Below are 111,468 nucleotides of genomic sequence, written 5' to 3'. Positions count from 1 at the left end.
ACATAATGACACTAGACACCAGACCTCCATAGTCCATTATTTAAAGATTCTAATGCTGAATCACGTCTTGGTGGCATATCTCACCTTGATACAACCAGTGGGAGAAATGTCTAGAAACCTTTTCTCAAATGTTTTCCTCAAGTTTAATTATGGATGAGCTATTCTACTGAATGTAAATAGTTCTAGATATAACCTGCTATTGGTTCTACCTGGAACCCAGTGTAGAAAGTTTTTAATGAGAGGGTTCTGCAAAGCACCAGACATGGTTCCCCTACAGGGACAAATCAAATAACCCCCTTTTTTATGTATGGGTTCTAAGTAGCACCAAAAAGGTTCCTACTTAGAACACTGGTGCTACTTAGACCCCTCTCATGATGGTTATACATAGAACCATTATAAACAGGTTCTCCAAGGCCTCAAAAAGAGTTATCCTACAGGAACAATGAAAATGAAATGAAAACCCCCTTTTTGGTACTAACTAGAACCTTTTTTCTAAGAGTGTATGAAAAAAACATGATCACTTGATTTGATATCTGGACACACGATGATGATGTCATGCCAGCGGGACAAACAATGATGACATCATGCCAGGACACACACACAATATGCCCACAAAGTCCCATTCTCCTTTATAATTTAGTCAATCAGTCTATCCTGTCAGTTTCCTTACGGGTGAGTCTCAGTTGAGATCCAGATGAGTCATTGTGGTGTTACAGAAATCATGTGTCCACCCGCTTCCACCCGCAATCTGCCCTCTACTTTGTTCACTCAAATGTAATTTGATTAGATTGTCTATTTATTTTGGGGGGGGTTAAAACATTGTACATTTAAACAGTACAAAGCCCCGAGGATAAACACATGAAGCATTATACAACACTTATTTCAAATGTAGTCGTAGAGCTAAATAAAATGCCATTTTCATGTTTGCCACCATTCTTGGAGTGGAACTGAACCGATGGAGAGAGAGAACGACTAAATGGAAGAGGGGAATGGTTAACGGGCTATTGACCATGCCAGCATGCAGTGTTTGTTTTACAGAACGTAGGTTCTTAGAGGACCATGGAGTTCAGTCTGCTTAGTGTTTCATTTTTTTTGCGCTGGAAAATTCAGTTTTGTGAGAACATTTGTTTTTCAATCACTCATTCACACTATCCCAGATATCAAATCAACTGATCATGTTTTTCAGGTCCCATGCTTGAGAAAACCCATTCTAGGAGTCTAATGTAAAGCAAAGACACAGTAACATCCATGGGTCAGTGAGAGTATTAATCTACTACGATGTCACTAAAGGGTCCATGATGTCCAGAGGACTGTATATGTTGAATTCAAAGCTCTTACCTGTATAATTAACCTGCCTGAACTCTGTCAGTCCTTTGGGACCTAGATCTCCTTGGAACCCCTTGGAGACATTTATAAAGATATCACATTAACGTCATGTCACATAAGATACTAAGTAACACCACATTAAATAAAATAAAATGGGTGATCTCAGTGAGATTGGATGGTGAATAGTTAAGAGTTAAGCGTTGCTTTCTGAAATATATTTTAAGGTATTTTCTGACTTTCTTGAACAGATAAAGATAAAGAATGACAGTGGGGAAAGGTAGAGAGAGGTTGTGTCAAAGGGCAGTAGGCCAGATTCAAACCTATGCCGACACCGTACACAGAGCACTGTTTTCTACAGTGAGACTGGCTAACCTTGGGTCCCTCTGTTCCTATCAGACCAGGTAGGCCAGGGCTCCCGAGAATCCCCTGAACATATGAGATAACATGGTAATTAGAGCCCAATCAACACACACACACACAGTTGTATTGAATACGGTGATGAAACTGCTGCATACCTTTACTCCAGGTGGCCCAGGCAAGCCAGGATATCCAGGAAGACCCTAATAACACGAGAACATACTATTTTTTATCCACTATACGTGCAGTGGTGTAAAGTAACTTTACTTTACTATTTATATTTTTGACAACTTTTACTTTTACTCCACTATATTCCTAATGAAAATATATATTTTTTACTCCTATACATTTTCCCTGACACCCAAAAGTACTACATTTTGAATGGTTAGCAGGACAGGTAAATGGCCCAATTTGCACACTTTTCAAGAGAACAGGTGGTCATCCCTACTGCCTCTGATCTGGCAGACTCACTAAACACAAATGCTTCATTTGTAAATTATGTCTAAGTGTTAAAGTGTAAATAAATAAAAAATTGTGCCAATTGGTTTGCTTAATATGAGGAATTTGAAATGCTTCATGGCATTTACTTTTACTTTTGATACTTAAGTATATTTTAGCATGTAATATTACTTTTGATACTTAAGTAAATTTAAAACCAGACTTTTACTCAAGTAGTACTTTACTGGGTGACTTTCACTTTCTATTAACATGTCTTTACTTTTACTCAAGTATGACAATTGGATACTTTTTTCACCAATGCATATTTGTTACAGTAAAGAGATGAGTAGCTTGAGTAAGGCGGTGTCTCTGTGAGTGTAGGCCTGTGATGTTGTGTAAGCACCACAAGATGGCGATCCCCTGCAGGCATTTTGTTTCAAAACATGTGGCCCTGAAATGCAAAGAGGTAGGAGCATGGCAGAAAAGTTCTGCACAAAGTAAAAGCTTCTTAGAAGTGAGAGGAAACCCATAACACTGACCAAGTCCGATAAGGAAAGTACAGGTTAGGCATTAGGGTCCTTTTCCAATACACTCTCAGCTTAAAACATCACCATGCAGTAGTTCAAATTGAAAACTAAATATTCCTTGGGTGAAATATACAGTTGAAGTTGGAAGTTTACATACACCTTAGCCAAATACATTTAAACTCAGTTTTTCACAATTCCTGACATTTAATCCTAGTAAAAATTAACTGCCTTAGGTCAGTTAGGATCACCACTTTATTTTAAGAATGTGAAATGTCAGAATAATAGTAGAGAGAATGATTTATTTCAGCTTTTATTTCTTTAATCACATTCCCAGTGGGTCAGAAGTTTACATACACTCAATTAGTATTTGGTAGCATTGCTTTTAAATTGTTTAACTTGGGTCAAACGTTTCGGGTAGCCTTCCACAAGCTTCCCACAATAAGTTGGGTGAATTTTGGCCCATTCCTCCTGACAGAGCTGGTGTAACTGAGTCAGGTTTGTAGGCCTCCTTGCTTGCACACACTTTTTCAGTTCTGCCCACAAATTGTCTATAGGATTGAGGTCTTGTGATTGCCACTCCAATACCTTGACTTTGTTGTCCTTAAGCCATTTTGCCACAAGTTTGGAAGTATGCTTGGGGTCATTGTCCATTTGGAAGACCCATTTGCGACCAAGCTTTAACTTCCTGACTGATGTCTTGAGATGTTGCTTCAATATATCCACATAATTTTCCTTCCTCATGATGCCATCTATTTTGTGAAGTGCACCAGTCCCTCCTGCAGCAAAGCACCCCCACAACATGATGCTGCCACCCCCGTGCTTCACGGTTGGGATGGTGTTCTTCGGCTTGCAAGCCACTCCTTTTTCCTCCAAACATAACGATGGTCATTATGGCCAAACATTTCTATTTTAGTTTCATCAGACCAGAGGACATTTCTCCAAAAAGTACAATATTTGTCCCCATGTGCAGTTGCAAACCGTAGTCTGGCTTTTTTATGGCGGTTTTGGAGCAGTAGCTTCTTTCTTGCTGAGCGAACTTTCAGGTTATGTCGATATAGGACTTGTTTTACTGTGAATATAGACACTTTTGTACATGTTTCCTCCAGCATCTTCAAAAGGTCCTTTGCTGTTGTTCTGGGATTGATTTGCACTTTTCACACCAAAATACGTTCATCTCTAGGAGACAGAACGCGTCTCCTTCCTGAGCGGTATGACGGCTGCGTGGTCCCATGGTGTTTATACTTACGTACTATTGTTTGCACAGATGAACGTGGTACCTTCAGGCATTTGTAAATTGCTCCCAAGGATGAACCAGACTTGTGGAGGTCTACATTTTTTTCTGAGGTCTTGGCTGATTTCTTTTGATTTTCCCATGATGTCAAGCAAAGAGACACTGAGTTTGAAGGTAGGCCTTGAAATACATCCATAGGTACACCTCCAATTGACTCAAATGATGTCAATTAGCCTATCAGAAGCTTCTAAAGCCATGACATCATTTTCTGGAATTTTCCAAGCTGTTTAAAGGCACAGTCAACTTAGTGTATGTAAACTTCTGACCTACTGGAATTGTGATACAATTAATTATAAGTGAAATAACCTGTCTGTAAACAATTGTTGGAAAAATTACTTGTGTCATGCACAAAGTAGATGTCCTAACCGACTTGCCAAAACTATCGTTTGTTAACAAGAAATTTGTGGAGTGGTTGAAAAACAAGTTTTAATGACTCCAACCTAAGTGTATGTAATCTTCCGACTTCAACTGTATATTCCAAATCTAATGTAATATGAAACTAATTAATAATATATGTAGGGGAGAGTGGGGTAAGTTGAGCCAAAGGGGTCAATTGAGTCACCATTGTTTCTAGGAAACAAACAAAACATTTTTTTTATTTTTTTTTATTTGACCAAATATTTAGGAAGACGTCATCATTTCATGGACTCCGTGAAGGAAGAAATCACATGGAAAAAGTGGTAAGCAAGTTAGGTCCAAAAAATTGATTTTCACTAAGCCAAATCAATGTATAGTGTTAGAGGTTTCATGATGCTTGTATCTAAACCAAGTAGATAATTGTAAGATTGTTCTATACATCAGTTGAGGGTCTCTATAAGCTTAAATATGAGGTCCTAAACCTGGCATGAAAGTGCTTCCTTGTGGCTGTGGTTAATACAGTCCAGTTGAGCCAATAGTTGAGCCAATGGCAAATTTAGCAAATTTAAGTGTTTTCTTCCCAGGCGGAATGCAAGGCATTATCACTGGGATATGAGGTAACAACAGGGCCTGGCCTATGTTAAAAGCGTTTTTAACAAGTACTAAGTGTTTGTTAGGTGTTAAGCCTGTGTTAAAAGAGGCTTAACATTATTAAAATACAAACAAGTGATTGTGATTGTGTTGAATTGTGTTTGGGAAATAAAGATAGACGTGATTTTAAAAAGGTAGTGGCAATATTTCATTCAGTACAGAAATGTGTAGGCGGCTTCACTTACTCTGTCCCGTGGCTCAATTTATCCCATACCCGGGGTAAGTTGTGCCAAGAGACCACTTTTTTTGGATAAGCTATGTTTTCAAAACTGTAATGTTTACATTAATTTTGATTATTTCCAGGGTTAAACAACATCCTGAAATATATGTAGAAATCTTTGTTAGAAATAACACTATACACTGAGAACACAAAACATTAAAAACACCTGCTCTTTCCACAACATAGACTGACCAGGTGAATCCAGGTGAAAGCTATGAGCCCTTATTGATGTAACTTGTTAAATCCACTTCAATCAGTGTAGATGAAGGGGAGGAGACAGGTTAAAGAAGGATGTTTAAGCATTGATACAATTGAGACATGGATTGTGTATGTGTGCCATTCAGAGGGTGAATGGACAAGACAAAATATTTAAGTGCCTTTGAACGGGGTATGGTAGTATGTGCCAGGCGCACCGGTTTGTGTCAAGAACTGCAACGCTGCTGGGTTTTTCACACTCAACAGTTCCCTGTGTGTATCAAGAATGGTCCACCACCCTAAAGGACATCCAGCCAACTTGACACGACTTTGGGAAGCACTGGAGTCAACATGGGCCATCATCCCTGTGGAACGCTTTTGACACCTTGTAGAGTCCATACCCTGACAAATTGAGGTTGTTCTGAGGGCTAAAGGGGGGTTCAACTCAATATTAGCAAGGTGTTCCTAATGTTTGGTATACTCAGCGTATTTCCCTTGACGGAGTGATGATGAATGTAAAAATTGGCTCAACTTACCCCACTCTCCCCTATTACACTGCAATACCATAATGACTATGGCTTGGGTTTTTTCTTGACCATGTCCGTGTAGCTCAGTCGGTAGAGCATGGCACTTGCAACACCAGGGTTGTGGGTTCAATACCCATGGGGGGCCAGTACGAAAATGTATGCACTCACTACTATAAGTCGCTTTGGATAAGAGCAACTTCTAAATGACTAAAATGTAACCTGATTAGGAAAAACTCCAGGCCTTGGGTAAAAGTTGTCTAGGCCCAAGAGCTTTTCCAGGTCTGGTCACAAGATCAGGAAAAACTCCTATACCTAACCATAACATCCCACAGGAACATACTCAAAGAGGAGAATCAAGTCATTTGTAACATCTCCTACCCTGACTCCAGGAAATCCGATGATTCCCTTTTCTCCTTTTATTCCTGGGATTGAGTCGAATCCCTGAGAAATCAAACTCACAGATTACTAACACACAATTAGACATTATGGTACAGAGGGTAAGGCAACCTATTTGTGTTTAACACTACATGAGATTCACCTGGTCCTATGGTGTGATCAACACACATCATATACTACTCAATTGATCACAATCTATAACTAACATAATTTGTATTGAATGAAGAAATGAATGAAGAAAAGCATATGTGTCTTGGGGCGGTTCTTCAGTTGCACGTGAAAGCTGTGTGTATGAGGGTATGGCTACACTCTTAGAAAAAAAGGTGCCACAGAACCACATAGCAGAGGTGGCACCACAAACTTTTCTTTTTTTTTTTTTTTTTACTCGGCCATGCTTCGACCCTGGTATCACACATACGACATGGAAGAATGTGTAGAATTGCAGGAAATGAGATTTAAAAACAGCAAAGAAAATCTCTGCCCCATGCAAAATGTGTAGAATTGTGGGAAATTTGCTTTAAAATTGCAAACTGTTCTCTCCGCCAACAAGAGGGGAGTGAACAGTTTGTGGTCGCATGGGTTGCGAGGTGGGGGTTTGATACAATGCCGAAAAATTACATTATCCATCCAGACTTTTACCACCATGCGACCAGACGTTCTCACATAGTACTTAATAAACCCTGGCCTATAGGTTGGCAGGCTACCACAGCATTCTGCAGCGATACGCCATCCCATCTGGTTTGCGCTTAGTGGCACTATCATTTGTTTTTCAACAGGACACTGACCCAAAACACATCTCCAGGCTGTGTAAGGGCTATTTGATCAATAAGGTGAGTGATGGAATGCTGTATCAGATGACCTGGCCTCCACAATCACCCGACCTCAACCCAATTGAGATGGTTTGGGATGAGTTGGACCGCATAGTGAAGGAAAAGCAGCCAACAAGTGCTCAGCATATGTGGGAACTCCTTCAAGACTGTTGGAAAAGCATTCCTAATGAAGCTGGTTGAGAGAATGCCAAGAGTGTGCAAAGCAGTCATCAAGGCAAAGGGTGGCTACTTTGAAGAATCTAAAATGTATTTGTTTAACACTTCTTTGGTTACTACATAATTCCATATGTGTTATTTCATAGTTTTGATGTGTTCACTATTATTTTACAATGTAGAAATAGTAAAAATAAAGAAAAACCCTTGAATGAGTAGGTGTGTCCAAACGTTTGACTGGTCCTGTATATACAGCTCTAGAAAAAATTAAGAGACCACTGCAATTTTTTCTTAAATCAGCATCTCTACATGTATGACAGCCATTCCATTCTAGTGTCTGTTGAATTCCAACACAGGCACACCTCATTCTACTGAATTAGGTACTGATTAGGAGATCACACGAACCAAATCTTATTTAACGAGGAAAAGTATAAAAACCACTGCTGTGGTCATCACTATCCTCTTGCAATAGGACCAGCTGGATGGCAAAAGCAGTGCTAATAGTACCTCAAAAGTAATATTAATCAAAAAATAACTATTACCATGCCAAAAGAGTTGAAAAGGAATGTTTTGAGTGAGGAAAATAAGGGTTCAATTCTGGCTTTACTGGCAGAGGGATACAGTGAGCATCAGGTTGCTTCCATCCTTAACATTTCAAAGACGGCAGTTCATAAGAACAAGGTCAAGCAGCAGACATTGGGGACAACAAAGCTACAGACCGGCAGAGGGCGAAAACGACGCTCTACTGACCGGGATGACCGCCAACTCATTCAAATGTCACTCAACAACCGTAAGATGACATCAAGTGACCTACAAAAATAATGGCATACGGCAGCTGGGGTGAAGTGCACGGCGAGGACGGTTCGAAACAGGCTCCTAGGGGCAGGGCTGAAGTCGTGCAAAGCTAGAAAAAAGCCCTTCATCAATGAGAAGCAAAGAAGAGCCAGGCTGAGGTTTGCAAAAGACCATTAGGATTGGACCGTAGAGGACTGGAGTAAGGTCATCTTCTCTGATGAGTCCAATTTTCAGCTTTGCCCAACACCTGGTCGTCTAATGGTTAGACGGAGACCTGGAAAGGCCTACAAGCCACAGTGTCTCGCACCCACTGTGACATTTGGTGGAGGATCGGTGATGATCTGGGGATGCTTCAGCAAGGCTGGAATCGGGCAGATTTGTCTTTGTGAATCCGCATGAATCAAGCCACGTACAAGGTTGTCCTGGAAGAAAACTTGCTTCCCTTTGCTCTGACATTGTTCCCCAACTCTGAGGATTGGTTTTTCCAGCAGGACAATGCGCCATGCCACACAACCAGGTCAATCATGGTGTGGATGGAGGACCACCAGATCAAGACCTTGTCATGGCCAGCCCAATCTTCAGACCTGAACCCCATTGAAAACTTCTGGAATGTGATCAAGAGGAAGATGGATGGTCACAAGCCATCAAACAAAGACGAGCAGCTTGAATTTTTGCGCCAGGAGTGGCATAAATTCACCTAACTTTAATGTGGACTGGTGGAGAGCATGCCAAGACGCATGAAAGCTGTGATTGAAAATCTCTTCCTTAGTTAAAACATTAGTATTGTGTTGTTTAAAAATGAACATGAACTTATTTTCTTTGCATTATTCGAGGTCTGACACCACTGCATCTTTTTTGTTATTTTGACCAGTTGTCATTTTCTGCAAATAAATGCTCTAAATGACAATATTTTTATTTGGTATTTGGGAGAAATGTTGTCAGTAGTTTATAGAATAAAACAAAAATGCTAATTTCACCCAAACACATACCAATAAATAGTAAAACCAGAGAAACGTATATTTTTGCAGTGGTCTCTTACATTTTTCCAGAGCTGTATATATATATATATATATATATATATATATATATATATATATATTGGTTATTTATTTGTTTATTATGATATGTATTCATTTTTGTTTCTAAAGTATGTCATTTTGAGAAGATTATTTTTACATCTTAAAATATGACACTGCCCCTTTAAGAATATTGCATTCCAAATCAACCTGGCTACAGTAGGCTAGCCAAGATGAATGTTAAAGTGTATTTTTGTATTTCAACAGTAGCCATCATATTGCTAGTATGTTTACTATTGAAGGTTTACTTTTGTAAATCACTTTCCCTAAAGCTTTACTTTCATAAATCACTTTCCCTAAAATAAATAAGCACAGCGAGTAGACTCACTGGGCACAGACGTCAATTCAACATCAATTCCACGTTGGTTCAATGTAATTTCATTGCAATGACGTGGAAACAACGTTGATTCAACCAGTGTGTGCCCAGTGGTGATTGATAGGCACTTATTTTTGCTCAGGACAGCTTGCGTGTGTTGTGTGAAAGTAGCTATCAACTTCTGTACTGCTCGAGTTATCGAGAAGTTGTGACTCGTGGGAGCGCAGTATGAATGAACGGCCAATCATATTGCTAAAATACAAAGAGCACAACTTTTCTGCGTGTAGTCTTCAATGGTTTTCAGTGGTAGACTGTGACAGAGCAGGTAAATGTTGAACTGGAATGAAAATGGGCTGGTCTCGATCGGTGCTGCTGCTTTGATAGGGGTGTGACGGCGCCAAACCAGATTGCAAAGTACTGGGGCAAATATTGTCTCGCCATACGTTTTCCGCCGGCTCTGCCATATAGGGTTCTTCGGTTTGTCCGAACCTTTTTTGGTGCTAGGTAGAATCCTTTGCAGAACCCTCTATGTACTTTAGGGTTATTCATAGAACCACCTGTAAATGGTTCTACCCAGAACCCTCTATGAAGGGTTCTACCGATAACCCTTTTATCATCGAATGGTTCTTCCTAGAACCCTCTATGAACAGTTCTATCAGTAACCCTTTTATCTTTGAAGGGTTCTTCATAGAACCCTCTAAAATTAAACTCTTTAAAATTAAACTCTTTATGACAATACATTACGTATATCATAAGGCCTTTCTTTGACGGCCTAGTTATATCATAACACAGTGGTTTTAAGAAACACCTGGTTTACAGGCCACATCAGGCCTTCAAGTCAGATTATGCTGGCACGCAAAGTGATGTGTAATGCCTATTGGAATCCAGCCAGAGGAAGGATATCCAACAACTGGAACAACTATCTCAGTAGCTACGTACAGATTCTCTAACAACTAGAAAAATATGTTATTTGTTTATTTATTTAACCTTAATTTAACTAGGCACGTCAGTTAAGCACAAATTCTTATTTACAATGACGGCCTACTCCGGCCAAACCCGGATGACGCTGGGCCAATTGTGCGCCACCCTATGGGACTCCCAATCACAGCAGGATTGTGATACAGCCTGGAATCAAACCAGGGTCTGTAGTGACGCCTCTAGCACTGAGATGCAGTAGCATCAGATCAATCAGTCAATGCGTATGCTAAAAACACAGATATTGAAACAAACAATGAAAAAAATATGATAATGATGGGCGTGGTTTTGAGTGATTTACTCTACACAGAGTAAAAATGACACAATCACAATCACCTCTGGTTCACTAACACTGGGGTTATTTTACACCACTGAGTGCTAATTTAACTTTTTGTTACACTGAAATGTTACACTGAAAAATCTACACTGGTAACACTGGACAGTTTGCTGGGTACAAATATTCTCATATACTGTAGGTACAGTTTAAACATTCTCACATCTATCTTTTTAAACTCTTGAGCAGGGGTTCCAAAACTTTCACTCAGGCCCCCCTTCCAGCATTGGGTAACATCCCACGCCTCCCCTGTGCGCGCGAGCCACGTCTATTTCTATAGGCACAAGCACTGTTCATGACGCAAACTGTTCACACCCCTCTTGTTGGTGGAGATAAAATGTTGCAGGTTTAAAGCTTATTGTCTTGCAATTCTATACATTTTGCCATGTCTAATGTGTATTCATGTGATATTTGAGTGACTCAAACATTACAACAAAATCTATGGGCTAAAAAACATAGCTAAAAAACGTTAGCTGACATGATTTAGTTGATCTGGACATTTCTGACAAGTTATAAATAGCTCTCTAAGGTATGTAATGACTGACATGACAAGATAAAAACTGATGATGCACTACCCAGTTTTGAAATTGCACCTTGTGCATTCTACTATTACAACTTTCAAGAGTAAATTTAAAGCTGAACTGAGTTCCTTTAAAAAAAAGAAACTCAGTCCGGCTTTAAACTTACTCTTGAAAGCTGTAATAGTACAAATACACAAGGTGCAATTTCAAAATTGGGTAGTGCATCATCAGTTTGGGTAACACTGCTCTAGAGGGTTAACGTTTAAACACTGAGGTAAACACTAATGCTCAAGGCACTTTTTAAAAGAAAGAAACAAATACAATAAAAAAGCTTTCCAAAAATCATTCTCGCCTTCCAAAGAATCATCAAAGAACTCTTTCTTCCAAAAATGGTTCTTAGGATGAAAAAGGTTATAGGTAGAACCCTTTGTCTTACAAAGAACCCGTGTCTTCCAAAAATAGTTATTCAGATGAAAATGGTTCTTGATCAAATGTTATCCCTCTGCAAAGAACCCTTTTGGAACCCTTTTTTCTAAGAGTGTAGACTATTAAGACTTTAGTGGAAAGAAGAGCAGCCCCAGTGAATCCACACACGCACCCACACTCACAAGCACGTATGTACGCATGCACTGAGTAATGATGATTAACAACATTCAGCTGGCTCTGAGTACTCACATCACTTCCCCTGGGTCCACACACTCCCTTCACACCTCTCCTCCCCTGCAATAAAACACAGGCGATCAATAAGAATCATGAAATAATCTCTACTTTGATGTATATTGTTAGAACAGAAATTCGTATTCTGCCTTTCCGAACAACCCCGTACACACGTTAAGAGGCACTGCGTCAGCCGCGGTGCAGCCCCCCTGGATGGAGCTATTTTTGAGGGGTTAGGTGCCTTTGTCAAGGGCACAAAGGCAGGAGATGGTACCTGGGATCAGAGACCAACAGCCTTCCAGCTGCCATTTGAGTTTCATTACCAGTTTTGTGGCGCACGCCCCAGGGATTGAACCAGCAACATTTGAGCTGCTAGTCCACCTCTCTAACCTCTAGAGTACCTGCCACCCCACAGACAACCAATGTGAATCATGCTATAGCAGACATCCTGTTCACCTTGCTTCCTTTGATGTAGTAGTCTTCTGGGGGGTCGACAAACTCAAAGGGTCCTGGGGGTCCTTGGGTACCCTGGTCTCCCTATGACACATACACAGGTGAGGTTGTCAGCACATTCATTACAGACAAATTGTATATATGTATTTTATTTTTTACAGACAATATATTCTCATTAGAGCAACAACCTTTTTATTAATTTTTGAACCTTTATTTTAACAGGGAAGACATATTGAGACCTAGGTCTCTTTTTCAAATGTGCCCTGTGTGATACAACATAAATATACACATTATACACAACATATATATTTACACATTATACACAATATATATATATATATATATATACACTACCAGTCAAAACTTTTGACTGGTACTTTATATAAAAAGTTGAGACACACCTACTCATTCAAGGGTTTTTCTTTTCTTTTTACTATTTTCTACATTGTAGAATAATAGTGAAGAAATCAAAACTATGAAATAACACATATGGAATCATGTAGTAACCAAAAAAGTCTTAAACAAATCAACATATATTATTTGCCTTGATGACAGCTTTGCACACTCTTGGAATTCTCTAAACCAGCTTCACCTGGAATGCTTTTCCAACAGTCTTGAAGGAGTTCCCACATATGCTGAGCACTTGTTGGCTGCTTTTCCTTCACTCTGCTGTCCGACTCATCCCAAACCATCTCAATTGGGTTGAGGTCGGGGGATTGTGGAGGCCAGGTCATCTGATGCAGCACTCCATCACGCTCCTTCTTGGTAAAATAGCCCTTACACAGCCTGGAGCTGTGTTTGGTCATTGTCCTGTTGAAAAAGAAATCATAGTCCCACTAAGCCCAAACCAGATGGGATGGTGTATCGCTGCAGAATGATGTGGTAGACATGCTGGTTAAGTCTGCCTTGAATTCTAAATAAATCACAGACAGTGTCACCTGCAAAGCACCCCCACACCATAACACCTCTTCCTCCATGCTTTACGGTGGGAACTACACATGCGGAGATCATCCTTTCACCAACACACAAAGACACAGCGGTTGGATCCAAAAATCTCCAATTTGGACTCCAGCCCAAAGGACACATTTCCACCGGTCTAATGTCCATTGGTCATGTTTCTTGGCCCAAGCAGGTCTCTTCTTCTTATTGGTGTCCTTTAGTAGTGGTTTCTTTGCAGCAATTCGACCATGAAGGCCTGATTCACACAGTCCGCTCTGAACAGTTGATGTTGAGATGTGTCTGTGACTTGAACTCTTTTAAGCATTTATTTGGGCTGCAATTTCTGAGGCTGGTAACTCTAATTAACTTATCCTCTGCAGCAGAGGTAATTCTGGGTCTTCCATTCCTGTGGTGGTCCTCAAGAGAGCCAGTTTCATCATAGCGCTTGATGGTTTTTGCGACAGCACTTCTTGAAATGTTCCGTATTGACTGACCTTCATGTGTTAAAGTAATGACAGACTGTCTTTTCTCTTTGTTTATTTAAGCTGTTCTTGCCATAATATGGACTTGGTCTTTTACCAAATAGGGCTATCCTCTGAATAACCCCCCCCCACACACCTTGTCACAACACAACTAATTGGCTCAAACGCATTAAGAAGGAATGAAAATTAACACAAATTCACTTTTAAGAAGGCACACCTGCTAATTGAAATGCATTCCAGGTGTCTACCTCATGAAGCTGGTTGAGAGAATGCCAAGAGTGTGCAAAGCTGTCATCAAGGCAAAGGGTGGCTATTTGAAGAATCTCAAATATAAAATATATTTAGATTTGTTTGACACTTTGTTGGTTACTATATGATTCCATATGTGTTATTCCATAGTTTTGATGTCTTCACTATTATTCTACAATGTAAAAAATAGTAAAAATAAAGAAAAACCCTTGAATGAGTAGGTGTGTCCAAATGTTTGACTGGTAGTGTATATATAATAAAATACAAAAAAACCTGTAATGGGAAGCACAAATAAAACATCACAAATCAACCAGAAAAACAGTTACATTCCTCCACAGATAAGTACCCAATAAATGCTTTAAATTGCCTGAACGGCACCAGAACATCAAGTTCCAGCAATACGGTGCATTAAAACAAAAAGCAGATTTACCTAACTCGGTGGAGACCCTAGGAACCTCAAGAGTTAACCAATCCTGTGAACGGGTTAGGCAACTCAGGTGTCTATACTTCAACATCAAAGGTAGACAAGACAGAAGTTTATGAAGTAGGGCCTTGTCAACAAAAAGGGAGTAATGTAGAGATGTACAGGTCTTTAGCAAAGTCCAGCCAACCTTTTGATATAGGATACAGTGGTGAGTATCAAAACTTTCACCTGTAACAAAACGAAGGGCACTATGGTAGATGGCATCCTAAGGTTTAACAGTAGTAGCAGCTGCACTTTGATAATAGTTTTTTTTTAGTTTTTCACCTTTATTTAACCAGGTAAGCCAGTTGAGAACAAGTTTTTTACAACTGCGACCTGGCCAAGATAAAGCAAAGCAGTGCGATAAAAACAACAACACAGAGTTACATATGGGGTAAAAAAAAAACATAAAGTCAGAAATACAACAGAAAAAAGAAAATATATATAGAGTGTTTGCAAATGTAGCAAGTTATGGAGGTAAGGCAATACATAGGCCATAGTGCAAAATAATTACAATTAGTACTAACACTGGAATGATAGATGTGCAAGAGATGATGTGCAAATAGAGATACTGGGGTGCAAATTAGCAAAATAAATAATGCTATGGGGATGAGGTAGCTGGGTGGGCTAATTTCAGATGGGCTGTGTACAGGTGCAGTGATCGGTAAGGTGCTCTGACAACTGATGCTTAAAGTTAGTGAGGGAGATAAGAGTCTCTAGCTTCAGACATTTTTGCAGTTCGTTCCAGTCATTGGCAGCAGAGAACTGGAAGGAATGGCGGCCAAAGGAGGTGTTGGCTTTGGGGATGACCAGTGAGATATACCTGCTGGAGCGCATACTACGGGTGGGTGTTGCTATGGTGACCAATGAGCTAAGATAAGGCAGGGATTTGCCTAGCAGTGATTTATAGATGGCCTGGAGCCAGTGGGTTTGGCGACGAATATGTAGTGAGGACCAGCCAACAAGAGCGTACAGGTCACAATGGTGAGTAGTATATAATAATAATATAATAATATGCCATTTAGCAGACGCTTTTATCCAAAGCGACTTACAGTCATGCGTGCATACATTTTTTTGTGTATGGGTGGTCCCGGGGATCGAACCCACTACCTTGGCGTTACAAGCGCCGTGCTCTACCAGCTGAGCTACAGAGGACCACCATATGGAGCTTTGGTGACAAAACGGATGGCACTGTGATAGACTACATCCAATTTGCTGAGTAGAGTGTTGGAGGCTATTTTGTAAATGACATCGCCGAGGTCAAGGATCGGTAGGATAGTCAGTTTTACGAGGGCATGTTTGACAGCATGAGTGAAGGAGGCTTTGTTGCAAAATAGGAGGCCAATTCTGGATTTAACTTTGGATTGGATATGCTTAATGTGAGTCTGGAAGGAGAGTTTACAGTCTAACCAGACACCTAGGTATTTGTAGTTGTCCACATACTCTAGGTCAGACCCGTCGAGAGTAGTGATTCTAGTCGGGTGGGCGGGTGCAAGCAGCGTTCGGTTGAAGAGCATGCATTTAGTTTTACTTGTGTTTAAGAGCAGTTGGAGGCTACGGAAGGAGTGCTATATGGCATTGAAGCTCGTTTGGAGGTTTGTTAACACAGTGTCCAATGAAGGGCCAGATGTATACAAAATGGTGTCGTCTGCGTAGAGGTGGATCTGAGAATCACCAGCAGCAAGAGCGACATCATTGATATACACAGAGAAAAGAGTCGGCCCAAGATTGAACCCTGTGGCACCCCCATAGAGACTGCCATAGGTCCAGACAACAGGCCCTCCGATTTGACACATTGAACTCTATCTGAGAAGTAGTTGGTGAACCAGGCGAGGCAGTCATTTGAGAAACCAAGGCTATTTAGTCTGCCAATAAGAATGCGGTGGTTGACAGAGTCGAAACCCTTGGCCAGGTCGATAAAGACGGCTGCGCAGTACTGTCTATTATCGATCGCGGTTATAATATCGATTAGGACCTTGAGCGTGGCTGAGGTGCACCCATGACCAGCTCGGAAACCGGATTGCATAGCGGAGAAGGTACGGTGTGATTTGAAATGGTCGGTGATCTGTTTGTTAACTTGGCCTTCAAAAACATTCGAAAGACAGGGCAGGATGGATATAGGTCTGTAACAGTTTGGATCTAGAGTGTCACCCCCTTTGAAGAGGGGGATGACCGCGGCAGCTTTCCAATCTCTGGGGATCTCAGACGTTACGGAAGAGAGGTTGAACAGGCTAGTAATAGGGGTTGCGACAATTTCGGTGGCTAATTTTAGAAAGAAAGGGTCCAGATTGTCTAGCCTAGATGATTTGTAGGGTCCAGATTTTGCAGCTCTTTCAGAACATCAGCTGTCTGAATTGGTGTGAAGGAGAAGCGGTGGGGGGCATGGGCAAGTTGCAGCGGAGGGTGCAGAGTTGGTGACCGGGGTAGTGGTAGCCAGGTGGAAACCTTGGCCAGCCATAGCAAAATGCTTGTTGAAATTCTCGATTATTGTAGATTTATCGGTGGTGATAGTGTTTCCTAGCCTCAGTGCAGTGGGCAGCTGGGTGGAGGTGCTCTTATTCTCCATGGACTTTACAGTGTCCCAAAACTTTTGGAGTTAGTGCTACAGGATGCAAATTTCTGTTTGAAAAAGCTAGCCTTTGCTTTCCTAACAGCTTGTGTATATTGGTTCCTAACTTCCCTGAAAAGTTGCATATCGCAGGGGCTATGCGATGCTAATGCAGTATGCCACAGTATGATTTTGTGCTGGTCAAGGGCAGTCAAGTTTGAGGAGAACCAGTTGCTATATCTGTTCTTAGTTCTGAATTTTTTGCTGCCATAATCAAGAACAGATAAAAAGGTTGACTGAATAATCTGCTTCCAACTGCTTAGAGAGAGACACAATCTGTTTCTGTAGAAAAAGCCAACTTTAAATCTTAACTTCTTAACCAGATCATCTTGTCACGAATCCCTCCGAAGCTGCCACCTCTCCTTGTTCGGGCAGGCTTCGGCGTTCGTCGTTACCGGCCTTCTAGCCACTTCCGCTCCTCATTTCATCATTCCATTGGTTTTGTCTTGTTCATTACACACTCCTGGTTCCTATCCCCTCATCAGTGCTTGTATAACTGTTCCCTCTGCCCCCTTGCCTTTGTGTGTGAATGTTAATTGTGAGGATAGTGAAGCTCGGTGGAGCTCCTTGTATTTTGTATCGCTGGGTTATTTTCCCTGTGTGCCTTGTTGGTTCCAGTGCGCCTGTTTTGCGCACTGGACTGTTTTGACGCATTACTGCGTAACTCTGTTTTCCGGAATAAATCCTGTTATTCTGTGATTTACCCTCCTGCGCCTGACTCCTTCAACTCACCCATCACACATCTATATGTTTTTTAAACGTCAAATCCATATCAATCTAAGTATTTATATGCAGGAACATGTTCAATTTGAAGAACCATCTAATGAGTGAACATGTAGTTCATCTGAAACATTCTTATGAGAGTTTAAAAACAACATGTATTTTGTTTTGCCCGTATTAACACACATTTTAAATCCGCAAGGGATTCCTGCATAGCTATAACATCTGACTGTAATTCTGACACAGCCAGATCAACAGTCGGGCCAATAGCATACATAACAGTATCATCCGCATATAGATTAAGTTCTGTCACTAAGATAATCATTCAACCATGAACAGGCGTCAGAGCTCAGGCCTATTGAGGACAACTTATTCAATAAAATAGCACGAGCAACGGTATCAAAAGCTTTTGACAGGTCCACAAACAAAGCAGTACATTTAATTTTAATGTCTAAAGCATTGACAAAACAACTAAAGTGGTTGCTGTAATAGTGCTATGCCCAGGCCTAAACCCTGATTGGTTTACATTCAAAATACATTTCTCAGATAAAAAAGATAAAAGTTGTACATTTTCTAAGGATTCAAGAATCTTAGCTAGACAAGGAAGCCTAGAAATGGGGCGATAATTATTAAGATCACTACTATCCTCGCCCTTATGGATTGGCAGCACAAGAGCTGATTTCCATACTTGACCAGCAGGGGTGTCATGGACACACTTGTGGGTTACTCACTTCATCTCCTTTCTGTCCTGGCAACGATCTTCCTTTCTCTCCCTGGTAAAATGACAGGGAGAGAGGGAGAGGTAAAGTGAGAAAGATAATTAATGAGAGAAAGAGAGAGAGTGAGTGTGACAGAAAGATGGTGATGAATACAACTCTAGCTATCCTATGGAGTGGGCTGTGTACTAGTGTTTCATATGATTTAGAATGCTATAAACACAGGGGAGGTTACTGAATATGCAATTGTGCCATGAAATAATATTAGATAATCCCTTTTCATAGTCTGTACAGTACAATGTGTGAAAGTGTAAGCGAGCAGGTAGCTAGGTAAAGGTAGGAACTTACAGGCGGACCTCTCAGGCCAGGTGAACCAGTTAAACCCTGCAGAAAAACACACATACATCCTTATGAATACACGTGGTTTTAAACATATTCAAGTTGACTGTTTGGATGACACTAGAACACACAATACACAAAGAAAAAAACAGCAAGCTACAGTATGTACCACACATAAACATTGAGCACACACATTCAAGTGAGAAAACACAATAGTGAGTCCCAAAACGGCACCTTATTCCCTATATAGTGCACTACATAGACAGTGTTTACAGGGCCACTCCATGGAAGCCTCTCCAACATAATCCAGGTGGAATCGGACATTCCCCAGGGCAGCTGTCTAGGCCCCTTACTTTTTTCTATCTTTACTAACGACCTGCCACTGGCTTTGAGTAAAGCTATTGTGTCTATGTATGCGGATGACTCAACACTATACACGTCAGCTACTACAGCGAGTGAAATCACTGCAACACTTAACAAAGAGCTGCAGTCAGTTTCAGAATGGGTGGCAAGCAACAAGTTAGTCCTAAATATTTTAAAAAACTAAAAGCATTGTATTTGGGACAAATCATTCACTAAACCCTAAACCTCAACTGTAAGAAGTGTTGACATCCTGAATGCACCGAGGTATCTGTTTAAACTACTAGCACACAGCTCGGACACCCATGCATACCCCACAAGACATGCCACCAAAGGTCTTTTCACAATCCCCAAGTCAAGAACAGACTATGGGAGGCGCACAGTACTACATAGAGCCATGGCTACATTGATGTCTATTCCACAGTCATGCAAGCAGTAGAATCAGATTTAAAAAAGATAGAAATACACCTTATCGAACAGCGGGGACTGTGAAGAGACACACACACACAGGCACAGACACACATACACATGATAAGACATGCACTCTACACACATGCACACATGGATGTTGTATTGTAGATATGTGACAGTAGAGTAGTGTCCTGAGGGAACACACTTAATGTGTTGTGAAAAGTGTTATGAAATCTAATGTCATGAAATATTTTACATTGTACATAATTGCCTTAATGTTGCTGGACCCCAGGAAGAGTAGCTGCTTCCAAGGCAGATCCTTAATAAATACAAATAGAAATAGTCCACAGATGCTGAGATGCGATAGTCCGGTGTCCCATTGTGAAATAGCTGAGACCACCATCCCGGGGGATGCACAGCCTGAATTCCCAACCAAAGCGGATCCAGTACGCGTCCTCTATTCATTTGAATGTGTTGACAGTTGGAAAAATAGCTTGAGCTGCGCTGAGAATTAGAAATGTATGAAAGCCAACGGTCCAATATTCTAGAACACTGCTGTGTGTACGTGTACACATTTTGGACTATGATAGATGCTTTATACTCACATCTGATCCATCCAAACCAACTGGTCCAGTAGGTCCCCTAGGGCCGCTAATGCCTTGGAAGCCCTGTAAAACAAAGACCCCTGTGTCAAACCCTAAAAAACTACCTGGATACATCCAGAACACACAGAGCATCTGAACGAACACATGGGTAAGGTAGGGTAAGAGTCCATGCTTGAAGTGGAATGAAAAAGGTGGTGTTACTCATTTTCATTTTAGCAACAGTGTTCATACTTTAGAGTGAATATTCTATAAGAGGTGCAAGTAGTCAAGCAGGAGGCAAGGCAAACCCGTTTTCATATTTTCTGGTATATCATCAAAATAAATCAATCACAGCACGTTTTTGGACTCATTCAGAAGTTTTGACCTGACTAAGAAAAATACTCTTGGAAATTAATGTTGAAAGTTCCATTTATATTCCTAAAACATACGTTGAAAATGATGCTGTCGCTGCTTCCTGTTGACAATAACTTTTGATTAAAAGCCCAATGTCAAAACAGAGTTTTGAAGTGTCCAAATCAATAGTCAATATGCAGAAATAGTTTGTGATACATTGAAAACTTAAACATAAAATGTACTACCTACACATACATATGTAGGATCTTAATATGATCACTCTTTTGGCGCTGATAATTATTTTCAAGCAAAGAAGGAAATGCAAACTTGTCGTGTATTTGAATTTGAAGAAGGCTTCTAAAGTTTGTAATTTCAACTTTGAAATTTCAAACTTGATTTGCCCTAACGAAAAATTTAGCAACCCCTCCAAAAAAGTTAATGTATTTTAATACACATAATAATTCACATTTCCTGTTGCTGCATGATTCTTTTCCTGCTGTAGCAAACTGGCATGTACATCATATTACTTTTATTTTATTGAATGTGCATATGTCTCAAAAACCCTCATATCGATTAGGAGCGAAATCAGGTTGTATGCGCTGTTGAAATTAACACGAAAAACAACAACATAAAAACGGGAGATATTCTTTACATCAATGATTAGTGGACAACCTGCAGAAGACAGTCTTCTAAATTTAAAAAGATTGTGAGGGCTGTTTTGTTAGACTTCAGTGCAGCTTTTGACATTATTGATCATAGTCTGCTGCAGGAAAAATGTATGTGTTATGGCTTTACACACCCGGCTACAGTGCATTCGGAAAGTATTCAGACCCCTTGACTTTTTCCACATTTTGTTAAGTTTCAGCCTCATTCTAAATTAGATTACATCGTTTTTTCGCCCTTATCAATCTAAACACAATGCCCCATAATGACAAAGCGAAAACAGGTTTTTAGAAATTTTTGCAAATGTATTAATAAACAAAACAGAAATACCTTATTTACATAAGTATTCAGACCCTTTGCTATGAGACTCGAAATTGAGCTCAGGTGCATCCTGTTTCCATTGAACATACTTGAGATATTCTACAACTTGATTGGAGTCCACCTGTGGTAAATTCAATTGATTGGACATGATTTGGAAAGACACACACCTGTCTATGTAAGGTCCCACAGTTGACAGTGCATGTCAGCGCAAAACCAAGCCATGAGGTCGAAGGAATTGTCCGTAGAGCCAGGATTGTGTCGAAACACAGATCTGGGGAAGGGTACCAAAAAATGCCTGCAGCATTGAAAGTCCCCAAGAACACAGTGGCCTCCATCATTCTTAAATGGAAGAAGTTTGGAACCACCAAGAATCTTCCTAGAGCTGGCTGCCTGGCCAAACTGAGCAATCAGGGGAGAAGGTCCTTGGTCAGGGAGTTGACCAAGAACCCGATGGTCACTCTGACAGAGCTCCATAATTCCTCTGTGGAGATGGATGAACCTTCCAGAAGGACAACCATCTCTGCAGCACTCCACCAATCACGCCTTTATGGTAGAGTGGCCAGACAGAAGCCACTCCTCAGTAAAAGGCACATGACAGCTCTCTTGGAGTTTGGCAGAAGGAACCTAAAGGACTCTCAGACCAGGACTCTCAGACTAAGGTGAAGCATCATGCTGTGGGGATGTTTTTCAGCGGTAGGGACTGAGTCAGAATTGAGGGAAGAATGAATGGAGCAAAGTACAGAGAGATCCTTGATGAAAACTTGCTTCACTGGGGTGAAGGTTCACCTTCCAACAGGACAACGACCCTAAGCACACAGCCAAGACAACACAGGAATGTTTTCGGGACAAGTCTCTGAACGTCCTTGAGTGGCCCAGCCAGAGCCCTACTTGAACACAATCGAACATCTCTGGAGAGACCCAAAAATAGCTGTGCAGCAACGCTTCCCATCGAACCTGACAGAGCTTGAGAGGATCTGCAGAGAAGAATGGGAGAAACTTCAGGTGTGCCAAGCTTGTAGCGTCATACCTAAGAAGACTCAATGCTGTAATCACTGCCAAAGGTGCTTTAACAAAGTACTGAGTAAAGGGTCTGAATACTTATGCAAATGTGATATTTCAGTTTTTATTTGTAATACATTTGCAAAAAATAGCAAAAAACTATTTTTGCTTTGTCATTATGGGGTATTTTGTGTAGATTGATGAGAGAAAAAAACCCAACAACAATTAAATCAATTTTAGAATAAAGCTGTAACGTAACAAAATGTGGAAATAGTCAAGGGGTCTGAATACTTTCCGAAGGCACTGTATATCCATAGAAATGATGCCAGCTGATTCATGGTGTATGGTGGTACATTTTGTATTGTAGATATGTAGTGGTGTAATAATGTTATATGATGTACGGTTTTATATTTTGTTTTATATGTAATGTAATGTGTTTGGACCCCAGGAAGATCCCTAACTACAAACTACCCACTACAATTTGCATACCACCCCAACAGATCCACAGATGACACAATCTCTATTGCACTCCACACTTCCCTTACCCACCTGGACAAAAGGAACACCTACGTGAGAATGCTGTTCGTTGACTACAGCTCAGCGTTCAACACCATAGTGTCCTCAAAGCTAATCACTAAGCTAAGGACCCTGAGACTAATCAACTCCCTCTGCAACTGGATCCTGGACTTCCTGACGGGCCACCCCCAGGTGTTAAGGGTCGGTAACAACACATCTGCCACGCTGATCCTCAACACGGGGCCCCTCAGTGGTGTGTGCTTAGTCCCCTCCTGTACTCCCTCTTGACCCATGTCTGCGTAGCCACGCACGACTCCAACACCATCATTAAGTTTGCCGAAGACACAACGGTGGTAGGTCTGATCACTGACAACGATGACACAGCCTATAGGGAGGAGGTGAGAGACCTGGCAGTGTGGTGTCAGGACAACAACCTCTCCCTCAATGCGAGCAAGACAAAGGAGCTGATTGTGGACTACAGGAAAAGGAGGGCTGAGCAAGGCCCCATTCACATTGAAGGGGCTGTATTGGAGCAGGTCGAGAGCTTCAAGTTCGTTGGTGTCCACATTACTAACAAATTACCATGGTCCAAACACACATTTACATTACATTTAAGTCATTTAGCAGATGCTCTTATCCAGAGCGACTTACAGTTAGTGAACACATATTTTTTTATACTGGCCCCCCGTGGGAATCGAACCCACAACCCTGGCGTTGCAAACGCCATTGCTCTATCAACTGAGCTACATCCCTGCCGGCCATTCCCTCCCCTACCCTGGACGAATTGTGCGCCGCCCATGAGTCTCCCGGTCGCGGCCGGCTGCGACAGAGCCTGGATTCGAACCAGGATCTCTAGTGGCACAGTTAGCACTGCGATGCAGTGCCTTAGACCACTGCGCCACTCAGGAGTACACCAAGACAGTCATGAAGAGGGCACAACAATGCCTATTCCCCCTTAGGAGATTGAAAATATTTTGCATGGGTCCTCAAAAAGTTATACAGCTGTACCATCGAGAGCATCCTGACTGACCGCTTGGTATGGCAACTGCTCGGCATCTGACCGCAAGGGGGTAGTGCGTATGGCCAGTACATACTGGGGCCAAGCTTCCTGCCATCCATTACCTCTATACCAGGCAGTGTCAGTGGAAGGCCCTAAAAATTGCGCCTTGGGGGTTGATACCATTCTCTTTTACGTTTTACTTTGTAAAAATAAGCTGATACAGGACTGTTTTATTTAATGTAACTCTTTTACTAATCAAATGTATTGTAAGGCAAACGAAAACATGCTACATGTTGCAGTAGGCCTTTAGAATAATGCTAAACATATCCTTGACTCTATCCAACTTGATGAGCGGGAAACAAACGATGCCAGTCAGCCTGCACAGCAGGCCCATCGAAACTACACCTAAACTTTACTGAAACTAATTTCACACATAATATGAGTTAGCCTATAGACAAGATTAAATTGACAATAATCTGATGAGTGACAATATTAGTCCTATCAGTTGTCAAATTGGATAGTGAGAGATGGGCACATCTTGTAATTTACAGATGCAGGGAAATGATCATCACTTTATCAAATCCTCCTTCACAGTCACATGCAGGTAAAACATTTACATTTCTATTTAGTATCAGAAAGAGCATATTCTGCAGTTTCTATTACACTTAACTTTCTAAAATAACTCTTATAATTCAAGAGGTGCAGCTCTATTTCCAAATTTCACTTTTTCCAAAAATGTCCGTACTGTCCATGCATCCACTTGAGCGGCAACATTGCTCTGGCTACAAAGCAAAAACTATTAACATAATTAACTTAAAATTAAAATATGCTATTTATTCATGCAATTCATCCTTTACAGGAGACTGAAAAGATTTGGCATGGGTCCTCAGATCCTCAAAAAATTATACAGCTGCACCATCGAGAGCATCCTGACTGGTTGCATCAACGCCTGGTATGGCAACTGCTTGGCCTCCGACCGCAAGGCACTACAGAGGGTAGTGCGTACGGCCCAGTACATCACTGGGGCCAAGCTTCCTGCCATCCAGGACCTCTATACCAGGCGGTGTCAGAGGAAGGCCCTCAAAATTGTCAAAGACTCCAGCCACCCTAGTCATAGACTGTTCTCTCTGCAAGCGGTACCGGAGTGCCAAGTCTAGGTCCAAAAGACTTCTCAACAGCTTCTACCCCCAAGCCATATGACTCCTGAATAGCTAATCATGGCTACCCAGACTATTTGCACTGTCCCCCCACCCCATCTTTTTACGCTGCTGCTACTCAGTTAATTATTTATGCATAGTCACTTTAACTCTACCCACATGTACATATTACTTCAACTACCTCAACTAGCCGGTGCCCCCGCACATTGACTATGCACCAGTACCCCCCTGTATATATAGCTTCCCTACTGTTATTTTATTTTACTTCTGCTCTTTTTTTCTCAACACTTTTTTGTAGTTTTATTCTACTTTTTTATTTAAAATAAATGCACTGTTGGTTAAGGACTGTAAGTAACCATTTCACTGTAAGGTCCGCACCTGTTGTATTCGGTGCATGTGGCCAATACAATTTGATTTGATTTGATTTGATTTACAATTGTTCATGCACTGGTGCTTTGATTAAGGAATACAGCAAATAATTTCACCTGTGCACCTGGCTGGTTATATTATTATTATTATTATTATTATTATTATTATTATTATTATTATATATTTTTGTTTCTATTTTGTCAAAAGAAGCTGTAACTGGACTTTATTAAGTACTATAACTCTATTACTAAGCAAAAGTTGATCAAATAGATTACACTGTAATGTTTTTATTGTAAGGGAAACAAAAATAGGCTATAGGACTACATTTTTCCAGGACTGTGTAGAATTATACAAAACAAATCCTTGACTCTATCTAAACACATAACTGAAGATATGTATTTTGTATTGACATATTTCCACTGATATTTCTTCATGCAATTAATCCTTTATAATAGTTGATGCACTATTTATCAAGCGTTGGCGCTTATGATTGCTGCACCTTGCGGGTTGATATGCATCCGATGCATATGCTAAAGAGAATGCCCGGCAATGTTCTCTAGCGGGTATTTATAGGCTGAAAGGCCAGGCGGTTCTAGTGTTAAAAAAATGTATATATTCTTGTACATTCTCTGTCGTGATGTATGTTCTGAAATGCAGGCAATATAAATACATTATTTGAAAATCAACATTGTACCTTGATTGTGTGTGTAGCAAAGGGAGGGGGTGGTATGGTACAGAAGATATGCAAGCAAAATTAAAAATAGGATTTCGTTAATTACCCAGCTGCTGGGTCGATCCCCCAACCCAATGTGCTGGGTTTATGTCCCAACCAAACACACTGGGTTGTTTTATTCCAGCAATATAGTCTAATTTACCCAGCAGTTGGGTCAAGCGCTCAACCCAAGGCGCTGAATTAGAACCACAACCCAAACCCGCTTGGTTGAATTAACCTATTGCTGTGTTTTTAGACATTTTTAGAGAAAAATAAAATTAAAATAAAAAAGAAATATCACATTTTCACAAGTATTCAGACCCTTTACTCAGTACAACTTTGGAAGTACCTTTGGCAGTGATTACAGCCTTGAGTCTTCTTGGGTATGACGCTACAAGCTTGGCACACCTGTATTTGGGGAGTTTCTCCCATTCTTCTCTGCAAATCCTCTTAAACTCTGTCAGGTTGGATGGGGAGCATCGCTACACAGCTATTTTCAGGTCTCTCCAGAGATGTTCGATCGGGTTCAAGTCCGGGCTTTGGCTGGCCCACTCAAGGACATTCAAAGAGAGACTTGTCCCGAAGCCACTCCTGCATTGTCTTGGCTTGTGTCTAGGGTCGTTGTCCTGTAGGAAGGTGAACCTTCACCCTAATCTGAGGTCCTGAGCGCTCTGGAGCAGGTTTTCATCAATGATCTCTCTGTACTTTGCTTCGTTCATCTTTCCCTCAATCCTGACTACTCTGCAAGTCCCTGCCGCTGAAACACATCCCCACAGCATGATGCTGCCACCTCCATGCTTCACCGTAGGGATGGTGCCAGGTTTCCTCCAGACGTGACGCTTGGCATTCATGCCAAAGAGTTCAATCTTGGTTTCATCAGACCAGATAATCTTGTTTCACATGGTCTGAGAGTCCTTTAGGTGCATTTTGGCAAACTCCAAGCGGGCTGTCGTGTGCCTTTTAATGAGGAGTGGCTTCCGTCTGGCCACTCTACCATAAAGGCCTGATTGGTGGAGTGCTGCAGAGATGGTTGTCCTTCTGGAAGGTTCTCCCATCTCCACAGAGGAACTCTGGAGCTGTGTCAGAGTTACCATCAGGTTTTTGGTCACCTCCCTGACCAAGGCCCTTCTCTCCCGATTGCTCAGTTTGGCCGGGCGGCTAGCTCTACGAAGAGTCTTGGTGGTTCCAAACTTCTTCAATTTAAGAATGATGGAGGCCACTGCGTGTGCCTTTCCAAATCATGTCCAATCAATTGAATTTACCACAGGTGGACTCCAATCAAGTTGTAGAAACAACTCATGGATGATCAATGGAAACAGGATGCTCAATTTCGAGTCTCATAGCAAAGGGTATGCATACTGTTGTTTCTTCTTCTTTTTTTTAACCTGTTTTCACTTTCTCATTCTGTGTCAATTATGAGGATTTTTATTTATTTAATCCGTTTTAGAATAAGGCTGTAACATAACAAAATGTGAAAAAAGTCAAGGGGTCTGAATACTTTCTGAATGCACTGTAGTTTAAATAACAGAACAAGTGGTTTGTTCCCTTTTCCATTTTGCCAGCCACCAGAAAGTTGTAGAGGGCTGCTATCTATATTTTGGAACGTCGGATGTGGATTTCAGGAGGATGCCAATACGGAAAAAGTAACAAACAACTTTTTCTGTTATTTAACTTCAACGAATCACAGCCCGCCATAGGATATCAACACTGACTAGGGTTGGCTGTTATTTGAGTGACAGTTTGACATTCAAACCAGTGTCTTGGTGTGTGGTCAGTGTTTTTATAAAGAGACCGCCCCAAATTATCCATTCCATTTGAGTTCGAGAATCACATTGACAGTATGTGTTCTAAGTCCTGCAACCCCCAGTACAAAATCAACAGTATAAAACCAAAGAAATTGATCTGTTTTAAGCAATTGATCTTCTGTCATTGTGCTAACTATAAACTTTTATACTAACATCACCAAACTGAGTAAAAATAATGTGTAATTCCCCCCAATTCGATGTGGTCAAAGCGTGATATTGTGTAATGTAGTAACACATACAGTGGCTTGCGAAACTATTCACCCCCCTTGGCATTTTTACTATTTTGTTCCCTTACAACCTGGAATTAAAATTGATTTTTTGGGGGGTTTGTATCATTTGATTTACACAACATGCCTACCACTTTCAAGATGCAACATATTTTTTATTGTGAAACAAACACTTGAGCGTGCATAATTATTCACCCCCCAATCTTTAAGTCATACCACAGATTCTCAATTGGATTGAGGTCTGGGCTTTGACTAGGCCATTTCAACACATTTAAATGTTTCCACTTAAACCACTCGAGTGTTGCTTTAGCAGTATGCTTAGGGTCATTGTCCTGCTGGAAGGTGAACCTCCACCCCAGTCTCAAATCTCTGGAAGACTGAAACAGGTTTCCCTCAAGAATTTCCCTGTATTTAGCGCCATTTATTGTTCCTTCAATTCTGACCAGTTTCCCAGTCCCTGCCTATGGAAAACATTCCCACAGCATGATGCTGCCACCACCATGCTTCACTGTGGGGATGGTGTTCTCGGGGTGATGAGAGGGGTTGGGTTTGCGCCAGACATAGCATTTTCCTTGATGGCCAGGTTTCGAGGCTGACGTTTGGCAACTCAAACCTTCAGCTCCTTCCACAGATTTTCAATGGCATTAAGGTCTGGAGACTGGCTAGGCCACCCCAGGACCTTAATGTGCTTCTTCTTGAGTCACTCCTTTGTTGCCTTGGCCGTGTGTTTTGGGTCATTGTCATGCTGGAATACCCATCCACGACCCATTTTCAATGCCCTGCTGAGGGAAGGAGGTTCTCACCCAAGATTTGACGGTACATGGCCCCGTCCATTGTCAATTTGATGTGGTGAAGTTGTCCTGTCCCCTTAGCAGAAAAACACCCCCAAAGCATAATGTTTCCACCTCCATGTTTGACGGTGGGGATGGTGTTCTTGGGTTCATAGGCAGCATTCCTCCTCCTCCAAACACGGCGAGTTGAGTTGATGCCAAAGAGCTCCATTTTGGTCTCATCTGACCACAACACTTTCACCCAGTTCTCCTCTGAGTCATTCAGATGTTCATTGGCAAACTTCAGATGGGCATGTATATGTGCTTTCTTGAGCAGGGGGACCTTGTGGGCGCTGCAGGATTTAAGTCCTTCATGGCGTAGTGTGTTACCAATTGTTTTCTTGGTGACTATGGTCTCAGCTGCCTTGAGATCATTGACAAGATCCTCCCGTGTAGTTATGGGCTGATTCCTCACTGTTATAATGATCATGAATAATCGCACCAACTGTTGTCACCTTCTCACCAAGCTGCTTGGCGATGGTCTTGTAGGCCATTTCAGCCTTGTGTAGGTCTACAATCTTGTCCCTAACATCCTTGGAGAGCTCTTTGGTCTTGGCCATGGTGGAGAGTTTGGAATCTGATTGAAACATGTTGGTATTACTGTCAGGGACTGAGTCTGTAATAAAATGTCAGAGAAGACACTTGCCAGTTGGTCAGCACATGCTCGGAGTACACGTCCTGGTAATCCGTCTGGCCCTGCGGCCTTGTGAATGTGAATGTTGACCTGCTTAAAAGTCTTACTCACATCGGCTACGGAGAGCGTGATCACATTTTCAACATGTCCCTGACTGAGTCTGTAATACCAACATGTTTCAAGCAGACCACCATAGTCCCCGTGCCCAAGGACTCTAAGATAACCTGCCTAAATGACTACCGACTCTAAGATAACCTGCCTAAATGCTCCCTCTGCAACTGGATCATGGACTTCCTGACGGGCCGCCCCCAGGTGGTAAGGGTAGGTAACAACACATCTGCCACACTGATCCTCAACACGGGGGCCCCTCAGGGGTGCGTGCTCAGTCCCCTCCTGTACTCTCTGTTCACCCATGACTGCATGGCCAGGCACGACTCCAACACCATCATTAAGTTTGCCGACGACACAACAGTGGTAGGCCTGATCACCGACAACGATGAGACAGTCTATAGGGAGGAGGTCAGAGATCTGGCCGTGTGGTGCCAGGACAACAACCTCTCCCTCAACGTGACCAAGACAAAGGAGATGATTGTGGACTACAGGAAAAAAAATAGGACTGAGCACGCCCCCATTCTCATCGACGGGGCTGTAGTGGAACAGGTTGAGAGCTTCAAGTTCCTTGGTGTCCACATCACCAACGAACTATCATGGTCCAAACACACCAAGACAGTCGTGAAGAGGGCACGACAAAGCATATTCCCCCTCAGGAGACTAAAAAGATTTGGCATGGGTCCTCAGATCCTCAAAAATTCTACAGCTGCACCATCGAGAGCATCCTGACTGGTTGCATCACCGCCTGGTATGGCAACTGCTTGGCCTCCGACCGCAAGGCACTACAGAGGGTAGTGCGTACGGCCCATTACATCACTGGGGCAAAGCTTCCTGCCATCCAGGACCTCTATACCAGGCGGTGTCAGAGGAAGGCCCTCAAAATTGTCAAAGACTCCAGCCACCCTAGTCATAGACTGTTCTCTCTGCTACCGCACGGCAAGCGGTACCGGAGTGCCAAGTCTAGGTCCAAAAGACTTCTCAACAGCTTCTACCCCCAAGCCATAAGACTCCTGAACAGCTAATCATGGCTACCCGGACTATTTGCACTGCCCCCCCCACCCCATCCTTTTTACGCTGCTGCTACTCTGTTAAGTATTTATGCATAGTCACTTTAACTCTACCCACATGTACATATTACCTCAACTACCTCAACTAGCCGGTGCCCCCGCACATTGACTCTGCAACGGTACCCCCCTGTATATATAGCCTCCCTACTGTCACTTTATTTTACTTCTGCTCTTTCTTTTCTCAACACTTTTTTTTGTTGTTGTTTTATTCTTACTTTTTTTTTGTTTAAAATAAATGCACTGTTGGTTAAGGGCTGTAAGTAAGCATTTCACTGTAATGTCTGTACCTGTTGTATTCGGCGCATGTGACCAATAAAATTTGATTTGATTTGATTTGATTTGATTGATTGATTCTGTGGACAGGTTTCTTTTATACAGGTAACAAGCTGAGATTAGGAGCACTCCGTTTAAGAGTGTGCTCCTAATCTCAGCTCGTTACCTGTATAAAAGACACCTGGGAGCCAGAAATCTTTCTGATTGAGAGGGGGTCAAATACTTATTTTTTTGTTGCTATTCTGTCTCTCACTGTTCAAATAAACTACCATTAAAATTATAGACCGATCATTTCTTTGTCAGTGGGCAAACATATAAAATCAGCAGGGGATCAAATACTTTTTTCCCTCACTGTATATACTGAGATCATGTCCACACAGGTAGACTCTATTTAACTAATTATGTTTTATTGTTATTATTTAGGGGATTCATAGCAAAGGGGGTGAATGCATATGCACCCACCACTTTTCCGTTATTTATTTTTTAGAATTTTTTGAAACAAGTAATTTTTTTCATTTCACTTCACAACTTTTGAGTATTTTGTGTATGTCCATTTCATTAAATCCAAATAAAAATCCATTTAAATTACAGGTTGTAATGCAACAAAATAGGAAAAACGCCAAGGCACTGTACTGTCCACATCAAGGAAAGTAGCGTAATATAAATTAATTATAATAAATTAATATGGCTAAATAATTCAATATTTTAATTGAGGATGATAGCAAATGAAGCAAACTCACATATTTGTACAATAGTCACTTATATTTCTCACTAATTTAACCATTTAGAGAGTTTAAAAATGCTCGTTTGCACAATTTAACCGGGCACTCTAGAAAGAGTTCCCATAGTGACTGTGCAGCAGCCCGTTCATTCGCCCTCACTACAAACAGTAGAAAATCTGAGGTGATGCTACTCGGTTCAGGTAAGCACTGGGTAGATGTTAGCCTGGCTGCTCTTCTGACATACATTGTTGGCATGACAAGGACAGTTAGTGAAGATGGCTAAATCGCATAAAGATCTGGTGACCAGGCAATAGTAATGCAGTAGTAACTATGTCGACACATTGAATGTGTCACAGCAGCAGAGGCAGGCACATGCTGGTAAGGGGGCCATTTTGAAGTAGTGTATGTTGTGACTTGACAGGCTGTAGGGAAACCATCCAACAACCGTCCAACAACCATCCAACAACCATCTTACTCACAGGTAGTCCAGGAACCCCAGCAGGGCCGACATCACCCTGTCAGAGAAGAAGAGAAGAGAAAAGAAAAAGAGAATAAGTCTTTATAACAGAACATACATGGCAGAGAGAGGAGGCATTGGAGCGGGTGAGGTTGGGCAAACTGGTGTACAAAGATAAGAGGTTATAGGAGTGAGAGTCAGGTACACAGACAATGATTGTCGGGTGATTGATTGTGTGGATGCATAGGGCATATTCATTTTGGTTTTGTATGCAGACATGGGTTGGGCACCTAACAGGTTTATGACAATCAATACATCCATCCATCATCAATCGATAATTCAATCAATAATCAAATTAGATTAATGTTTTGCGTAAGAGATGCAATCATGTACAGGTGGACACAAAAATGAAAGAGACTGTATGGAGGGGTGATGGTTGTGAAAGGCCACTTACAGGTATACCGGGGTACTGGATTAACTGAACGGTGGGGTCCCCTTGCACTCCTTTGATCCCTGGGAAACCCTGCAGTCATCAATAGAAATGTCAACAACACAATACAGTATATTTGAACATGAATGTATTTGTTACAGAGTGGAAACTCACAACCTTCCGCAACATACACAAGAAGCACTACAAATACCACTGACCTAGAAAAGGCATTTCTAGATCTGGGGTGACTGTACTTCTAGGTCTCAGGAAGGAAGTAGCAAGAGCCCGACTGTGTGTTCCGAATCATGTGCACCAGTGTGACAGAGAGGAAATTCCGCCCAGACCAGGGTGAGAACTCAAAACCCTCTGTATCGTTAACACAACATACTCAAGAAGTGCTTCTAGGTCTCAGAAAGGCAGTAGCAATACACTTAGCTATCCCCTACATATGCATATGTACATTAAATGGCCCACAGTACACTTCTGCCCTACCAAGCAAAAGAGCAGTAACTGCACATTTGGTCATTTGTCATGCATTAAATACATGCATTTGGCCAAATATCCTGCCTCCATTGTGTTGTATAATGGAGAAAATGGGGGGTTATGTTTGCAGTAACTGCAAAAAGTTAAAGTGAAACCAAGAAAAAAGGCAGTAACCGGCATCACTCACATCAGTTACTGCCTTTTACCTTGGTTTCACTGAGCTTTGGGCTGCAGTGTCTACGGTTTACCTGGGTATTATTTACTGTTCTTTGCTGATACAAGTATCAAACTATATGACACTGACAGCCACAAATAAATATACAAGTTTGTATAATTTTTTTAATCGTCATGGAAACATATTCCAGTGGCTGTACCAAGCAGCCTTCTAGGGTCAAAGGTCATGTCAGTGGTCAGCGTCAATATGAATAAAAAATATCCTCATAGTAAAACAACAGATAACAACATCTCCAATGATCTACCTAAAATTCATTTGGCTGGACAATAAAACATTTTTCTCTGTTTCAGTCTATGAGCAGTTACTGCTCTTTTGATTGGTAGGGCAGACTACATCTCTGTCAGTACTTCCTTGTACAGGTGTAGGATCTTAATTTGATCACGCTGTTGTTGCAGGAAATTTCCTGCACAGCAGGACATGTAAACTTGTAGTGTATTCAAGGTTTAAAAATACTTCTAAAGTTGGTCAACTTTAAAATGTCAGACAAATAATGTATCAACCCCTACAAAAATGTCTATCCATTATTTTCTGTAAATATTAGCCTGGTCCCAGATCTGTTTGTGCTGCATAGCCAATTCATGTTGGATCATTGGCAAAACATAGGTATTGGCAAGACAACACAAACTGATCTGAGAGCAGGCTACTTCGATATGCCACGTCGCTCAGATTATCTAGCCACCTTGCTACCCTAATCCTTTATTTTCTGGGTTCTCAAGAAATGCAGAGTGATATAGCCCCTCTCTCAGTGTCCCCTACGCCAGCCACATACCGTACAGTTCTGTACTGTACTCACCACTCCCCCATCAGGCCCGTCCAGACCATGGATTCCAGGGAAACCAGAGTCCCCTCTGGTCCCGTTACAGCCATCTAGCCCTGGAAGACCAGGAACACCCCCCGGCCCTGGGTGACCCTGGAACACACACACACACACACGCACACACACACACACAAGCGCACACATGAGGCTATTTATGCACCATTGGTCATTCCCACTATCCAGTGCCTTTTCTTTCCCCAGGAAATATCACTTCTTATACCATGGCATTGTTGAATAATAGTTTTTGATTGGCTTGAAGGGCATTCTAGAGTGTGCATTATTTCCCTATAATGCACGTTATATTTGCACAGTAGAATCCAATGGCTATAGTTCTTACATGTTAGAGTTGCTTTTGAAAGCAAAAGTCAAATTGAAAACATTTTTGGCATTGTTGAATTCGATTTTCATAATAGCAAGCTAGGACTGATGGTTTGATTAGCTAAACTAACAAGCCTGTTTGTTTGGTTACCAAGGCAACTACTGTTGCTATTTAGTAAACTTGCTAGCTACCTCAGTGGATGTTGAACACATTTCTACCTCCAAATGAACACATTGCTAGCTGTAAATTTGTTAAATTATATCCATGGTGGGGCTCTATGCGTTCTCTGGAAAATAATGCAACTCCGTGAACCGGAGTTGTGGATAACACGATCCACGTCAGTTCATTATTTTCCAGAGAACACATAGGCCCTCGTTGACTATCCCTTACTTATTTAGTGTAAAATGTTGATTCCAAAAGGCTTTAAATATAAGCTTAGGTGTAATTTACCATAAAAACACAAAGATATGGATCTCAAAGGGAATTTATGCATTTTGACCACTTTGTTTTCAGTGCATGTAGGCATTTTTGTCATGTCCCCTGGTGCTATTCGTCAACAATATTTTTTTATCATGATTATTGTATTTAAGATTTTATGTGTGTCTGATATCACTTTCCACCCTGTTAGTTTTGTTTTCTTAAAGGAGTATTACTACAACCCCTTCACACAATGACATCACGTTCAGGTAGTGTCATCACTTTGTTGGTGGGAAAATGGTCATGTTTAGAAGGGATGCTAATGTCAAAGTGACGTCAAAACTTGCATATTTGAGTCGCGTCTGGGATCATTTTAGCATTCTCACTGATACATTTCCACCCTGTTAGGCTAAAGTACAGAGAACATTTAGGAAATGTCAAAAATGTTTAACTACTTTTGATATATAAATTAAATCCTCTTTCAGTGTTTACCATATTTACCATTATGCTAGCTCAATTGCAATCACCCAAAGAGCTATGGCTAATTTAGGCTCCAAATGTTCACCCTGTTAGGTTTCACACTGTTAGGATTATGCAAATAACAGGGTTGGAAAATGTGGATATAAGTGCCTGAGCTTGACCAATATATTTTTTTCTGAAAGTCAAACTTGTCCTTTTTCTGATATACTAAAGAAATTAAACATATATACTTTTCCCCTCAAAACGTATGAGGTCCATAAGGCATAGGAATGACTGTGCAGTATTGAGCAGAAAGTAGTTTGCAGTTCATAAGCTAACCATGGTATTACAATATGCCATGGCAATGAATTGGTCTACAGGTACACACACACACACACACATGCTTGCATTCCCCACACACACTCACCGGGACACCATCTAGTCCAGGATATCCTGGTACGCCTGCGATACCCTGAAAAAGCAGAAACAGATCAGGAGTCAGAACGCACACACACAAGATTTAATATTTATTTTCCTTTACCATGTCATGATCTCTCTTTTCTCCTTGTCCCTCTCCAAGTCATTATGACACTTAAAACCAGTTGAGAGTGTGTGATGGACAGGGATTTTTCTGGGTACATGACTAAAGTACAAGTACATTACAGCACAAGTGGGATTTGATCAGGTGAAGTGATCAGGTAAAACTCAGAACCCTAAATATGTTTAATTTACCACGTCTCCCTTCGGTCCAGCTACGCCAGGGAAGCCCTCCTCTCCTCGAAGTCCCTTCTCTCCAAGAGGCCCATGGGGTCCCGGGAACCCTGGTGGCCCCTGAGGCCCCTGTCGTCCTAAAGCTCCTGGAACACCCTGGACATCACAGTGGCATGTTACAAACACTGGGGGATCACGTTTACTAGGCTGCAACGTACTGAACATAACAAATAAATATGACTGTTCTTCAACATATACAGTCGTGGTCAAAAGTGTAGAGAATGACACAAATATTAATTTTCACAAAGTCTGCTGCCTCAGTTTTTATGATGTCAATTTGCATATACTCCAGGATGTTATGAAGAGTGATCGGATGAATTGCAATTAATTAAAAAGTCCCTCTTTGCCATGAAAATTAACTTAATCCCCCCAAAACATTTCCACTGCATTTCAGCCGTGCCACAAAAGGACCAGCTGACATCATGTCAGTGATTCTCTCGTTAACACAGGTGAAAGTGTTGACGAGGCTGGAGATCACTCTGTCATGCTGATTGAGTTAGAATAACAGACTGGAAGCTTTAAAAGGAGGGTGGTGCTTGAAATCATTGTTCTTCCTCTGTTAACCATGGTTACCTGCAAGGAAACACGTGCCGTCATCATTGCTTTGCACAAAAAGGGCTTCACAGGCAAGGATATTGCTGCTAGTAAGATTGCACCTAAATCAGCCATTTATCGGATCATCAAGAACTTCAAGGAGAGAAGTTAAATTGTTGTGAAGAAGGCTTCAGGGCGCCCAAGAAAGTCCAGCAAGCGCCAGAACCGTCTCCTAAAGTTGATTCAGCTGCGGGATCGGGGCACCACCAGTGCAGATCTTGCTCATGAATGGCAGCAGGCAGGTGTGAGTGCATCTGCACGCACAGTGAGGCGAAGACCTTTGGAGGATGGCCTGGTGTCAAGAGGAGCAGCGAGGAAGCCACTTCTCTCCAGGAAAAACATCAGGGACAGACTGATATTCTGCAAAAGGTACAGGGATTGGACTGCTGAGGACTGGGGTAAAGTCATTTTCTCTTCTCAATCCCCTTTCTGATTGTTTGGGGCATCTGGTAAAAAAGCTTGTCCGGAGAAGACAAGGTGAGCGCTACCATCAGTCCTGTGTCATGCCAACAGTAAAGCATCCTGAAACCATTCATGTGTGGGGTTGCTTCTCAGCCAAGGTAGTGGGCTCACTCACAATTTTGCCTAAGAACACAGCCATGACTAAAGAATGGTGCCAACACATCCTCCGAGGGCAACTTCTCCCAACCATCCAAGAACAGTTTGGTGACGAACAATGCCTTTTCCAGCATGATGGAGCATCTTGCCATAAGGCAAAAGTGATAACTAAGTGGCTCGGGGAACAAAACATCAACATTTTGGGTCCATGGCCAGGAAACTCCCCAGACCTTAATCCCATTGAGAACTTGTGGTCAATCCTCAAGAGGCGGGTGGACAAACAAAAACCCACAAATTCTGACACACTCAAAGCATTGATTATGCAAGAATGGGCTGCCATCAGTCAGGATGTGGCCCAGAAGTTAATTGACAGCATGCCAGGGCGGATTGCAGAGGTCTTGAAAAAGAAGGGTCAACACTGCAAATATTGACTCTTTGCATAAGTTTAATGTAATTGTCAATAAAAGCCTTTGACACTTATGGAATGCTTGTAATTATACTTCAGTATACCATAGTAACATCTGACAAAAATATCTAAAAACACTGAAGCAGCAAACTTTGTGAAGACCAATAGTTGTGTCATTCTCAAAACTTTTGACCACGACTGTACACTACATGACCAACAGTATGTGGACACCTGCTTGTCGAACATCTCATTCCAAAATCATGGGCATTAATATGGAGTTGGTCCCCCCTTTGCTGCTATAAAGAGCCTCCACTCTTCTGGGAAGGCTTTCCACTAGATGTTGGAACATTGCTGTGGGGACTTGCTTCCATTCAGCCACAAGAGCATTAGTGAGGTTGGGCACTGATGTTGGGGATTTGGGCTGGATCACAGTCGGCGTTCCAATTCATCCCAAAGGTGTTCGATGGAGTTGAGGTCAGGGCTCTGTGCAGTCCAGTTCTTCCACACCGATCTCGACAAAACATTTCTGTATGGAGCTCGCTTTGTGCACGTGGGAATTGTCATGCTGAATCAGGAAAGGGCTTTCCCAAAACTGTTGCCACAAAGTTGGAAGCACAGAATCGTCTAGAATGTCATTGAACGCTGTAGCACTAAGATTTCCCTTCACTGGAACTAAGAGGCCTAGCCCGAACCATGAAAAACAGCCCCAGATCATTATTCCTCCTCCACCAAACTTTACCGTTGGCACTATGCATTGGTGCAGGTAGCGTTCTGGCATCCGCTAAACCCAAATTTGTCCGTTGGACTGCCAGACGGTGAAGCATGATTCCTCACTCCAGAGATCGCATTTCCACTGCTCCAGAGTCCAATGGTGGCGAGCTTTACACCACTCCAGCCGACGCTTGGCATTGCACATAGTGATCTTAGGCTTGTGTGCGGCTGCTTGGCCATGGAAACCCATTTCATGAAACTCCCGACGAACAGTTATTGTGCTGACGTTGCTTCCAGAGGCAGTTTGGAACTCCGTAGTGAGTTTTGCAACCAAGGACAGATGATATTTACGCGCTATGCGCTTCAGCACTCGACAGTCCCATTCTGTGAGCTTGTGTGACGTACCACTTCGCAACTGAGCCGTTGTTGCTCCTAGACATTTCCACTTCACAATAACAGCATTTACAGTTGACCGAGGCAGCTATAGCAGGGCAGAAATTTGACAAACTGACATGTTGGAAAGGTGGCACGTTTAAAGTCTCTGAGCTGTTCAGTAATGCCATTCTACTGCCAATGTTTGTCTATGGAGATTGCATTGCTGCGTGCACAATTTTATACACCTGTCAGCAACGGGTGTGGCTGAAATAGCCGAATCCACTAATTTGAAGGGGTGTCCACATACTTTTGTATATATAGTGTATATATATCTGAACTGAATGTTCCACAACATTGTGCCCTGTGTTGTGTTTATTAGGCACCAAACGGAAGAAAACTGACTGAAACAGGGAGGGATTGCCTGGACTTGTCCAATAAGAATCACTCATTTTAGTTTTCAGCTGCAAAACATTTTAAAAACTTTTTCCGCTGTGCGCTAATGAACATTATCCAACTGAATGTGGTCAAAATGATCATGTTTAGACGAGACCTTGGTACTTTTGGTTTAGTAGATAGAATGTCTTTAGCGGCCCCTACTGAGTAAATTATATACACTGAATCAAAATATAAACGCTACATGTGAAGTGTTGGTCCCATGTTTCATGAGCTGAAATAAAATATATCAGTAATATTTCATTCGCACAAAAAGTTTATATTTCTAAACTTTTGTGCACAAATTTGTTAGTGAGCATTTTTCCTTTGCCAAGATGATCCATCCACCTGACAGGTGTGGCATATCAAGAAGCTGGTTAAACAGCATGATCATTACACAGGTGCACCTTGTGCTTGAGACAATAAAAGGTCACTCTAAAATGTGCAGTTTTGTCACACAACACAATGCCACAAATGTCTCAAGTTTTGAGGGAGCGTGCAATTGGCATGCTGACTGCAGAAATAACCACCAGAGCTGTTGCCAGATAATTTAATGTTAATTTTTCTAACATAAACTGCCTCCAACATAGTTTTAGAGAATTTGGCAGTACGTCCAACTGGCCTAACAACCGCAGACCACGTGTATGGCATCGTGTGGGCGAGCGGTCTACTGATGTCAACGTTGTGAACAGAGTGCCCCATGATGGCGGTGAGGTTATGGTATGGGCAGGCATAAGCTACGGACAACGAACACAATTGCATTTTATCGATGGCAATTTGAATGCACAGAGATACAGTGACGAGATCCTGAGGCCCTTGTCATTCATGATAATGCAAGGCCCCATGTCGCAAGGATCTGTACACAATTCCTGGAAGCTGAACATTTCCCAGTTCTTCCATCGTCTGCATACTCACCAGACATACTCACCCATTGAGCATGTTTGGGATGCTCTGAATCGACGTGTACGACAGCGTGTTCCAGTTCCTGCCAATATCCATCAACTTCACACAGCCATTGAAGAGGAGTGGGACAGCATTCTACAGGCCACAATCAACAGCCTGATCAACTCCATGTGAAGGAGATGTGTTGCGCTGCATGAGGCAAATGGTGGTCACACCAGATACTGACTGGTTTTCTGATCCACGCCCCTACCTTTTTTTAAAGGTATCTGTGACCAACAGATGCATATCTGTATTCCCAGTCATGTGAAATCCATAGATTAGGGCGTAATGAATTTATTTTAATTGACTGATTCCCTTATATGAACTGCAACTCCGTAAAATATTAGTAATTGTTGCATGTTGCGTTTATATTTTTGTTCAGTATATAACAGAGTACTATCAGGTAGTCTAGGAATATTTGCTTTATTCTCTTTGCTAATCTCTTGTGGACAGACAACGTAGACACAAGCATCTGACCAAATTACACAAGTTTTAGTTCTGTGATAACCAAGATTATCTATTTGCAGAAAACCAAACATGGTAAAAACTGACTGCCACAACATAGAGTATGGGTTATTTCTGTGTCCATTTCATTGACTGATCGGTGGTGGCAGTAATCTCTTGAAGTGGTAATGCCCGAGAAGCCGGTGTTTGGAGGATATATTGGCAAAGGTGTTGTTAGGCCCGAGACAAAGTATTTTATACAACGGATTACCAACATATTGAAATAATGATTGATATATTTTCATAAAAAACTTTATTTTGATGAATTTATTCATACTATTTCATATTTTCACAAGATAAAGTCCTGACACAAATCTAAGGTTGCTACCCAAGCCGGCTGGTTGTTTGTTGTGTCGGTTCGGTTGCTAGACACAACCCAGTCGTTCAGTCTTTTTGTTCTGTATCTATGGACCCGACCCAGTCGTTCGTTCTAAATGTTCCATTGCTATACTGGCTGGCAACATTCTTATCCCTGCTTGCTAGCTAGACAACTACGGCTAATTTACAGTCACGTCAATAAATGCAGCCAGAATAACAGCAAAGTAGCCACATTTGCATTTGTTCAAGCTGTTTTCTATTGACATTTATTTGGATATATCCATAACAATGAGCTAATGAGGCGGGATTTCGCCTGGAATAGAAAATGTGCTCACTCGCCAGGACACTGTTGTTCAGAGGAGCTAGCCAACAACACAGCTAACACAATCACTTCAAACTTAAACTGGAAAGACTGCAAACTAGCTGCACTTCGTAACGTGACCTTTTTTTCAATTGACATTTCTTTGTATACAGCGCCCTCGGAAAGTATTCAGACCCCTTGACTTATTCCACATTTTGTTGGGTTACAGCCTTATTTTAAAATTGATTAAATAAATAAAAATCCTCAGCAATCTACACACAATACCCCATAATGTCAAAGTGAAAACAGGTTTTTAGACATTTTTGAACATTTAAAACAGAAATACCTTATTTACATAAGTATTCAGACCCTTTGCTATGAGACTCAAAACTGAGCTCAGGTGCATCCTGTTTCCATTGATCATCCTTGAGATGTTTCTATAACTTGATTAGAGTCCACCTGTGGTAAATTCAATTGATTGGACATGATTTGGAAAGGCACACACCTGTCTATATAAGGTCTCACAGTTGACAGTGCATGTCAGAGCAAAACCAAGCCATGAGGTCGAAGGAATTGTCCGTAGAGCCAGGATTGTGTCAAAACACAGATCTAGGGAATGGTACCAAAAATATTCTGCAGCATTGAAGGTCCCCAAGAACACATTGGCCATCATTCTTAAATGGAAGAAGTTTGGAACCACCAAGACTCTTCCTAGAGCTGGCCGCCCGGCCAAACGGAGCAATCGGGGGAGAATGTCCTTGGTCAGGGAGGTGACCAAGAACCCGATGGTCACTCTGACAGAGCTCCAGAGTTCCTCTGTGGAGATGGGAGAACCTTCCAGAACGACAACCATCTCTGCAGCACTCCACCAATCAGGCCTTTATGGTAAAGTGGCCAGACGGAAGCCGCTCCTCAGTAAAAGGCACATGACAGCCCGCTTGGAGTTTGCCAAAAGGCACCTAAATGACTCTAAGACCATGAGAAACAAGATTCTCTGGTCTGATGAAACCAAGATTGAACTCTTTGGCCTGAATGCCAAGTGTCACGTCTGGAGGAAACCTGGCACCATCCCTACGCTGAAGCATGGTGGGGGCAGCATCATGCTGTGGGGATGTGTTTCAGCAGCAGGGACTGAGCAAAGTACAGAGAGATCCTTGATGAAAACCTGCTCCAGATGGGAATTGAACCTGATCTAACATCTCTGGAGAGACCTGAAAATAGCTGTGCAGCAATGCTCCCCATCCAACCTGACAGAGCTTGAGAGGATCTGCAGAGAAGAATGGTAGAAACTCCCCAAATACAGGTGTGCCAAGCTTGTAGCGTGATACCCAAGAAGACTCGATGCTGTTATCGCTGCCAAAGGTGCTTCAACAAAGTACTGAGTAAAGGTTCTGAATACTTATGTAAATGTGATATTTCCATTTTATTTTATTTTTATGAATTAAGTACAATTTCTAAAAACCTGTTTTTGCTTTGTCATTATGGGGTATTGTGTGTAGATTGTTGAGTAAAAAAACAATTTAATCAATTTCAGAATAAGGCTGTAGCGTAACAGAATATGGAAAAAGTCAAGGGGTCTGAATACTTTCCGAAGGCACTGTATATCCATAAAAATTATGCCAGCTGATTCATGATTTTGACTGGCTGAGAAACGCTGCCTGCCTGTCTGTCTCATCCCGACTCGTTCATTACTATGGGACAGCTGGAGATCAAATTTGAATATTGGAACAATGTTGCAAATGTCAGAGAGACAGACAAGGTTTATACAAATATCCGCTGTTGAAAACTAAATGTTAATCTAAAAGAAATGTGAGGTAATGTCTAGATGGTTTTCATAGTTGAGATCAAGTCGATAAAGTGCCTGGCTGGGCTGATGAGACAGTGGATTGTGCAGTCAGATGGAACAGAGTAAATAGGCATTTTAACGTCATAGATTTAGCCGGTGGTAACTTGTGGAATAGAGACCGGCTAGAATGTGGTTTTAACCAATCAGCATTCAGGATTAGACCCACCAGCTGTATAAATAAATAAAGATTAAATGATGCATTCAAAGACATTCAATAAGTCAATGTAGTGATTTTACATAGTCAGAAGTCTTTGGAATTAGGGTGTGCCTCATTCAAGTCACATGGGGCAGTAGGGGTCAGTAGGGGGCAGCACACACACACACACACACACACACACACACACACACACACACACACACACACACACACACCACACACACATACCACACACCACACACACATACCACACACACATACCACACACCACACACACACTTTGATTAAAATATTGATTCATATTTTCTGTCTGAGTCTAGCTTCTAGTCTGCAGTCACCATGGTCTACAGGCAGAGGAATATAATTACTAGGACATACATTCCCATTCAAGTACATTTTCTGTGATGGGTGGACCGGCGGCCATAGTGGGTGTAGCTACCCATAAGAGTAAAGCAGGACGTTGTTCTAATACCATGGCTCTAGGTCTATACCAGGGAGGCACAGCTCTGACTTAGTTTTACTGTAGCAGGCTGTTCCCATACACACACTCTAGCCACAGTGTCAACCAATACCCCTGGGGATACAGTCACACAGTGTGAGTGTAAAAGTGTGTGTTTTGCTTGAATATAACTGTAACGTTTATGCTAGTGAGTTAAACTAAATTGTGAGGAAGTGTGTGTGTTTGTGTCTGTATGTGTCTGTATTTGAAAAGGGTATGACGGGGAAAATGTACTCTGTGCGTATGTGTGGGTGTCTACTTGTGTGTGTGTCTTTGTCTTAGTGTAAGTGTGTGCAGCACTAGGGAATAGAGCCGGTGTTGACTGGCGTGTTCAGAGTGGATGTGACAGAAGCTCAGTGCTGAACACTCTGCGTGCCCCTGTCTTTCTCCCAGCTCGCAGGCCTGTGAAAATCACTAAGACCCCTGATTCCCATTGAGTCCGTGTCACAGCAGCCATTGTGTGAGCCAAGCCATGGAGGCTAGTACAGCAAATTACAGTCGCGCCCCAGCTGTCCAAATACAACTCAGCTAGTCGCTCCTACAGCCTCTCACCAGGCCTCCGCAAGCAAGGCCTTAACCAGGCCAGTACACTCACCACCACTACAAGTAATGGTTCCAACTCCAACATTTAACCAACTCAGATACAACAGGTTTGTAGCTCCTACAGCCTCTTACCAGGCCTTGACCAGTACACCCATCACCAGAACAAGTAGTGGTTCCAACTCCAACGTTTAACCAACTCTTACATAACTTCAAAGAAGTGTTTACCTGTATTTACCACACAAATCATACATAATGACAGGTGTGTCAGCTAGAGTGTGTTTTGTCGCAGTTGTAAGAATTTGTTGAGGTGTCGAGAGGTCAGACGTCTACTTCTTGTTGAAATCGAGGTCATAATCAGTGTGTGTATGTGTGTGCTCTGGTCCTTGTAGTGTCATTTTTGCTCTGTGGACTAGATAAGCTCTCAATATTTAACTACCATAGCTGTCATTAATGAGTTGCCAGTGTCTTGTCTGTAGTTCATAAAAAGGTGTGTGACCTTGACCTTGTCTCTTGCCTGGATTCAGGTTCCCAATGAATCTGCACTCTACAGATTCTCTACAGAAAACACACTTTTCATTAGCTTTCAACCCAGCGTCAGCATTAACGACCATTGAAGGTATTTCAGTTGCTGCCCTGAACCTTTTCTTCTCAACAACTCAGTGACACACTCCAAGGACTGAGCACCCTATCTGGACTTTATTAAATATTTCAATTTCTGGTTGGAGTGTCAGCACACCACTACTCACACCTTTCATGATGTCAACAGGGTCATGTTCATTTGGCACCAAATGGAAAAAAACACACTGAAAGAGGGAGGGGCTAAAAATGCTCATGTTCATTGTTTGTTGGGGGAGTATCTATAAGGGTAATGGGGTGGGGGGTAGGAAGTGAGTGGGGGGGCAGGAGATGGGACAGGGGAGCAGGTAGCTGCCTAGTGGCTATACAGCAGCCTTATGGTCTGGGGGTAGAAGCTATTGGCCAGTCTTCCAGTTATCACGCTGATGCTCCTGTACTGTGACGGAAGCGGGGAGAACAGGCCATGACTCGGGTGGCTGGGGTCCCTGATTATTTTCTTGGCCTTCCTGCAACATGTGGTGTTGTAGGTTTCCTGGAGGACAGGCAGTGTGCACCCAATGGTGCTCTCGGCTAAGCACGCCACCCTCTGTAGCGCCTTGCAGTCCACAGCGGTGGAGTTGCCATACCAGGCTGTGATGCAGCCCAAAAGTATGCTCTCGATGGTACTCTTGTAGAACACTGAGAGGGCCCTCTGAGACAGGCCAAATTTCTTCAGTATCCTGAGGTTGAAGAGTCGCTGACGTGCCTTCTTCACCACGGTGTCCGTGTGGTTTGACCATTTCAGCTTCTCGGAGATATGCACGCCGAGGAACTTGAAGTTTTTGACCGTCTCCACAGCTGCCCCATTGATGAGGATGGGGGCGTGCCCAGCCTGGTTCCTCCTGAGGTCCACAATCAGCTCCTTTGTTTTGCAGACATTGAGGTAGAGGCACCACGCCATCACAGTGCTTACCTCCTCCCTGTATGTCATCTCGTCGTTGTTAGAAATTTTTATTTTACCTTTATTTAACTAGGCAAGTCAGTTAAAAACAAATACTTTTTTACAATGACAGCCTACCCCGGACGATGCTGGGCCAATTGTGTGCTGCCCTATGGGACTCCCAATCACGGCCAGGTTGTGATACAGCCTGGAATCGAACCAGGGTCTGTAGTGACGCCTCTAGCAATGAGATGCAGTGCCTTAGACCGCTGTGCCACTCGGGGAATCAGGCCTACTACTGTCATGTCATTAGCAAACTTGACGTTGACTAGCTTCACCACCTGGGGGCAGCCCATCAGGAAGTCCAGGACCCAATTGCCTAGAGAGGAGTTCATTCCCAGGGCTGTGAGCTTTGTGGTGAGCTTAGAGGGCACTATGTTATTGAAGGCCGAGCTGTAGTTGATGAACAGCATCCTCACATATGCATTCCTTTTGTCCATGTGGGTGAGGGCAGTGTGCAGTGCAATGGCAATTGCATTGTCTGTGAATCTGTCAGGGATGTAGGTGATTTGGAGAGGGTTGAGTGTGTCGGGGAGGGAGGAGGTGATGTGGTCTTTCACTAGCTTCTCTAAGAACTTCATGATGACGGAGGTGAGTGCTATGGTACGGTATCATTCAATTCAGCTACTTTCCCTTTCTTGGGCACGGTGATGATAGTGGACATCTTGAAGCAGGTGGAGGTAGTGGCCTGAGCTGGAAAGAGATGCAAATGTCCAAAAACACAACAGTAACATTTCTGCAGCATTGAAGGTCCCCCAAGAACACAGTGGCCTCCATCATTCTTAAATGGAATAAGTTTGGAACCACCAAGATTCTTCCTAGAGCTGGCCGCCCGGCCAAACTGAGCAATCGGGGAAGAAGGGCCTTGGTCAGGGAGGTGACCAAGAACCAGATGGTCACTCTGACAGAGCTCCAGAGTTCGTCTGTGGAGATGGGAGAACCTTGAGAAACACAATTCTCTGGTCTGATAAAACCAAGATTAAACTCTTTGGCCTGAATGCCAAACGTCTTGTCTGGAGAAAACCTGGCACCATCCCTACGGTGAAGCATTGTGGTGGCAGCATCATGCTGTGGGGATGTTTTTCAGCAGCAAGGAGACTAGTTAGGGTCGAGGGAAAGATGAACGGAGCAAAGTACAGAGAGATTGTTGATGAAAACCTGCTCCAGAGCGCTCAGGACCTCAGACTGGGGTGAAGGTTCGATTTCCAACAGGACAACATCCCGAAGCACACAGCCAAGACAACGCAGGAGTGGCTTTGGGACAAGTCTCTGAATGTCCTTGAGTGGCCCAGCCAGAGTCCGGACTTGAACCCGATCGAACATCTCTGGAGAGACCTGAAAATAGGTGTGCAGCGACGCTCTCCATTCAACCTGACAGAGCTTGAGAGGATCAGCAGAGAAGAATGGGAGTAACTCCCCAAATACAGGTGTGCCAAGCTTGTAGCGTCATAACCAAGAAGACTCGAGGCTGTAATCGCTGCCAAAGGTGCTTCAACAAAGTACTGAGTAAAGGATCTGAAACTTAAGTAAATGTGATATTTCAATTTTTTATACAATTGCAAAAAATTCTAAAAACCTGTTTTTGCTTTGTCATTATAGGATATTGTGTATACATTGATGAGGATTTGTATTGTTTTAATCAATTTTAGAATAAGGCTGTAATGTAACAAAATGTGGAAAAAGTCAAGGGGTCTGAATACTTTCCGAATGCACTGTATATTCTGTATTCATTGGTAGCTGTGTGCTAGCTCTAGGGGCTGTGCCTATAGTCTGTATTCATTGGTGGTTGTATGTTAACGCCATAATCATTGGTGGTTGTATGTTAACGCCATAATCATTGGTGGCTGTTGGAATCTGGTGATTAGAGGATCATTACTAATTTATGACTGAGCTCTTCATCCTTCCACATTCCAGGGATCTCTAGTCCCCTCTCACCAGTCGCTCCCCCTGCCACTATAGACTGATTAAAGAGGAGGCCTTCTGAAAGGGCACTTCATCAATGAACAGGTGTGTGTGTGTGTGTGTGTGTGTGTGTGTGTGTGTGTGTGTGTGTGTGTGTGTGCATGCATGTGTGTGTGTGTGTGTGTGTGTGTGTGTGTGTGTGTGTGTGTGTGTGTGTGTGTGTGTGTGTGTGTTTGTGGTATTCTGTCTACATGTCTGTGCATGCATGCATGCGTGTATGTCTTGTCTACCTTGGCTCTTGAAGCTTCTTTGAGTACCTGTGCACACTCACTTTACTGCACTGCTCACTGTAATTGTGCTCTTCAGCTTTACAAGGATGCAGTAAATTTGTCACTTTTCTGGTAAAGGATATCATTGGGAATCTGGCTGCCTCTGTGGCATCTGTGCCCTTACACTGCCATATTCCAGAGTTAGCAAAACAGCCTGGCCATATATCTAAACCTCTCCGACTCTCATTGACAATAAGCTTTCCTACCTTGTACCTACCCATAAGCATAACTGAAAATGTGTGAGCAGACGTGAAGATGGAATATTGCTGTAATGTGTTGTGGGGGGATAAACATTTTCATAGCATTTATTACATAGACCTGCGAATGCAACACACCTGAATGGGAGTGAGCGTGCTAAGGCTCATTAAGCTGGCACACATCTAGGTCAGTGTGCTGACATCTCAGCAGGGTGGGTAGAGGACGGGGTGTGTATGTGTTTGTATGTGTGTGCATCTGCAATGAGTACATGCATGCGCACGTGTGTGTGTGTGCAGTGAGGGAAATCCCCCCCTGATACGAAACACCGCTAATCCCATTAGCTGTGTCTCACTATAAACGTCTTTCCTCCATTAACACACTCACTAGGCAGCGTTTTACCACTCTCTACCCCAGAAACACACTGGGACCATTTTAAGACCCCTCTTTGTTCTCTATCCCCCTCCCCCAAACCAAGTCTCGTACTTAGCCCTGTTGGTCAATGCCCAGAGCCCTAAACCCAGACTTCAAACTCTTCTAAATCTCTTAAATACATCTCAATGTTAATATTATCATAGTCTGCCCAATCTCTAGAGAGTGAAAGTCATTTTTAGGGAGGCTGAAGGTTACACCATTTCCTTTATGAAGGCACTGTTCTGCGCTACCCTGTGACTGGAGGCCTGGCACTACTGGTGTCCTCACTGTGTTTGGTGACCAGGGCCTGTATGCACTGTATCAAGGGTCTCAGAGTAGGAGTGTCTGATCTAGGAGAAGGTCCCCTCTGCCCATGTAATGGTATTCATTGAGATCTAAAAGGCAAAACTGATATTAAATCAGCACTTGATACATACAGTGCCTTGTAAAATTATTCATCCCCTTTGGCAACCTGTAATTTAAATGGATATTTATTTGGATTTCATGTAATGGACATACACAAAATAGTCCAAATTGGTGAAGTGAAATGAAAAAAATAACTTGTTTCAAAAAATTCTAAAAAATAAATAACGGAAAAGTGGTGAGTGCATATGTATTCACCCCCTTTGATATGAAGCCCCTAAATAAGATCTGGTGTGACCAATTACCTTCAGAAGTCACATAATTAGTTAAATAAAGTCCACCTGTGTGCAATCTAAGTGTCACATGATCTGTCACATGATCTCAGTATATATACAGTACACCTGTTCTGAAAGGCCCCATAGTCTACAACACCACTAAGCAAGGGGCACCACCAAGCAAGCGGCACCATGAAGGACCAAGGAGCTCTCCAAACAGGTCAGGGACAAAGTTGTGGAGAAGTACAGATCGGGGTTGGGTTATAAAAAAATATCAGAAACTTTGAACATCCCACTGTAAGGGTTGGTGTGAGAAGTGATCCAGGTGTATTGCAGGATATACTGTAGGCAGTAGGCAGAGATGGTGAAACAAGGATCTTTACTGGTGGTCCCAAAGCCAGAATACAAAATAACGGACTTATCAAGATAAAAGAAAGGCGGAGCAAATAAGTCTCCAAAAACCGTCTGACAGCCAAAATACAAAATACTTCTCAAGTACCTGTTCATAGGTCTTCGATCAGACACTGCGTAGTACTGCTGGACATAGATAAACTAGCAGAGAAAACTGAGCAAGGAAACACAGGGAAGTGAGGCCATAAATACACCGGTGAACAGGTAGACACAGGTGACACCAATAAGATAATGATTAGTCCAGACTGTGAGTGAGGAGGTGCCTAAGGTTGTCGGAGGATGACACCTAGTGGGTAGCTCCGGAACTGTGACCCCCTCCTGTAACAGCGCCCCTGCTCTGACCAGCCTATCGATTCCCCACGAATCTGGGGCAGCAATCAGGGCTTTGGGGACAATGATTTGTCCCTCTCCACCAGGTCCATGGGGTTGAACTGCCGGGAGAGCGCGTCAGGCTTGGTGTTCTTCGACCCCGGACGGTATGAGATGGTGAACCGGAACCTGGTGAAGAACAACGCCCACATGGCCTGGCACGAGTTGAGCCTCTTGGCCCCCTGAATGTATGCTACGTTCTTATGGTCCGTCCATACGACGAATGGATGGGCGACCCCCTCTAGCCAATGCCTCCACTCCCCCAGGGTGAGCTTGACCGCTAGCAACTCACGGTTCCCCACGTCATAATTCTGCTCCGCCGGGGATAGCCGACGGGAGAAAAACGTGCAGGGGTGAGTCTTACTGTCTGTAAGGAACCGCTGGGACAGGATTGCTCCCACCGCAACATCTGAAGCATCCACCTCCACAATGAATGGCAGGGACGGATCAGGATGCCCTAGGACCGGGGCCGATGTAAAGCACTTCTTAAGCGCATCAAATGTGTTCCCCGCTTCCGGGGTCCAGGCGAAGGAGCGCACGCTGTCAGGGGAGCGGCTAGGGAGCTAAAATTGCAAATAAATCGCCTATAGACATTAGCGAACCCTAAAAACCGCTGTAGTTGCTTGAGGGATGAGGGCTGGGGCCAGTCCAGTACCGCACTGACCTTGGCTGGGTCCATCCGTAGGTCCCCCTGGGTGACGATGAACCCCAGGAAGGAGACTGTCTCTGTGTAGAAAACACATTTCTCCGCCTTGACATAGAGCTGGTGACGGAGAAGGCGTTGGAGGACCTGCTGAACGTGCTGCTGGTGTTCACACATGTCCTTTGAGAATATTATGTCATCCAAATACACGAAGACGCTGTAGTCAAGGAGGTCCCGGAGCATGTCATTGACCAACGCCTGGAACACCGCAGGCGCGTTGGCTAGACCGAACGGCATGACTTGGTACTTGGAATGCCCACTGGGTGTGTTAAAAGCTGTCTTCCACTTGTCCCCCTCCCGAATCCTCACCATGTTGTAGGCATTGCGTAAGTCCAGATGGTGAAGACCCGGGCTCCCTACAATGACTTGAATGCCGTTGTCATCAGGGGGAGTCGGTAGCGGTTCTAACCTTCATGTCATTGAGCGCCCGGTAATCAATGCCGGCTGCTGCCCACCGTCCTTTTTCCCCATGAAGAAGAATCCCGCGCCCGCAGGTGAGGTAGAGGGACGGATGTGACCCTCGACGAGTGCCTGGTCGATATACTCCCTCATGGCCAGCGTCTCCGGCCGGGACAAGGAAAACAATTGCCCTCGTGTGGGCATGGCGCCCGGCAGGAGATCGATAGCGCATTCATTTGGCCTTTGAGGAGGTAGGCCCTTGGCACGCCTCTTACTAAACAGCTCCCCCAGATCCCAATACTCCCGGGGAACGCCTGACAGGTCTGGGCTGGTGATGGAGTATGTAGCCGCCGTCCTCCCGGTGGCAACCGCCGCTAGGCGGTAGACGGTTCGGAGTGCGGAACCTGGGGAAGAAGTGAAGACTGGCAGGTGGCCTGGGACTGTGGTTTGGGCTAATGAGTGGTCGGTGGAGACCGGAACAGGACAGGGGCGGAGCCTCCCTCCAGGATGAGCCGCCGCGTGGACCAGTCTATCCGGGATTTGTGGAAGACCAGCCAGGGGTTCCCGAGAACGAGGAGACACTCAAGAGTCCACAATGAAAAACTGGATATCCTCCCATAGCCCCTCTACCACCCGGACATGCACGGGGACAGTGTGCCGGGTGATGAAGCACGACCCCTATGGCCTGCCGTCCAGTCCCATGACCGGAACCGGCTTGGAGAGGGCAGTAACGTAACACTCCACCCTTGGGCCAACCCCACGTCTACCCACTCAGGCAGCTCCCTGAAGGAGATTTTGTCCTTCATCCCCTCCGATAGCCCCTGTTGCGTAAAGGATGACCAGGGCGGCCTCCTCCCATCCTGCCTCTCAAGCCCGGGTCCAGAACTCCACGGAGTAGTCCGCCACCGAACGGTCACCCTGCCGACAGGCCATGAGCTGCCTCCTGGCCTCGTGCCCCGACACCACCCGAGAGATGTCGAACACCTTGCGTAGCTCCCGGGTGAATTGGTAGGAGTCAGAGCACACCGGAATTTGGCTCTCCCACTCCGCATTAGCACAGGAAAGGGCCTGACCCGTCAACAGAGTGATGATGTAGGCAACCCGGCCCTGCTCCGTCGGGAAGGAGAAGGGTTGTATGCTGAATACCAGGGAACACTGGGTGAGGATTCCCTGCAGCCCTCTGGACGTCCGTCATACCTCTCCGGAGATGGTAAGCGGGGTTCCCGCGATGTCACAGGCGAGACTGGAGACGCCGCTGCCGGGGCTGGTCGGGTGTCCACCCAGCTCTGCAAGGCGATCGTCAGCTGGCGGAGATTCTCGGTGATCTGCTGCAGGCTGTGGTCGTGTTGGTTCAGCATAGCTCTCTGTGTTGCCAATGCGCTCCAATTCTGTGCTGGCTCCGCTTGGCCATAGTGGCTCAGTTTTCTGTAAGAGTTGGTGTGAGGTGTGACCCAGGAGCGGTGCAGGATATACAGTAGGCAGTAGACAGAGATGGTGAAACAAGGATCTTTACAGGTGGTCCCGAAACCAGAATAAAAAATAACGGACTTATCATGATAAAAGAAAGGTGGAACAAATAAGTCTCCAAAAACCGGCTGACAGCCAAAATACAAAATACTACCTAAGACTGAAACAAATAACGAAACAGGGAGAACACTTCTCAAGTACCTGTTCATAGGTCTCCGATCAGACACTGCATAGTACTGCTGGATATGGAGAAACTAGCAGAGAAAACTGAGCAAGGCAACACAGGGAAGTGAGGGCATAACTACACAGGAGAGCAGGTGACACCAATAAGATAATGATTAGTCCAGACTGTGAGTGAAGAGGTGCCTAAGGTTGTTGGAGGATGACACCTTGTGGGTTGCTCCGGAACTGCGAACCCCTCCTGTAACACCCACGGAGCACCATTAAATCCAATATAAAAAAATTGAATATGGCACCACAACAAACCTGCCAAGAGAGGGCCGCCCACCAAAACTCACGGACTAGGCAAGGAGGACATTAATCAGAGAGGCAACAAAGAGACCAGATATAACCCTGAAGGAGCTGCAAATCTCCACAGCGAAGATTGGAGTATCTGTCCATAGGACCACTTTAAGCCGTACACTCCACAGAGCTGGGCTTTACGGAAGAGTGGCCAGAAAAAAGCCATTGGGAAACTGGTCAGAATTGAAGGAGTGATGGATGGCGCTAAATACAAGGAAATTCTTGAGGGAAACCTGTTTCAGTCTTCCAGAGATTTGAGACAGGGACGGATGTTCACCTTCCAGCAGGACAATGAGCAGGACAAAGGGGGGGTGAATAGTTATGCACGCTCAAGTGTCCTTTTTTTTTGGGTTTTATTTCTTGTTTGTTTCACAAGAAAAAAATATTTTGCATCTTCAAAGTGGTAGGTATGTTGTGTGGATCAAATGATACAAACCCCCAAAAAATCCATTTTAATTCCAGGTTGTAAGGCAACAAAATAGGAAAAAGGCCAATTGGGGTGAATATTTTCGCAAGCTGCTGTATGGCACCTGATCTTGAACAGCGCTGTGGTTCTATAGATCTACTCTCCACATATTATTTCCACATTCCCTTGTGTCTCTGCCATTACATCCCTACCAGCTTCAGCTCAAAATCTATGCTGGGATTCTCAAACCTTAGAAATCTACACTCTAAAACCATGAAACGTGACACATGTATAACCTAAATGTCTGTCTTTAAAACTTAAACATTAGAAATTTAGATTTGCCAATAAGTGTTCTCATCTTAAACACATGAGTTTAGAATGCAAGATTTAACATGATAGTCAGCTTTTCCCAGTCAGTTTCCAACCAGGAGAACATAATATATCTCCTAAGTGTCTTTCCCATCATATCTCAGAGTGAAAAAGATGTGGGAGGGGCCTCATTATCATATTTCCCAGCATGCTTTGTTACAGGTAGATTTTGAGAATAGATTGTTTTAGTATTTTTTTCCTCATACACATTGATTAACTGATCTTATACTAAACAAAGCTAAATAACTTACATTTTTCTAAACTAATCCAATCTGTAAGGAGTTGGATTTATTGCACCCCTTACTGAGATGTTATTCCAGTTTAGATGGTTCAGGTAGTCTTTCATCTTTAGCAGTCATTCTGAGGGCAAGTTGTAGGTGATAAAATATTCCAATTGTTGGATATCCTCTCTCTGGCTGGATTCCGATAGGAATTACTAATCACTTCACAAACCAGAGCATCGTGATTTGCAGGTCTGATGTGGCACATGAGCCAGAATTTTCATACCAAAATATTGAGGACAAATAGACCATAACTAAAGGCTTTTTGAAATGTATATAGTATGTGGTAATAAAGCGGATTAAGAGTTGCAACAACCATGTCTCTCACATTCGCTCGAAAGGCATGCTGGGAAATATGCAAGTATGGCTTTACACCCTACAGTACTGCTTAAAACCTAAACGCCTTGTGCTGAATAAATGTGTTCCTGTTTTTAAAAAGTGTTACAGTGAATAAACATGTTATTGTGTTTAAAATCGAAACACTGAGACACATTTTCATTTAAATAAGTTACCGAAAAGTGTTTAGTTATGCGTTCAGATCCCTAAACACTTGGTTTTACAGTGTATGAGCATAAAACTAAACATAATAGCCCCATATTATGTAAATTCATTCATTCAGGTCAGCTGCGGTAGAATGCTTTTGTTTTATTATAATTAATTTGATATGGCAACGTTGTGACACTTGGCTCCTGGGGCTAGAAACACTCCAGCTGTTTCATTCACATAAACCATACATCCAAACTGGTTACAGACTGACGGTTAGGGCTGGCATGAAGGTTCTGACGTAGAAGTTTGCTCTGAAAACACATCAGCATTTCAATTGAAGGGACATTTCTTCCCCATCACTTCATTTACATACTCCAAGGATTGAGCACCCCTTCTGTGGTTTATGGCAATTCCTGGTTAGAATGTGTGGTGTGGGATGTCACACTGTAGTCTATGTTGTGATTGGACGGTGTGTACTGTAAGTGTAAGGAGTCTTACCTGGGCTCCTTTGGCAGGGAAACACTGGCAGGTGGAACAGTCCCGCCCCCCACAGGGTTCCTCCGGTTGGTCCCCCTACAAGACACAAACACACAGTAACTGTCATGCAAGACACAAACACACAGCCACTGTCATACATATTGCATTGGTCCACCTGCACGACACAAACACACAGTCGCTATCTGTCTTCTCTCCACTGTCCTATCGGTTCAATAAAATCACACACAAAATAACTCCTTACCAGACAAAAATGACCTAGGTCTTTGCAGGGCTATCCATGAACTAACACAGGGGGCTCTATTTCTGGTGTTAAGGCAATTTTGACTTGTAAAAATGGGCACTGCCTCTTTGCACTAATGACAGGTGTTGCGCCAACAATTCCCACTGTCAAAAAATATCACAAATATTTCTGACACACCAACAACGCAACAGCAGGTGCGCTGAGATTTACATTTGCGTTAGGTTTGTTAAAACAGAGCCCAGAGTGGAAAATATAGACAGAGCGAGCGAACGGCACAGCGGCTCCCACCAACCATCACACAGTATGCCAACCCAAAACGCTGTTCAACACCGTAATAATTACCACAAATAATTACCACAAACAACCCAGTGATGCATGACATTGCATTCACAGTATAGTCAACAGACGAGTTGGTATAGAAATGAAAGGGCTAGAAGATTAACACACAGTATTATTGAACAGATGTGTCATATACACATCTATCTTGTGGCATAGAGCAGTCCAGTAAAGTCATGGGATTTAAGAAAAAAGACTGAAAAGGGAGGGACTAACTGGACATCCTGGTCCAATAAGCAAAATAATTTCAGACATTTCCCATTGGGTGTCCTAATGAGCATGACCCAGGTAATTCCTTTACATCGACAGTCTGGGGAAGGGTTGCAGGACAAAGGAGAGGAGAGGGGGTAGCGATGAGCTCCTTGTTGACATAAGAGTATGCAGCAGAACAGCTCCCTGCACAGCCCTTTGATTACTACTGCAGTTACTGCCATCAGTCTCCTGGAGGGAAAGACTCATATAGCACTGCCAACGGCAACTATCAACACAGGGAGGAGAAGGAAGATGATGAGAGGGAGAGAGTCAGGTGGCTCCATCACTGATCCTCTGGCAAAAATGTTTGTATATAGTCATACACTATTGTACATGCACGTGGGCCCACACGCACAAACATCAAATCAAATCAAATGTTATTTGTCACATACAAGTGTTTAGCAGATGTTATAGCGGGTGTAGTGAAATGCTTGTGCTTCTAGCTCCGACAGTGCAGTAATATCTAACAAGTAATATCTAACAATTTTACAACATATACTTAATACACACAAAACTAGTAAGGAATGGAATTTAAGAAAATATACATATATGGACAAGCAATGACAGAGCGGCATGGACTAAGATACAGTAGAATAGTATAGAATAGAATGCAGTAAATACATATGAGATGAGTAGTGCAAGATATGTAAACATTATTAAAGTGACTGTAAACATTATTAAAGTGACTAGTGTTCCATTTCTTAAAGTGGCCAGTGATTTCAATAGGCAGCAGCAGCCTCTAATGTGCTAGTGTTGGCTATTTAACAGTCTGATGGCCTTGAGATAGAAGTTGTTTTTCATTCTCTCGGTCCCAGCATTGATGCACCTGTACTGACCTCGCCTTCTGGATGATAGCGGGGTGAACAGGCAGTGGCTCGGGTGGTTGATGTCCTTGATGATCTTTTTGGCCTTCCTGTGACATCGGGTGCTGTATGTATCTTGGAGGGCGGGTAGTTTGCCCCCGATAATGATTTTCGGCAGACCACACCACCCTCTGGAGAGCCCTGCGGTTGAGGGTGGTGCAGTTGCCGTACCAGGTGGTGATACAGCCCGACAGGATGCTCTCAATTGTGCATCTGTAAAAGTTTGTGAGGGATTTAGGTGCCAAGCCGAATTTCTTCAGCCTCCTGAGGTTGAAGAGGCTCTGTTGTGCCTTCTTCACCACACTGTCTGCGTGGGTGGCCCATTTCAGTTTGTCGGTGATGTGTACGCCAAGGAACTTGAAGGTTTCCATCTTCTCTACTGCGGTCCAGTCGATGTGGATAGGGGGGTGCACGCTCTGCTGTTTCCTGAAGTCCACAATCATCTCTTTTGTTTTGTTGACATTGAGTGAGAGGTTATTTTCCTGGCACCACACTCCCAGGGCCCTCACCTCCTCCCTGTAGGCGGTCTCGTCATTGTTGGTAAACAAGCCTACTACTGTTGTGTCATCTGGAAACTTGATGATTAAGTTGGAGGCGTGCTTGGCCACGCAGTCATAGTTGAACAGGGAGTACAGGAGGGAGCTGAGCACGCACCCTTGTGAGGCCCCAGTGTTGAGGATCAGCAAAGTGGAGATGTTGTTTCCTACCTTCACCACCTGGGGGCGGCCCGTCAGGAAGTCCAGGACCCAGTAGCACAGGGCGGGGTTCAGACCCTGGGCATCGAGCTTGATGATGAGCTTGGAGGATACTATGGTGTTGAATGCTGAGCTATAGTCAATGAACAGCATTCTTACATACAGTGAGGGAAAAAAGTATTTGATCCCCTGCTGATTTTGTACGTTTGCCCACTGACAAAGAAATGATCAGTCAATAATTTTAATGGTAGGTTTATTTGAACAGTGAGAGACAGAATAACAACAACAAAAAATCCAGAAAAACGCATGTAAAAAATGTTATACATTGATTTGCATTTTAATGAGGGAAATAAGTATTTGACACCCTCTCAATCAGAAAGATTTCTGGCTCCCAGGTGTCTTTTATACAGGTAACGAGCTGAGATTAGGAGCACACTCTTAAAGGGAGTGCTCCTAATCACAGTTTGTTACCTGTATAAAAGACACCTGTCCACAGAAGCAATCAATCAATCAGATTCCAAACTCTCCACCATGGCCAAGACCAAAGAGCTCTCCAAGGATGTCAGGGACCAGATTGTAGACCTACACACGGCTGGAATGGGCTACAAGACCATCGCCAAGCAGCTTGGTGAGAAGGTGACAACAGTTGGTGCGATTATTCGCAAATGGAAGAAACACAAAATAACTGTCAATCTCCCTCTGCCTGGGGCTCCATGCAAGATCTCACCTCGTGGAGTTGCAATGATCATGAGAACGGTGAGGAATCAGCCCAGAACTACACGGGAGGATCATGTCAATGATCTCAAGGCAGCTGGGACCATAGTCACCAAGAAAACAATTGGTAACACACTACGCCGTGAAGGACTGAAATCCTGCAGCGCCCGCAAGGTCCCCCTGCTCAAGAAAGCACATATACAGGCCCGTCTGAAGTTTGCCAATGAACATCTGAATGATTCGGAGGAGAACTGGGTGAAAGTGTTGTGGTCAGATGAGACCAAAATCGAGCTCTTTGGCATCAACTCAACGTGCCGTGTTTGGAGGAGGAGGAATGACCCCAAGAACACCATCCCCACTGTCAAACATGGAGGTGGAAATATTATGCTTTGGGGGTGTTTTTCTGCTAAGGGGACAGGACAACTTCACCGCATCAAAGGGACGATGGACGGGGCCATGTACCGTCAAATCTTGGGTGAGAACCTCCTTCCCTCAGCCAGGGCATTGAAAATGGGTAGTGGATGGGTATTCCAGCATGACAATGACCCAAAACACACGGCCAAGGCAACAAAGGAGTGGCTCAAGAAGAAGCACATTAAGGTCCTGGAGTGGCCTAACCAGTCTCCAGACCTTAATCCCATAGAAAATCTGTTGAGGGAGCTGAAGGTTCGAGTGCCAAACGTCAGCCTCGAAACCTTAATGACTTAGAGAAGATCTGCAAAGAGGAGTGGGACAAAATCCCTCCTGAGATGTGTGCAAACCTGGTGGCCAACTACAAGAAACGTCTGACCTCTGTGATTGCCAACCAGGGTTTTGCCACCAAGTACTAAGTCATGTTTTGCAGAGGGGTCAAATACTTATTTCCCTCATTAAAATGCAAATCAATTCATAACATTTTTGACATGCATTTTTCTGTTTTTTTGTTGTTGTTATTCTGTCTCTCACTGTTCAAATAAACCTACCATTACAATTATAGACTGATCATGTCTTTGTCAGTGGGCAAACGCACAAAATCAGCAGGGGATCAAATACTTTTTTCCCTCACTGTAGGTATTCCTCTTGTCCAGATGGGATAGGGCAGCGTGCAGTGTGATGGCGATTGCATCGTCTGTGGATCTATTGGGGTGGTAAGCAAATTGAAGTGGGTCTAGGGTGACAGGTAAGGTAGAGGTGATCCTTGACTAGTCTCTCAAAGCACTTCATGATGACAGAGGTGAGTGCTACAGGGCGATAGTCATTTAGTTCAGTTACCTTTGCTTTCTTGGGTACAGGAACAATGGTGGCTATCTTGAAGCATGTGGGAACAGCAGACTGGGAAAGGGAGAGATTGAATATGTCCATAAACACACCAGCCAGCTGGCCTGCACATGCTCTGAGGACGCGGCTAGGGATCCCATCTGGGCCGGCGGGGGTTAACATGCTTAAATGTCTTAATCACGTCGGCCATGGGGAAGGAGCCACAGTCCTTGGTAGGGGGCCTCGTCAGTGGCACTGTGTTATCCTCAAAGCGGGCGAAGAAGGTGTTTAGCTTGTCTGGAAGCGAGACGTCGGGGACGTGGCTGGTTTTCCTTTTGTAGTCCGTGATTGTCTGTAGACCCTGCCACATATGTCTCGTGTCTGAGCCATTGAATTGCGACTCCACTTTGTCTCTATACTGATGTTTTGCCAGTTGAATTGCCTTGCGGAGTGAGTTGCTACACTGTTTGTATTCTGCCAATTTCCCAGTCACCTTGCCATGGTTGAATGCGGTGGTTTGCGCTTTCAGATTGGCGCGAATGCTGCCATCTATCCACGGTTTCTGGTTAGGGTAGGTTTTAATAGTCACAGTGTGCACAACATCACCTATACACTTCCTGATAAGCTCAGTCACCGTTTCAGTATATTTGTCTAAATTATTTTCACAAGCTACCCGGAACATATCCCAGTCCGCGTGATCAAAACAATCTTGAAGCGTGGATTCCGATTGGTCAGACCAGCGTTTAATAGTCCTTAGCATGGGTATTTCCTGTTTGAGTTTCTGCATATAGGAAGGGAGGAGCAAAATGGAGTTGCGGTCAGATTTGCCTAAAGGAGGGCGGGGGAGGGCCTTTTAACCATCCCGGAAGTTCGAATATCAATGGTCGAGGATTTTGGCAGCGCGAGTACATATATGTTGATAGAACTTGGCAGCCTAGTCCTCAAATTTGCTTTGTTAAAATCCCCGGCTACAATAAATGCAGCCTCAGGATATGCGGTTTCCAGTTTGCATAAAGTCCAGTGAAGTTCTTTGAGGGCCGTCGTGGTATCGGCTTGAGGGGGGATATACACGGCCGTGACTATATCCAAAGAAAATTATCTTGGGAGATAATACGGTCGGCATTTGATTGCGAGATATTCTAGGTCAGGTTAACAAAAGGACTTGAGTTCTTGTATCTTTCTACAATTACACCATGAGTCGTTAATCATGAAACACACACCTCCGCCCTTCTGCTTCCCGGACAGATATTTATTCCTATCTGTGCGATGAACTCAGAACCCCTCTGGCTGGACCAATTTCGACAGAATATCCCAAGAGAGCCATGTTTCCATGAAACAAAGTATGTTACAACATCTACATTTTAGTCATTTAGCAGACGCTCTTATCCAGAGCGACTTACAGTTAGTGAATACATTATTTTATTTTTTTATACTGGCCCCCCGTGGGAATCGAACCCACAACCCTGGCGTTGCAAACGCCATGCTCTATCAACTGAGCTACATCCCTGCCGGCCATTCCTTCTCCTACCCTGGACGACGCTGGGCCAATTGTGCGCCGCCCATGAGTCTCCCGGTCGCGGCCGGCTGAGACAGAGCCTGGATTTGAACCAGGATCTCTAGTGGCACAGTTTGCACTGCGATGCAGTGCCTTAGACCACTGCGCCACTCAGGCGCCTTGATGTCTCTCTGGAAAGAAATCTGGCTCTGATATCCAATAGTTTTCCCAGGCTTTATGTAATGTTACAAAACACTTTCTGAGCTAATAATGTAAAGAATAATACATAAAAAAACAAAATACTGCAAAGTTTCCTAAGAGTGCCATGCACACACACACATGTGCACACACACAAGCACACACACACACACACACACACACACACACACACACACACACACACACACACACACACACACACAATGGTTGTGAATTTAGACACACGTTTCAATGCATCTGGCAGAGGTTTCAAAGAGCGAGTAGTTTATAGAGGACCTAATGGTTTAAGTGGTGTTGATGACATCACCTGTGTGGGTTTAGAGATGTGGAGGCTCATTGTCTCTCTCCCTGAGCAGAGTGTCCGCATGCTTCGCTCTCAAACCCCGTTACAAGAGACAGATAAGAGTTCTGGGGTACGAGGGTGGACGCATAAGTGACAGCCACGCTTCCCCTATTATACACACTAGGCCTGTCCGAATACCTGTACTTGCGTATTAAATAGTACTGATTGGGTATGTGTATGCGCAAATAGGAAATAAAAGTTTGACTTTGAAACTTCGACAATTGAGTATGCTTTAAATGCCCAATTGTTACACTCATTTAGGCTTTTCAACAAGTACGGATTCACTGCATCAGATAAGAGGATAAGGAGATGGGCTGTACCAAAATCAACGAATGGCGGGAAACAATGAAATTGCGCATTAGATGACGCATTCTAAGTATGGATGAGGCTAGTTTGTTCATATGTGTTGCTTATTGCATATGTTTTCTACTACAGAGTATGTTCTAATTAGTATGTAGTACAATTAGTACACAGTATGTCATATTAGTAAGTAGTAGGCAAGACAGATTTCGGACACAGCAACATACAGACAGCATAGACCAGATTATTTAAACAAAGTACAGCCACAAACCAGGATGAGTTCTTCATTCATTGAAGGAATCATGATGAATTAATGCAAAATGACAAGCGATTAGTCTTGACCCATATATCTTATCTGAATCAAGTGGTATGTTGACACCTGAACCAACACAACATAGCCATGGGGAAAGAGTTTCAAGCAGTATCAGGCAGTCAGCTGAGGACACTTGTACCATTAAGCCACTTGTACCGTTGCCCAGCAAGGCCTTTGTTTATGATTAACCTTGAGAACTGGAATGACACACAGCCGATCCAGCACCAAGCACAATGCCAAGGGCACTGTCTGGCAGGAGCTCAGGCATACAGACATAATGTGGCAGTAAAGACTCTGAAAGATTCATACAATGCTCCATGAATTGAATGATACAATATGGGTAAAATATGGGTCTGATTAAAAATTCCTAATTGACTAGGCAATATTTAAAATGTTAAATGTGAAAATGCTTAAACTTCACATCTATTCAGTCAACCATACAGCTCCCCTGAAATTGTTCAATTGATCATTCTTCAACTAGTGTTTTTCTATTCAATTTCAATGGACAACTCTACCTTTCCTAAAACTCAATTGTACATTTGAAATTGAATAGAAGCACTCAAAACTACAGGTTTACCCACTGTATGTGTAACTCTCTCTTCTCTCTCTATTTCTCCCCTCTCCCTAGTCTTTCATCCCTACCTATCTCTCTTAGTCTGTCTCTCTCTTTCTCTCGCTCTCCCTCTCATTCATCCACTCTGATCAGAACACAATGGACAGGATGAAACAGGATGCATTCTAGACACAACCAGCATGAAATACCGACCTGCGCCCAGACACAGGTCATATCATACGCACGGACGCATGCACACAAACACACGCTCAATGCAGGTGCTGTATATGGAACGAGAAGGCTATAAGCACTTTTCTGTTATGCCTAGAGGGAATACTGTGCGATGGATTGATATTTCCCCCGGTCTTATTTGTGTTGATGGTGTTACCACATTCCGGTGGGGTTGTGTAAACCCAGCGCCGGCCAGGCATGCAGACAGAGGCGTAGTTATCTCTCCTTTTGATTTAAGATTAGCCTCCAACTCTCATTGCTTGGTTTTCATATGCAAAAAAAGAATGTGCATGCATATCCATGAGACGTTCTATTTATGTTCAGAAGTAATGTTCTGTATCCATCTAACACACATACTTCTAATCTATCTAAGCATTTTGGATATGCATATTGGATATGCAGGGATATTGGTGGAAAGATCTAGGGTAGTTTTGCGTAATATGAATGAATGACATGACGAATGGCCAACTTAGCCTCGCAAGCTAACAGGATGGTTCATACGAGACTATGGCCAACTACCTGTTAGAAAAGAAAACCAGCATTACTTTGGCTCTTGAAAGCCAGAGTTCTATAGCCCTGCCCTTTTTTTCTTGAATATTTGTGTTGAGCTGTATTTTAGCTTGTTTTACATTGTATCTGATTTTGATTAGATTTTTTTAAATTTGAATCAGCTGTGTATTGTTAGGGCAAAAACCAAAGTGTGCACACCTTGAGGTCCCGAGGACCGAGTTTGGGAAATGCTGGGCTGGAGGGGGCTTCCAGCCTATTTCATAAATCAGTAATTTCCTCTAAAATCCATGAAGGGAAGTGAAGAAGTGCACAATTCGGCAGATGTTTGGGGATGGGGGTGCTGCGATTTTTTTGTCCGTGATACAGATGGCTATATCGGTCCGGTGCACTACTTATGTTAAAAAATGAATATAGTTTTTTTATTCTGATTTTTCAGGGGCTATAGGAGCACCCTCAGCACCTCTACTTCACGTGGCTATGCAATTTGGGAGAATGGACAGATTATTGGGACACAGGCCTGGTCCGAACACAGGAGGTGGAGGTTAAAGGGTCAAAGCATGATGGGACTTCCTTCCACCTCATATACACTAGTAACAGGACAGATAGGTTAGCATGCACATCAATTAACCTTAACAATCAATGTAATTTAAATAATAAAGCACATATACAGTACCTGCAAGGGTTAAGCAAGTACATACGAGTTACCTATATTTGTGACTCGTTTCAGGAAACTAGGCGTACAGTGCCTTGCAAAAGTATTCATCCCCCTTCGTGTTTTTCCTATTTTGTTGCATTACAACCTGTAATTTAAATTGATTTTTATTTGCATTTCATGTAATACACAAAATAGTTCAGATTGGTGAAGTGAAATGAAAAAAATAACTTGTTTCAAAAAAGTCAAAAAAATAAATAACATAAAAGTGGTGAGTGCATTCAGTTGATTTCACGCTTGTGGATTGACGGCTCGGACCAAGGTGCAGCGTGGTAGGCGAACATTTTAATTCAATAAATTAACACAGACCAAACAACAGTAAGGCACACAAACGTAAAGTACTGCAGGCTACAAAGCCACTACACAAAACCAAGATCCCACAAACGTAAAGTACTGCAGGCTACAACGCCACTACACAAAACCAAGATCCCACAAACGTAAAGTACTGCAGGCTACAACGCCACTACACAAAACCAAGATCCCACAAACGTAAAATACTGCAGGCTACACCGCCACTACACAAAACCAAGATCCCACAAACGTAAAGTACTGCAGGCTACAACGCCACTACACAAAACCAAGATCCCACAAACGTAAAGTACTGCAGGCTACAAAGCCACTACACAAAACCAAGATCCCACAAATGTAAAGTACTGCAGGCTACACCGCCACTACACAAAACCAAGATCCCACAAACGTAAAGTACTGCAGGCTACAACGCCACTACACAAAACCAAGATCCCACAAACGTAAAGTACTGCAGGCTACAACGCCACTACACAAAACCAAGATCCCACAAACGTAAAGTACTGCAGGCTACAACGCCACTACACAAAACCAAGATCCCACAAACGTAAAGTACTGCAGGCTACACCGCCACTACACAAAACCAAGATCCCACAAATGTAAAGTACTGCAGGCTACAAAGCCACTACACAAAACCAAGATCCCACAAACGTAAAGTACTGCAGGCTACAACGCCACTACACAAAACCAAGATCCCACAAACGTAAAGTACTGCAGGCTACAAAGCCACTACACAAAACCAAGATCCCACAAACGTAAAGTACTGCAGGCTACAACGCCACTACACAAAACCAAGATCCCACAAACGTAAAGTACTGCAGGCTACAACGCCACTACACAAAACCAAGATCCCACAAACGTAAAGTACTGCAGGCTACAACGCCACTACACAAAACCAAGATCCCACAAACGTAAAGTACTGCAGGCTACAACGCCACTACACAAAACCAAGATCCCACAAACGTAAAGTACTGCAGGCTACAACGCCACTACACAAAACCAAGATCCCACAAACGTAAAGTACTGCAGGCTACACCGCCACTACACAAAACCAAGATCCCACAAACGTAAAGTACTGCAGGCTACAACGCCACTACACAAAACCAAGATCCCACAAACGTAAAGTACTGCAGGCTACAACGCCACTACACAAAACCAAGATCCCACAAACGTAAAGTACTGCAGGCTACAAAGCCACTACACAAAACCAAGATCCCACAAACGTAAAGTACTGCAGGCTACAACGCCACTACACAAAACCAAGATCCCACAAACGTAAAGTACTGCAGGCTACAACGCCACTACACAAAACCAAGATCCCACAAACGTAAAGTACTGCAGGCTACAACGCCACTACACAAAACCAAGATCCCACAAACGTAAAGTACTGCAGGCTACAACGCCACTACACAAAACCAAGATCCCACAAACGTAAAGTACTGCAGGCTACACCGCCACTACACAAAACCAAGATCCCACAAACGTAAAGTACTGCAGGCTACAAAGCCACTACACAAAACCAAGATCCCACAAACGTAAAGTACTGCAGGCTACAAAGCCACTACACAAAACCAAGATCCCACAAACGTAAAGTACTGCAGGCTACAAAGCCACTACACAAAACCAAGATCCCACAAACTAAGGTGGGAAAACGGCTGCCTAAGTATGATCCCCAATCAGAGACAACGATAGACAGCTGCCTCTGATTGGGAACCATGCCCTGCCAACAAAGAAATAGACAAACTAGAATGCCTACCCAAATCACACCCTGACCTAACCAAATAGAGAATAAAAGGGATCTCTAAGGTCAGGGCGTGACAGTTGAAGTCGGAAGTTTACATACACTTAGGTTGGAGTCATTAAAACTAGTTTTACAACAACTCCACAAATGTATTGTTAACAAACTATAGTTTTGGCAAGTTGGTTAGGACATATACTTTGTGCATGACACAAGCCATTTTTCCAACAATTGTTTACAGACAGATTATTTCACTTATAATTCACTGTATCACAATTCCAGTGGGCCAGAAGTTTACATACACTAAGTTCACTGTGCCTTTAAACAGCTTGAAAATTCCAGAAAATGATGTCATGGCTTTAGAAGCTTCTGATAGGCTAATTGACATCATTTGAGTCAATTGGAGGTGTACCTGTGGATGTATTTCAAGGCCTCTTTGCTTGACATCATGGGAAAATCTAAAGAAATCAGCCAAGACCTCAGAAAAAGAAATTGTAGACCTCCACAAGTCTGGTTCATCCTTTGGAGCAATTTCCAAACGCCTGAAGGTACCACGTTCATCTCTACAAACAATAATACGCAAGTATAAACACCATGGGACCACGCAGCCGTCATACCGCTCAGGAAGGAGATGCGTTCTGTCTCCTAGAGATGAACGTACTTTGGTGCGAAAAGTGCAAATCAATCCCAGAACAACAGCAAAGGACCTTGTGAAGATGCTGGAGGAAACAGGTACAAAAGTATCTATATCCAAAGTAAAATGAGTCCTATATCGACATATCCTGAGAGCCACTGCTCCAAAACGGCCATAAAAAAGCCAGACTATGGTTTGCAACTGCACATGGGGACAAAGATTGTACTTTTTGTACTCCTCTGGTCTGATGAAACAGAAATAGAACTGTTTGCCCATAATGACCATCGTTATGTTTGCAAGCCGAAGAACACCATCACAACCGTGAAGCACGGGGGTGGCAGCATCATGCTGTGGGGGTGCTTTGCTGCAGGAGGGACTGGTGCACTTCACAAAATAGATGGCATCATGAGGAAGGAAAATTATGTGGATATATTGAAGCAACATCTCAAGACATCAGTCAGGACGTTAAAGCTTGGTCGCAAATGGGTCTTCCAAATGGACAATGACCCCAAGCATACTTCCAAAGTTGTGGCAAAATGGCTTAAGGACAACAAAGTCAAGGTATTGGAGTGGCCATCACAAAGCCCTGACCTCAATATCATAGAAAATGTGTGTGTCACACTCTGGCTCCGGGACTGTGTGTTAGAGCTAGGGTGTATTTCATTTGGTGGTGTTGGGTTGGGTGAGTTTCATTTGTTTTGTGTCTAGTGGTGATTGGTCTATGACTCCCAATCGGAGGTAACGAGTGTCAGCTGTCGGCTCGTTATCTCTGATTGGGAGCCATATATATTCTGTGTGTTTTCTCCTGTGGGTTGTGGGTTATTGTTCCAAGTTAAGGTATTGTTCCAGGTTCCGTATTTTTGTCTGTTGGACTTCACTATCGTCTTTTGTTGTTTTTCCGTGGTTGCTTTAATTAATAAAGTCATCATGTTCACTCGCAACGCTGCGTATTGGTCCGCTCCTTCAGACGATCGTGACAGAATAACCCACCATAAAAGGACCAAGCAGCGTAACAAGCGGCAACAGGACCTACCTACACAGGAGTTATGGACGCCTCCTAAGGATTTTTGGACATGGGAGGAGATTCGGGCTGGAAAGGGTCCTTGGGCACAACCAGAGGAATATCACCGCCCTCGTGAAGAGCTGGAGGCAGCCAAAGCCGAGAGGAGGTGGTATGAGGAGGCAGCAAGAAGGCGAGGCTGGAGGCCTGTGGACGAGAGGCAACCCCAAGAAATTTTTTGGGGGGCACATGGCTTGGGCGACTGGGCAGCAGGAGGCTGCCACAGGGAGAAAAGGAGAGAAGGCTAACGGAGTACGGGAGCCAGTGGCGAGTAGAAGGAGGGAAGTGTGTGTGGCACGGCGTGAAGGACTGATGTGTGTTGCCAGTCCGGTCCGGCCCGTTCCTGATCCTCGGTTGAGGCCAGTGGTGTGTGTTCCCGGTACGGACCGGCCTGTTCCTGCTCCAAGCACGTATCCTACGGGGTGCGTCACCAGCCCAGCCCGGCCTGTTCCTTCAGAGCCGTCCGCCAGACCGGAGCCGCTAGAGCCTTCTGCCAGACAGAATCATACACCTGCTATGGAATCAGCAGGAGCCGACGCAGCCTATGCTGGACTGGAGGCTCGGGTTCGTGACGGGCAGGAGCGGCTCATGCGGATGGGAGCCGCCCTGCTGGAGGTGATGACCACTCTCCGAGGCTGGGGTCCGCCTCCACCGCCAGCCGCCCAGCCAGCACCGTCAGCCAGCCATGAGCAGCCAGATCCGTCAGCCAACCATGAGCAGCCAGATCCGTCAGCCAGCCATGAGCAGCCAGATCCGTCAGCCAGCCATGAGCAGCCAGATCCGTCAGCCAGCCATGAGCAGCCAGATCCGTCAGCCAGCCATGAGCAGCCAGATCCGTCAGCCAACCATGAGCAGCCAGATCCGTCCAGCCAACCATGAGCAGCCAGATCCGTCAGCCAGCCATGAGCAGCCAGATCCGTCAGCCAGCCATGAGCAGCCAGATCCGTCAGCCAGCCATGAGCAGCCAGATCCGTCAGCCAACCATGAGCAGCCAGATCCGTCAGCCAGCCACGAGCAGCCAGATCCGTCAGCCAGCCATGAGCAGCCAGATCCGTCAGCCAGCCATGAGCAGCCAGATCCGTCAGCCAGCCATGAGCAGCCGGATCCGCCAGAGCCGTCCAGCCAGGTTCCGCCAGAGCCGTCCAGCCAGGAACCGCCAGAGCCGTTCAGCCAGGATCCGCCAGAGCCGTCCCAGCCAGGATCCGCCAGAGCCGTCCAGCCAGGATCCGCCAGAGCCGTCCAGCCAGGATCCGCCAGAGCCGTCCAGCCAGGATCCGCCAGAGCCGTTCAGCCAGGATCCGCCAGAGCCGTCCAGCCAGGATCCGCCAGAGCCGTCCAGCCAGGATCCGCCAGAGCCGTCCAGCCAGGATCCGCCAGAGCCGTCCAGCCAGGATCCGCCAGAGCCGTCCAGCCAGGATCCGCCAGAGCCGTTCAGCATTCCTCCACCGATCCGCCAGAGCCGTCCAGCCGGACGCCAGAGCCGCCAGCCCGGATCCGCCAGAGCCGTCCAGCCCGGATCCGCCAGCCAGCCAGGATCCGCCAGAGCCAGCCAGCCAGGATCCGCCTTTCAGTCCGGAGCTGCCCCTTAGCCCGGTGCTGCCCCTTAGTCCGGTGCTGCCCCTTAGGCCGGTGCTGCCCCTTAGTCCGGTGCTGCCCCTTAGCCCGGTGCTGCCCCTTAGTCCGGTGCTGCCCCTTAGCCCGGTGCTGCCCCTTAGCCCGGTGCTGCCCCTTAGTCCGGTGCTGCCCCTGAGTCCGGTGATGCCTCTTAGTCCAGGGCTGCCCCTTAATCCTGTGGGGTTTAGTTGGGGGGTGGTCATTGGGAGGAGGCTACCGAAGCAGGTTGTGACTGCGGTGGGGTGGGGATCACGACCGGGGCCAGAGCCGCCACCGGGGACAGACGCCCACCCAGACCCTCCCCTAGACTGTATGCTGGTGCGCCCGGAGTGCGCACCTTTAGGGGGGGGTACTGTCACACTCTGGCTCCGGGGACTGTGTGTTAGAGCTAGGGTGTATTTCATTTGGTGGTGTTGGGTTGGGTGAGTTTCATTTGTTTTGTGTCTAGTGGTGATTGGTCTATGACTCCCAATCGGAGGTAACGAGTGTCAGCTGTCGGCTCGTTATCTCTGATTGGGAGCCATATATATTCTGTGTGTTTTCTCCTGTGGGTTGTGGGTTATTGTTCCAAGTTAAGGTATTGTTCCAGGTTCCGTATTTTTGTCTGTTGGACTTCACTATCGTCTTTTGTTGTTTTTCCGTGGTTGCTTTAATTAATAAAGTCATCATGTTCACTCGCAACGCTGCGTATTGGTCCGCTCCTTCAGACGATCGTGACAGTGTGGGCAGAACTGGAAAAGTGTGTGTGAGCAAGGAGGCCTACAAACCTGACTCAGTTACACCAGCTCTGTCAGGAGGAATGGGCCAAAATTCACCCAACTTATTGTGGGAAGCTTGTGGAAGGCTACATGAAACATTTGACCCAAGTTAAACATTTTAAAGGCAATGCTACCAAATACTAATTGAATGTATGTAAACTTCTGACCCACTGGGAATGTGATGACAGAAATAAAAGCTGAAATAAATAATTATCTCTAATATTATTCTGACATTTCACATTCTTAAAATAAAGTGGTGATCTTAACTGACCTAAGACAGGGAATTTTTACTAGGATTAAATGTCAGGAATTGAGAAAAACTGAGTTTAAATGTATTTGGCTAAGGTGTATGTAAACTTCCGTCTTCAACTGTATGTATTCACCTCTTTTGCTATCAAGCCCCTAAATAAGATCTGGTGCAACCAATTACCTTCGGAAGTCACATAATTAGTTAAATAAAGTCCAACTGTGTGCAATCTAAGTGTAACATGATCTGTCACATGATCTCAGTATATGTACACCTGTTCTTAAATGCCCCAGAATCTGAAACACCACTAAGCAAGGGGAACCAACAAGCAAGTGGCACCATGAAGACCAAGAAGCTCTCCAAACAGGTCAGGGACAGATCAGGGTTGGGTTAAAAAAAAAAATCTAACACTTTGAACATCCCACGGAGCACCATTACATCCATTATTTCAAAAATGGAAAGAATATGGCACCACAACAAACCTGCCAAGAGAGGGCCGCCCACCAAAACTCACGGACCAGGCAAGGAAGGCATAAATCAGAGAGGCAACAAAGAGACCAAAGATAACCCTGAAGGAGCTTTTTGGCCATCAAGGTAAATGCTATGTTTTGAGATTTGAGACTGGGACGGAGGTTCACCTTCCAGCGGGACAATGACCCTAAGCATACTGCTAAAGCAACACTTGAGTGGTTTAAGGGGAAACATTTAAATGTCTTGGAATGGCCTAGGCAAAGCCCAGACGTCAATCCAATTGAGAATCTGTGGTATGACTTAAAGACTGCTGTACACCAGCGGAACCCATCCAACTCGAATGAGCTGGAGCAGTTTTGCCTTGAAGAATGGGCAAAAATCCCAGTGGCTAGATGTGCCAAGCTTATAGAGACATACCCCACGAGACTTGCAGCTGTAATTGCTGCAAAAGGTATCTCTGCAAAGTATTGACTTTGGGGGGGTTGAACAGTTATGCACGCTCAAGTTTTTTTTTTTTTTTCTTATTTCTTGTTTGTTTCACAATAAATAATATTTTGCATCTTCAAAGTGGTAGGCATGTTGTGTAAATCAAATGCTACAAACCCCCCAAAAATCAATTTTAATTCCAGGTTGTAAGGAAACAAAATAGGAAAAATGCCAAGAGGGGTGAATACTTTCGCAAGCCACTGAATGTCACGCGTCACTACTTCACAGGAAAGCCATTTGAACGTAAACTTTTTTTAAAAATTAAAATGTGTTTTTTGGCAGAAATGCCTTCTGGAACATGTGAACTTTCATGTGCCTTAATAACAAGTGTGTATGCCATCTGTAAATATGAATACAATTGTTAAATTATGAGCCTAGTTGGTTTATCCATGGAAAAAGACAGGAACCTTCCCGCTAGCCAGGATTGGCTGACATAATGGCTGGGCTGGACATGCCAAGAGATGAGTTCGGATGGGTCTGCCATGTAGCACACTTCTGTCTATAACATGAGCTGGTCAGTATTGGTAGGTAATCCTTTCTAATAGTTTTTTTTTTGTTTTTTTTTTTGATATCAAAGTGTTGCTCTCCACTTTCTGGAGGACCGAGTTTTGAAATCAGTGGAAGGCCCGGTAGAATTAGAGTATGATATCTAAGGATATGGATAGAATTCTGGCCTTTGATTGCAAATATGCATAGGGAGTCAAAAAGAGAACACACAGAAAGCTGAATAAAACACCTGTCTCCGGATTACATCTTCAATCTAAGTGAAACCATGGCATCCGTGACAGAGAGGGAGAAGTGTCCAACCATGTATACGGGTAAGATAGTCTAGCTAGCTACATTTTCAGATATTACACGTTTCTAATTTTGTCAGAAAGCCGTTTACATTTCAAGTTAAAGTGTACTGTTAGGTAGCTAGCTAACGGTAGCTGGCTGGCTCGCTAGCTAACGTTGCATGTATGATCTGTGTAGTAATATTATTCATATCTCAGAGACATTTGCATTGCAAGTTACAGCCTAATGTTAGCTAGCTAACATTGAACCTGGTTGGTTAGCTACCTGCAGATTCATGAAGGATAGTAACGTTATGAGTTGGGATTATGGTTAATTGTTTAGCTAGCTAGCTACATGTCTAAACAAAAGACTCAACTATGCAAGTAACCATTTCCATAGAATGTTCATGATGTCACTGCGACAACTGTCTATAGACATAGCTGGTAAATTCGCTCTGGCTATCTACTCCGATTTCAAAGCACTCTCGTCCGAGTGTGCCAGAGCGCAGAATAACTGACAAATTTATGAATGCTCAACACCCGTTGAATATGGCCGGTGTCAGTAAACGTCAGCAAAAAAGCATAATTAAATTGTTGCCAGCAGCACAGTTACAGTCACCAACGCTCTGGATAACATAAAAACAGCCTAATCAGCTCTGCTAGGGCGAGTAAAATGGTCCGAGTGAGCTGTTCTCTCATGTGTCTGGAAGTAGCTAGCAAGCTAGCCAACGTTAGCCAGTTTACTTGGGAGCTTGACTGCTGTTGTTAGGTCAGAACGCTCGGATCAACCCTACTCCTCAGCCAGAGTGTCCAGTATGCGCCCTGAACGCTCCGAGAGCGAAACGCTCTGAATTTACGAACGGACAATCTGACAACGCTCTGAGTTTACGAACGCCCAGGGCGCACTCTGGCACTCCAGATTGAATTTACGAATACACCCGTAGTATAAACCAGCCTTTAGCCTCACATGTGATTCCTTAAAAGAGATGGGTGGGGTTAAGGCTTAAGAGGGTGTGAACTATGCTGAATGGGTGTAGACAAAGAAGAGCTCTCCAGTAGGCTTACAAAAACATTCAAGGGGCCATTTTCTCAAAAGTGAGGTTACAAGTTTATCAACTTTTAAAGCAGAATTACTTTCCCATTGTTTCTCAACTGTAGTGTATGATATACAATTTTCTAGCTCTGGGTCTCTACTTTTATCCAATATAAAACACACAATTTCAAATTTTGCTACTTAAGACCAAATCGAGCCGGTCAGGCACATTTTATCACTTCGGCCTAAAGTATCCCTGTGTAAACCTATGAGATATTTCAAAGATTGTTGGAAGAAACCACTCACTTACCCCCATTACGGTCTGTCCAGCAACGACAATTATCACAAGCCACCTATAGAAAAGAAGACATTAAAGTTAGGGCCCGTGTTTGCACCAGTTGGTTTCAGACGTGAAGAAAAGCAGACCTGGGTTCAATACCATTTTAAATATTTGTTGTGTTTGCTCTTGTCTACTTGGAGTGCCATATGGGCAGGGTTTTCACCTTTTGGGCTATTCTATAGGTTCCATTGTACCAGGCAGGCTCAATCAAGCCCAGAGTATTATACATTATTTGTATTTGAATTCAGGTCTCAATAAAAGCTCCTAAAAAGCTAGACCCTTTCTTCTACAATACACACATAATGTCCTATTAATTAAAGTTCTTAACAGGTGCAAGCTAACTGTGTCAAACTTACTGAGTAGGGCCCTACGTTAAGTGTGAGGGCCCTAAATTAAGTTTTGTAATAAGTTGATTGTCAGTTTTCTCATGAATAAACACTGGGAAATTACCACTGCTCTGTTGGCCATGCTTTCCCCAGGATTAAGCTCCTATGGAAGTAGTAGCCCTAGGGCAGTGGTCACCAACCTTTTCTGAGTCAAGATACTTTCTGAGTCAAAATGCAAGCAGAGATCTACCACTCAGATGTTATATATATTTTTTTTAAACATGACTTAAAAACGTAAACCCATGCATCATGAACCAAATAAAAACGGTTATGTAGTAATGAGGTTTGTGCAGTAGGCTATAGGCCCAATATATTATCACTGCATATTGGCTACACTTGAATTGCCCTGCTAATGTTGTTATTCTCAGACCATTTTGAAATTATATTTCAAAATTGTAGGAATATGATCACACTGGTAATACATAATTTGTTGTATTACTTGTGAGGCACAGCTGAGTGAGCATAATCGTACAAATGTCTTGACTGATCCCTTACAAAAATGAAATTGTTGCGATAAACTTCCCGCAAGTTTGTGGCAAATTTGCTGTAAACTAAATAGTGTGCCACAAAATGTTGCCAGAAGCTTGCAAAAGTTTGCCACTAGTGGTGAATCTGCGGCAAATCTTTGGCAACAATAATATTTATTGCCACTAGTGGCAAACAGTTAGCCAGAGGCTGTTTTCTGGCAGACAATTTTTTCAAGATTCAATTTGAATCTGTGGCAAACCTGTGGCAACAAGTTCCAAGACCAGTAACCGTTGATGACCAATCAGGGGGATTAGAAACATATGTTGGATAATGGAAACCAAGCTATCTAGCTAGCTACCTACCAAAGTTGTCCGGTGAGTGTCTAACTTATTAATTAAACTTCCTAATAAACATTTTATTAGCTAAATGATGCATAGTTAGTAATGTCATGTTTTATAGGATAGAGTGAAACACATTTTGTCGATACCAGTTTCAATCTGTCAGTGCCACTGACTGGCTAGCGCTTAACTAGCTAATGTTAGCTATCATATTTTTGCACAATTAATGTGATAGGTAGCTAGCTAATGATTTACCTAAACATTTATATTTTTAGGTGAATACGTTGCTGTCTTAATATGTATGTCAATATGCTAGTGTCATGGTTCAGTAGCATGTTAGCTAGCACAACAGCTAAGGTAGAAACAATATGAGTTGATTTGACATCAAAGTAAAACTTCACTTTTGCAGATGGATACCCTACCCCTACCCGTGGTGTTGGAAGAGGCTGGGAGGAGGATGCATCAACACCCTGGAAATATGTTAGTGGTGCAATCACTCATAACACTTTTTTTTTATTAGTATTGTCTTCAAGATTGATAAGGTAAGCAAATGCATGCATTTTCAAATGTAGCCCATACATTAATTGTTTGAAACATTTAGATATTTCATTGCTTTAAACTAGTAGTAGCTAGCTCATCTTGATCATGTTGTTCTTTCGCTCATTCTAGAAGCAATCAGTTACAAGGCAAAAATACAGATTGAGGAATTCAATCAAACTGAGGTCAGAGAAATGTGTGTGCACTAGACAGGTCAAGGCTTCTTGCATGCATGGCTTTGAGATGTGAGTACCTAAAGAAAATGCTGGGGTGTTTGGATGACCCAATTGCTAGGTTGCAGGCATTGGGTCAATAGTTGGGTTGTTTTCTGTAAAAAAAGCAAGGTTGGGTTTTTGGTGCTGGGATATTAAGGTTGGGTTATGGCAGTGGCAATTTCAGCATGTAAAAATTGGTGGGGCAAACTCAACCAATTTTTTTAGATGCATGCCAGCAAAGCCACAACACAACAATAAACAATACATTATGGATATTTGACCCAGACAGTGGGTTAATTCTCTCGCCACCAACGTGTGAAGTCCACCAGAACGTGAGCAAGTATCAAGACGTTGCAACTTAGCTACTTGGGAAGAGATGTTCAATGTACCAATTCTATGGCACATGGTTTATGAACTGATATGCAAAATGACGGGAGATTCAAAACGTAATAATTAAATAATTTAGATTATTATACAAAATTATTGCAACCAATAGAATGTTATTTATATGGGGGATAAAACCATCCCAGCTCTGCAGATTTTGCAATGAAGAGACATAATCATTAGATCATTTGTTTTGGTACTGTCCATATGTACAGTAGCTTGTTTTTGGTCGCATGTCCAGGAATGGCTGAACATTTTCAACATTTCTCTGGAGCTAACTCTGCAGATAGCATTACTGGGTGATTTGAAAAGTCATAGTCAATCGAACAATAATATAATAATACTTATAGCAAAACTGTTTATCTTTAATTTACAATCTGTAGAAACTATGAGAATAGAAAGGTTCAGAACTTTTGTGAAACATCACAGCACAGTTGAAAAATATATGGCAAATATAAATCCAATATGGATGGTGTTAAGAGACAGATGGGAGGGGTTGAGTGGAGCTGAAGGGTGGGACTAATAACAACAAGATAACTAATGTAAAATATACTGTGTCCGTAAAATATATATAGGTTCAGAACTTTTGTGAAACAGCACATTTAAAATATATGGCAAATAGAAATCGAACTGGATGGTCTTCAGAAATAGATGGGAGGGGTTGAGGGTAGAGGAAGGATAGGAGTAAAAACAAATAAAAGATAAATAGATTGTGTCCGTAAAATGTATATAGTATGTATGAGCTTGAAGTAGAAGTGTTGTTGTTCATTAGTTTACTCTAATTAGGGGAGGGAAAAGGGGTTAGTGGAAAAAAATAAAGGAATGTATTCAGACCACTTGACTTTTTCCAAATGTTCTTCCGTTACAGCCTTATTCTAAAATTAATGAAATTGTTTTTTTGTTTTTTTTTCATCAATCTACACACACTATCCCATAATGACAAAGCAAAAACAGGTTTTTAGAAATGTTGGCTAATTTATAAAAAAAAAAAAAAAACTTAAATATCACATTTACAAAAGTATTCAGACACTTTACTCAGTACTTTGTTGAAGCACCTTTGGCAGCGTTTACAGCCTTGAGTCTTCTTGGGTATGACGCTACAAGCTTGGCACACCCGCATTTGGGGAGTTAATCACATTCTTCTCTGCAGATCCTCTCAATTTCTGTCAGGTTGGATGGGGAGGGTCGCTACACAGCTATTTTCAGGTCTCTCCAGAGATGTTCGATCGGGTTCAAGTCCGGGCTTTGGATGGGCCACTCAAGGACATTCAGAGACTTGTAACGAAGTCACTCCTGCGTTGTTTTGGCTGTGTGCTTAGGGTCGTTGTCCTGTTCGTAGGTGAAACCAGTCTAAAGGTCCTGAGCGCTATGGAGCAGGTTTCCATTAACGATCTCTCTGTACTTTGCTCCGTTCATCTTTGTCTCGATCCTGACTAGTCTCCCAGTCCCTTTTGCTGAAAAACATCCCCACAGTATGATGCTGCCACCACCATGCTTCACCATAGGGACGGTGCCAGGTTTCCTCCAGACGTGACGCTTGGCATTCAGGCCAAAGAGTTCAATCTTGGTTTCATCAGACCAGAGAATCTTGTTTCTCATGGTCTGAGAGTCTTAAGGTGCCTTCTGGCAAACTGCAAGCGGGCTGTCATGTGTCTTTTACTGAGGAGTGGCTTCTGTCTGGCCAATCTACCATAAAGGCCTGATTGGTGGAGTGCTGCAGAGATGGTTGTCTTTCAGGAAGGTTCTCCTATCTCCACAGAGGAACTCTAAAGCTCTGTCAGAGTGATCATCGGGTTCTTGGTCACCTACCTGCCCAAGGCCCTTCTCTCCCAATTGCTCAGTTTGGCCGGCCCGGCAAGCTCTAGGAAGAGTCTTGGTGGTTCTTCCATTTAAGAATGATGGAGGCCACTGTGTTCTTGGGGACCTTCAATGCTGCAGAAATTATTTGGTACACTTCCCCAGATCTGTGCCTCGACACAATCCTGTCTCGAACTCTACAGACAATTCCTTCGACCTCATGGCTTGGTTTTTGCTCTGACGTGCACTGTCAACTGTGGGACATTATATAGACAGGTTTGTGCCTTTCAAAATCATGTCCAATCAATTGAATTTACTACAGGTTGACTCCAATCAAGTTGTAGAAACATCTCAAGGATGATCAATGGAAACAGGACACACCTGAGCTCAATTTCAAATCTCATAGCAAAGGGTCTGAATAATTATCTAAATAAGATATTTCTGTTTGAAAGTTTTAATACATTTGCAAAAAAATTACAAACCTGTTTTCGCTTTGTCATTATGGGGTATTGTGTGTAGATTGCTTTTTTAATATATATATATATATATATATATATATATATATATATACACTACCATTCAAAAGTTTTAGAACACCTACTCATTCAAGGTTTTTTCTTTATTTTTACTAGTTTCTACATTGTAGAATAATAGTGAAGACATCAAAACTGTGAAATAACACATACGGAATCATGGAGTAACCAAACAAGTGTTAAACAAATAAAAATATATTTTATATTTGAGATTATTCAAATAACCACCCTTTGCCTTGATGACAGCTTTGCACACTCTTGGCATTCTCTCAACCAGCTTCCCCTGGAATGCTTTTCCAACAGTTTTGAAGGAGTTCCCACATATGCTGAGCACTTGTTGGCTGCTTTTCCTTCACTCTGCGGTCCGACTCAAACCAAACCATCTCAATTTGATTGAGGTCGGGAGATTGTGGAGGCCAGGTCATCTGATGAAGCACTCTCCTTCTTGGTAAAATAGCCATTACACAGCATGTTGAAAAACAAATGATAGTCCCACTAAGCCCAAACCAGATGGGATGGCGTATCGCTGCAGAATGCTGTGGTAGCCATGCTGGTTAAGTGTGCCTTGAATTCTCAATAAATCACAGACAGTGTCACCAGCAAAGCACCCCCACACCATAACACCTCCTCCTCCATGCTTTACAGTGGGAAATATACATGTGGAGATCATCCGTTCACTCACACCGCGTCTCACAAAGACAGGGCGGTTGGAACCAAATATCTCAAATTTGGACTCCAGACCAAAGGACACATTTCCACCGGTCTAATGTCCATTGCTCATGTTTCTTGGCTCAAGCAGGTCTCTTCTTCTTATTGGTGTCCTTTAGTAGTGGTTTCTTTACAGCAATTCGACCATGAAGGCCTGATTCACACAGTCTCCTCTACACAGTTGATGTTGAGATGTGTCTATTACTTGAACCCTGTGAAGCATTTATTTGGGCTGCAATTTCTGAGGCTGGTAACTCTAATGAACTTATCCTCTGCAGCAGAGGTAACTCTGGGTCTTCCTTTCCTGTGGCAGTCCTCATGAGAGCCAGTTTCATCATAGCGCTTGATGGTTTTTGCGACTGCACTTGAAGAAACTGTCAAAGTTCTTGAAATGTTCCATATTGACTAACCTTCATGTCTTAAAGTAATGATGGAATGTCGTTTCTCTTCGATTATTTGAGCTGTTCTTGCCATAATATGGACTTGGTCTTTTACCAAATAGTGCTATCTTCTGTAAACCACCCCTACCTTGTCACAACACAACTGATTGGCTCAAACACATTAAGAAGGAATGAAATTCCACAAATTACCTTTTAAGAAGGCACACCTGTTAATTGAAATGCATTCCAGGTGACTACTTCATGAAGCTGGTTGAGAGAATGCCAAGAGTCTGCAAAGCTGTCATCAAGGCAAAGGGTGGCTATTTGAAGAATCTCAAAAATAAACTGTTTTGATTTGTTTAACAATTTTTGGTTACTACATGATTCCATATGTGTTATTTCATAGTTTTGATGTCTTCTCTATTATTCTACAATGTTGAAAATAGTAAAAATAAAGAATAACTCTTGAATGAGTAGGTATTCTAAAACTTTTGCAGGTAGTGCATACAGTGAGGGAAAAAAAGTATTTGATCCCCTGCTGATTTCGTATGTTTGCCCACTGACAAAGAAATGATCAGTCTATAATTTTAATGGTAGGTTTATTTGAACCGTGAGAGACAGAATAACAACAACAAAATTCAGCAAAATGCATGTCAAAAATGTTATAAATTGATTTGCATTTTAATGAGGGAAATAAGTATTTGACCCCCTCTCAATCAGAAAGATTTCTGGCTCCCAGGTGTCTTTTATACAGGTAACATTTTTACATTTACATTTTAGTCATTTAGCAGACGCTCTTATCCAGAGCGACTTACAGTTAGCACATACATTATTTTATCGAACCCACAACCCTGGCATTGCAAACGCCATGCTCTACCAACTGAGCTACATCCCCTGCCGGCCATTCCCTCCCCTACCCTGGACGACGCTGGGCCAATTGTGCGCCGCCCCATGGGTCTCCCGGTCGCGGCCGGCTACGACAGAGCCTGGATTCGAACCAGGATCTCTAGTGGCACAGCTAGCACTGCAATGCAGCGCCTTAGACCACTGCGCCACTCGGAGAGGGAGTGCTCCTAATCTCAGCTTGTTGCCTGTATAAAAGACACCTGTCCACAAAAGCAATCAATCAATCAGATTCCAAACTCTCCACCATGGCCAAGACCAAAGAGCTCTCCAAGGATGTCAGGGACAAGATTGTAGACCTACACAAGGCTGGAATGGGCTACAAAACCATCGCCAAGCAGCTTGTTGAGAAGGTGACAACAGTTGGTGCGATTATTCGCAAATGGAAGAAACTCAAAATAACTGTCAATCTCCCTCGGCCTGGGGCTCCATGCAAGATCTCACCTCATGGAGTTGCAATGATCATGACAACGGTGAGGAATCAGCCCAGAACTACACTGGAGGATCTCGTCAATGATCTCAAGGCAGCTGGGACCATAGTCGCCAAGAAAACAATTGGTAACACACTACGCCGTGAAGGACTGAAATCCTGCAGCGCCCGCAAGGTCCCCCTGCTCAAGAAAGCACATATACAGGCCCGTCTGAAGTTTGCCAATGAACATCTGAATGATTCAGAGGAGAACTGGGTGAAAGTGTTGTGGTCAGATGAGACCAAAATCGAGCTCTTTGGCATCAACTCAACTCGCCGTGTTTGGAGGAGGAGGAATGTTGCCTATGACCCCAAGAACACCATCCCCACCGTCAAACATGGAGGTGGAAACATTATGCTTTGGGGGTGTTTTTCTGCTAAGGGGACAGGACAACTTCACAGCATCAAAGGGACGATGGACAGGACCATGTACCGTCAAATCTTGGGTGAGAACCTCCTTCCCTCAGCCAGGGCATTGAAAATGGGTCGTGGATGGGTATTCCAGCATGAAAATGACCCAAAACACATGGCCAAGGCAACAAAGCTCAAGGAGAAGCACATTAAGGTCCTGGAGTGGCCTAGCCAAACCTGGTGGCCAACTACAATAAATGTCTGACCTCTGTGATTGCCAACAAGGGTTTTGCCACAAAGTACTAAGTCATGTTTTGCAGAGGGGTCAAATACTTATTTCCCTCATTAAAATGCAAATCAATTCATAACATTTTTGACATATGTTTCTCTTGATTTTTTTGTTGTTATTCTGTCTCTCACTGTTCAAATAAACATACCATTAAAATTATAGACTGATCATGTCTTTGTCAGTGGGCAAACTTACAAAATCAGCAGGGGATCAAATATTTTTTTCCCTCACTGTATACACATATAGATGTGTAGGTACAGTTGAAATTGGATGTTTACATACACATTTGCCAAATACATTTAAACTCAATTTTTCACAATTCCTGACATTTAATCCTAGTTTTAAGTCAGTTAGGATCACCACTTTATTTTAAGAAAGTGAAATGTCTAAATAATAGTATAGAGAATGATTTATTTCAGCTTTTATTTATTTAATCACATTCCCAGTGGGTCAGAAGTTTACATACACTCAATTAGTATTTGGTAGCATTGCCTTTAAATTGTTTAACTTGGGTCAAACGTTTCGGGTAGCCTTCCACAAGCTTCCCATAATAAATTGGGTGAATTTTGGCCCATTCCTCCTGACAGAGCTGGTGTAACTGAGTCAGGTTTGTAGGCCTCCTTGCTCGCACACGCTTTTTCAGTTCTGCTCACAAATGTTCTATGGGATTGAGGTCAGGGCTTTGTGATGGACACTCCAATATCTTGACGTTGTTGTCCTTAAGCTATTTTGCCACAACTTTGGAAGTATGCTTGGGGTCATTGTCCATTTGGAAGACCCATTTGCGACCAAGCTTTAACTTCCTGACTGACGTCTTGAGATGTTGCTTCAATATATCCACATACTGTCACGAGTTGCTAAGCCAGAACCCAGAAGCAGACCAGGACAAGGTAAGTTGAAACGAAGGTGAGTGTTTATTACAAATTCAAGAGTGATGCTGAATAATCCAGGGAACAGAGCGGGCGGCGTTGATTAGTTGTTGGGGGTGCAGTGGTTGATCCCATCCTGGGTCGGCAGCCGCCGACCACCAGGCAGAGGTTGGATGAAGGTTCCGGACGGGTGACTGCAGATGGAACAAAACGGGGGTAAGTAAGCAACAAACCAACAAGGTGCAAAAACAACCAAACTAACGCTAGGCTCTAAGACTGATACTCTGGTAAACCTACTGTTCATGGCTAACGATCCGGCAGGGAATGGATGTTAGGCCAGAGCCTAAGAAGGGTGATGATCAGGACCAGGTGTGCAGATTGCTGATGGGATGCAGGTGCGGAAATCAAGAGAGCTCCCCGGAGCGTTCCCGAACCCTCGGGAAACTGGAGATCACGAACAGAAAAACTAGTCCACAGACAGGACCCGACTCAGACTGCCGGGATCGTTACAGTACCCCCTCCGGCGAACGCCACCGGGCGGACTCCCCGGAGCGCCAGGATGGAGGCGGTAGAAGTCACGGATGAGGTCAGCATCTAGGATCTGTCGCCGCGGAATCCAACTCCTCTCTTCAGGACCATACCCCTCCCAGTCCACGAGATACTGGAAACCCCGGCCCCGCCCGTCTGGAATCCATGATGCGTCGCACCGTGTAGGCAGGACCACCTCCGATCATCCGAGGAGGAGGAGGAGGAGGCGGAGGAGGCAACAGAGGACTGAGGAAAACAGGCTTGAGGCAGGAGACATGAAAGGTGGGATGGACTCTGAGCGTCCTCGGTAGTTTGAGTCGAACTGCCACTGGATTGATCACCTTCTCCACCACAAACGGACCAATGAACTTCGGTAACAACTTCCTAGACTCAGTCCGTAACGGAAGATCCCGTGTGGCCAACCAGACCCTATCTCCGATGGTATAGGTGGGAGCGGGGATCCGGCGACGATTCGCCTGGAGCTGATACCGGTCCGAAACTCTAAGGAGTGCCTTTCTGGCCCGATGCCAGGTCCGGTGGCAACGACGAATATGGGCCTGAACAGAAGGCACTGAGAGCTCCTTCTCCTGAGAAGGGAACAGGGGAGGTTGGTAGCCATACAGGCACTGGAAGGGAGACATCCCAGTGGCAGATGTAGGGGAGAGTATTGTGGGCATACTCAACCCAAGGCAACTGAGAGACCCAGGAGGTGGGGTTGGAAGAGACCAGGCAGCGTAGCGTGGATTCCATCTTCTGGTTGGCTCTCTCCGCCTGACCATTGGATTGGGGGTGAAAACCAGATGTGAGACTGACTGTAGCTCCAATGGCCAAACAGAAGGACTTCCAGACAGCAGAGGTAAACTGAGGGCCACGGTCGGAAACGATATCACTGGGCAAACCGTGGACCCTGAAAACCTCCCCTAACCAGGATCTCGGACGTCTCCGAGGCAGAGGGAAGCTTGGCAATTGGCACAAAGTGGGCGAACTTGCTGAATCTGTCCACGATAGTCAGAACGACCGTGTTCCCCTCAGAAGCGGGCAACCCAGTGACGAAGTCCAGGGCCAGATGCGACCATGGTCGCCGGGGAATAGGAAGGGGGTGAAGTAGTCCAGAGCTGGGCCGATTGGTACTCTTATTCTGCGCACACACTGGACAGGCAGCAACAAAACCCCGAGTATCCTCGGCCATGGCAGGCCACCAAAAACGTCTGCGAAGAAACGCCATTGTCCGAGCCACGCCAGGGTGACAAGCCATCTTGCTGGCGTGGGACCATTTGAGGACAGCAGGACGAACCGACTCAGGCACAAACAACCGACCGGGTGGACCGTTACCGGGACCGGGCTGAGTCCGAAGGGCCGCCAGCACCTCCTCCTCAATCTTCCACATAACTGCTCCCACGACGCAGTTCCGGGGGAGAATTGTCTCGGTCTTGGACCCACTCTCCTCCGTCTTGGAGAACATCCGGGACAAGGCGTCCGCCTTGCCGTTCTTAGATCCAGGTCGGAACGTCAGGGAAAACTTGAATCGTCCAAAAACAACGCCCACCTGGCCTGACGGGAGTTGAGACGTTTAGCCGATTGCACGTAAGCAAGATTCTTGTGGTCAGTCCAGACAATAAACGGTTGCTCCGCCCCCTCCAACCAGTGGCGCCACTCCTCCAAGGCAAGTTTCACCGCGAGAAGCTCCCGGTTACCCACATCGTAATTCCTCTCCGCAGGCGAAAGGCGACGAGAGTAGTAGGCGCAGGGATGGAGTTTACTGTCCGTGGAGCATCGCTGCGACAGGCTGGCGCCAACTCCCACATCAGACGCGTCCCACTTCAACGACGAACTGACGGGCCGTGTCCGGTTGAGAGAGAATCGGTGCGTTGGTGAATCGCCTCTTCAAATCCAGAAACGCTCGATCCGCCTCCGGATTCCACTTGAAGGTCCTGATACTGGAAGTCAAGGCAGTTAACGGAGCGGCCACACGGCTGTAATCCCGGATGAATCTGCGGTAGAAATTCGCAAACCCCAAAAATCTCTGGAGCTGCAATCTCGTACCGGGCTGGGCCCATTCCAGAACCGCTCTAACCTTCTCCTGGTCCATCCTAATCTCTCCCCTGGAGATGATGTACCCGAGAAAGGATGTCGTGTGGGCGTGAAACTCGCACTTCTCGGCCTTCACGAACAGGCGATTCTCCAACAATCGCTGCAGAACCTGCCGGACATGCTGGACGTGGTCGGAAGGTTCCTTCGAGAAGATCAGAATGTCATCCAGGTAAACAAACACAAAGAGACCGATCATATCTCTCAGGACGTCGTTCACCATACTCTGGAATACCGCTGGAGCATTGGTCAGTCCAAACGGCATCACCTGATACTCGAAGTGACCCATCGGTGTATTGAAACCCGTCAACCACTCGTCCCCCTCTCTGATCCGGACCATGTGATACGCATTGCGTAGGTCTAGCTTGGTGAACACCGTAGCACCCTGTAAGGAGTCGAAGGCAGAACTCATCAAGGGCAGGGGATACTTGTTCTTGACCGTGATGTCATTCAACCCCCGATAATCAATACACGGTCGAAGAGAGCCATCCTTCTTACCCACAAAGAAGAATCCTGCCCCCCAGGGGGTGATGACGAGGGACGAACGAGACCAGCAGCTAGGGACTCCTTGATGTAGGTCTCCAAAGCCTCACGTTCAGGTCGGGAGATACTGTATAACCTTCCCTTGGGGTAGACAGCTCCAGGGAACAGGTTGATGGCACAATCATATGGTCGGTGGGGGAGGGAGTGACAGAGCCTTCTGCTTACTGAAAACTTCCCCCAAATCGTGATATGTCTCGGGAACCAGGGACAAATCTGGGGGTTTAGCCTCAATCACCTGACTGGGAACCGAATGGGGGCAGGCAGTCTTGAGACAGTTAGCATGACAATCAAGGCTCCAACTCGTTACCTTGCCCGTCACCCAATCGAACGTGGGATTGTGTTCCTTCAGCCAGGGGTATCCAAGGACCAGAGGAACATGGGAAGACGGCAGAATGAAGAATGAAATCATCTCAGAATGATTCCCCGACAACCGCATCTTAACCGGTTCAGTCCTCATCGTGATACGTGCCAGACTACTGCCGTCCAGAGTGGTAGCTTCAATGGCTTCCGGCAATTGCTCCTTGGAAAGCCCCAGCTGTTCCACCAACTCGGCATCTAGAAAGCTTCCATCGGCACCTGAATCGATAAAAGCGTTAATCGCTAAGCTCTGATTCCTGTTCATAAGGGTAGCCGGGAAACGGGGTCTGACAGAGGTATTGAGAGGTCGAAACTGGCTCGCTAAAAGTCCTCCCAACTTTAGCGAGCCGCGCAGTTTGACGACCCGACTGGAACCTGAGAAGCTGATCGGTTGGACGGAACCCATTGCTTCTCCCTCCTTCGCTCTCGGACTCGATTATCCACCCGAATAGACAAGGCTACCAAGCTGTCCAGGTCACTAGGCTCCGGATAGGAGATCAACTCATCCTTGAGCTGCTCCGACAGACCCTGGTAAAAGGCCGCTTGCAGAGCCTCCTCATTCCACCCACTCTCCACAGCCAACGTCTTGAACTCGATCACGAAGTCGGCCACGCTGCGAGTTCCTTGGCGAAGCGAAAACAGGCGCCTAGCTGCGTCCCTCCCTCGGACGGAATGGTCGAAGAGCTTCCTCATCTCGGCCGTGAACCCCTGGTATGAAGCCATGCAGGGATCCTGTCGTTCCCAAACGGCTGAAGCCCACTCCAGCGCTCGACCACGCAGCAACTCAATCACAAAGGCTATCCTAGCCTTGTCTGTGGCATAAGAGTAGGGCTGTAGATCGAACACTAATCCACACTGCATAAGGAAGGAACGGCATCTTCCCAGCTCCCCCTCATATTTATCCGGCGTCGGAACCTTGGGCTCACGGAAGGACACAGCTTCAGAAGCGGCAGGCGAGATGGGTGAAACCGGTAGTGGATCCTCCACCGGACACTTGCGTTGGTTCTGGACCTCCGTCAGACCGGTAGAAAGGTTCCGAACTGACAACGCGATCTCCTGTAGTACCGTGCTATGATGGCCCAACATCTTCTCCTGCTGGGTAATGGCATGGCGAACAGAGTCCAGGTCCGCTGGGTTCATTACTGGCCGGATCGTTCTGTCACGAGTTGCTAAGCCAGAACCCAGAAGCAGACCAGGACAAGGTAAGTTGAAACGAAGGTGAGTGTTTATTACAAATTCAAGAGTGATGCTGAATAATCCAGGGAACAGAGCGGGCGGCGTTGATTAGTTGTTGGGGGTGCAGTGGTTGATCCCATCCTGGGTCGGCAGCCGCCGACCACCAGGCAGAGGTTGGATGAAGGTTCCGGACGGGTGACTGCAGATGGAACAAAACGGGGGTAAGTAAGCAACAAACCAACAAGGTGCAAAAACAACCAAACTAACGCTAGGCTCTAAGACTGATACTCTGGTAAACCTACTGTTCATGGCTAACGATCCGGCAGGGAATGGATGTTAGGCCAGAGCCTAAGAAGGGTGATGATCAGGACCAGGTGTGCAGATTGCTGATGGGATGCAGGTGCGGAAATCAAGAGAGCTCCCCGGAGCGTTCCCGAACCCTCGGGAAACTGGAGATCACGAACAGAAAAACTAGTCCACAGACAGGACCCGACTCAGACTGCCGGGATCGTTACACATACTTTTCCTTCCTCATGATGCCATCTATTTTGTGAAGTGCACCAGTCCCTCCTGCAGCAAAACACCCCCACAGCATGATGCTGCCACCCCCGTGCTTCACAGTTGGGATGGTGTTCTTCGGCTTGCAAGTCCGCCCTTTTTCCTCCAAACATAACGATGGTCATTATGACCAAACAGTTATATGTTTGTTTAATCAGACCAGAGGACATTTTTCCAAAAAGTAAAATTTTTGTCCCCATGTGCAGTTGCAAACCGTAGTCTGGCTTTTTTATGGTGGTCTTGGAGTAGTAGCTTCTTCCTTGCTGAGCGGTCTATCAGGTTATGTCGATATAGGACTCGTTTTACTGTGGATATAGATACTTTTGTACCTGTTTCCTCCAGCATCTTCACAAGGTCCTTTGCTGTTGTTCTGGGATTGATTTGCACTTCTCGCACCAAAGTATGTTCATCTCTAGGAGACAGAATGCGTCTCCTTCCTGAGCGGTATGACGGCTGTGTGGTCCCATGGTGTTTATACTTGCGTACTATTGTTTGTACAGATGAACATGGTACCTTCAGGCGTTTGGAAATTGCTCCAAAGGATGAACTAGACTTGTGGAGGTCTACAATTTCTTTTTCTGAGGTCTTGGCTGATTTCTTAGTGTATGTAAACTGACCCACTGGAATTGTGATACAGTGAATTATAAGTGAAATAATCTGTCTGTAAACAACAGTTGGAAAAATGACTTGTGTCATGCACAAAGTAGATGTCCTAACCGACTTGCCAAAACTATAGTTGGTTAACAAGAAATGTGTGGAGTGGTTGAAAAACGAGATGTAATGACTCCAACCTAGGTGTATGTAAACTTCCAACTGTATATGATCACACTGGTAATATATAATTTGTTGTATTTCTTGTGAGGCACAGCTAAGTGAGCATAATAATTTCTGATCGCGATCGACCGGTTGGTGACCACTGCAATAGAAGAAATTGGAAATTGAGTGAATATCATGACCAGAACCTTTTTTGTTGTTGCTGGTATGCTGGTAGAAGGGAACTTTTAAGACTACAGTTGTGAAATATATATATATATATATATATATATATATATATATATATATATATATACACACACACAGAGAGAGAGAGAGAGAGAGAGAGAGAGAGAGAGAGAGAGAGAGAGAGAGAGAGAGAGAGAGAGAGAGAGAGAGAGAGAGAGAGAGAGAGAGAGAGAGAGAGAGAGAGAGAGAGAGAGAGAGAGAGAGAGAGAGAGAGAGAGAGAGAGAGAGAGAGAGAGAGAGAGAGAGAGAGAGAGAGAGAGGTGAATTAGAGTCTATCCCTTGTAGAGCAGTACTGTGAAAGATGGGCTCTTATCTGATGAAAATGAATAGGCGTACAACCAAAATGATGATGTGTCCTTCACCTAGCCCTCCAATAGACTCAGGGGAGCTTCCTCCATATTCCTACACCTGTCTGATTCCTTCAGATCTGCAAACACCAAAAGTGGAAGGCACTAGTTGAGCGAAGCGGCAGAGGAGGATGGTGAGGGGAAGACAGCTCCTAATAATGGCTGGAACTGAGTGCATAGAATGGTATCAAACACATGGAAACCATGTGTTTGATGTGTTTGATACCATTCAATTGATTATGTTCCAGCCATTACTATGAGCCTGTCCACCACCACCATGCTGGGAAGGGGCTATGGATTGTTTTGGCCAAGGAGAGTTGGAGAAGATGTGAATGGAAGGAAATTAGAGAAAATGAGACAATGGGATCATGAGAAGATGTGAGTTGGTAATCTGACCAGAGAGGTAGTTTGGCCCAGGTGGTGCAGCAGATAGAGACCGTCATCTCCGCCACTTAGGGCGTGTCCCGCTTCCAGAAAAGCCCTTGACCTCTGCCTTGCCTCTGATTGGTGCAACACCAACGATGTGACTCTGCCTCTCGACCTCTCCTATGAGATAGACAAACAATGATAAGAGACATAATACTCTCAGATAGGAAGGTAGATAGAGTAAGTTGATATATACTAAAAGTGTTGGGTTCAATTCCATTGAAACTTAGTCAATTCAGAAACCAAATTGAAATTTTCCTTCCTGAATTGATAAAATCATCCATTTGTTAAATGAACTAAAATGTATCTCCTTAATTGGTGCAATTAAAAATGCATTAACAAATAAAAACACAAATATCAATAAATGAATGAGTAGAGAGAGTGGATGAATGGATGGATAGATTAATTCACACACACACACACACACACACAGAGAGAGAGAGAGAGAGAGAGAGAGAGAACATTGTCATAACAAATGTCTGTGACCTGATGAACTGTGAACAAGTTGGACTTTGCAGATCAGTTCTCGTTCCACTAAAAGCTGGTTCATAGGCAGGCAGCCTGAGATAAAGGGTTTATCATTATAATGTATGAATATTTTCAAACATCAAAATGAAAGACAGGTCATTAGATCACATGCTGATGTTTTCAACAACAACAAAAATACAACTGCTTGTGCCCCATTTCTTTCTAGGCAAAACCTCAAAACCTATAACCAATTATGATATGATGATGACAATGCTATGCTGAATTAGGCTATAACGGCTTAGCTCAGAGTAAAGTATGCTGCATTTCGTACATGCATGTATTATAACTGATTTGTAAGATAAATATTGTTTATTGGGAACACGAATCTGAGTTGACAATATAGCTGAGTTGAGGGGTCATCCAAGCTGAAATTACTTCAAATGATGTGTCACCAAAATAGCAACCTATATACCTATTATTGTTAGCCTAACTCATACAGGTAGCCTAAGTTTACTTGGTGCATCATTATGCCCTCTTACTATTACACAGTAACTTCAGTAACTTGTTCTACTCAACATGTATACAACATTTGCAGAGCTCTCACTGCAATCGTGCACCACTGTAACTTTATTCACGATAAGCCTGAGGGGGCTTGTGTACAGTATTGCGGGGACACTGTGCTGATTTTGTAACACATGCATACTGAATTGCTTTGACAAAATAGTGCCCAAGCCCTGCTCTGCGAATAGGCTAGTAGTCCAGATAAACTTGAAACTATAAGACATGTATTACCGAATTAAACATGTGTGCAGCCTAAATTATACAAGTAAAAAATACTTTGAAATGCATGGTCTGAGTATATTCCAGTAAAGTTCAAACTGGTTAAAATGTGTCTAGGTAATAATCCTGCGAATTAAATTAAACTACAATAAAATTGAGCGCGTCGTGAAGTTATGGCAACGAATGAAACCGTGGCAAATGCCACCCAAGACATATATAATAGGCCTTCGCACTGTGGAGCAAATGAATGATTAGGTCTACCCATCATATCCTAGCTGGGGTGAGAGAATCGTCCACTGTAGGCAATCGGCAAAACGCTTACCCCAGTCTTGATCCACTGTGTCGGACTCCGTAGACGAAATGTCGTGCAAGTTCAAGTCCCACTGTGACAGTACTTTCGCGTACACTTGTTCCTTAAATCGAAAAACCATCACCTTTAGCTCTAAATAGTGTCACGCAAAAAGAGCCTAGCTATTGCAGAATCGTTGTGTCATTTGGCTTCATATCATTGAAGAAAATAAAACAACAAAAAGTTGAACGAAGTACAAGTCTTAAACTTAACAGAAACACAGAGACCTCAACAACCGCTAGTAAGTATAGAGGCCACGGCTTCACCTCCGCACCTCATACCGTAACAAACCTAAAGAGCGCAACTATATTTGACAATACATTTCCCCGGTTTATTTTTATATTATCAAATGGATTAATAGACCTACCTTAGAAAAACGTATATAATACTATATAAAACATATCAATTAATTAAAAATGAAACATAAAAATGGAAGCGTAGTCACAAAGTATTACGGTATTTAAGCCCCCAAGTAAAACCTGTACACCGCTCATTCTTAAACCAGCACTTGACCGTACTCACTTTTCCAACATATACAATATGTATCTCGACGCTTGTATGTCCCACTCGTTCTTATTATACCTCAACAGTATTATTGATCCTTAAAATACTTAGCTGTCGCAGGTGTGAATGGGGGCTCGAAGGTAAAGGCACTGTCTTGAGGGTTATCTTTACCACGCGCTAGATCTAGGGATAGTGATCTACACCACCTATCAAAGTGCAGTGACAGTGAGCAGTAGGCTATTTCTTCTTATTTTTAAAACCCATTTATTCAAAAGGGCTGCTGCATTGCTTTTACAGTTACAAAGATATCCAACTGAAATTACGGACTTTCTCACTTTTCCCGAACTGCTCTTGAGCTTCCTGTTGCTAGTGCTCAGCAGCATCTTCACACCCGCATGCACAGATGATGTAAGTATGAAAATGCCATGCTGAATTAGGCTATAAGGGCTCAGCTCAGAGTAAAGTATGCTGCATATCGTGCATGCATGTATTATAACTGATGTGTAAGGGAAATATTGTTTATTGCGAACACGAATCTGAGTTGACGATATAGCTGAGTTGACAGGTCATCCAAGCCGAAATTACTTCAAATGATGTGTCACTTGAATAGCCACCTATAGACGTATTATTGTTAGCCTAACTCATACAGGTAGCCTAGGTTTACTTGGTGTAGCAAGAGTGTTATGGACATAAAATGACATAAAATGCATTCATGTCAGAGTTCAATTACTTTGATGTCATGTATTGCCTCTACAGGTCTAGTGCTCACGAAGCTTTAGGCTACTGGTTAAGATTACATTTAGTTGTAGAGTGATGCCAATTTTAATATGGTAGAATGGAAACAGTCCGATTTTTTTTTGTTGCATGCCTGTAGATTCAGCCAGCTCCAGCAGAGGCGCTATTGCGCACACGCACACACACACACACACACACACACACACACACACACACACACACACACACACACACACACACACACACACACACACACACACACACACACACACACACACACACACACACACTTCCCCAGGCCCATCCCTTAGCTGTGTACTTAAACAAGTGCTCAAGTGCTCAAATTTGCTGAAAAACTATTCCCAGACCAAGGTTAATATAGTTTTGTTTTTGTATATTAGTTTTTATTTCGATTAGTTTATTTTAAATTCAGTTTAGTTTCAGTTCGTTTTTAGACCTGATTTGCTCGTTTTGATTTAGTTAGGGACAGAAATCATGTGCAGATAATTTTTTGTGTGTTTTGTTGGGATGTCACTGGGATGTGTCTTGCATCTGGGGGCAGTAATACATAAGGTAATGGGTCAGGTCATAGGTTAGGTTGGGTTAGGATTATAAAGTCAATCTCAATGTGACTCTGATTTAAACAAAAACAATTAAAACAAGCCGTGGAACTGGCTTCGCGGTCCAGAGTTGAGTTTGAGGGGTCTATGGATTAGAGCAGAGCTGCCTAAACCACTTCCTGGAGATCTACCGTCCTGTAGGTTTTCAGTCCAACCCTAACCTACCTGATTCAGCTAGTAACGTCTTGGTGAGCAGCTAATACATAGTATCAAGTGTTCTCAATTAGGGTTGAACTGAAAACCTACAGGACAGTAGATCTACAGGAAGAGGTCTGGGCAGCATTGGATTAGGTATGAGTGTGGACTCAAATCTTAATGTACTGTAAGGCCCTTTGAGGTCAGAGATTGGTGGTGGATAAGAACCTGCAACACAATGTGGTTGAGTTAACCACAGTGGTGTTACCATAGTTACAGTGAGGGAAAAAAGTATTTGATCCCCTGCTGATTTTGTACGTTTGCTCACTGAAAATCCAGAAAAACGCATGTCAAAAATGTTATAAATTGATTTGCTTTTTAATGAGGGAAATAAGTATTTGACCCCCTCTCAATCAGAAAGATTTCTGGCTCCCAGGTGTCTTTTATACAGGTAACAAACTGAGATTAGTAGAACATTCTTAAAGGGAGTGCTCCTAATCTCAGCTTGTTACCTGTATAAAAGACACCTGTCCACAGAAGCAATCAATCAGATTCCAAACTCTCCACCATGGCCAAGACCAAAGAGCTCTCCAAGGATGTCAGGGACAAGATTGTAGACCTACACAAGGCTGGAATGGGCTACAAGACCATCGCCAAGCAGCTTGGTGAGAAGGTGACAACAGTTGGTGCGATTATTCGCAAATGGAAGAAACACAAAATAACTGTCAATCTCCCTCAGCCTGGGGCTCCATGCAAGATCTCACCTCGTGGAGTTGCAATGATCATGAGAACAGTGAGGAATCATCCCAGAACTACACGGGAGGATCTTGTCAATGATCTCAAGGCAGCTGGGACCATAGTCACCAAGAAAACAATTGGTAAAACACTACGCCGTGAAGGACTGAAATCCTGCAGCGCCCGCAAGGTCCCCCTGCTCAAGAAAGTACATATACAGGCCCGTCTGAAGTTTGCCAATGAACATCTGAATGATTCAGAGGAGAACTGGGTGAAAGTGTTGTGGTCAGATGAGACCAAAATCGAGCTCTTTGGCATCAACTCAACTCACCGTGTTTGGAGGAAGAATGCTGCCTATGACCCCAAAAACACCATCCCCACCGTCAAACATGGAGGTGGAAACATTATGCTTTGGGGGTGTTTTTCTGCTAAGGGGACAGGACAACTTCACCGCATCAAAGGGACGATGTACCATCAAATCTTGGGTGAGAACCTCCTTCCCTCAGCCAGGGCATTCAAAATGGGTTGTGGATGGGTATTCCAGCATGACAATGACCCAAAACACACGGCCAAGGCAACAAAGGAGTGGCTCAAGAAGAAGCACATTAAGGTCCTGGAGTGGCCTAGCCAGTCTCCAGACCTTAATCCCATAGAAAATCTGTGGAGGGAGCTGAAGGTTTGAGTTGCCAAACGTCAGCCTCGAAACCTTAATGTCTTGGAGAAGATCTGCAAAGAGGAGTGGGACAAAATCCCTCCTGAAATGTGTGCAAACAACTACAAGAAACGTCTGACCTCTGTGATTGCCAACAAGGGTTTTGCCACCAAGTACTAAGTCATGTTTTGCAGAGGGGTCAAATACTTATTTCCCTCTGTCACGATCGCTTAATGACTCGTGGAACCAAGGCGCAGCGTGATAAGCGTACATTTTATTTAATGAACTGAACACACGACAAAAACAACAAACGATACGTGAAGTCCTGAGGTTACACAACACAAACCTTTACGGAACAAGATCCCACAATAACCTGGTGCCAACAAGCTGCCTAAGTATGGTCCCCAATCAGAGACAACGAGCTACAGCTGCCTCTGATTGGGAACCACCCTGGCCAACATAGATCTAAACGATCTAGAACAAAAACATAGAAAACTAAACATAGAACCTACACACCCTGGCTCAACATTTAAGAGTCCCCAGAGCCAGGGAGTGACACCCTCATTAAAATGCAAATCAATTTATAATATTTTTGACATGCATTTTTCTGGATTTTTTTGTTGTTATTCTGTCTCTCACTGTTAAAATAAACCTACTATTAAAATTATAGACTGATCATGTCTTTGTCAGTGGTCAAACTTACAAAATCAGCAGGGGATCAAATAATTTTTTCCCTCACTGTAAGTATGCGACTCAAGAATGCAATTATCTTTGCAAAATGGCTGTCCTGCGCAGTTGAGTTGCAAAAATATATAAAAATGTGCAGCCCAAAATGTATAATAAGACACAACCATGCAGAGATGCAGTTGGAGAACCCTGTTTTCCATTGCAAATCAGAGTCTGCACAAAGCTGACTGTTCAATGCCCTGTATATTGAGCATTATTTTTGTAGCAATGTATTTTATATATTAGCTTAAATTGAAACGAACGGATTACATGACATTGCTCTCCTGGAGAGCCACTGAGTGAGCTGACCTTTGATCCAGCCCTGCAGTAACAGGTCTGAGATAAAAAAGTAACAATTAATCATGGTATTTTCTCAGGACCATTGTTAGCTGTGTGTTACTGCAGGGATGGATCAAAGGTCTGCTCACTCAGTGGCTCTCCAGGAGAGCAATGTCATGTAATCCGTTCGTTTCAATTTAAGCTAATATATAAAATACATTGCTACAAAAATAATGCTCAATATATAGGGCATTGAACAGTCAGCCTTGTGCAGACTCTGCCACGAGGAAACAGAATCAATAGAACATATTTTATGGTATTGTACATCGTTGGCTCACTTTTGGAATCAGGTCCAGGAATGGTTTTTATGTCATAATATCAGGGTTCAGATGGACCTGAAACTGTATTGTTAGGAGATCTGAAAAACCACTATCAGTGGATGGGAAATATAATTATATTCTTGGGTAAAGTATTTATTTTTAGGGCAATATCGGTATACATTTTACATATAGGGAGATGTCCCTCGTAAGACGTCACAGTAAAAGGGAGGGATGGGTTAATCTGTGGACATCGGAGGGTTGGAGTTAAGAATTAATGGTGGATTGGCCGCTGTGGGTGAAAATCCAGCACTTGATGAAAGAGGAAATTAGGAATATATGTATAATTATTTAACTACAGGTACCATAGATGTGAGCAAAATAGCAGTAAGTAGCAGTAGAAGTATTGTTGTCCGTTAGTTTACTCCAATTAGTGTAGGGATGGTAGGGTAGGGTAGGGGGAAAAAATGTATAGAGAAAAAAAATAAAAATAAGGAGGATTAGAGATCATGCAAACAATTAAATTGATGGAATTTACAATATATCTGCAATATTGAAGCAGATCTACCCTCCCCCCAATTTGGTTTCCAGCTAATTTTAGCATGACAACATCCCATGAATGTTGTTAAATGTCCTTGTACAACATTATTTACTAACCATTAGTAGAGGGTCATACCATAACGGTTATAAGAATGTTTGGTGAAAATGTTCCAATAATGTTTGTTTTGCACATTTAATGTGTTTCTGTACAGAAAAACACAAATAAAAACAGAAAATGTTAAAGCTATGTCATGGGAACATCCCTGGGAACCTTTGTCAAACGTTCGGGGGACTTTTAGATACATCTTAACCTTCTCAAGATGTCCCTATTAACATTTTGGGAATGCAGTGGTAACCTGAAATTGTTTGCTGTGTAGTGGTTTGATGTCTGTAGTTTATTTTTATCAAGGAATCAGACACCAGATACGTGAAAGGATGTATCAGAGGAAGCCAGGGCATGGATACAGTCCTCTTGGCTGGAGGCAACCTTGCAACAGATTCTTAGTTTGATCCTCTCAGTATTTCTCAAGTTTGTGAGGGCCCAATAATGCTTTGAACATTTAATTGTATGCTGAGAAGACCAAGCATAAATGCCCTTTGATTGTCAATGGTCCAATCTTCATGACATTATGACTCGTCTACAGCTGAAATTAGTAGGTGTCCTGTGTGACTCAGTTGGTAAAGCATTGCACTTGCAATGACAAGGATCATGGGTTTAATTTATGTTGGGGCCAGCCATATGAAGGATGTATGCACCCATATGTGGCACTTTCAACATGTTGGCTTTCTTTTCTTAATTTTTAAGCAGTCTCTTGCTGGATAACTATACTGGGCATATCTAACATATTATGGATGTTGGTACTAATGTTAAAATAGTTGTTATTGTTTTGAAAGTTTGTTGGTCAAGTCAATTGGTTTGGGCAATTGCTTCAGGCAAGGCTTGGTGGAAGGTTAAGAGATGGTTTCCCGGACACAGATTAAGCCTAGTCCTGGACTTAAGAGCAAACTCAATGGAGAAGGCATTTTTGTGACTGGCCTGGAGTGATACCGCTCCACCACGGGCTTTGCATAATGCTTTGATCATTATAACCATATATGACAAATAAAGGATTGATTCAGTTTAAATATGGATAGCGTATTTAGATCATTAAAAATATAGCCTATATGCGTGACAGACAGAGGGTAGGTTGAGGGAGGGGTGTTATGGAGACAGCAGATAGCCTAGCGGTTAGACACGTTGGGCCAGTAGCCTAAAGGTGGTTCAAATCCCCAAGCCGACTAGATGGAAAATCTGTCTGGGCCCTTGAACAAGGCACTTAACCCTAATTGTTCCTGTGTAAGTCGCTCTGGATAAGAGTGTGTGCTACATGACTAAAATATAAATGTAAATACAGGCAGGATTACAATACTCAGATGAAACTAGAAAATAATTTGCATTCTCAAGAAAGTATTGTGTCAATCTGTCAAAATAACACTGAGTCTGTGATTTCGCCAATTAACGGATCATAAACTGAGGTTTGGTAGAATGACTCTGCACCGGTACCCCCCTGTATATATAGCCTCCCTACTGTTATTTTATTTTACTTCTGCTCTTTTTTTCTCAACACTTTTTTGTTGTTGTTATATTTTACTTTATTTTATTAAAAAATAAATGCATTGTTGGTTAAGGGCTGTAAGTAAGCATTTCACTGTAATGTCTACACCTGTTCTATTCAGCGCATGTGGCCAATAAAATTTGGTTTGATTTGACTTGATGTAGAAAAAAAGTTGAATGCTGTGTTGATGTGGCTGTCAGTGTGTGAGTGTTTGCGTGTGTGTTTGTGTGTGCGTGTGTGTGGTGAGAAGAGGTCCTGGCTGGTGTGTTGGTGTGGGGGTGGCTTGTGTTCACAGTGTAAGAGTGTGGTAAGTTTGCTGTGAGAACCATTCCCCCTGCTGTGTGTATTTGTTTTACAGTGGCTGTTATCTGCAGTAGACATCTGGTGGGGCACAGGCTCAGTCTTGTCACTGTGGATCTCAGATCACTCTGGATACAGATGTTGCGTGCTCCACAGCCTCACCTCTTGGGCAGCATAGATTCCATATCACCTGTACTAGTCATGACTACAGGTTCAGTATTGAGACTGGACTAGGAACTCATTACTGCCCCAGATACAATGTTTTTACCACCTCGGTAGGACTTGTGCTCGTCCACTGGCGAAGAGACCCATGAGCACCACTTAGTGGTACTAAGATTATCTGCAGTCCTTAAACCATATATACATGGTATATAATACAGAATAAGTTTGCATAGATCCAGCTGAATGTTTAAACCCCATTTTAATGGGAAACCTAAGCACAGCAAATATATGTGGTGCTTATATGTTCAACTCATTTTGTATTGTGGTATATAGCTTCTACAAAACAGACGACCTAAAGCGTAGACTTATCGCAACAGAAGACAACTTTTGAAGTTTCAAAACATCTGTGAACCCTTGTTTAAGACTGCTTTCAGTAGCGGAAATGCAGGAAATATAGAAAAACTATTGGAATGTGAAAGAGGAAATAGCATTCTGCAGAAAGTTGTTCAAAATAACTATCTGCCTCTGGGCGAAAAGGTAAGAGAGAGGGGGAGAGAGAGAGAGAATATATTATATTTTACAGGTGTGTGGAGTCACACAGTCTGATGTCACAGTCTAGTGACCGAGTAAATTCATATGGCCATTGTGTAAAAACATATTTTTTTTTCTTTATTTTTACTATTTTCTACATTGTAGAATAATAGTGAAGACATCAAAACTATGAAATAACACACATGGAATCATGTAGTAACCAAAAAAGTGTTAAACAAATAAAAATATATTTTATATTTTAGATTATTCAAATAGCCACCCTTTCTCTTGATGACAGCTTTGCACACTCTTGGCATTCTCTCAACCAGCTTCACCTGGAATACTTTTCCAACAGTCTTGAAGGAGTTCCCACATATGATGAGCACTTGTTGGCTGCTTTCCCTTCACTCTGCGGTCCGACTCATTCCAAACCATCTGAATTTGGTTGAGGTCGGGGGATTGTGGAGGCCAGGTCATCTGATGCAGCACTCCATCACTCTCCTTCTTGGTCAAATAGCCCTTACACAGCCTGGAGGTGTGTTTTGGGTCGTTGTCCTGTTGAAAAACAAATGTTAGTCTCACTAACCGCAAACCAGCTATTCCCGTGTAGCTCAGTTGGTAGAGCATGGCGCTTGCAACGCCAGGGTTGTGGGTTTGATTCCCACGGGGGGCCAGTATTAAAATGTATGCACTCACTAACTGTAAGTCGCTCTGGATAAGAGCATCTGCTAAATGACTGAAATGTAATGGTGTATTGCTGCAGAATGCTGTGTTAGCCATGCTGGTTAAGTGTGCCTTGATTTCTAAATAAATCCCGACAGTGTCACCAGCGAAGCACCATCACACCTCCTCCTCCATGCTTCACAGTGGGAACCACACATGCGGAGATCATCCGTTCACCTACTCTGCGTCTCACAAAGACACGGCGGTTGGAACCAAAAATCTCAAATTTGGACTCATCAGACCAAGATAATATTTTCACCGGTCTAATGTCCATTGCTCGTGTTTCTTGACCCAATCAAGTCTCTTCTTCTTATTGATACCCTTTAGTAGTGGTTTATTTGCAGCAATTCGACCATGAAGGCCTGATTCACGCAGTCTCCTCTGAACAGTTGATGTTGAGATGTGTCTGTTACTTGAACCCTGTGAAGCATTTATTTGGGCTGCAATTTCTGAGGCTGGTAACTCTAATGAACTTATCCTCTGCAGCAGAGGTAACTCTGGGTCTTCCTTTCCTGTGGCGGTCCTCATGAGAGTGTTATAGCGCTTGATGGTTTTTGCGACTGCACTTTCAAGAAACTTTCAAAGTTCTTGAAATTTTCCGGATTGACTGAACTTCATATGTTAAAGTAATGATGGACTGTCATTTCTCTTTGCTTATTTGAGCTGTTCTTGCCATAATATGGACTTGGTATTTTACCAAATAGGGCTATCTTCTGTATAACACCCCTACCTTGTCACAACAAAACTGATTGGCTCAAACGCATTAAGAAGGAAAGAAATTCCACAAATTAACTTTTAACAAGGCACACCTGTTAATTGAAATGCATTACAGGTGACTACCTCATGAAGATGGTTGAGAGAAAATCAAATCAAATCAAATCAAATTTTATTGGCCACATGCGCCGAATACAACAGGTGCAGACATTACAGTGAAATGCATTTATTTTTAATAAAAAAGTAAAATAAAACAACAACAAAAAAGTGTTGAGAAAAAAAAAAGAGCAGAAGTACAATAAAATAACAGTAGGGAGGCTATATATATAGGGGGGTACCGGTGCAGAGTCAATGTGTGGGGGCACCGGCTAGTTGAGGTAGTTGAAGTAATATGTACATGTGGGTAGAGTTAAAGTGACTATGCATAAATAATTAACAGAGTAGCAGCAGCGTAAAAAGATGGGGTGGGGGGGCAGTGCAAATAGTCCGGGTAGCCATGATTAGCTGTTCAGGAGTCTTATGGCTTGGGGGTAGAAGCTGTTGAGAAGTCCTTTGGACCTAGACTTGGCACTCCGGTACCACTTGCCGTGCGGTAGCAGAGAGAACAGTCTATGACTAGGGTGGCTGGAGTCTTTGACAATTTTGAGGGCCTTCCTCTGACACCGTCTGGTATAGAGGTCCTGGATGGCAGGAAGCTTGGCCCCAGTGATGTACTGGGCCGTACGCACTACCCTCTGTAGTGCCTTGCGGTCGGAGGCCAAGCAGTTGCCATACCAGGCGGTGATGCAACCAGTCAGGATGCTCTCGATGGTGCAGCTGTATAATTTTTTGAGGATCTGAGGACCCATGCCGAATCTTTTCAGTCTCCTGAGGGGAATAGGCTTTGTCGTGCCCTCTTCACGACTGTCTTGGTGTGTTTGGACCATGATAGTTTGTTGGTGATGTGGACACCAAGGAACTTGAAGCTCTCAACCTGTTCCACTACAGCCCCGTCGATGAGAATGGGGGCGTGCTCAGTCCTCTTTTTTTTCCTGTAGTCCACAATAATCTCCTTTGTCTTGGTCACGTTGAGGGAGAGGTTGTTATCCTGGCACCACACGGCCAGGTCTCTGACCTCCTCCCTATAGGCTGTCTCATCGTTGTCGGTGATCAGGCCTACAACTGTTGTGTCGTCGGCAAACTTAATGATGGTGTTGGAGTCGTGCCTGGCCATGCAGTAATGGGTGAACAGGGAGTACAGGAGGGGACTGAGCACGCACCCCTGAGAGGCCCCGTATTGAGGATCAGTGTGGCAGATGTGTTGTCACCTACCCTTACCACCTGGGGGCGGCCCGTCAGGAAGTCCAGGATCCAGTTGCAGAGGGAGGTGTTTAGTCCCAGGATCCTTAGCTTAGTGATGAGCTTTGAGGGCACTATGGTGTTGAATGCTGAGCTGTAGTCAATGAATAGCATTCTCACGTAGGTGTTCCTCTTGTCCAGGTGGGAAAGGGCAGTGTGGAGTGCAATAGAGATTGCATCATCTGTGGATCTGTTGGGGCGGTATGCAAATTGGAGTGGGTCTAGGGTTTCTGGGATAATGGTGTTGATGTGAGCCATGACCAGCCTTTCAAAGCACTTCATGGCTACAGACATCAGTGCTACGGGTCGGTAGTCATTTAGGCAGGTTATCTTAGTGTCCTTGGGCACGTGGACTATGGTGGTCTGCTTGAAACATGTTGGTATTACAGACTCAGTCAGGGACATGTTGAAAATGTCAGTGAAGACACTTTCCAGTTGGTCAGCACATGCTCGGAGTACACGTCCTGGTAATCCGTCTGACCCTGCGGCCTTGTGAATGTTGACCTGCTTAAAAGTCTTACTCACATCGGCTACGGAGAGCGTGATCACATAGTCATCCGGAACAGCTGGTGCTCTCATGCATGCTTCAGTGTTGCTTGCCTCGAAGCGAGCATAGAAGTGGTTTAGCTCGTCTGGTAGGGTTTTGTCACTGGGAAGCTCGCGGCTGTGATTCCCTTTGTAGTCTGTAATAGTTTTCAAGCCCTGCCACATCCGACGAGCGTCAGAGCCGGTGTAGTACGATTCAATCTTAGTCCTGTATTGACTCTTTGCCTGTTTGATGGTTCGTCGGAGGGCATAGCGGGATTTCTTATAAGCGTCCGGGTTAGAGTCCCGCTCTTTGAAAGCGGCAGCTCTACCCTTTAGCTCAGTGCGGATGTTTCCTGTAATCCATGGCTTCTGGTTGGGATATGTATGTACGGTCACTGTGGGGACGACATCATCGATGCACTTATTGATGAAGCCAGTGACTGATGTGGTGTACTCCTCAATGCTATCTGAAGAATCCCGGAACATGTTCCAGTCTGTGCAAGCAAAACAGTACTGTAGCTTAGCATCGGCGTCATCTGACCACTTTTTTATTAACCGAGTCACTGGTGCTTCCTGCTTTAGTTTTTGCTAATAAGCAGGAATCAGGAGGATAGAGTTATGGTCAGATTTGCCAAATGGAGGGTGAGGGAGAGCTTTGTATGCGTCTCTGTGTGTGGAGTAAAGGTGGTCTAGAGTTTTTTTTTTTCCCTCTGGTTGCACATTTAACATGCTGGTAGAAATTAGGTAGAACGGATTTAAGTTTCCCTGCATTAAAGTCCCCGGCCACTAGGAGCGCTGCCTCTGGATGAGTGTTTTCCTGTTGACTTATGGCCTTATACAGCTCATTCAGTGCAATCTTAATGCCAGCATTGGTTTGTGGTGGTAAATAGACAGCTATGAAAAATATAGATGAAAACTCTCTTGGTAAATAGTTTGGTCTACAGCTTATCAAAATATACTCTACCTCAGGCGACCAAAACCTAGAGACTTCCTTAGTATTTGATTTTGTGCACCAGCTGTTGTTTACAAATATACACAGACCGCCACCCCTTGTCTTACCGGAGTCAGCCGTTCTATCCTGCCGATGTAGCGTATAGCCCGCTAGCTGTATGTTATCCATGTCGTCGTTCAGCCACGACTCGGTGAAACATAAGATATTACAGTTTTTAATGTCCCGTTGGTAGGATAACCGTAATCTTAGGTCATCCAATTTATTTTCCAATGATTGAACATTGGCTAATAGGATTGATGGGAGCGACAGTTTACTCGCTCGCCGTCGGATCCTTACAAGGAACCCCGACGAATATCTCTGTCTCTTCCTCATGCGAATGACAGGGATTTGGGCCTTGTCGGGTGTCTGTAGGATATCCTTCGCAGCCGACTCGTTGAAGAAAAATTATTCGGCCAATACGAGGTGAGTAATCGCTGTCCTGATATCCAGAAGCTCTTTTTGGTTATAAGACACGATGGCAGAAACATTATGTACAAAATAAATTACAAATAATGCGGAAAAACACACATAATAGTACAATTGGTTAGAGGGCTGTAAAACGGCAGCCATCTTCTCCGGCGCCATTCTTCCAGAATGCCAAGAGTGTGCAAAGATGTTATCAAGGCAAAGGGTGGCTACTTTGAAGAATCTAAAATCTAAAATATTTTGATTTGTTTAACACTTTTTTGGTTACTACATGATTCCATATGTGTTATGTCATAGTTGTGATGTCTTCACTGTTATTCTACAATGTAGAGAAAATAGTACAAATTAAGAAAAACCCTTGAATGAGTTGGTGTGTCCAAACTTTTGACTGGTACTGTAAAACTGCAGAAAATGTGGCAAAAAAATTATCTTCATGTCTTGAATACAAAGAGTTATGTTTGGGGAAATCCAACACAACACATCACTGAGTACCACTATTCATATTTTCAAGCATGGTGGTGACTGCATATTGTTTGTGATCGGCTAGGACTAAGGAGGTTTTTTGGGGGGGATAAAAAGAAATGTAATAGAGCTATAGGAAAATCCTATAGGAAAATCTAGTTCAGTCTGCTTTCCAATGGAAACTGGGAGACAAATTTCACCTTTCAGCAGCGCAATAACCTAAAACAGAAGGCCAAATTTACACTGGAGTTGCTTACCAAAACGACATTGAATGTTCCTGAGTGGCCTAGTTACACTTTTGACTTTATATCTGCTTGATAATCTATGGCAAGACTTGAAAATGGCTATCTAGCAATGATCAACAACCAACTTGACACAGCTTGAAGATTTTTTTTAAAGAATAACGCTAATGCAAATATTGTACAATCCAGGTGTGCAAATCTCTTAGAGACTTACTCAGAAAGACTCACCGCCGTAATCGCTGCCAAAGGTGATTCTAACATGTATTGACTCAGGGGTGTGAATACTTACAGTACCAGTCAAAAGTTTGGACACACCTACTCATTCCAAGAGTGTGCAAAGCTGTCATCAAGGCAAAGGGTGGCTATTTGAATAATTTTGATTTGTTTAACACTTTTTTGGTTACTACATGATTTCATATGTGTTATTTCATCGTTTTGATGTCTTCACTATTATTCTACAATGTATAAAATAGTAAAAATAAAGAAAAACCCTTGAATGAGTAGGTGTGTCCAAACTTTTGACTGGTACTGTACAGATATTTCTGTATTTCATTTTCAAGAAATTTGCAAAAAATTCTAAAAACATTTATTTCACTTTGTCGTTATGGGGTATTGTGTGTAGATGGGTGAGAAAAAATATATTTAATACATTTTGAATTCAGGCTGGAACACAACAAAAAGTGGAATAAGTCAAGGGGTATGAATACTTTCTGGAGTACTGTATATGTACTCTACCATTAGCAACTGTCATTTCATTTCTAGGGTAAATGAGTTGAAATTAAATAGGCAGAGAACAGAACTACCGCAACGTTACTTTTGTACTTGCCGGTGGGGCGGGAGTAACACAACCTTGGGACGGAAGTAACAGCTGGCGAGAAGTGCACAATATCTGTCTTATCTCCATGTTTCAGGTTTGTAATACACGTTGTAGTGTTTGTGTCGATTAGAATAATTCATGCTATAGGTTTGAAATGTATTAAAATGAACCATGCGTCAACATCGCAATATTGTGCAACCACACTATTTTGCCTTACACCATTAATCAGACTAAAATGGATCACAAATAGCTATATTAACCATAATTTTCTCAAGTCACTTTAATGGGAATGTAGTAGGATATCTTTTTCACAATTTTCAATTACTATTAATGCTTAGCCCAACAAATCATGTGTCCTTGTCATGTGTACTCCTCGTGTCTTGATAGAATAAACATTTTATTTCTCTTCACAAACGGCAAACTCATCAGGCTTATCACATTTCCTTGGCTTGACACAAGGTAATTAACCCCCAGAATCATAAAGATATATATTTTTACCACTAACCTGTCAATAAAAGCTCATATGTGAAGCTGATCCATCAAGTAAATTGTTTAAGGCATAATTATAATGATGTCCTATATAATTTTCAAACATTCAGTCACTTGTTGATATTTTGCTAACATTATAAAAGCAATGTGAACTAGAGGAGACAATGGCCTGTGCTTAAACATTATTTTTTCTCTCTCGGTCATCAGTTAACATTGTGTTACTTTCGTCCCACCCGTCTCTCCTGTAACTTCTCCCAGGCAAACACCCAAGCTAGCATGATACTTGAAACCTATATGGTCATTTAGTCACTAGATGGGTTAAGAAAATGACATATGTTTGGAACCTTAAACCACTAAACACAACTCTACAACCGAAAAACACTTACATTGCTCAAAACCTATTTTTTGTTGATAACTCGGCGAAACATGGTCAGAATGGGCTGTTTTTTTGCAGGGATCTTGTCCTCCACATAACTTCACTACGTCATTCCAGCTTCTGTCTTATCTGAGAAAATGGGTGTGTTACGTTCGCCCTGTGTTACTTTCGCCCCTGCTCTCTCCAGGCTACTTACTAAGCGACTGTGAGTGAAGAGCAAAATAATCCACTTGTTAAGCTACATAACATGCTGGTAAAATGTTCTGACCAGTGCTAATAAATGAGCCAACTAGACAAGATGACCATGAGCAGCATTCACATGAACTTAGCTAACATCTCCACAGCCTCATTGTAGCCTAACCAATATCCAAACAGAGATTTAGTGAAAATAAAAATCTGAGTCCCCACGCTTACTTTATTCCAATATTTTCATCATTCAGTGATTATTTATGGATCAATCCAGTTGTGGTTAGGAAAACAGTGCATGTGGTGGGCTATGCGAAGAGATGGGTGAAGTGACATGGCTCGCAAAGTTTAGAACTGCTGTCACGACTTCCGCCGAGGCTGCCTCCCCTCCTTGTTCGGGCAGGCTTCGGTGTTTGTCATCACCGGCTGACTGCCGCTCCATGTATCATCATTCCGATTGTCTTGTCTTGTCAATTACACACACCTGGTTCATATCCCCTCATTAGTCCGTGTATAAGTGTTCCCTCTGCCCCCTTGTCCTTGTGGGTGATTGTTTTATGTGAGTTGAGTGTAGCTCGGTGGAGCTACTCGTACCTTGTATTGCCGGGGTAGATTGTTCCCCTGTGCCTGTATTTTGTTGTCGCTATCCAGCGCAACTCTGTACGACGGAATAAACTCTGTATCCGGTGAATTACCCTCCTGCGCCTGACTCCTTCTAATCACACTCATCACATAATCACCCACCATGGAGTCAGCGGGAGAGGAGCACATGCCTGGAGTCGTGGCACGGGTCCAGGATCATTCCGCGATGCTGGCCAGCTTGGGGGAAGCGATGGATCGGGTTCTTCAGGTTGTCCAATGACTGGAGAGGAGAGGACCCGATCTGTCGAGACCAGCTGGCCAACCTGATCCAGTCACCCACACACCAGCACCCCGAGGGATCCAAATATCCCGACCACGGGAGTTCAACGGGACGGCGGCGCTCTGCCAAGGATTCCTCCTCCAACTGGAGCTCTACTTCTCCAGCATCAGGCCGGCCCCATCGGAGCGGGAGAAGGTGTCCGTCCTCGTTTCCTGCCTCTCGGGGAAAGCCCTGGAGTGGGCCAACGCGGCTCCTCCTTCGTTCCAAACCGCGTTGAACTACGAGGAGTTCGCTCGCCTCTTTCGGGCTGTCTTCGATCACCTGCCCGAAGGTCGAGAGGGGGAGCGAGTGGCTGGTCCACCTGAGGCAGGGGATGAGGACTGCGCAGGACTTCGCTTTGGAGTTTCGGACTCTTGCAGCGGGGTCCGGGTGGAACGCGTGGGCCCTGATCGACCATTTCTGGTGCTATCTGCGGGAGGACGTCCGACGGGAGCTAGCCTGCCGGGACACCATGTTGTCCTTCACGCAACTGGTGGACATGGCCATCCATTTGGACAACCTGCTGGCAGCCAGAGGACGTCCTGGAAGGGGTCTGCCCGTTCCCATCCCGGCCGACTCGGATCCCAAGCTGATGGAGCTGGGTGGAGCCGCCGTCCAAGAGAGCGGAGGACGACAGTGACAGTGCCACTCTGGGGGCACGAAGGGCAGTACACCACACGTTGTCATCAACGCTCTTTTGGGTCTGGAGGTGACAGGCAGGGCACTCTCGCATCACCCCAGGTATCGAAGACCCACACTCGTTCAGAGCCCTTTGCTGTGCACTGTACCCTACCCATCTACTTTCCCGATTACATGGTAGTTCCCCAGTGTAAGGCGCTAGTCGATTCAGGCGCAGCTGGGAACTTTATGGACAGGGCATTCTCACGCTGTCTAGGCATTTCATTGGTTCCCCTGTCCATTCCACTCCCCATCAGAGCACTTGGTAGTCGATCGTACGGTGTGCTGCCTGACCGGAAAGTACTGGTGGCCTACCTTGGCTAGGTACGTGAGGGTGTATTACATTTTAGTCATTTAGCAGGCGCTCTTATCCAGAGCGACTTACAGTTAGTGAGTGCATACATTATTTTGTATTTTTCATACTGGCCCCCTGTGGGAATTCAACCCACAACCCTGGCGTTGCAAACGCCATGCTCTACCAACTGAGTTACATCCCTGCCGGCCATTCCCTCCCCTACCCTGGACGACGCTGGGCCAATTGTGCGCCACCCCATGGGTCTCCCGAACGCGGCCGGCTACGACAGAGCCTGGATTCGAACCAGGATCTCTAGTGGCACAGCTAGCACTGCGATGCAGTTCCTTAGACCACTGTGCCACTCGGGAGGTGTATGTCTCCTCCTGCTCATTGTGCGCCCAGAGTAAGACACCTAGGCACCTCCCAGCGGGTAAATTACAACCTTTACCAGTTCAACAACGACCATGGTCTCACCTAAGTGTTGATTTCCTGACTGATCTTCCCCTCTCCCAAGGTAACACCACCATCCTGGTCGTTGTGGACCGCTTTTCCAAACTGTGGAGGCCCTGTTTACACACGTCTTCCGGCACTACGGGGTACCAGAGGACATAGTGTCTGACCGAGGTCCCCAGTTCATATCCAAGGTCTGAAAGGTGTTCATGGAACGTCTGGGGGTCTCGGTCAGCCTGACCTCTGGGTTCCACCCCGAGTCTAATGTGCAGGTGGAACGGGTAAATCAGGATGTGGGTAGGTTCCTGCGGTCCTACTGCCAGGACCGGCCAGGGGAGTTATTGCCATGGGCAGAATATGCCCAGAACTCTCTCCGACCACTCCTCTACTAACCTAATGCCAATCCAATGTGTTTTAGGTTACCAAACGGTTCTGGCACCGTGGCACCAGAGCCAGACCGAGGCTCCTGTGGTGGATGACTGGTTTCGGCGTGCGGAGGAGACGTGGGATGCTGCCCACGTTCACCTCCAACGCGCCGTGCGTCGTCAGAAGGCCAACGCTGACCGCCACCGCAGTGAGGCCCCGGTCTTCGTACTGGGGGATCGGGTCTGGCTCTCGACCCAGAATATGCCCCTCCGCCTGCCCTGCCCGGAAGCTGAGCCCGCGGTTTGTGGGGCCGTTCAAAGTCCTGAGGAGAATCAACGAGGTCACCTATAGGTTATTACTTCCCCCTGATTACCGTATTAACCCCTCGTTTCATGTGTCTCTCCTCATGCCGGTGGTGGCTGGTCCGCTCCAGGAGTCTGAGGTGCGGGAGGTTCCCCCACCTTCTCTGGACATCGAGGGGGCCCCGGCGTACTCTGTCCGTTCGATCCTGGATTCGAGGTGTCGTGTGGGGGGCCTTCAGTACCTCGTGGAGTGGGAGGGGTACGGTCCAGAGGAACGGTGCTGGGTCCAGGTGAGGGATATCCTCGATCCCTCCCTGTCACGACTTCCGCCGAGGCTGCCTCCCCTCCTTGTTCGGGCATCCTTCGGTGTTTGTCGTCACAGGCTTACTGCCGCTCCATGTATCATCATTCCATTTGTCTTGTCTTGTCAATTACACACACCTGGTTCATATCCCCTCATTAGACCATGTATAAATGTTCCCTCTACCCCCTTGTCCTTGTGGGTGATTGTTTTATGTGAGTTGAGTGTAGCTCGGTGGAGCTACTCGTACCTTGTATTGCCGGGGTAGATTATTCCCCTGTGCCTGTATTTTGTTGTCGCTATCCAGCGCAACTGTGTACGACGGAATAAACTCTGTATTCAGTGATTTACCCTCCTGTGTGACACTCTGGCTCCGGGACGTTTGTATTTGAGCCAGGGTGTATTTGTTTTGTTGGGTTTTGTTGTGGGGTTTTGTTGTATAGGGTGTATTCGTTTGGTTGTGTTTTGGGGTGAGTTATTTGTGGTGTCGTGTGACTCCCAATCGGAGGTAACGAGTGTCAGCTGTCGGCTCGTTATCTCTGATTGGGAGCCATATTTAAACTGTTTGTGTTCTCATGAGGGTTGTGGGTTTTTGTTCCGTTTCGGTCAGTGTACCGTGGACTTCATTGAGTCGTCTTTTGTTTTGTAGTTCGATAACGTTTAATTAATAAAGTCATGTTTCTTGGACACGCTGCGCCTTGGTCATACTTAGACGACATAGACGACCGTGACAGAAAAACCCACCATAATAGGACCAAGCGGCGTGTCAAGCGGCAACAGGACCCACATACACAGGATTCATGGACGCCTATAAAGGATTCATGGACATGGGAGGAGATACTGGCTGGAAAGGGTCCTTGGGCACAACCGGGAGAATATCGCCGCCCTCGTGAAGAGCTGGAGGCAGCTAAAGCCGAGAGGAGGCGGTATGAGGAGGCAGCACGGAGTCAAGGCTGGAAGCCCGTGGGTACTACCCAAAAATGTCTTGGGGGGGGGCTTAAAGGGAGTGTGGCGAAGTCAGGTAGGAGACCTGCGCCTACTCCCTGGACTTACCGTGGAGAGCGAGAGTACGGGCAGACACCGTGTTACGCAGTAGAGCGCATGGTGTCTCCTGTACGCAGGCATAGCCCGGTTCGGTACATTCCAGCTCCACGTATCGGCCGGGTTAGAGTGAGCGTTGAGCCAGATGTCATGAAGCCGGCCCAACGCATCCGGCTACCAGTGCGTCTCCTCGGGCCGGCGTACATGGCACCAGCCTTACGCATGGTGTTCCCGGTTCGCCCACATAGGCCGGTGCGGGTTATTCCACCTCCCCGTACTGGTCGGGCGACGGGGAGCATCAACCCGGGTAAGGTTGGGCAGGCTCAGTGCTCAAGGGGGCCAGTAAGCCTGCACGGTCCGGTATTTCCGGCGCCACCTCCCCGCTCCAGCCCAGTACCACCAGTGCCTACACCATGCACCAAGCCTCCTGTGTGTTCCCCGAGTCCTGTGCGTCCTGTTGCTGCTCTCCGCACTAGGCCTTATGTGCGTCCCCAGGGTCCAGCATGCCCTGTTCCTGCTCTCCGCACTAGGCCTTATGTGCGTCCCCAGGGTCCAGCATGCCCTGTTGCTGCTCTCCGCACTAGGCCTTATGTGCGTCCCCAGGGTCCAGCATGCCCTGTTCCTTCTCCCCGCACTAGGCTTTATGTGCGTTCCCAGGGTCCAGCATGCCCTGTTGCTTCTCCCCGCACTAGCCCTGAGATGCGTGTCCTCAGCCCGGTACCTCCAGTTCCGGCACCACGCACCA

At 44.1% G+C, this 111,468-nt stretch overlaps 1 protein-coding gene across 1 annotated transcript; it reads right to left on the bottom strand.

Annotated features, from left to right (window-relative positions):
• Nucleotides 1–1,210: 1,210 nt before the first annotated feature.
• On the bottom strand, nt 1,211–91,428 carry LOC121556838 (collagen alpha-4(IV) chain-like). Its single transcript, XM_041870742.2, has 19 exons — nt 91,240–91,428; nt 89,640–89,789; nt 73,988–74,030; nt 55,545–55,619; nt 36,376–36,510; nt 36,071–36,115; nt 34,425–34,541; nt 32,938–33,006; nt 32,506–32,541; nt 20,288–20,350; nt 18,921–18,956; nt 18,588–18,629; nt 12,399–12,479; nt 11,961–12,005; nt 6,268–6,330; nt 1,842–1,886; nt 1,699–1,752; nt 1,339–1,399; nt 1,211–1,218 (listed from the first exon to the last, which is right to left on the bottom strand). The coding sequence occupies exons 2-19, from the start codon at nt 89,684–89,686 to the stop codon at nt 1,211–1,213; spliced, it is 1,065 nt and encodes a 354-aa protein (XP_041726676.2). The 5' UTR covers nt 89,687–89,789; nt 91,240–91,428.
• Nucleotides 91,429–111,468: the final 20,040 nt, after the last annotated feature.

Source organism: Coregonus clupeaformis, chromosome 19 (assembly GCF_020615455.1).
Source record: "Coregonus clupeaformis isolate EN_2021a chromosome 19, ASM2061545v1, whole genome shotgun sequence".
Taxonomy (NCBI): domain Eukaryota; kingdom Metazoa; phylum Chordata; class Actinopteri; order Salmoniformes; family Salmonidae; genus Coregonus; species Coregonus clupeaformis.
Note: the sequence above shows the minus strand (reverse complement) of the source record. Positions and strands in the feature narration are given on the sequence as shown.

Bases quoted from the DNA above. Each gene is read 5' to 3' on its own strand.
- LOC121556838 (XM_041870742.2), bottom strand. From the start codon at position 89,686: ATGACGGTCTCTATCTGCTGCACCACCTGGGCCAAACTACCTCTCTG. The intron at 18,957-20,287 runs GTGAGTATAAAG...GTTTTTCTGCAG, and splicing joins TTGGTTTGGATGGATCAGAT to GGTTTAACTGGTTCACCTGG. The intron at 1,753-1,841 runs GTATGCAGCAGT...TCATATGTTCAG, and splicing joins CTGGGCCACCTGGAGTAAAG to GGGATTCTCGGGAGCCCTGG.